This window comes from Lycium ferocissimum, chromosome 1 (assembly GCF_029784015.1).
Source record: "Lycium ferocissimum isolate CSIRO_LF1 chromosome 1, AGI_CSIRO_Lferr_CH_V1, whole genome shotgun sequence".
NCBI lineage: Eukaryota > Viridiplantae > Streptophyta > Magnoliopsida > Solanales > Solanaceae > Lycium > Lycium ferocissimum.
Genome location: NC_081342.1, coordinates 3,223,527 through 3,352,270, shown reverse-complemented (window position 1 = coordinate 3,352,270; position 128,744 = coordinate 3,223,527). Strand labels below are relative to the sequence as shown.

The following is a 128,744-nucleotide window of genomic DNA, read 5'->3' as shown; positions in this document are numbered from 1 at the left end:
CCTGTTGTGGAGGAGTTTGGATCTTTCGTAATGGATCTATTCCATTCAAAGAGTGACCTAGATCTATCTATTAATTTTGACAACAATTCAGTTAAATTTTCACATGAGAAGAAGATTCAAACTCTCAGGAAATTTGCAAGGAAGTTATATGCACTTCAAAGTAAATCTTTGAGTTGATACTCTCTGTAGTTCATGGATTACTGCCTTCGTGTCTTAACCAAATTTTTAAGTACATTTGCCTTTGAAGAGTAGATCGAATTTTAACTGAAAAGTAGATTTACTGGTCTGAATGTTCTTGGTAAAAGATTATGTTGTCACTTCCAACAAATGGCTATTTCCACTAGCAGAACCAATAAATAAAGCTTTTAAGATTAACATTAGGTGCCATTTATTTGGAAAAAGAGACCTGGTTTTCTTAGTTTTTACTATGGAGTGTTCTGTCCACCATTATATCTGCAATATGACAGGCAAATGTGGTAGAAAATAGTGAAAAACAAGAAAGAAATAACAGTGATAAGAAAAAGAAAGGGTAAAAGGATTTGATTGCTAAAATAGTCAATGCTAGGAGTACTAATGAGGCTATCTGCAATTCTGCTGCAAATTGAACATACTAAAGATTTTTCACTGAATCTTTGCCAGGTTGTTGTCGCATTAGGAATTAGTAATTGGGAAAGAGTAAGCGTTTGCTTAGTTGGAACTGAGAGGAAAGAAAGAAGGGGAAATGAATATATGAAGGAAACAAAAGAGAAGAAAAGGAAGGAAAATATTGTATATCCTTAAGAAGCAGTCTGTTAAACTTCATCTGCTTCTTATTTTTTATTTGTATATTTGAAAACTGATGGATATGGTAAACCTACTTTTATTTCTCTAATATATGCATCCAGTCATACCTAGGTGGTGAAGGAAGATATATGCCATAAGGCCACAACAACGAGGGAACGGAAGAGATATCTATACCACTTGTCCTTTTATTCTTTAATTATTGGAAATACCTTAATATCAAAATGAAAAGTAGATAAACAGACATGGAAATGTGAAAAATCCGTAAAAACTGGAAATTGGAAGGATATCTCCTCATGTTTTGTTTGTTTTGTTGGTCAATCAACTGTTCGTCAGTTCCAAACTAGTGTGAGGCTATATGAATCCTTTGTATATATTCACTCTATTTAGAACTTTATTTATCCCTATTAGAGTTTAGTATGTTTGGTTTATTTCATCTATGGTTTTTCGTGCTTCAGGTTCTGGCCATGTTTCTGGTGTTCATCCAATACCAGCTGCCAGAGTGCCCATTCTGAAAGTTGTTGATTGCGGAACGAAAATTGAGTGCGATATGTCAGTTGAAAACAGAGATGGAGTTTCAAAGTCTAAGATAATCCACATGATCTGTTCACTCGATGAAAGGTTTCAGAAGCTGAGCTTCTTGGTAAAATTCTGCACTCTTTTATATCACTTTCTCTAACTTCATTTGAGAGACATTCAGAAATGAAAAAGAACTAGTCTTTTGTATACTGATCAAAGAGAACTTTAAAGGCTAAACTAAATTTTGTGCGTTTCTTTAGATGGATTCTCTTCTCTTTTTCTTTTTTTCCCCAGGGGAATGTCGGGTCCTACATCTCTCGTGCTAAAACAATGTGCTGTTACAGCTTTCTTAAAATCTCTTTCTTGTTATCATATTCTACCAAAACTTAAATGGGTTAATCTTTTACACTTTGTAACATCTAAGGAAGCTAAGAGTAAATATATTGCCTAATACTTGCACCCACTTGTCGTTAAGTAATTCTTATGTTATCCTCCAACTTGAGAAAGTATCATAAGTTAATGTTTCTACCTTAAACACGTGTGTAAGCTAAAAAAGACATTCTAATCAATGTGGATGGAGTGGAATTCTATGCTAGAATGTTTTCCTGGTTTATTTTTGGATTCAGAGGTCTACAAAAGTTAGAGCCTTCAAGTGCTGCTGTCAGTTATTTTGTAAAATTGCTGTCCCCATTCAAATCATCCCAAAATTTCTTTTTCTTATTCTGCACTCTTTTCTATATAAAAATATACTTGAGTTGTTTCCCTTCTTTTTGCTGGCAATCTACTTTTTAGCCTCGGATGTGCTTTAAATTGAATCATAGGAGCTTCTGCAGATTGTTCCTGCGGAGAAGGGGTGGGGGGGGTGGGGGTGGGGTGTAGAAGGACGGGGAAGGCTGTAAATTTAACACTAAATAGACCATACAATGGAAAGACAACATACCCTACTTAAATGAAACGTTATCTATACAATGTAAATTGACATATACTGAAAGACGTGGAACTTTAAGTGTATCTAATTTTATTTAGCTTAAGCTTATCAGAAATATATTGCCTACTCTATGTTCATAAGCCTGTCATCTCCTTGTACTCTTTGCTGATTACTTGGAGAAAACTGACAGCTATTTCTGTGAAAAATAATTTTCTGAAAACTCTTGGATTGGAGGCGGTAATTTTGACCTTTAGAAAGGTCATGTGACTTCTGTAGCACACTGAATGAATTTTACTTCCAATTAACACGAAAGTTAGAAAAAGAAGAAAGATGGAAATCAAAGTTGTGGCTTGGACAAGGACACTATTAGATACATTTTTGAGTTTACATTCTTTTTTTATATACAGGGGTCAACTTTTGTTATGTATATGCTGATAAGCAGTTTGCTCGATTCACATCCTCACAAGAGATGGTCTTCTCTTTTGCAGATGAAAGCTTGGGCAAAAGCGCAGAATATTAATAGCTCAAAAGACAAAACTTTGAACTCATTATCTGTAATTCTTTTGGTTGCTTTTCATTTGCAGGTATAAGCCAAGTACAAATTATTTCTACGTTGTCATCTTACTCTTTGTTTCTTGGTTATATTATGGAACTTTCATATTGATCACTTCAAGTCAATATGAATTGTGCCTTCAGCTGAATATTTTGTTACCATGGTTAATCAGTCTGTGAGCCTAGGAGCGTGAACTAATACTTTACATAACCTTACACAACGCACTCTTTGGTAAATTTGTACTGATTACAGTAATAATGAATAAAATCTTTTGATGGTGGAGAGGAAAGTTTACTCTGGTGAAATCATATGATTTCATTTTAGTCAGCTGCGGTTATTCAACTTTTTCTTCAATGCCCTCTCACGAATTTGTTTCCTTTAGCTTCCTTTATTCTAATAGGGACCTTCATTCTAGAGATTCATTACTATGGGCCACAATACTCTTTGCTAATAGAATTCCCAAATTTTAGAAAATGTGGTTATAACACCAAATTATAAGGGTTGAACTTATAAATAAACAACAAGAAACAAAGGAAAAAATGTTCTAGGTTTGAATAGTAATCTTCTCGCTTGAATCCTAGCTGGTCAACCAAGTTTGGTATCTAAGTGGAGAAGCGTAGAGGAGCAGGACTCATTATCCACCAAGTTTCGTGCTGGAAAACAATGTTATTTCTCGGTTATATTAAAAATAAAAATATAAGCAACATTCTTGTTTAGATGCGTGCAGAATCAATATTCATTTAATAAGTTAGCATAATTCACGCCGTGAAACATAAATAATAGTGGATACTTTTTGGTTAGTAATCATGAAGGTCATCTCTTACAGGTCTCAGTAACAGTTTTGAGTTGGATGTTTCTTCTCCTTTTGCCTTGCAAAAAGTATATTTTTGGGGGGGTCAAGGATGAAAATGTGCATAATATGCTATCAGCAGTATCCTCTGAGGAAGCTATTCTAAGCACAATAAAATGCCCAGTTTGTTTCGTGTTTTCACAACACCAAGTTTGTATCACTTCAGCTTATAAAACGCAAAAGAAATTTACTTTTTGTACTCTTGCAGTACCTTCTTGGTATTATTTAATGAAATTTACTGCCTCATCCTAAAAAAAAAAAAAGGAGAAGAAAAAAATAGTTCGGTGTGCCTTTTGTAAAGCACCCTCTTGTACAAGCGGTGTTGCTCTTGTAAACTTCTTGTTGCTGGATTTAACCGTTTTGTCAATAAAGCATTATTAACGATTCTGAATGCCTAGTATTTATGCTTTACTGATTTAAATTCGTGTGAAAACATAAATAAAGTCTTGCCTTTTTGCTTATTTTGTTTTTGTTTTTATCTGAGAGGAACTTGATGTATATATGTGTAGATATCTTGTTTCTTTTCTATAGTGCTATTGACGTAGTTGTTTAGTTAATAATCTGTTCTTCTTTTTTCCTCATTTGGGGTGGCGTGAACTTCTTCCTCTAATGAATGAACTTCGCAGACACGAAATCCTCCAATACTACCGCCATTTTCTGCCATATTAGAAGGTAACTATGAATCTTTACTTTCTCAGTTTTCGTATGCCTTTTGAAAGGGATGTAGTAATTTCAGTATCAGTACACAGTGTAGTGATGTACTGTAGTAGAAAAGCAAAATTCCACAGAATAAGGATCATGATAGAAGTTTTCTGAAGGAAATATATAGGACCCTAAGCATCAGAACTGGACGTGTACGAAAAACCTTCCATTTGTCAGGCTGTCAATGCAATGATACATACTCATAATTCTTTTTTATTTTTATACATGACTTGGGAGTTTTGGTTTTAGCACTTTTTGCCTTGTTTGACTTTTGATTCGTATTGATTCTTGACTTTCAATCTGTTGATCAGAATGTGAGGAATTTAGCTATCGCTATAGACTAGATTCTAAAGTACAAGAACATTGTTGAGATATTTTATTGAAGTAATTCTAAGTGATGCTTCTCTATGCACTCACCTTTTCTTCATGAGTTTTTTGGTTTTGAGTAGCTCGGTAATATTCCTTGGTTTGGAAACGTTCTAGATGGTTCTGATCCCGATGCAGTGGCAAAGTCTCTGAATAAGTTTGTGAACTATGGGAAGAGGAACAAAGAGTCAGTGGCTGAGCTGCTAGTTACTCTATTAATCAAGGTATTGTGAATTCAGTATATCTGGTCTTGTCTTAAAACGGCGCCGCACATGAGACTCCCAGTTAAATTCCTGGCTCATTATGGTTTCATTTCATTGCAGTTATTGTCGATTGAGAAACTATGGGCCAAAGGACTATGTGCAAGCACCTATGAGGCATCTTGGCTATCTAAAACATGGGATTCTAAAGTTTGCTGCATCAGTGTAGTTACCTTTCACTTATGTCCTTTTGAGCTTTCTACTTAGCAATCTTTGAAGTGCTAAATTAATGGCTGATACTGATCTTCACAGGTTGAGGATTTCACTGACCGGTCTCAAAATGTCGCAAGGGCTGTTGGGAAAGGAGAAGTAAAACGGATATACAAGTGTATCCAGCGTTCTAGCGAATACATTTCTGCTTTTATGGATGGCCTTGTTGAAGTACCCACGTTAAGATATCAGTTGTTTGGCCATGCTGCTCCATTTCAAGACGGTTCTCAGACAGCAAACATTAAAGAAGACGGGAATATAATCACTCTTCCTTGTGGAGATATCAAGAATAAGGAGGATCAAAGTAAAGAAGGCCAGAAAGGAAGTCAGTTGGCTACACCTTCTGAACCAATCGCGACTAAAAAGAAATGGTCTACCAAAGGTTGGGAAGGATTAACTTCAGCGAGTTGTGGACGGTCAAAAGAGGACGGTGTACCACCCGACTCTTCCGGGACAAAAAGAAAATGGTCTACCGAAGGTTGGGAACGGTCAAAGGAGAATGGTGTACCACTTGACTCTCCCTGGACAAAAAGAAACTGTTCTACCGAAGGTAGGGGAGCCAATTGGGGACAGTCAAAGGAGGATGGTATACCACTCAACTCTTCCTGGACAAAAGGAAAATGGTCTACTGAAGGTTGGGGAAAAGTATCTTCAGCAAATTGGGGACAGTCAAAGGGGGACGGTGTACCACCCGACTCTCTCTGGACAAAAAGAAAAAGATCAGAAGAAACCCCTAGAGGGACTTCTTCTGCTCAATGTTTTAGAAAATCAGACACAAAAAGTTGGCTCAAAAGAAAGGATAACAATAACTGTGCACCTAAGGCTCAGTGGTCAACCATGCAAAAAGGAGGTTGGGGAGGAAGCTGAATGAACCATTTGATTTGATGCTTTGGCTTCCGGTTGAGTGAATCACTAGCGTTGCCCGGGTTATCAATAATATCATCTTCTTTGTTCTCTTCTCATGGATATGCCAGGAGTATTTTGCGTGTATCACCATCTGCAAATCAAGTTTTGCATTCTTGCTAGGACTTAGGAGTATCTTGTATGCTCGTTAACCTTATGGTTTTGTACTGGTTTGTTAGGACGTTTTGTACATATTTGTGGACTTAGCAATGACCTAACAAGATGGAATATCAACTGCTCAATGTACATTAATTTTATGCACCTTAAGAACATCAAGGAATTGAAGGAAAATGCATTTATTGGGCAAAGTGGAGAAAATATATACTTTCTAGTATAATACATTTGGTTCAAGAGAAGATGACAATTCTTTTACCGTAACAAGAATCTGTAGAATCATTGACCTTACGACTTGTGTGATGCTTCGGTTCCCAAATTAGTTAAAATCGACTATATGAATCATCCCGTGCTGATTTTATTTGTAAGGCAAATTTCCAACATTTAAGATTCTCTAATAAATCTCATACTTATTCCTACACGGACATATAACTTCTAAATCTGAATCAAAATTGCCAACAAATGCTGGATTTAACGCAATAAGTACCAATTATGACGTAATTGTTAGACATTTGCATTATGTTAGACATACTTGTGCTGGTAGCAAGTAGATTATTAACTTATACCTGATTTGGCCGGAGGTAATCTAAATGACATTGCCAACAAATGCTTGGACTTAATGCAAGTGTAACAACAATTATGACGTAATTGTTAGATGATTTATTTCACCTGTTAGGCTGTTACCTCCTACTAGCTTGGCGGTAGATTACCTGATACCTGTATTAGTAGGAGGAAATAGATATCCGGTGAAATAGTCGATGTACTTTTTCATCTACTGGAGCCAACTTGGTAGTTAGTATCACATGATACTTGTGCTAGAGGAGGTAGCAATTACCAGGTGAAATGGTCGAAACATGTAAAAGCTGACCCAAAGACCACTAGTATAAAGTAACAAGAAGAAATCGTCAAACAAAAACAACCAATCATAAAGATCCATCAAATTTATTTGGTAATAGAAGCTAGACTCCAACAAAAACACACTAAAACAAACAAGACTTTAGGTTCTAGCTAAATTTAACAACAGTCTGATATAATAATAAAAAGGATCTCTAGATTTTCTCTCCTCTAACCACCTTGATATTTTCGACTATAGATTTTGCATCCATTGATATACCAGCTATCCCTTTTTTTGAATAACCTGCACAGTAGAGGCCATTCTCTCCTTTCCAATGATTTGGAAATTCATTTATCAACGTTCCATCATCAAGAAATATAGAGCTATGATCCTGCCAAAAAATTATTTCAAAAATTTACAACTTTGAGGGGAAAACACACACAATAATTGTAGGGTTTAAATTTAATATATAGTAACAATGTAAAATTAAAGTAATTACTCATATTAAGTGAAATTAGTAACAGGAAAATGGGGCAAATAACTTTCTAAAATAAGGTTAGAATATACTGATTGTGTGAAGTTTCATTTATGCTATCAGCATATATAAGTTATAAATCCAGAAAAAGTAATAATTTATGAATGAGAAAAATGCATAAAGAAATGCACATATGACTAGTCTTAATTTAAAATGTATGTAGATGTCCAAGCACACATATACAGTATGAAAATCACGTTTCTTTTTTCTCTAAAGCAAAGATGTGTAATAATATGTATTTTGATTACTCTCTCTTACACAATACCTCACAGGTAAAAACTTGATAGCTTATCCGCACGCGGTGTCTAGAAATGAAATCATTTCAAGACTCAAAATTGAAGAAAAAGAAACATGAAACAATTAAGGCACAAAATAAAACTTTTAACAACTGCCCTTTTGTTTTTGTGGTCAATTTTAACAATTATGTTGATAATTTGCAACACCTACCTTAAGCCATTTGGTAGCTACATTCTTGTAACCCGTAGCAAAAATGATTGCATCAAATTGGTGTTCTTCCCCATTGTCAAAGACTACTGTATGTTCCTTTATTTTTGATATTCCAGGAAGTACCTAATTAAGAATTCACCAAAAATGATTTCACAATAAATTAAACCAGCTCGGCAATCAAGTTTTAGCACAAAGTAAGTATCAAACCAATAAATAAATGAATTTAACTTATAGACACTGATAGCGTAAACGAATAAGTAATATAAAGGATTATTATAGGTAATTGCCATGACAAATGAAAATGAGACAACCTACCAACCACAGGTCCACAACACATTAAATGTTACTGATTTTGTAAGAATTGTTTACACTATGAAATCCTAATTAACTGTAACTAGTTATATTGAATGAACCTTCATGGTTCCAAAAAGGTGACAAATCAAACCATCGTTTTCTTCTTCTTTTTAATAACCCAGAAAACCCCGACAATCAATCCATGCCGAAGTTCTAATTTCACTAAGGGTGTTTAACGGTGTTCAAAATTTAATAGATATGTGCATGCACGTGTTAAAAGTAATATTTGACCTATATGCTTAATATAATTTTTCGACAAAGAATGTTCAACTGACCACCCTTCAACATATGTAGCTACGCCTTTTGAGCCAATGACACATAGGTCAAAAGTTTATGGATGGATAATGGGCCTGCCCCTTTACCCTTATCTACGTACTTAAAAGTCCATACCTTCATCTACGTCATAATTCAAACTCATGACGTGCGCCGCACATATCACGAGTTGCCCTGTACCACTCGACCAAAGCCCTCGAGTAAAATCAAGCCATCTGTTTTTCACATGATATTTCTCAAACAGTATGAAAAATATAGTTTCTTACCTTAATCTCTCCAAGTTTAATCTTGTCAATGGCACCAACATCAATTACTGGGGATCTACCTTCTGAGAGTTTCACATAAAATGGGCCTTCTTCTGGTTGTGGTATTCCAAATTCTGCCAAATTTCCAAATGTAAACTTGGCATACTTTGCAATCATAGTATCAACCAAAGATACTGGTAGATATTTTAGCAACATCATTCCAGTATACACCATCTCCCTTGTTAGAACATGAATCTGTAAACACAACAGGCAAAAAAATCCTTTAGAATAAGGTAATTAACAACGTAACCATATTATAAAAAATATCAGTTATTGTGCATATGGAAACTTGCATCATCTAACTATAGAAAAATTATAGCATTGTGGAAGAACATTGAACTATAATGTACATTTATACGAGTTTAAATTTTAAGCATTGGCGGTATTAAAAAAAAGTACAGAATCAGGTCAACTCTAAGGTAACTAAAGATAAATCATTATGAGAAACATTAATAGGTAACCACAAAGGTAACTAACATGCTATATATTATAGAGGTTAAACTATTTATGGTATTAGTGTGAAAAATCTTTATGTAGTCAGTATGTATAATTTAAATAATATCCAACTTACTTCCGTCACGGGGCTAAAGTACGGAACTACCCCTCACTCAATGTTGGAATTTTGTTGAAAATTTTGAGATCTAAGTTTAAAATATTAATTTTCAACCTCGAGATACAAACATATGCTATTTTTTTTTACTTCGTACTAGAGATAAGGCTGTAGATATTTGTATTGGTTGATGGCTATGGTGAGTGTTAACTACCATCGAAAAGATGTAGGAAACGTGTATAATCACTAAATACAATCATTTTTTTTTTCAATTGAGGTGTACACATTTGGTGATAGAATAGACGACTCTGATACCATGTTGACGAGAACAATAAAGATTGTAAATATAGTTGAAATGATAAACATCATTATGGTTTTATTTAAATGCATATATATATTTGTATACAAGAAATAAAGGTAAGATCAATTTGAATTTTGAGCTCCTAAAATGTACATTATCATTTAGAACTCCAAAGATAAGATAATAACTCTATTATTTTTAATCATCTACTCTAATAGGTTCAATAACATACATATTCCTATCATATGAGAAGCAATGATGGATTTTTTTGGCTATTTAATTTTGTAATAATTAGTTTTAACTATAATAAACATTTCTTTTCGCTAATTTTAAGATCCGTATTACTAAAATTAGAGACTTTTTCTTAGTGTTAACATGAGATATTATATTTTTACATAGTGCAGTGTTCTTTCAGACAAGTAGAAAAATTAAGCATTTAGGGCAAGCTTATTAATGCATGAATGATAAGAGACAATTCAAGAAATTGTAATGTGGGAATGATAAAAAAATAATATTAAATAGAATTGGAAAATATATGCATTTGTGTGGTGTATGTAAAATATCTATATAAATTTATCTGTGAGAGAATAGATGTATAGAAGATGTAACAATAAGCGTGGACAAGTTTTTAGGGGGAAAAAAAAATGATTTTGACCGGAAGCAGAAGCTGTTTTTCAAAAGCAAAAAGATAGCTTCTCCCCAGAAGTACTGATGTGCTGCGGATTTGTGGCACATTCGACACCTTTTTACTATGAATTTTGGTTGTTTTCAAGTAAGTCTGGTTCTTGTTAATATGTTTTTGTTGTGTTTTAGGAAAACAATGGCCCAAAAGCAAAAACAAAGAACAAAGGAAAAATTGGCCGGAAATGAAGAATCGACGTCCCGTCGATCAGCCGACGGACCATCCTTCGAAGCGTCGATAAGCTCGATTTTCCAGTGATGGCCTTAGTTGAAGACGATAAAGGGCGGAGCCATCGATGAAGCGTCGAACTGATCGACGCTTCGTCGTTTGTGTCGTCAATCAAGATTTGTCAACAAGAAGAGAGAAAGACGGAATACTCGACGGAGCGTCGAACTGGTCGACGGCACCGTCGAATGGATCACATCGCTGAAGATATAAGGGACGGAGGAATGGATGGATCGTCGAACAATCGACGGTCGGTCGATCTTGCTATCAGGGGCAATTTTGTCAGTCGCTGCTGTGCGTTTTTGGAGCCTATTTAAAGAACATTTTAGGTTATTTTTGGCAGCCAGTTTTCTATTGTGCACGTGAACAAAGTTCCATTGGTGGGTGAGCATTGATTACTCCACTTTTGGAGCTTAGTGAAGACAATAAGATCCCATTTTCCATCATCTTTATCACACTTTGTAAGCTTTATGTCTCATTTATTGCTTACTACTTTTGAGACCATTATGTGTGAGTAGTTTCTTTAATCAAAGTTGTGGACCCAAATGATGGGTGTTATGTAATGGGTGTCTAACATTGTATATATATATATATATATATAATGGTTGTGATGTGTTTTATTATTTCTCACATTCATTGTTAGTTAGTGGTTGCAAACACTTGCTTATGCACAAACCCTAGTTTATTTAGAAAGATGAACTAGGGTGTGATTTGAAATAATATAACAAGGACTCGGGGCGCTAACCCTCGTTTAATGAACTCACTTAGAGATAAGATGAGTTCTACTTGGCATATTTAATCGATCTTACTTGCAACTTTTCTAAATTTGGGAAAATCATGAAAAGAAATATTTTCTAATATTGGAAAATATTAGGAAGTGCATTAGAGATTAAGTGCATACAAAACCCCGACCCATTAGAAATATATCATATTGATACCCATAGCATAACATCTAATCACCGCGGGGACACAACTTTGGTTCTCCCAATCCAAACAAATTCCAAATACTTCAAAATAGCGAATACAAACCAAATCTCTCCTCTATACTATTCGGAATAAAATTAAAGTTTCTAGAGATTAGTTACATAAATAATTAGTACCTTTTTCTCTCCATATTCCCTGTGGGATTCGACCCCAACCTTGTTTGGGTTACTATATTTGACAACGTCCACTTTACGCCATTAATAGGTGTAATTTGAGCGTATCAAGTACTTTTTGAAAACTCGATCAAGCACAAATATTGTTGCTCAAATACTTACAAAAGTGCTTTTAAAATAAGTTAGAGTTAATGGTAAAAACACACACAACTATCACTTTTTCGTGAGTTTCATACCCCAACTATTGGCCGTTCCCTTTTCGTACCTTAACTATTACCATCTATGTATTAAAACACACCTCGAAGCTGTGTGTTTTAATACATAGATGTTGATAGTTCAGATACGAAAAGGGAACAAAAACACTTATCAAAATAAGTAGATCTTTGAAGTTTGGCCAAGCAAGCCATTATGTCACTAATCCAAGGAAGAAGGGCGAGGGCCACTCTTTTTAACCATTATGGGAAATATTAGATGATGCATTTAAAAGGAGACACATTATTAGCTTAAGTTTGTATTCCTTCCATTCCAATTTATATGATACTCTTTCCATTTTAATCAGTCCAAAAAGAAATGACATCTTTCTATATTTAATAACAATTTAACTCTAGTTTCTCATTTTACCCTTAATGAAATGATTTTTAGCCACAAAAATTTCTTCGGCTTGTTTTGGACCACAATTTAAAAATCTTCCTTTCTTTGTGCCTCGTCTGACATCTTCATATAAATTGGGATGGAGAGAGTTGCATATTAAGAAAATTGAACACTATTAGTACCAAACAAGGATTATGAATTTGACTGTGACTCATGCTACTTTTAAGTTCTTTAAATTTTGTGGGTGGTATAGCTACCTATATCAATGAGTCAATTATGTCTTTCCTAGAAGTTGGTTATCTACCTCTTGGTTTTTTCGATTCTCACAGCTGCTCTTTCGCACCTTCAGATATTTGGCGCTATATTGCTACGCCTTTTTTAAATGTCTTTGATAATAGATTTGACTATTATAACAAGTTTTTTGGGACATTTTCTAGGAAAAGAAGGAAATACTATAATAACATTGGCTATTCTATCTTCTCTTTGATTGCTACGCCTTTTTTAAAACCATGAAGTCACCATTTGATAATATCATGATTTGACTATTATAACATTCCATTTTTGGGACATTTTCTAGGAAAAACCCGAAGGAAATACTATAATAACATATGTGCAGTTCATTCTCTTAAAAAAAAAAAAAAAAAAAAGAAGATCTTCATTTATTACTAATAATTATTTTAAAAATATTGCTTTTTAGCTATAATTGTATATGAAATATTTATTAATTATTCAAACCATAGTTAGAATCTTACTTTAGTTAATTAAAACTTAACCATTAAAACATGTAATGTGTCTCTTATTCAGCCTTGGGGAAAGTTTGTAAGCTTTAAAGTTTAAATTCGACTTTGCAATTATTGATTAATAAAACTAAAGGCTCACCGGAATCTCAAATTTGTGAATATTTGATTTATGATTTTATTTACAAGAATAATAATTTGGGAACTTAAATGTAATGTGTAAAACTAATCCATGAAGTCACCAAACATATGAAAAAGCAACAAGTAAATTTCAAGCCTATCATGCGTGAAATAAATCAAATACCCCTTTTAAGTTACTATCTGCCTTTTACACAAGTCTTCCCTTTAATAATATAAACTATTAGTTATATATATAATAATATATTAATAAAATCTCAAATATTTTATATATAATAATAATTAAATATTTTTTAGCGAAATGTCTAAGAGGTGACAATACGCACATGACATTGGGACTGTAGCAAGATAATTAATTAAGATTTGAATACCACCATTGTAACCATTCCATTTGTGAGAAAATTTAGAAAACAATTATGACTTAAGATAATATGGAGAAGAATGAATTTCAAAATATGCAATTGTTGTGCCCTTGCTTCTCAAAGTATCAAACTTAATAAATTTTAGTAGTTTAGGGGTGTAGCGCAGGTTTGGAACCCTATACAAAGGGCCCGCCCCGACCCGCGCACAATGGCTTTCTCAAAGAAAGCTTGTAGTTTAGGGGGTGCTCTCTTCTTCAAGTCTCTTCTTCAAGTTCAAGTTCAAGTTCTGCTTGCTGCTTTAATTTTCATTTTGATAGGAGTAGGTGTTTGCAGCTCGCTTGCTGTCTATGCCTTAGAAATATTGCTTGATATCCCAAAACTTAATCATTTAGGTATGGTTTTCCTTGCATTGCCTTCTCCATGCTAAGCAAACTATGCGCATGGCCAGATAACTCTGTAAACCTGGAGATGGAGGGTAGATAATCCATCAACTCCATAAATTGTCAAGTTATCGGTAAGTTGAATTCCCTCTATATGGAAAATAATCTTACCACACAGGAAATTTCAATTGATTCCAAATAGGTAATCACATTATCAACGGAATATGATAATATTATAAATGATTGCAGGTGTTTGAGTACCAGTTAGGGGTTCCATCTCTCAAGCGTAGCTTTTCAGAGCAGAATAGAGTTGCAGACCTTTTGGTTGGGGGGAATCGTCAACCGACAAAGCTTTTCATAATTTTGCATATCTAGCCGTTCCTCCTTTATTTGCTCAGAAACCCATTAAGGCAAATAAAATAGGAACTACTTTTGTAAGACAAACTAGGACCTTCATGGCCTATTAATAGGAATATGTTCTTAATTTTGACTCCCCTTGCCACCTTCCAGTCTTTACATAATGTGTTTAAGAACTAGTCTTTGTAGCCATATAAGTAGTTGAGGCAAAACAACACCACTTATCCATCTCTAGTATGATATCCTTCTTTATGTAGAATATTTTACAAGATTAATTACCTAATAAGGAATTTGTGTATCAATACAATAAGGTACTATTGCAATATCACTTCTTCTTATAATTGACCTTGCAAAAGATGTATAAAGGTTCTTCTATATCTTGTTACAAGGATAAGAGATTTGAAGGCCATACGAAAACAACACCATGGCCAAAATCGAAACAAGTGTCAAATTCGGGCCCTTCGTGTCACTGGATGATATATCCGGCATTTTCTTTGGAAAATGCATAGATAGTCGCCATTTCTACCTTTAACCAACAAAAGGCCTCCTCGTATCGTTCTTGAGTTGAGTTGATATCGATAGACATCTATATATATCTTGTATCCAGCCTTGTCATCCGAGTATATATAGGGTTAAATCTCTAGGGATAGCGCACATGACTAATATCCTTTTTTGTTATATGCCTAAAATAGTAAAAACATAATTAGAATCGATGTTTAAACTAAACTAATAAATGCAATACACTTCACTGTGGTTAAGTTAAGTGATAGTATTATCACTTTAACTGCTAAAGTTCAATTATTTTGTTTGGTGTAAATATTGGGCGCATATAGCTATTTACCGTCTATAAAGTTATACTTATATATATTTAAAGAAAAGTATTAGGATAATAATGATTTCGTTTTGGTAATTATTTATGGCCTAAGTACTTGAATCAATAAAATAAAGAAAATAAAATCCTTCTCATTGTATGTTCCTCTTTTAGCCGAACCTGTTGGGTGTGCGAACAAAGTGCCACATTGGTAGCTGAAAAGAAAGGAATTACTTATAAGGAGTTGAATACTCTTAATGATGTGAGGCCTTTTGGGGAAAACCGTGCGGCCTTAATATCACATCATGTTAAGAGTATCTTTGGGCCGTTTAGCCCAACAACTGGTATCAAAGCCAATAGTTTGGCGGGACGAGTATGAAGATGGCGGAGTGTGGCGTGGAGCCCAGCTTAGTGCCTTTGCCCGTCTATGGGCCGGTTTACAACTTTTACCCGTAGCTTTGAAGATGCATACATAGCCTTTGGGCTTCGGTGACCGTAAATACTCTAATGATGTGGGTGGCACATTGACACGTTGAATCTCTGACCCGTAATGAGTCATGAGAACTTAGTTCGAGGGGGAGATTGTTGGGTGTGAGAACAAAGTACGCGTTAGTGGTTTGAAAAGAAAAAGGAGCTACTTATAAGGAGTTGGATACTATTAATGATGTGAGACCTTTTGGGGAAAACCGTGCAAGCTTGGCCCAAAACGAACAATATCACATCATGTTAAGAGTATCTTTGGGCCGTTTAGCCCAACAGAACCAGACCACCATCCTTTCCGTTCCTCTCCTTCTTCAAAACCAAGAACTGCCTTCTCTTTATAGGTAGGGTGGGTTCAAAATTTAAATTCGATGAATTCAATCTTTTAAATTTATTCACTTGAACTATAATACTTCTAATTATGAGCTCAGATCTAATATTCATTAATTTTAGAGGTTCACATTTTATGTTCCCCATAAAATTAAAAGACCTGAATTTGGATAAACCCATTGTCCATAATATGAAGTTTATATGAAGACGTATTGCATGCGTTTATATGAAGACAGATTGCATGCGTTTATACATATTGGGTGAGGATACAATTTTATGGTTTCTCAATTGAAACATTAGGGAATTCAGCAAGATTGATCATACTTGTTAGTGGAAACTAGCAAGGGTTCTAATAGAAGAAATATAGGTAATTCAAGAAAGATCAAAGAAAATGCTTTACTAGATTGTATAAGAACAAGTTAAGAAGATCGACCTTAATCAACACACACTCACTAAGACAATATCGGCCAACAAATCAACTGTAACAACTTATCTGTTACACCAAATCAATAGGATTGAGGTTGTTTTTAAAATATAAGAGGGTTTTTGAAGGACAAGAGGACAAAATAATGAACATTTTATAAGAAAAGAAGAACTGTTTGTTTAAATTTAAGAACGTTGTAGGTAAAGTCTAGAAAAGAAATTTGAATTTAGATGATATCTCATGTATGATTTTGTAGAATGACAGGAACGGGTTTATTTGTCTAGCTTTCGCTATAAGAACAAAAGAACTAAACTCTGCCTTACGTGGAGTTGTTTGAAATCGAAAAATTCTGGCTATCCAGAATTAAAACAATGGGCATAAAATTACTTGTATCCAAAGAACGTCTGAGCAATGTGCATAACAGTTTGTGGAGTGTTATAGCTAACACTACTGTACCAAAAAAAAAAAAAAAAGAGCTTATACATTAAGTATTCAACTTGGGGTCAAGTTTGTAGTCAACCCTAATGATGAACTCTATTATACAGATGATCAGACAATATTGAGGCACAAAAATATCGATAGAAAGTGGGATGAATCTTGATTTATGAAAGAAGAATTGGTAAAATTAATTGTAGGTGAGGTGAATCAAGTTTATTTTTGGAAAAGAAGATTAAAGAAAGCAAACTGCAATAGACAGTAAAATTCCAGGTATTATATGAGAAAGTAAAATTGTTGAAATGAGTTGTGATTGGTAAATAGGGATGTAATGTGATGATCAGGGAATGATATTCACCATATTAGTTACTCCTTTTTCTTACTATTACTTATTTTCTATGCTAGCAAAAACTGTAAAGTTTCTTTATTACGACTATCATATTAAGCAATTCTAGTTATTATTTCCTTTAATGTTATTTCTATATGAGATGGGTTGTTTTTTTCCCTCCTATGTTTCTTAGGAAGGAAAAAGAAAATATAAAGGGATAATTGCATTTTTGGTCCTTTAGTTATTGATAAATTCTGATTTTGATCCTTGTAATATTTGTTATGCATATTTAACCTTTAATTCATTTAATACGTGTTTTTGGTCCCTTTATATATGAAATATGTGATATTTAAATTATTTTTTTAAATTCTGTTATCCTCAAATAGTGGTGGCAAATGGGTGAGTTTGGTTAGATTTGGGTGAGTTGAACAAAACCGGGTTGGGATTCAACCCGCCATATTCCATGTGGGTAAAATATGGGTTATTGGGTGATAAATGGGTGGTTGGATGGGTTAGCGCATATTATTAAGTGTAGTATTATTTCAAGTGTAATATTTATAATTTTTTCTTTTGCTCAAACTAAATTAATTTTTTCATATATTTATAATTAAATATATGAAATAGAAAATTCGGGGTGGGGTGGGTCAGGGGCGGGGTGGGTGTAAGAATTTTTATTTTTTATTTTTATAAAAGATTTTTTTTTCATTTTTCCTTAAATTTTTAAACAAAATATTTTCTCCTATTTTTGAGGAAAATAATCTGTTATTGGGTCTAGTGAGTTCATATATGGATACCCATTTTTACCCATATTTGCCCATGTTTTATGGACAAAAAAATAGGTTGAAGCCCATATTTACCCAACTAAAATGTAAGTGATCCAACTTATTAAAATGTGGGTTGAATGGGTTGATTTTCTAAATATAGTCCGAAATTGCCAGCTTTACCATCAATATGGATAACAACACAATTTAACATATTTAATTGATCATTATTGAATGGTTTAACACTTAATTGTTCATTAAATTTGTGAAGATTCACAATCAGAGCGATGGAAAGTGTAGGCACATGTAAACCAATTGGAGATTAAAATGTGCTTAACTAGAAATTATAAGGACCAAAATTAAAATTTGTCGATACTTGAGGAACTAAAAATGCTAATTTCGCAAATAAAAAATTTCCAACTAACGACAAATTAGAAGCGAAACATCAATTAAATCGACAAAACCATAGTTAAGGGTGTAACCGCAAGGATTACAAAAAAGAAAAGAAAAGGGGTATGATCCATCCATCAACGAAGTGGAATAAAAATCATAGGAGATTGAGGTTCAAATCTGAACATAGACAGAAAACGTCAAGTCAATTCTTTCTATTTGTCGCTTGGTTGGCAAACTTGCGATTCTGGGCTTGTGGAAATTACCAAGTACTAAGTGAAATCAAGATACAGAGAAATTAGCACGAACACCACCGTTATCATAAAAAATAATAATCAAGAAACAAAACATATATGCATGCACAAAAATGTAAAGATAAGGTATAGAGACTTACTGGGCTTCTAACAACAATTGAACTGTGACTAACATAATTTGAAAGATCATAAGCAATCTCCATGCCAGAATTTCCAGATCCCACAACCAAAACTTCTTTTTCTTCATACTTTTGGCCAGATTTGTACTCACTTGAATGAATAATTTCTCCTTTGAAATTTTCAAGCCCTAGCCCTTTTGGGATATAGGCCTCATTGTTTTCACCAGTAGCCAAAACCAAGAAATCACAAGCATAAAATTCCTTTTCCCCATTAACCACATTTGTAGCATTGACATTCCATTTTTTCTCTTCTTTGTTGAAAAAGGCTAATTCAACACAACGTTGGAATTTTGGTTTGATGTTAAAGTTTTCAACATACTCATCTAAGTATTGAATAAATTCATTTTTGGACAAGTACTTTGGTGATGAAGTTGCATGTGGCATAAAAGGCAATGAACAAAAATCTTTAGATAAATGCAAGTGAAGTCTATCATAAGTCTTTTTCTTCCACAAATAGCCACAACAGTCTTCTTTTTCTAGCACAATATTTTTGATGAACAATTTGTTTAAACAAGCTGAAACAGCTAAACCTGATGGACCAGCTCCTACAATAACAACTTCAACTTCTTCCTTTACAAAATTAGCCATTGGATTTTTCTCAGAGAAAGAGAAGATTTTTTTGAGTATGTTGGAAAAGAAAAATGCAACGAAATTGAAAAAGGGGAATTTAGACAAATATATAGGATATGTATGGTTCTCACAAAGGATAAAAATGAGAAATATGTTTTGCCTTTTTTAAGTCATGGAAGACAACGGTTACAAGTAAATGCATATTGGATTACAAATAAGACTTGGAATTTGTCATCAAGTGTATGAACTCTGCATGGTTTCATCTACAATTTGTTTTATATGGAGACAGTTGGCTTGCTTTCTTCACTTATGTTCACGGTCTTTAATATAATTACCTCCTCTGTTTCATTTTATATAATGACATTGGATACAAAGTTTAAATAAGAAAGATTTTTTTTTAGAACTTGTGTTTGCCGTAAATTATGTAATAATATTTCATTTTATATGATGATAATTGGATACAAAATTTAAATAATTTTTTTGTAAAATTTGTGTTCGTCGTAAATTATGTAATAATATTTTTGTAGTTATAAGCACTGGCGCGATCATATCGGCTCAAGGGTGGTCACTCGAACACCTTTTATCGAAAATTTTGTTGTGTCATAAGTCAAATATTACTTTTTTGTGTATACATACATACACACGTATATCGAATCTTGTATACTCTTAACGAAATTATTAGCTTTGCCACTGACTATAAGAATATGTCATCAAGGATAAACGAAAAGTTTAAGTTAAAATGTTTTTAAGAATAAAAACTTTCATTTTTATGAAACGGATTTAAAAAAAAGGGTCACATAAAATGAATGAGAGTGATTAATAGTCAATGTTTAATTACCAAAAAAAAAAAAAAAGAGTAATAGTCAACGTTCTTTAGTAGCCAGCTCGGAGTTGGATGATATGTTTCTTGTTTGCTGTCATAAGTTTTATTTGGAGTGTAAAAGCAGTATCATTATTTTCTTTTCCTAAATCGTCTTATGTTATTGATGTTAATCTTATACACAAGCCTTTGCAACAAAATCTAAGTTTGATATTCTCAATTAAAGAAAATCTGAGTTTGATTTTCTCAATTCTTTGCTAGATGTAAACACATTTAATTGAAAGTTATCCTAAACTTATGCTAAAACGTGACATGCATTTTGCTGTAACTGAAATTTGCTGACTCAAAAGAGATGACAGCAGTTCAATTGAATTTGACTGAAGTTTCCTTGGCTGCATAAACCTAAAGTATAACATTTTGTCTTTTTATTTGTTTAGATTAACCTTACATATGGTGTGGGTTTAGATCGACCATATCTGTATATGTTGGTACAAGTATAAGTACAATAAAAAATAATAAGAACAATATTTCAGGCTGAGGCACAAATACATTTTACTTTCTTTAAGAAGACTCAAGTCGATTACTCTATAACTTTAATTTTATTTATATACTTGGAAAATCCCCCAAGTTGTCAAACAATTAAGTCCATTCACATTTAATTTTACCAACATCATTAGTCAACTTTTGATACTTAAGTTTAACAGTCCACTGGAACTACTGAGTTATAGCCAAAATTATTAGAAGCCATGCATTTCTTCCTTCGTTTTAGTTAAACCGAAAAATTCTCGTGGCTCATTGGCGCAAGCTTTTAAATGCGGTGGATAATGAACCCGGCCATCATTTAGTTTAGGAAAAAGTACATGGTGTGACCATCACCAAGAAAAAAGGCTACGTTTTAAGCAAATGACCCGAGTTGGTCGTTCAACCCAAATTAATGCCAAGCTCTAGCCGCAAGCCCATTCAGTACAAACAAAAAAAAAAAAAAAAAAAGACTTTTTGTGGCGACAAAAGAGGGAAAAGTCGTCACTAAAAGGTTCACTATAAAACAACATGATAGTCGCCACAAAATATGGAAAAGTCGCCACTAAAGATCGACGAAATTTTTTCATATTGAGCCTTCAAAAAATATCTCAAACCAGGTATAATATGTGTATAATTAGTAAGTATACATTAATTATACATTTGTTAAACAGAAATTATACACCAATGATACGTTTTCTAAGTATACATTAATTATTATTAAATAGAAATTATACATTGATTATACACTTATTATGCACAAATTATACAACAATGATATATTTTCTATACATATACTTTAGGGATACATATTCTATACGATAATTATAAAGTTTCTATACGTGTGATACATTTTTCTATACATATATAGTTGTGATACATATTCTATACAACAATGATACAATTTCTATCGTACGATACATTTTCTATACATATACAACAACAATACAATTTATATACATATGCTGCAATTAGTTGAAAAATGGCTAGAAAGTTGAATTACTTTGAAAAGGTTAAAAAATGACTTTTATGATTCTTGGGCCATCGGGTGTCAATAGTTTCATCCGGATGGTCATTTGTGTCAATTTCAATAATATAAAATCCAGCATAGTATATTACATCCACGTAGCCATATTTTAATTTACATCCGCATAGCTTTTTTTTTTTTTTTTTTTGCAACAACGTTACACACTTACTTACGGTAGACAATGTAGCAGCCTTGTATAAAAATGTATAATACTGTATAAAATGGTCATTTCGGGTAATATTAAAAAAATTGGTCATTTCGGATAAATATTTTCGCTAAATAGACATAGAGTGTTATTTTCCCTTTTTTTTTTTTTTTTTTTTTTTTTTAAATTATACTTATACTTTCACACACATACACATATAGGATCAGTCTACCCCCGCATCATATGTAAGGTTCTAAACAAATAAAAAGACAAAATATCAATCATCAATGATACTTTGGGTTTATGCAATTAATTTTTTTTAGTCAAATTCAAGTTTCAGTTACTGCAAAATGCATGTCACGTTTTAGCTTAAGCTAAAGATAACTTTCAATTAAATGCTTTTACATTATCAAAGAATTGAGAAAATCAAACTCAGATTTTGTTGTAAAGGCTTGTGTATAAGATTACCCATTTTTTAATAACACAAGATAAATTCGGAAAAGACAAAAACTACTGCGTTTACACTCAAAATAAAAAAAATTATGAAAGCAAACAAGAACATATCGTCCAACTCCGAGCTGACTACTAAAGAACATTGAATGTCAGTTACTCCATTCATTTTACATAACATTCTTTTCTTTTTAACTAGTTAATTTGCCCGCACTTCGCGCGGTCATAAAAAACTCCAATTAAATTTATGGAGAAAAAAAATTAATATCAAAATATTGAAAATATTTCAAAAAAGAAAAAAAAGTTTAGTCTTCAAGTCCAAAGTGATTAAATTTCAAATTTTAGTCCATTTTATTACTAATTAACACTTGGTTTTATATTTTCTATTTTTCTTTTCCGTTTCCTTCCTTATTTCCTACCCATTCATTTTTTCAGATAAATTTAAAAATAATAAAGGTATGTAATAAGTGAGATTCTAGACATACTATTTTCAAGATTCATTACCGCAATACAAATTAACAATCACATATATTAAATAATATTTGCTTATAGATCAAATGTTCTCTTAGTTCCTTAATTGTAAATCCTCATAATAAAAATTATGAGTATAATAATTTACCCTTTTTATCGTAAAATCTAGACATAATTTCGAATCCAATAACCATAATAATTATTTTGTTTCATGCAAATGAATATTGAACAAACGCATATTATGTGATTATGAATTTGCAAACTGCACCGCTTCATAGTCACTAATTCTCAAGAAAGTAAGATAAACAAAGATGAAACACACCTTTTGCAAGTCTCCGACTCAAATAAAAACTAATGTACACTATATCAAGGTAACTTCTATTTTTTATCTTTCGAATAACCAAAGTATTGTTTTCAAGGTTTTCACCTTGACGTCCTTGTGCTAAAGGCCTTCCTTTTTATCTCTCAAAATTCACTTTTTGTATTTTAATTTTTTTCTTTTGCGTTCTGCTTCTATTTCAGTTTTCAAAGAATATATGTTTGTTTTAACAACAAAAATTAAGAGAATTAAAGAAATGACTTTTTAACTTTTTTGACATAATATCTTGAACATAATTTAACTAAGAGAGACAAGTGAGTAACTTTTTGAATATTTTAACATTGAATATAAACAAAAAAAAGGCCAAAAAAAAAAAAGAAAGATATGATTGCGTGAAATGAAATTATTTGTTTACGAAATTTAGTCGACATAGAAAAAGAAGAAGAACAATGAGAAATATTAAATTTGCATTCTCATCTTCTTTTAACATCTACATTGTAAAATCCCTTATTGATCTAAAACTTCTCCAAATACACATAACTAACAAAAACTAAATATATAAGGGAAAGATACATATAACAAATAAAATAGAAAAACAAATTCAAATAGAAGAATTGTGTTGATCTAACTAATAAAAGGTAGAAGGAAATAATAAAGCATTCCACCATAACTCTTTGTCATGCTCTTTACTTCCACATCCCCTCCCCTGGAAAAGAACATAACACATAAACACATTTAGATGCAAAAGATTTAAAAACAGAAAAGATAAGATGTAGCTAGATTCAGAAAAAAACCAACATAACATTTTTGCAAAAAAGGAAGTACACCAAAAGCAATCAAAGAAGACACATAGCTTAGAGTAAAAAAGATGATTGAGCAGACTTAGGAATATACTATCTTTGAAAATATTTGTCTACGCATTCCAATTCAAGTATTTCCAGCATCTTGCAAATTATAAATAGTTACTTGCAAAGAATATGAAACGACATAGATATTACTATCCATTATGTAGTCTAGTTAATTAGAGAAGTGGGACAAACCGTTTAGGAATAAGAAGACAATGAATGTGTTATTAATTAAGATAATGAAATGACTTTTCAGTTTTTTAACAGGGCATATTCAACATAGTTAAGAGAATTTAAAAAGTGACTTAAGTTTTTTTAACATTGAACAAAAATGATAAAAATAGGGAAAAGGTCAAACACAAGAGAAAAAAGACAAATGTGTTTTTTGGCCAAAAAGAGGTGCCACATCACTCTTCTTTTGCCTAACTTAAGGGAATAAGGGGTGTGCATAAGCTAAAAACACCACTTATTATGGAACGGAGGGAGTAATATATATACACACACGTTATTAATGATCAAAGTAATGAGGTATTATGGGAAAGGAAACGTGGGTATTAAAAAGGAGACAATAAGTTAATATTCACGAGGAGTGGAGAAAGGACGTGGGTATAAATGAAATTAATGATACTCTTAATAATAAGGAATGAATAAATAAGGTGTATTTAATTTTTTTCCAGATTTTCTAGACATCATATAAGGGGAAAATGCCAAAAATTTGAGAAAAAAGATAAATACCAATGAAGGTCATAGAGAGGCGCCACATCACTTTGTCTATGCCTAGCTTTATATTATATATAGATACGTTCCAAAAGAATGAGACTTTTTATACTTAAATACATTTTAACTTAAACTTTTCGTTTACCCTTGATGACATATTCTTATGTCCAGTGGCGAAGCTAAAAAGTTCATTAAGAATATTCAAGATTTAATATATGTGTATGTATGTTATATAAAAATGGGAAAAGGCTCATATATGACATTAAACTATTAGAAATGGCCTATCCATGCCACTCATTAATAGTCGGGCATAAAAATGTCACCATCGTGACACATTTGGTTCATTCGTGCCACTAACCACTAATAGAGCATCTACTACTATCAGATTTTGTCACGTGACATTATCTAAGCGCTTCATTACTTACCAGTCCCCATCCCCCTTTACGAGTGAAATATATGAGTCATTTCGTAAGCTCAGTGGCATATTTGTCTTTTCCCAATCCCTTATAATACCCAACCACTATTACCACCCTAAATTTCACCATGAAAAGGCATACATACTCTTAATTCACACACTCATATGTATTTTCACACCCAGCTACACCTCATTAGTGTACGCTCTTTTAAACCTGTCTATTCTTTTTTTCTTCAACAAATTTTTATGTCCTTTTCCAAAACCACCGTCACGTCCCAATTACCACTGTAACACCCCAAATTCTACCATGAAAGCACATACATACTCTTAATTCACACACTTATATGTGCTTTTCTTGCCCATCTATACGTCATTAATGTACTCACTTTTAATCTCATCTCTTTTTTTTTCTTAAACAAATTTTATGTCTTTTTACCAAGCCATCACCACGTTCCCACCACTCTAATACTCCAAATTCCACCATGAAAACACATATATACTCTTAATTCACACGCTCATATGCACTTTTCATACCCAGCTACACCTCTTTAGTGTACTCTCTTTTAAACTCGTCTTTTTTTTCTTAAACAAATTTTATGTGTTTTTAAAATCTTTTTAAAGAATCATAAAGTACGTGAAAATTGTGAAGGATGAAGAATAAGATTAGATTCATAATCCAATTAACATAAGTTTATATTAACATAAGTTAGTATTATAAGGGATTGGAAGAAGGCTCAAATATGCCAGTGAACTTAACGAAATGCTCACATATACAACTCGTAAAAGGGGGTGAGAGGGGTGGGGGCTAGTAAATAATGAAGGGTTTAGATAATGTCACGTGGCAAAATTTGATAGTATTAGGGCGTCATTAGTGGTTAGTGGCACGAATGAACCAAATGTGTCAGCGCGTAGTGGCATTTTTATTCTCAACTATTAACCTGTGGCATGAATATAGGTCATTTCTGATAGTTCGATATCATATTTAAGCTTTTTCCCTATAAAATGTAATATTTGACTTACGGCACAACAACAATTATCGATGAAAGGTGTTCGACTGACCATCCTTAAGCCGATATGGATGCACCAGTGTTTACAGCTACAGAAACATTATTACATAATTTTGACAAATACAAATTTTAAAAAAGCTTTGTATCCAATTGTCGTCATATAAAATAAAATAGCGGGAGTAGTTATATTAAAGACCATGAACATAAGTGAAGAAAGCAAGCCAAATGTCTTCATAAAAAATAAATTGGAGATGAAACCATGCAAAGTTTTCATACACTCAGTGATAAAATTCCAAGTCTTACTTGTATCCTATATGCATTTGCTTGTAACCGTTGTTTTCTAATATGACATTTAAAAAAGGAAAAGACTAAAATATGCCATCGAACTATTATAAAATGCTCATTCATGTCACTCGTTAATAGGTGGGCTCAAATATGACACGTCGTTATCATTTTGGGTCATATATGCCATTACTCACTAATAGAACTCTATTATTACCAGATTTTGCCACGTGGCATTATCTAAACCCTTCATGACATATATGAATCATTTCGTAGTTCGGTGACATATTTGAGCCTTTTCCCAATTCCTATATAAATCTCCATATTTTCTAATTTCATGTAACAAGATTATAAGGACAAGTTTGTCCCTTATACTTATTTTACATGTAAAAGCTATATACTTTTTTATTTAGTTAAATTATAAATCTAATCTTATTCTACATCATTCACATTTTCACGTACTTTATGACTCTTTAAAAAGATTTAAAACAAACATAAATTCGTTTAAGAAAAACAGAGACGGGTTTAAAAGAGAGTACACTAATGAGGTGAGATGTGTATGAAAAATACATATGGATGTGACAAATTTTGAGCCTTCTTCCAACCACTAATAACACCCAAAATTTCACTCACATGTAACTCTCCATACCCATCTACACCTTATTAGCGTACTCTCTTTTAAATCTATCTCTTATTTTTCTTAAATAAATTTTATGTATTTTTTAAATTTTTTTAAAGAGCATAAAGTACGTAAAAATTGTGAAGGGTGTAGAATAAGATTAGATTCATAATATAACTAAATAAGAAATTATATAGTGTTTTCATGTAAAATAATAATGGTATTAGTATAAGGAATAAACTTGTCCTTATAGGCTTTTTACGTAAGATTAGAAAAGATGGAGATTTATATCGGAATTGAGAAAAGGCTCAACTATGCCACTTGTAAAATGAAAGTTTTAGATAATGTCACGTGGCAAAATATGATAGTAGTAGAGTTTTGTTAGTGAGTAATGACATATATGACCCAAAATGATAACGACGGAGGCATTTTTGAGCCTAATTATCAACGAGTGGCATGAATGAGGCTTTTCTGATAGTTCGATGGTATATTTGAACCTTTTACCTTTCAAAAAAGATAAATTGTGTTTATGTGATTTCTGGTTATTTGTATAAACTTTTGATAGATTAAATTATCCAATACCTAAAGGTGCCAGATGGACAGTTAGTCAAATTTGAGCGAATTAAAATAAGTCAAATTAGTAGTTGGTCATGAACCAAACTTGCCAAAGTTTACTTTGGGTCAAAATTGGTCAAATAACGGATTATAACCTGCCCCGCCCCATATGACCCAACCTTTCCACCTATTTTTTTTTTCCTATTAAATGTGAAAGCTATTTAAAAAAAAAAAATATTATTAGCTTAACTTTTTTTAAAATTTTCATAATTTCTTATCACCAAATTTGTATCATATGTTTAGATTTGGATTGCATATTGATTCGTCTAGTTATACTATTTGAACCGTTTTGACCCAACAATTTGATAGGTCGTTTTAAATTAACATAGTGGATCAAGTTGAAACCCATCCAGTATAAACTTAGATGGTTACTAAAATACGGAAAAGATTAAGCACTAGAGCACCAACATACAATAGTATCTGAGATAAATTAAGGGTTAATGGTCAAAAACACACATGAACTATTAATTTTTCGCAAATTTCACATCTCAACTATTCGTTGTTCCTTTTTCTATATAAACTATTATCATCTATGTATTAAAATACACCTTGAGTTTAGGTATGACGAAAACGAGATGAAGCAATTTCACGGTTTGTCCTTCAAATGGACTGATCTTTATTTATTGCTCTTCAAATGGGATGATCTTTAATTTTTTCATTTCAAAACCGAATTTATGCCTAGAGGGGCATAACCATAACTTGTATATATTATGATGCATAAGTTATGCCCCTCTATGCATAAGTTCGATTTTGAATGACAAAAATTAAAGACCAACCCATTGGAAGGCAAAAACTCTGTACAGAAATGGATCATCGGCCTAACTCAACCCTAAAAACTAGCTTATGAGGGACTTTATTCATTCCTCAACACCTCACCTCACGCCCAGGACTGGACATCTAGTGCGCGGGCAATTTAATTTGGGAGCCCACATCGGGTGAAATGGGTCCTGCTTTGATACCATATAAAGAAATGGATATGGGCCTAACTCAACCCCAAAAGCTAGTTTATGAGGGGAGGATTGCCCAAGTCCATATAAGGAGACCACCCATCTCATATAAAGAAATATATCATGGGCCTAACTCAACCCCAAAAGCTAGTTTATGAGGGGAGGATGCCCAAGTCCATATAAGGAGACCACCTATCTCATTAACCACTGACGAGGACTTTTTTCATTCTTCAACAAACTCAAAGGACCAAGACTTGATTTTTCAACCTTTTGTTACATTGCATTGGAGGACTGAAGCTTTGCTTTGATAAACTCAAAGCACCAAGAATCTCCATAGCAAAAGTCCCAACTTCACGAGCTCAAATTTGTGCCTATCCAAATGGAATCTAAGGGAGATGAAGCCTCCCATCTACACCCAAAACGAAGCACACCCACTAAATGTGCTCATTTTCCAATGAAAGATTCAAACTTGAAAATACCATCCTCTTAAAGCTACCAATGAAACCCCTCTTAAAATTCAGGTCTGTTTCAAAATCTTGTCTTTCTTTGATCTCTAGCCCTGAATTTGTCAAAACTCATCTCAAAGATATCTGCTAATAACAAAGATTACACTCACCACGTAGCATTTGGTACAGTTAAATCTGCCTACAAACTTAAGGACTGTTCTCTTAGCTCTTTGTTTAATGACTTTGTGACTGAGTCATTTGACTTGGATTATCCCACCAAAAACACCCACCAATCTGTTTGGCTTGTGGGGTTGGTCAATGGATTGATTTGTCTTGCCGATAGGTCCAATGACTTGTTTCTATGGAGTCCATCTATTAGAAAGTTCAAGAAATTGCCTGATCCTTCTATACGTACAAGTGGTTGCCATTTTGATTGTCATGCTTGTGTCAAATATGGTTTTGGATATGATGAGTCATGTGATGATTATAAGGTAGTAGTAGTTATGTGTTATATTTGCAGATATGTAAGTTTGCGCCCTGTTAAGGTCAAAATATATAGTCTAAAGAGGGATTACTGGAGAATTGTTGTTGGGAATTATCCGGGTGAAATGTGTTCCAGTGACGTGGGTACGTTTGTAAAAATGAAGCTTCATTGGGCTAGTAATGATGGTTGTGGTTTGCATAAGGGCTAGAGCATCATTTCTATTGATTTGGCTAATGAGAAATGGGGGAAGGTAGAGCAGCCCCGCTATGGAGGAGGTGATACTCTTTTGCTGCTGCTGTCAGTGTTGAGAAGTTATTTTTTTGTCTGTTGTAATTATATGAGAAGTCACACAGACGTGTGGGTTATGAAAGAGTATGGGGTTAAAGAATCTTGGACAAAGATTCTTACCATCAAATATCCTACTGTTTTTGGGAATAATTTGTTTTCTCCTTTTCTTTCTCCAACGCTTTGCATGTAAAAAAAAAGGTGAAATATTGCTCATGTTTGGATCAACCTTCATGATACACAATCCTGAGGATGAATCGATTAGAAATACAGAGGTTGCAAACGTTAGTACCAATATTGCAAAAGATACATCTACATTGAAAGCCTAGTTTGTCCTTTTTTACAAAACTAACCAAGTACACAACAAGAATGAAGGTTGCAGAAACTCAGGTGAATGACAATAGTATAGCTAATGACTTGCAAGAGTTGCACTTTATACATTTTCCTATTCTTTGTTAAATTTAGAAAAAGACATTGCATATTTTAAAGACATCTTTACACCATATCTCCTTGGATCTCTTATTTGCCCTTTTCCTTTTTTGCACATTTCCATGAAACATCTTTTTGTGAGGACAATTATGTAGTGTTTGGTGCCCTCAACACTCAAAAGTAAATGAGACTGGAGAATGTAGCTGTTTTTGGCCTTGTGTCAAAGGGACGAGTCATCCCTCTAGAAAGAGTAATAATAAAGACATGAAAGTCATGGCAGGATTATTGTTTGATCTAGGGCCTTCATTAATAATCCTCTTTAAATTGAAACTTAAAAAGAAACATGAATCATGTAATAACAGTTGAGGTCTGATATAGTACCTTGTTTTGGTGGTTTTCCTTGTCGCTTTCATCTGAACTGTTTCTACCCGTCATGTGACAAATCACTGAGGTGCTTTGTTAACTGTTATGTAATTTTGAGATTTCAGGAAGTGAAAGCTGATGTTGAGATCAATTGATCCATCCCCTGCTGATTGCACGAGTCAAAGCAATGCTTCCTTATTCTCAATATTCACTGAATTTACTATCATTTCAATGTGCATAGAGAACGATTTACCTACATTCGCTATTTGCATATCCCACTTTGTCAATCGTTGTGATAAAGGTTGAACAAGCTTCTCCGTCCCTTGCATATCTGTTGTGGTATCTTGAGATTGATTTGAACTACTGTACAAGTAAAGTAGATTTTCCCTCTGGTAAATTATATATGTGATGATAATGCTATTGTTGATTTTTTCAGCTTGTAATGAATTTCTAGTGATACGTGCTAAAGGAATGAAGCTTGAAAAATGATTATTCAGTAGTATAGCTGTTGTTAACTTCTGGTGCTTGGTTTGACATGTTTTCTTAGCTGACAAAATTCCTTTATACGACTAGTTTAAGAGCTGTATAAGTGTCATGTTTTTACGGTAGCGGCGTATGTGCACCTCAACAAATTCTACTGAGTACCTGTGTGAACTCGCTCATTGAAAAAATTAGAACACATCTTTTTTTTCTTTTTTTTTAAAATTATGCAGGGGGCAACATACTCCATCAAATTTGATGGAACTTGATTTTCGGTTCATCAGTTGAATTTACTTGTATTCACTTCCATTCACATCCATGATTTCGGCTTTATGGATTCAGAATTTTTTGTAGCCATAGTTCATTTGATCTTCTGTGTTCAACATAATTGTTTATATCGGTCTCTCGTGTTATAAAGATACATATACAATATTCGAGTCGAAACTACTAATTCAATTGAACTCGCTCGTTATAAGATAGATCAGCCCTTCCACCCAATGACCCAAGGGTCCTCATCAATGGACTTATAAAAGATTTACATATGTTCCAAGGAAGATTCTAGCCAAACTAACCACATTCTCGTAAAGCAATATAAGATTTCTGGTAAAATAAGTTGTGAATTTAAAACCTATGAAACTACAGAAAAATATGTAGAATTTCATAAACACCCCAAAAGTATGGGAAAGATTATACAAAGTGTGTAACCACCAAAATAGAGAAAATCGTCAAATGCCCCCTCAACGTTTAGTCGGATTAATTATGACGCACCCAACCTTTACGGGTGACCTATTACCCTCCTGGACAATTTTAAAGTGAAATTAATACCTCTCTGGATGGTGAGGTGGCACATAGAGTATAGTTCACTCTTTTTGAGAGAGTGAGAAGCAAATAAAAATGTTAAAAAAAAAGAAATTATAAGCATTATTTAGTTTTTTTTTTTTTTTATTATTCTCTCTCTTTCTTCTTTTTTCCTCTTATTGCCTTATTCTTCACCGCCCGCCACCGTCCACCGCCGTCCACCACCCTCCACCGCCGCCAGTTAATTTTCTAAAAATTAACCCATTATTTCCCCCACCTTCTTTTACCCAAACCCAACTCCAAAACTTGCCCACCCACCGTTCAAATCCTAACACTATCCTCTCCTTCCCCACTATCATCTTCCTCATCATCCTCCATTAGAGGGTACCCCATCATCACCGGTAAAGCTCAATCATTTCATTATTGGGGGAATTCTCTGTTACATCCAATTCAACATCCCCAAACACTTCCTTATACTTCAACATCCACAAGTACATATACACCTAAAAAGCGAGCAAAGACATAAAAGATGGAAAAAAAAAAATCAAAGAAAAACCAGAATTTCAGTATCCATTTGACATAAATAGAAAAAAAAAAGTCCATTTAGCGTTGTTTGTTGGTATTGTTTAGTATAGCATTCTTGATTTGGTAAAAAATGGCTTCATTTGGGTATGGATTGGTTTTATTTGGTGTAGAAATTTCGAAATTAGAAGTAAAAGGTAAAAAAAAAAAAAAAAAAAGGTGAAAGAATACACTTCAGTCGCGTGCATTTCACCACTCAAATACAGATCTGGTGGTAGCGTTTTAGGGGGGTAATAATTCCATTTAAAAAATAGTCAGGGGTAATAAGTCATCCGTAAATGTTGGGTGCGTCATAATTAATCCGACTAAACGTTGAGGGGGCATTTGACGATTTTCTCCACAGTACCTGAGATAAAATTAACAATAAAGTTCTATCTAAAAGTACTAATCCAGACGAGAGAATTAGAACTTTGAATGATAATTATTTGTTGGTTGGTTCGATTTTTATTGTCATCGATTATCATTTTATAAATGTACTAAACAGATAATCGAATCATTAATATATCAGTTAATCAGTGGTCCTTAACACTTCATCTTCGATTTAATTGATATGAGCTGGTAGTAGTTATTTTTTTTTCTTTTCACACGCCTACAATAGAATATGTAAGGGAACCTGTTATTTTACAAAGATATAGTGACTCCTCCAAGTTTGAAGTAACTGACGATATAGGTAAGAAAGCAAATACATACCATTTGTGGGCAATAGTGTAGAACTGGACCAAAAGAAGAACATTAACACAATACTAGATAATCTATTCGAAACCAACATAATATCTATGAATGTAGCGTGAATTAAGGAGGTGATAAAAAATTAATAACTTATTGGGTGAAATGATAAATTTAGCAAACCATATTAGGTTACCGATTAAACTGTTAAGTTAATTCAAAAAATCGTTATCGAACCAATAAACCAACATCATAAAATGGAGTAAATATTCAAAAAACCGTTACCGAAAACATCATAAAATATAACATCAGTTTCGAACTATTAAACTGATTATCTAATATCAATATATCAATAACATTTTTTCAGTTCCATTTATTTGATATATGGAAGTTTGCAAACAACATGATTTTTCGCCCTTTAAATTGCACTGGGGGTCTGCAGTTATAATAATTTGTGGAAAAATCCAAGAATCTCTCTAGTAGTCTCGTAGAACATCAACATTCAAAACGAAGCAAACCCTCTAATCATTCTCAGTTTTCATCAACTTCAATGAAATATTCAATCTTGAAAATCCCTATTCTGCCAGCAGAACTCATCACTGAAATCCTCGTAAGGCTTCCAATGAAATCCCTCTTGAAATTCAGGTCTGTTTCAAAGTCTTGACTTGCTTAGATCTCTAGCCCTGAATTTGTCAAAACCCATCTTAGTGTATCTGTTAATAACAAAGATTACACTCACCACAGCCTTGTGTTGACCCAATACAGGTTCGTGTCTGTTTACAAAAGTCAAGACTATCTTAAGAACTGTTCTCTTAATGACTCTGTGACTGAGGAATATGACTTGGATTATCCCACAAATGATGCTCGCCAAAATGTTTTGGTTGTGGGTACTGTCAATGGATTGATTTGTCTTGCCATTGGGTCAACTGACTTGTTTCTATGGAATCCATCAATTAGTAAGTTCAAGAAACTTCCTCCTAGACCTACATTAATGTGGTTCGATTAACACATATATGGTTTTGAATATGATGAGTTTCATAATGATTATAAGGTAATGTTTATTTTCAGTTCTAGAGGTTCAGATCAAGTTGAGGTCTACTTGTATAGTCTAAGCAATGATTCTTGGAGAAGTGTTGATAATTGTCCGAGTGCGGGATAATTAATTGTACCAGGTAAGTTTGTGAACGGGAAACTTCATTGGCCTAATACTCCTGCTGGTTTCAACAAGTATGAGAGCTGGAACATCTTGTCATTTGATTTGTCTAATGAGAAATGGGGAAAGGTGGAGCCGCCCTACTATGAAGAAGGAGATATTATTCCGTCGGTGGGAGTGTTGGGAAGTGATCTTTCTGTGTTCTCTAATTATCAGGAAAGTCACGCAAATGTATGGGTTATAAAAGAGTATGGGGTTGAAGAGTCTTGGATAAATATGTATACCATCAAACATCCTAGGTTTCCTCCTTTTATTTATCCAACAGTTTGCATGTCAATCAAAGGTGAAATATTGGTTGTATCTGGATCAACTATCATGATTCACAATCCACAGGATGAATCGATCATATATCTAAAGGGATCTATCTTTGATTACAGTACTGCGTCAAACATCTACGTTGAAAGCCTAGTTTGTCCTCTTTTACAAAACGAACCAAGCACACAACAAGAATGAAGGCTGCAGAAACTCAGACGAATGACAATGTTGTAGCTAATGACTTGTAAGAGGTCCACTTTATGCATTTTTTGTTTTCTTTGTCAAATAGTATAGAAAAAGGCATTGCATATGCTAGGCACATCTTTACACCACATCATCTTGGATATCGTGTTTGACCTTTTCCTTTTTGCATATTTCCATGAGACCGCTTCATTTGTGAGAACAGATATTTGAGTGTAGTGTTTGGTGTCTTCAACACTCAAAGTAAATCTACATGGACATTGTAGCTCTTTTTGAGCAGTGTTTTAAGGGGACGTTGTGCCTCTAGACAGAATTAGAATAAAGAGCCGAGGGACATGGGAACCATGGCAGGTAAATGCGCCAATAACACTAAGCATTGCCCTTGCTAGGATTATTTTTTGATCTAAGGCCTTCATACTAATCCTCCTTGAGCAAAACCAAACAAGGAAACATGAATAAAGTTATTAAAGTTAAGGTCTAATATAGTATCTGGTTTTGCTTGTCGCTCACATCTGTACTGTTTTTACCAGTCATGTGACATATCCTTTAGTCCCAATTTGTGGGATTTCACTGGGTACTTTGTTGTTGTTGTTTTTGTTGTCGTATGTGACATATCACTTAGGTGCTTTGTTAACTGTTATGTACTTTTGAGATTTCAGGAGGTGAAAGCTGATGTTAAAGAACAAGTAATCCATCCCCTGCTTACTGGACGTATCAATACGATGCTCCCTTGTTCTTGATGTTCACTGAATGTACTATTATTTCAATCTGCATAAAGAAAGACTTACCTATGTTCACTAATTGCCTATCCCAGTATGTCGCCGCTGTAGCTTGAATGCTTCATGACAAAGGTTGAACAAGCTTCTCCTTCCCTTGAATATCTGTTCAATGTAACATCTTGAGAAGATCGTGATCTCAAGATGTGCTTCGATTGGACTCACTAGCTTTTGCTTGATTAGTGTATTTGTGTGTTAAGAAATTCATTGAATATGTTTACATATTAAATTCAGAATGCGATTTCTATTACTATCTGTTGTTTCTTTAGCCTCGTTATTATATTCTTAGATATTTTTAGATTGTTATCTTGTTGTTGTTTAGGCTTGTTACTATTGCCTTCCTTTTGCATCTTTCTTTGAGCCGAGAGTGTATCGGAAACAACCTCTCTACCTTCTCAAGGTAGGGGTAAGGTTTGCGACGCTCTACCCTCCCCAGACCCCACTACGTGGGATTACACTGGGTTTGTTGTTGTATTAAATTTAGAATGCAGTTGTTAGAACTTGAAGTCATCGTTCTAAAATTCAGAGCCCGTAAAGTTAAAATCCCGGCTTCGTCTTCTGATCGTGATTCATGACAAAAGGTTGAACAAGCTTCTCCTACGCTCTGAATTCTTTTGTATGTAGTATCTTGAGATTCACTGAACTACATGCATCTTCCCTCTGCTACACATATATATGACAATGTTAGTGCTGATTTCTTTAGCTTGTAATGAATATCTAGTTAAAATGAATGAGGCTTGAAAAATGCTTATCCAGTAGTGTACTTGGCAACTTCCTGTTACTTTTCTGGTGCTTCGTTTGAATTTTTTTCTCTTAGCTAACAAAATTCCTTCATATAAGGCTACTATTTTTTTTTTTTTTTAAAATTAAAACCCCAGAGGGTTATTTTGTATTAATCAAAAAGCAAACGGGTCTAACAGCAAAATAAAGGAGTAGGTAAGGTGAGGGCTGCCTGCACCAGGTTTCGAACCTGATGCTCAGAGCAAGGAAGAACTTTCGCAGTCCGCACAAACCAGTGGCACCAAGGCTACTATTTTAAGAGTTGTATAAGGTGATATTATTACGATAGCAGCATAGTTGGAAAATAATGAATTCATTCAACCCGCATCAGCTCACCAAAATTGAATTCAACCCGCTTATTTGACACCCTAAGTCAAATTATTGAATTTTTGATACTAAAACTAAGTATGCATACACTTTCTTTAGACTCGTGTTACCGATCACCCCAAGATGAGACACTTGGAATATGCCCCGAGACACATGTCGGAGGACTTGTCTCGCGAATCATATACCCTAAGTGCCCTATTATGTCTTCCAAGTACGCACAACGCTTAAAAGTTTGGGGCTTGCCCTATATTTCTATGCAAATCTTGTTCGTATTTCCTTAATTTATTGACCCTCAATTTCTTTTAACTAATGTTCCTCACTCGAATATAAAGTTTGAGAATAATGAAAGACGCAAGTATCATACATTCTAGGATTGAAAATCCTAGGACTGATTCTTACTTCGTAGGATGTAACATCGAGCCTTCTAACAATTCTTACCTTTTGCACTATTCTCAATGTGGGAGCTGGGAAATTTTGAATGTAATTAGTTTTATGCATCGGTAATGTAAAAAGAAAAAAGAAAAAAACTTACTCGCTAATAGCCTAACAGGTACCACTCTCTATCTAATATACCAACCCCTACTCAATATAAATATTAAGAGTGCTGCTATTTGGCATAACTCAAAATGACACAACTTGGCACAACCCTATTAAAAAGTCCTAATTACCCTTAAAGAAGATTTGACTCCAATAAGTAGTATTTCCCTCCAAATTTTTTTCCTTCAAGACAAAGTAATTATTACACATAACATGATTAAGCTTTTCATTTTTCCAATACCTAGAACCCATAAATTTATCTCCCTCTAATATTTTTATATAATTTATACATACATAGCATGGACCTAGAAAGCTTTTTTGGTAGGCATCTTAGTTGACATTTGTTTTGTTTGTAGGTTTAAGACTCTTTTGTTTTACATTTCTTTTTGTTTGGTTTCCTAATAAAATATCCACTAAGTCTACTTAGTGGTTTGTTTAAAAAAAAAAAATTATACATACACCTAATTTAGTTATTTGGTCAACCTATATATACGGTCTATCATTACAAACTACAAGTTAATGTACCCTATAAATATCTTTTAAACAATATAAAAAAAAAGTCCTAAATTATATACAAAAATTGTCTAATTTTTTTTGAAAAGAAATTGCATTTATTTTATATAAAAAATGATTGAATTGAATCAAAATTTAGTAAAAATATTTACTCAATCCTATTTAATATTTAGCTAAATTGAAGTAATTCAACATTTCAATTACAGTCAATCATAGTGTTGATTGCTTGTTTCATCCAGTTTTTGTCAATTTTTTTTTAAAAAAAAATTGATTGATTTAAATTAAAACTTGCTAATTGTACCTCAATTATATCTAATACTTATCTAAATTCTTGCTAGAATAAATCTTTAATTCAAAGTCACCAATAGTGTGACTACTTGTTAAACCCGCTATTTTTTTTAAAAGAAAAATTGATTGAAGTAAATCGAAATTTGCTAATTGTTATTCAATTCTATCTAATACTTAGCTAAATTGAGATAATTCAATGTTTCCATTAAAGTCAACTTAGTGTTGACTAATTGTTACATTCACTATTTTTTTACTTTCTTAAATAAATTTAATTAAATCAGCACGTACAAAATATTTATTGGATCCAATCCTATCTAATGCTCAACAAATTGAGATAATTCAATGTTTTAATTAAAGCCAATCACAATGTCAACTACTTGTTACATTCATTTTTTTTTTAAAGTTGATTGAATTAAATTAAAAGCCGATAACTATTACTCAATCATATCTAATACTTAGCTAATTTGAGATAATTTAATATTTCAATTAGAGTCAACCATAGTGTTGACTGCTTGTTACATCCTTTTAAAAAAATAATGATGGAATTAAATCAAAACTTGCTAATTGGCACTCAAATTTATCTAACTCTTAGAAAAACTAAGATAATTTAACATTTCAATTAAAGTCAATCATAGTGTTTGACTACTTGTTATATCCACTTATTTTATATAAAAAAAATGATTGAATTGAATCAACACTTGGGAAAACTTTTACTTAATAATGGTTGATGCTTAGCTAAATTGAGAAAATTCAACTTCAATCAAAGTCAACCATAGTATTGACTACTTGTTACGTCTCTTTGTATCGTTCCAATTTTATCGAATGTCTACGAAGAGACACCACTTGTTACATCGTCTATTTTAAAAAAAAAAAAAATTAAATCAAAACTTGTTAATTGTTATTCAATCCTATCTAATGCTTAACTAAACTGAGATAATTTAACATTGCAATTAAAGTCAACCATAGTGTTGACTACTTGTTACATCCATATTTTTAAAAAATAATTGACTTAAATCAAAACTTGTTCATTGTTACTCAATCATATCTAATACTTTCCTACATTGAGATAATTAAATATTCCAATCAAAGTCAATCATTATCATAGTGTTAACTCTCGTAACATCCACTATTTTTGTTTAAATTGAATGAATTAGATATGAACTTGCTAATTGTCACTCAATTCTATTTAATAATTAACTAATTGAGATAATTCATATTTCAATTAAAGTCAACGATAGTATTTACTACTTGTTACATCTACTTTTTGTTTAATTAATTGAATTAACTCAAAAGTTGCTAATTGTTACTCAATCCTATACTTAGCTAAATTGAAGCAATTCAATGTTTCAATTAAAATCAACCATAGTGTTGGCTACTTGTTATATCCACTATTTTATTGATTGAATTAGATCTAAACTTACTAATTGCTACTCAATTCTATCGAACTTAGTTAAATTGAGATAATTTTTATGTTTTAATTAAAGTTAATCATAGTGTTGACGACTTGTTACATTCATTATTTTTTTTAGAGTGATTAAACTAGATCAAAACTTGTCAATTGTTACTCAATTTTATTTAATACTTGACTTATTGAGATAATTCAATTTTTCAATTAAAGTCAACCATATTTTGACTACTTGTTGCGTCTACTTTTTTATTAAAAAAAAAAATTGATTGAATTAAACCAAGAGTTGCTAATTGTTACTCAATCCTATATAATGCTTAGCTAAATTGAAGCAATTCAATATTTCAATTAAAATCAACCATTTACATCTACATTTTTTATTTAAATTGATTGAATTAGATCTAAACTTGGTCATTGTTACTCAATTCTATTTTATACTTATCTAATTGAGATAATTCAATGTTCCAATTAAAGTCAACTATAGTATTGACTATTTATTATATCTACTTTTTTAAAAAATTGATTGAATTAAATTAGAAGTTGCAAATTGTTATTCAATCTTATATAATACTTAGATAAATTGAAGGAATTCAATGTTTCAATGAAAGTGGACCATAAGGTTGACTACTTGTTACATCCTTTATTTTTGTTTAAATTGATTGATTTAGATCTAAACTTCTTAATTGCTACTCAGTTCTATTTAATACTTAACTAATTGAGATAATTCTATGTTTCAATTAAAGTCAGCCATAGTATTGACTACTTGCTACATCTACTTTTAAAAACTGATTGAATTAAATCAAAAGTTACTAATTGTTATTCAATCTTATATAATACTTAGCTAAATTGAAGCAATTCAATATTTCAATTAAAGTTAATCATAATATTGACTACTTGTTACATCCACTATTTTATTGATTGAATTAGATATAAACTTACTAATTGCTACTCAATTCTATCTAATACTCAGCTAAATTAAGATAATTCATTGTTTCAATTAAAGTCAACCGTAGTATTGATTACTTTTTACATCCACTCTTTTTTTTAAAAATTAATTGAATTAGATCTAAAGTTGCTCATTGTTACTTTTTCCATTTAATACTTAACTAATCGAGATAATTCAATGTTTCAGTTAAAGTGAACCATAGTACTGACTACTAATTACATTTTCTTTTTTCTTTTAAAATTGATAGAATTAAATCAAAGTCATTTAATTGTTACTCAATCTTATATAATACTTAGGTGAATTGAAGCAATTCAATGTTCCAATCAAAGTCAATCATATGTTGAGTACTTGTCACATCCATCGCTTTATTGATTAAAATAGATCTAAATTTACTAATTGCTACTTAATTCTATCTAATACTTAGCTAAGTTGAGATAATTTAATGTTTCAATTAAAGTCAACCATAGTTTTGACAAACTCTTACATCCATTTTTTTTTTAAATTGATGAAATTGAATCAATAGTTATCAACTTATTTTACGTAATATTATATAACACTTAGCTAAATTGAATCAATCCTATATTTCAATTAAAGTCAACCATAGTGTTGAACACTTGTTACATCATTTTTTTTAAGGTTATTGAATTACATCAAAACTTGCTAATTATTACTCAATTATAGCTAATCTTAGCTAAATTGCGATAATTTAATGTTTCAGTTAAAGTCAACTAGTCAAGTAAAGAATGGCTACGCCCTCAGGCCTCCGTGTAGAGAGAGAAGAGAACGTTAGGTTTTAGATTAGATTATGTTCTAGTTGATTCATTTTTTCGTCCCAACCATAGTATTGACTACTTGTTACATACATTTTTTTTTAAATTGACGAAATTAAATCAACACTTAGCAATTTTTTTTTACTCAATCCTAATCTAATCTTAGTTAATTTGCACTAATTCAATTTTGAATCGACCCATAAAACAAAACAGGCTAAAACATTAATTTCCAAAAGCAAAAAAAAAATAACAAAGAATTTTAATCAGAATTTAAAAAAAAAAAAATGAAATCTATACCCTTCTATTATATTGAAAACCATCAGTCTTATTAGCCGGTACAAAGTTAGTGAGAAGCATCTTATCACCACCACGATTATTATAAGGAAGAAAAAATTCCTTAGCCATTGGATTGAGCTTGAATTTTTTCAACATGTCAACAATATGTTGCATATGATAATTATCTAATTTATCCAATGAAGATATTTTTGGAGTCGTATTTACAAAAAAAAAAATAGGCATGTAAATATGTACTTTTTTTTTTATTCCTCTTACTTTTTTTTTTTTTTTACTATAATTATACCATCCATAAGAAATATGGAAAATAAAAACTACTCCACTATTAGAGACATTTTTTGTTTTAATTTGCTTCACAATGAAGCAACAATAAATGGATGTACTTGGAATAGGTGTATTGCACGTTTTTTCTTGTTGAATGTTATTGGGAAGAAAAAGTAATTATGGTCTTGAAGAAAGAGAGAGTAAAATTTAAATTATTTTGACTTTTCTCTCTAACTTTTTAGGAAGGGTATCAATGGAATAAAAAAAAAAGAGGAATTTACTGGTACACCCTCAAAGGCCATGTGAAATTACATTAATACCCCTAAAAAGGTGGAATTGTGCCAAGTTGTGCCATTTGTGGTTGTGCCAAATATATTTACCCAAATATTAATGGCTCTGTTTCAATCTATGTGAACTTATTTGACTGGACACAGAGTTTAAGAAAAAAGAAAAAACTTTTAAACTTGTCATGTTAAATAAGTCACATAGATTTTGCTGACTATAAATCATTACATAAAGGTAAATTATTTCAAAATATAGAAAGATATCATTCTTTGACACAGACTAATAAGGAAATAGGTTCACATAAATTGAAACGGAGGGAGTATTTATTAACATTCGCATTTAAGTGATCTCGTTGTATAAATTATTCTAATACAGTTACACAATAAGTGAATAACACTCAAACTCCATTTTCAGAAAGATCTTTGTAAATGGACAGATCAAGAATTTTCAAATTCAATGGATGAGATCATAATTTTTTTTTTTTTTTTTTTTTTAAACTAGCCGCCACCCTTTGGTGCGTTCTGGGGGAGCCCCGCTCTAGTCTAATAGCTCGCAAATTACACCGGAGAGATAAACCGCACTATGCAAGCCCTATGCGATGAGCTCGACGAGCATGAGATCATATGTTTGATCAGCTGCTTTTTGTGCTAATTGGGCTGCTTACTTGGATTAGCGAAGGGGTAATTTTTAGGAAAAATTACTTGGTGCATCCTCTTCTAAGAGGTAATTATTGATAATAACTATCTTTTGCAACAATTACATTTCGTAGCTACATTTTCATTTCGTAGCTACGTGATACATCAAGCGGCCGTGGCTAGAGTGGTTATTGGGTATGGTCTCTGCCCCTACCCGCGCAGGTTAGAATACATTCAAATTCAGTCAAATACATGTGACATCAGATAAGGTTGGATACAACTGAACAATGTATTCAAATACACTGAAATACATCAAATACAACGAAAAAGCCTAATGTAGCTACGAATTATAAATATGAAAAAGATAGTTATGGATGATTAATTGCTCCTAAAATATAGTTATTTATGTAAGTTGCCCTAATTTTATCCGGGATATAATAGCACTTTTGGGCAAGCCCTCTGCGACGAACTCAATGAGCATGAAATCTTATGTTTGATGAGTTGCTTTTGTGCTGATTGGGCCGCTGATTTGAATTAGTGAAGAGGGTAAGTTTTATCGGATATAATAACACATTTAGTCACTCAATTAATGATAAACTCTGATTTGGTCTTTGTGATATTTGACTAAGCACATTTAATATTTAATTAATTGAAATATATCTATTTAGTCCTTTTGACGTAGGAAGTATGTTATATTTGAACTATTTTTGTATATAGATTTCTGTTAAATATATTTAGTAACAAATAACAATACAAGCTTATCATAATATATGGATAATTAAGTAATAAAATGATTTATTGTAAATTTGCAAATATTTAGTAGCAAAGGCATCTAACCTGATAAGTATAAAAGTGAATTTCGTTAATTTTGAGAGGCAGATTTCGAGCAAGTTATTCAACGATAAGGACATATTCGGGATCAAATTCTAACGGAGGACAAATTTTTTCTGTTAAGGGGCAAATCTGAGTCATTCCGCTAAGATAAAGGCAATATCTAGAACCAAATTCAATCGGAGGGCAAACTTATTTTATTTTCCAAGGTTGAGGGGCATTTTGATCCTTTTCCCTAATTCAGGGCTAAAAGGCCAAAACATGATTTTTACCCTTTAAATTGCAACTGTGTGTCTCCATTTAGTATAATTGTGAAAAATAGTTGTCTCCATTGCATAAGTCCCAAACTCCAACGACCCAAATGGAAGAAGCCTAAACACCCAAAACGGAGTAAACCCACTATCCATTCTCCAATCTATCAAATTCAATGAAAGATTCAATCTTTAAAATTCCTATTTTGCCAACTGAACTCATCACTAGGCTTCCAGTGAAACCCCTCTTGCAGTTCAAGTGTGTTTCGAAGTCTTGGCTTGCTTTAATCTCTAGCCCAGAATTTATCAAAACCCATCTTAGTGTATCTGCTAATAACAAAGATTACACACACCACATGCTTGTGTTGTTTCAACTTAGGCACTCTGGTAATGGATGTCAATACAATCTTAAGAACTGTTCTGTTAGTTCCTTACTTAATGACTCTGTGACTGAGGAATATAACTTGGATTATCCCATGAATAACACCCGCAAAAATGTTCAGGTTGTGGGTTCGGTCAATGGATTGATTTTTCTTGCCATTGGGTATACTGACTTGTTTCTATGGAATCCATCAATTAGGAAGTTCAAGAAATTGCCTGATTCTAGACCTACATTAATGAGGCTTGATTGGCACGTAGATGGTTTCGGATATGATGAGTTTCATCATGATTACAAGGTAGTGTGTATTTTCAGTTCTAGAAGTTCAGATCAAGTTGAGGTCAACATATATAGTCTAAACTGTGATTCTTGGAAAAGTGTTGACTATTTTCAGGATAAGCCGCGATTATATGGCTCAGCTAAATTTGTGAATGGGAAACTTCATTGGCTGGCTACTGCTGCTGGTCTTAATATATATAAGGGCTGGAACATCTTTTCTTTTGATTTGGCTAATGAGGAATGGGGAAAGGTGGAGCAGCCCTGCTATGAAGAAGATATTATTTCGTCGGTGGGAGTGTTGGGAAGTGATCTTCTTGTGTTTTCTAATTATCTGAGAAGTCATGTGGATGTGTGGGTTCTGAAAGATTATGGGGTTAAAGAGTCTTGGACAAAGATGTATAGAGAAGTCACGTGGATGTGTGGGTTCTGAAAGATTATGGGGTTAAAGAGTCTTGGACAAAGATGTATACCATCAAATATCCTGCTGATCTTGACAAGAGTTTGTTTTCTTCTGGCATTTCTCCAACACTATGCATGTCAAACAAAGGTGAATTATTGCTGGTGTGCAGATCAATTTTCATGATATACAATCCAGAGGATGAATCGATCAGATATACAAAGTTTGCTAAGTTTCGTTCCAGTATTGCGGCAAACATCTACATTGAAAGCCTAATTTGTCTCCTCTTACCAAACGAACCAAGCACATTTTAAGAATGAAGGCTGTAGAGGCTCAGACAGATGACAGTGTTGTAGCCAATGACTTGTAAGAATTCCGCCTTATACAGTTTTCTATTTCTTTGTTAATTATAGAAAAAAACATTGCATATTACATCACATCTTATTCGAGATCTTGTTTGTCTTTTTGCATATTCCCATGAGACAACTTCCTTTGTGGGAACAACTATTTGGTTGTAGTGTTTGGTGTCTTCAACACTCAAAGTAGCTACCACCAAAGGATGTGGTGCAGCGGATGGGGCTGCTTCTCCCTTAACTAGAGGTCTCGGGTTCGAGTCCTGGGTATCTAAAAATCCTTGGTAGGGAGTGCTTCCCTCCCGAATGAGGTCCTACGCGGCTCGAATGCGATATAGTCAGGCTCCAATGCGGGCATCGGACACCGGGTGGGAAACCCAAAAAAAAAAAAAAAAAAAAAAACTCAAACTTAGCTCTTTTTGAGCAGTGTTTTAATCAGTGTGGTGCCTCTAGACAAAGTTAGAACAAAGAGCGCTGGGCAGGGGTGAACTTACTCTAGAAATCGTGGTGCACGTGAACCTAAGGTCTCTCTGCCAAACTAGGTATTTATGTGCATATTTCCTAGACTTGACCTAATATTATCTGCTGCCACTCATGCTCCAAAAGAGCTGAATGGTGCACTTGGTTGAATGCCAAGTTGTTTATCCAAAAGAACTCAGATCAATTACCACTAAATGCATTCTTTTTTCCCCTTTGTTTAGTGGTTTACCCATGTCCTAGAAATCATAGGACCCGCCTCTGGCCACAGACATGGAAATCATGGTAGGTAAAGGGGCATTGCCCTTGCAAGGATTCATGTGTTATGTAGGGCCTTCGTACTAATCCTTCTTAAAGGAAAACTTAATAAGGAAACAGGATAATTTAACAAGAGTTAAGGTTTGATATAACTAGTTCTGCTGGTTTTTATTGTCGCTCACATATAAACTGTTTTTACCTGTCACGTGACATATCACTGAGATGCTTTGTTAACTGTTATGTACTTTTGAGGTTTCAGGAGGTGAAGGCTGATGTTACAGAGCAATTAATCCACCCCTGCTGACTGCATGTATCAAAACGATGCTTCCCTATTCTCAATATTCACTAAATGTAGTATTACCTATTTTCGCTAATTGCATATCCCACTTTGTCAATCGTCGTGATAATCGTCGTGATAAAGGCTGAACAAGCTTCTCCGACGTTTGAATTTCTTTTGTATGTAGCATCTTGAGATTGATTTGAACTATGAGTAGATTTTTCCTCTGATAATTATATTTATGATGACAATGCTAGTGCTGATTTGTTCAGCTTGTAATGAATTTCCAGTGATATATGCTAAAGAAAAGAAGCTTGAAAAATGATTATTCAATAGTATATTTGTTGGTGCTGGGTTTGACATTTTTCTCTAAGCTGACAAAATTCCTTTGTATTACTAGTTTAAGAGCTGTATAAGTCATGTTTTTACGGTAGCAGCTTACAGGTACCTCAGCTAATTCCAACGAGTACCTTGTAACTGCCCACAACACAAGTACTGGATAACTCTGTCTAAATGCGCAAAGCATGGAGAGATGAGAAGATCACTTGTGTGTTTTTGCCTCCGTTGGGATTTGAATCTCCTCATTCATATTATGTGTTATTTAGAGTGTTATTACTTATTAGTCTTGATCACAAAGGTACATATTTGCTTAAGCTACCCTGTATCTTTCATTTAAATATTTTACTTAATTAAAACTCAACCAATTGAAACAATAAGATTCCATTAAGATAAAAAGTACTAACGAACTCAACAATTGTCTTGCTAAATTTCGTTCCTGTATTGCCGCTGACATCTACATTGAAAGCCTAGTTTGTCCCTAGGAATGAAGGCTCCACAAGCTCAAATGGATGACAGTAGTGTACTGTGATGTGCTATATTTCATTTCCATGTCCAGAGAGCTAAACATATATTCTTGAAGCATTCAAGACAATTGTTTTGTCGATATTATCAGATTGAGATTGATCTGCTACTTATTATATTTATGATTACAATATAGTGTTACTCAGATTTGTCCAAGTTGTAATACTCTTACTGAGAAAAGGAAATAGAAAAGAAGGAAAAGAATGAGGAAGTTATCCAGTGATCCATACTCAAAACAATAGTGGCTTCAACAATTTCTCTGTTAACTGATAATAGTGCCTTTACACAAGGCTCGAGCTGCTACTTTAAGAGATAATCATCTATTACAGTAACTACATAGTTAGAAGATTAATCTATCTGATTACCTAAATAAGAATTTAAATGGAGCTTAAACTAAACAATTACTCATTCGAGTTCCACTAAACAAAGGGATGCTCATTTTACAGAAAACGCGCATTATAGAGTAGCGGCCAAAACAACTGCTAAAAACTTAGCGAGTCACAATAAAATTATCCCGGTTCGCAATAAAATAGTTGATGCAAATTTGTTGTAGAAAAAAATTAACACGGTAACAGTAATCAGACTGTTGGAGCAATTAGCAAGCTTATGTAAGTGTTGCTCAATGCACACGGAAATAAAATTAGTGCATTGCAGTGAACAATAAAAACTCAGAAGTGCCATGCTTCTTTATTGCAATCCATACCGCCAACAAGTAGTAGACTAGTTGTTCCTAACATCAGCATTCACTTCCTGAAAGTTCAATACTACATAACAGTTAACTAAGCGCCTCAAAAATAAAAAGCTGTTTAGATTATGAGAGAAAAAAATGCAGGTCTATCCGTATGTAAACATTACTTTCATTAGAAATTGTTTGAGCAAAAAAGACGAGCTCCATTTATCTACGACATTTGAGACATGGCAAAGTTGATTCCATTCAACTTCAAAACAATAAACACAAAAAAATGTACCGTGGTTGGCTCATGTGATGTGTAGATGGAACATGGTGCAACTTCAAGTGGTATGCATAGTCTACTATAATATTAAAAAAGACGAGCTCCATTTACCTACGACATTTGAGACATGGCAAAGTTGATTCAATTCAACTTCAAAACAATAAACACAAAAAAATATACCGTGGTTGGCTCATGTGATGTGTAGATGGAACATGGTGCAACTTCATGTGGTATGCATAGTCTACTATAATATTTGATAGCACTTGGGAAATATGAATATAGAACTCTTATTAGTTACTTTTACCAGATCGTTTTCTTCTAAGCTTTTTCAGCTTTCGTTGTTGCATCACAGGTTCCTTCTGCCAAAATGGCCAAACTAGGCTTTCAATGTAGATGTTTGCATGCCAAAAGATATTACAATTCGTAACCTTTTGATTTTTGAAGGAATCGTCCTTCGGATTGTAAATCACAAAAGCTGATCCAAATCGAAACAAAATATCACCTTTACTTGACATGATAAAGGGCGGAGAAAACAAATGCCCAGTAGGATTGTCATGAGGATAATTAAAAGTAAACACCTTTGTCCAAGAATCTTTAACCCCATACTCCTTCATAATCCAAAAATCTGTGCGAGTTCTCCGACTGCGACAGTACATAGAAAGATCACTTCCCATCACTCCTAGTCCTGGCTGCATCGTAAAGTCAAAATCTCCTTCCCTGTAGCATGGTTTCTCCACCTTTCCCCATTTCCCATCAATCAGATCAATCGAAATGATGTCTGAACCATTATATGCGTGACGATCATCAAGAGTATTATGTGCTCAATGAAACTTCCCATTCACAAGCATACCAGACGAACCTGAAAGCAACCCAGTCTGAAATGTACGGATACTTCTGAAAGAATTACCCTGTAGACTATATATTTTGGTCTCAACCTTATGTGATCTCCTATAATTCAAAGTACCGGAAATACCCACTAACTTATAATCATTTTGAAGCTCATCATATCCAAAACCATATATGAAATAGCAACCAGCAGCTCTAGAATCAGGCAATTTTTTGAATTTCCTAATTGATGGATTCCAGAGAATAAAGTCTTCGTCCTCAATGGCAAGACAAATCAAACCATTGACAGAACCCACAACCTTAATAGATTGACGGAGGTGTTTCATAGGATAATCCAAGTCAAATGAATGAGCAATAGAGTCATAAAGTAAAGAACTAAGGGAACAGTCCTTAAGAGAACAATCGTTAATATTCCCACGACGAAAAGAACTCAATATAAGCTTATGGTGAGTGTACTCCTTGTTATTAGCAAATATGCTGAGAAGGGTCTTGACAAATTCAGGGCTAGATATTAGAGCAAGCCAAGATTGTGAAATACATCTGAATCGTACGAGGGATTTCATTGGTAGCTTTAAGAGTATTTCGGTGATGAATTCTGATGGTAGAATAGGGACTCTATTAAAACTTGAATGTTGCATTGAAGTTGATGGAAACTGAGAATGATTAGTGAGTTTGCTCCGTTTTGGGTGTTGATTGGAGCCTTCAGATTCCACCATTATTGAGGCTGTAATTTGAGCTCTTGGAGTAGGACTACAAGGTATTGAGATTTTCAATTACAAACGCTCGCTCTTAAATACGTTACACTTTCTAGAAAAAAATGACCAAAATGGTAACTTATGTTCCAGGGTGAGGTCTAAATAGTCCCTTAATATATGTACTAAATAATATGGGTCTTTTAAGTCTGCAAAAAATGGGGATAATTTTCTATATATACTAAAATAGGAATCTAATTACCATAATTAATAATATTATTTTATTATCAAAACATAAGGATAGTATTTTAACGGAACATATACCAAGCAAATCTCACAAAATTAGGGGTTTTGGAGATCTTCCTTTTCCAGAGCAAAAATCAAACAAATTTGACCCAAATAGAATATGAGGGAGACGAATTTGTCTTGCCATTGGGGAAAAGAATTTGTTAATATGGAATCCATCAATTAGAAAATACAAGAAATTGGTTGTTAGAACTGAATTGAGGGATGCTAGCCTTTTCAGATACGATTTTGGATATGATAAGCTTCATGATGATCATCCGAACCCCCTTCGGCGGAAAATTACACCATTTATACATGGTTACAATTATTTTTTATGTATATATATTAGACGTTGAACCCCCTTTTGGCTTCTTCATGTGTTTACTTTTTCATATTTTGAACCCTCTTAATAAAAATCCCATTCCACCACTGAAAACAAAGGCATGAAAACCCAGATTGAACCCTTGTTATGCTTTTCGATGGAGAATTTCCTGAATACGTCAATGTAAAATTTATGAAGATAAAGTAAAAGCCAGAGGAAAAACTAATACTAATAAAAATTCTTTTTACTCAAAGGAAGAAACCCTAGAAACCAATTTTCTGTGGCGAATGCAATGACCCATATACCTGCGGAAATTTGTAAATAAGTCAATGTTAAATTAATGATCATATATAAAACATTGTATAAACAAATATCACAATTTACAACCATACAGTGATTAACATTAACAATGACAATAAAAGAATCTACACCAATAAATAATGAAAAGACTAAAGAAAAGCCACATGACCTAAACCTAAACAAAGTAAAGGCTCAGCGTAAAACACAAATGGCAATTCTAGGGCTTGATTGGACATGATTTTATTTAGTTTTGCTTCTTTTTTTTTTTTTTTTTCAAAACCTGTTTGGTTACTTTGTCAACTTCTCTCCAAACATGAAAACAAGTTTTCTCACAAACTCAACATTTTTTCAAGTGAAATATATGTCCAAACACAGCTTCAACTTTCAAATACTTTTTCTTCAACTTAACTTCAAATACTACCTTTTTCAAATATCATTCAATTCATGTCCAAACACCTATTTAGTAGGCTTTTAGATCCAAACACCTATTTGGATCTAAAAAATATGACTATATATATATATATGCACACACACACACTAGTATTATTTTGTCCGTGCAAAACTAATATTAAAATTAAATTTGCAATTACTTTTTTTCTCACTCTTTGTGATATTAAGTTATTGAAAGATTAGTTCGACTTTTTCTGCAAATTCCAAAATACTAAAGGCTCTCCAAAATTTAATATTGCACCCAAAGTATTTAAAAATAGAATAAAGACTTTTTTGTCCTTATTTTAGACTTATTTTTAGCATTATTTATTTATTGAATTTTATTTAGATTTAGACTTTGGAAATTTCTTGAGATCCAACGTAGTCGAACATTTGTGTGATTAAAAACATTCATTTTGAACTATAACACTTTCTTTCAAAAAGAAGAAAAATAATTTGGTTCAAGAGACATCAATTATATATGCTATATTTATTCTTTCGATGAGATATTAGTATATGTTATTGATATGTCGTAGAAATATGGCACATTTGATGCCTCTTTACGCAAAGTTTTACTTGTTTTCAAGTAACTTGTAGTCGTTTTTGATGTCTTTTGTCTTGTTGTAGGTGTTTTGGCCATGTGATGGAAATCACGTGGAAAATGGCAAGAAAAGGGGCAAAAATGTGAAGTTCAGAAGGTAGTTACAGGAATCCTACTTTTACGGTGAGGCTAACGGTCCGTAAAATATTATACGGACCGTATTTCTTGCCTCTCACATCAACAGAAACCTGTTCAAGACTTGTCAAGATACGGTGAGGATTTACAGACCATGAGTTTCATGGCCATGAACCCACCGTAAAAGCTGCAACAGAACTTAGTGCCTGAAGCGTCATTCTGCGGTGGAATTATATGGACCGTATTCTGTTTTACGGTCCGTAAAAGTGAAGCGTGAAAAGAAGACCTGAGTTGAAGACTTCACACTTCTACGGTGGAATTGCACATTTTACAGACCGTATTTTGGTTTTACGGTCCGTATTTCTGACGACGGGGCAGTTTTGTCTTAAGTTATTTTTCATGTTTGGACCATTATAAATACAACTTTTAGGGTTTATTGTCATTATTCTAACTTTTACATTTAATAGTGGAGCATTCAACACTTAGAATATTGGTGGTTGAAGGTTTTAAGAAGGAATCTTACACTTTTGGTCTTCTTCTTCATAACTCATTGTAAGCTTTATGCATCTTTACTATACTCTTGTCTTTTATTTAATGAAAATGATTAGCTAAACCCATTAGCTAAGGTTTTGGGACCAAATGTGTTAGTTATGTGATTGAGACTTTATATTTCAACTACATTTGTGTGTTAAAGGTGTTTTCTATCAACTCTTCAAGCTTTAATGCCTTTTAATGGTGGCCAACATTATTTGTGCCTAAATGCTTGCACTTTGCTTGAGAAAGAAAGTAAAAGTTAGGAAAAGAGTTAGATAGCAAGAATTTGGGGCTTTAAACCCCATCTAATAGCTTGAGCTAGAGATAGGAAAGCTAACTTGTAATGAAATGAGTGTTCACATTTTCTACATTCTAAGGCTTGAGAAAGCTTAGTAATGACATTTATCAATTTGGTCGAGAGACTTTTGATAAATCTATGTAGCCCATGTTTAATTACATCTAGACACATAGATGAGTTGGATTGATACTATTACATTACTTTCCATTGGAACCGCAACCTTAGTCCTTTTACCAATAGCTTATCTTTTTAACAACAATTAGCGATAAATTAAGTTAACAATCTTCAAGCCAATCATTATTACACCCCCTTCCTTAGAAATATAGATTTATAGTCGAGCGTTACACTTGACAAGTATATTTCTTCATTATATTTTGTGTGGGATTTGATCCCAACCTTGTTGGGTTCTATATTTGACAACGACCGGTTACTTTGTAATTTGGGTGTACCAGTTTTTTTCATTTAAGATATACAAACTACAATGAAAATATGAAGAGAATTAATGACTTTTCTTAATATAATTAAATCTTTTTGCTTTCCAAAAACTTATGTGATGAGGAAAGGACATTTCTCCCTTTTGTTAGTTTATAAGTGGCACATTATTTTATAAAATGTACATTCTTATCATTTTTTAAACAAAAATAAAGTTTCAACGCTTCATGCTTAATTTAATCATGTGTCCCTATGCTAAACAAACACCGCCTAATCCTTTTTACCCCCCCCCCCCACCCCCGCACCCCCACCCCCCAAAAAAAGAAAAAAAAACGATACTCAAAAACCTTAAATATGATTGCTCCCTTTTGTTACAATTGTTTGATAGTCCCTCCGTCCCAATTTAAGTGTCTTACTTTTCTTTTTTATTTGTCCCAAAAAATGTGTCTCTTTTTATATTTAGTAAGTTTTGACAAGTTTTAGACCACAAGATTTAAAAGACTACACACATCTTTAATTTAAGACCACAAGATTCAAAAGTCTCCCTTTATTTCTTAAACTTCATGCTCAGTCAAACCAAGACACTTAAATTGGGACGGAGGGAGTATTACTATTGCTTGGAAAACTAAAAATTATGTAATATTTAGGTACACAGGCTTAAAATATGTCATTTCTTTAATTATACGCATCAGTTATAGTTGGAACGATTCTAAAGATTTACAACTTATTGAGGCTAATGGTATATTAAAGGAGGTGACATATTTTAAGTAGTTAACTTATCTATGTAATAGACAATTGAAAAATACACGCAAAAGTATTTTTAAAATTTAAATAGAAAATGTCGAATAGAAACATATTATCATGTGGTCGGATACTCAATTGAAATAAGTTGTAGTTTATGTGTTCATTTAAAATTTACTGAATTTTTTTAAAAAATATTAAGCTAATAAAGCAATATATAATAGGAAAAAAAAAGAGACATATAAAAGAAGCTATAGTATATTTCACATCATCCTCTCAAATAGGTAAATAATAAAGGACAACTAAAAGATTAAATTTAGAAGAGAAGCCTTTTGGTTACTAACCATTAGTTAGAATGTAAGTGACTACAAAATCTTTACACTTCCCTTATTATAAGTAGTAATATGCAAAGTGCTGTATTGATCGGTTTTAAAATTCCTCCAAGAAAAAGAGATTTCGTCCACATTAAGGGTCATCATACAGATTCAAGGTGAGTTGATTCGTTATTGTAAGAGTTAATGCCTCTACCCCTTCCCTCGCCACCGCCCCCCCCCCCCCCCTCCCTCGCCCACCTCTGAAGGGGCGAATTTAGTGGGATGGGAGGATGTTCATTTGATCACCCACGATAAAAATTATATTGTATATATATATGGTAGATTTTCTGTGTTTGTGTATATATATAAGTTTTGAATATCCTAAACAAATTTTAAAAGGTTAGCTCAAGAGGTTGGGGGTGGTCAAAATCTCCAATGTTCAATTCCAAGGACAATATTATTTTTTATATTTAGCTTTTGTTATTTTTTCCGAACCGTCTGAGTAAAAATCCTGAATTCCTCTCAAACCCCCTCCCCTCCTCCCCCCACACTAAATTATACACTAATTGATATAAGTATAATTATAAAATATAGGCATAATACATAAATAGGCCCTCAAACTTGGCCAGAGCTGGCAAGTATCCCCTCCAACTTTAGATGTGCACAAGTAGACACCTCAACTTATCTCCACTTTGTCAGTTGAACACTCCAACTTACAAAATGGTTATCTAGACACCTCAAAAATTATGTGCCACATCAGCGCCACGTCAATGTCACATCAGTATTTGTGTTTACGTGTTCAACTTTATACAAGTTGAAGTGCCTACTTGTGCACACTCAAAATTAGAGAGCATACTTGCCAGTTGAGGCCAGATTTAAGGATCTATTTATGTATTATGCCTAAAATATATAATTCATTTCTTAATTCGTAAGGGGCGTGCAAAATGGACTAGCAATAGTGATCAGAGGAAGTAATACAGAAATCCGTGCTATTGGACTTCAATAAAAAGAAAGAAACTATTGGACTTCAATAAAAAGAAAGAAACGTGTCTCTCACAATTACATTTACCAGTAAACCCCTCTTGAAATTCAGCTCTGTCTCAATTTCTTGGCTTGAATTAATCTCTAGCCTTGAATTTATCAATAAACATCTCAGCTTATCAGCTAATAACAAGGACTACACCCACCATAAGGTTATAATGAGTTCTAGTCCGGAGGTTGGTACATACAATCTTAAAGAATGTGCCCTTAGTTCTTTATTTTATGATATTGAGGCAAAAGACTTAGATTATCCCGTGGAATCCTTGTGTTACGTTTGTTGGTTCTATCAATGGATTGATTTGTCTTGTCCTTGAAGACAATTACTTTATTCTATGGATTCCATCAACCAGAAAGTACTAGACATTGCCTTGTCCTGGACCTGATATGCAGGTTTGGTACAGAATAGTATGTGGTTTTGGATATGATGAGTTCCATGATGATTATAAGTTAGTGGTTGGTTTTTACGAGGATGATTATGATCCTTACGGTGAGGTCAAAATATATAGTCTAAAGAGTGATTCTTGGACAAGTGTTGATTATGGTGGGGTGCTAGTAAATGGTCCAGCTATGTTTGTGAATGGGAAACTCCAGGGCTACATGTGATCCTGATCTTATTGGTCGTAAGAGCATGAACATCGTTTCTTTTGATTTGGCTGATGAGAAATGGGAAAAGGTGGAGCACCCTTGCTATGGAGAAGGAGGCTTTCTTTTGAAGGTGGGAGTGTTAAGGAGTGATCTTTCTGTCTTTAGTGAATATGAGAGCACTCATATAGATGTTTGGGTTATGAAGGAGTATGGGATTAAACAATCTTGGATAAAGATATTAACCATCAAGAATCCTTTTGAACAAACTTTGGGTCCTTCATTTTTCATGTCAAATAAAGGTGAAATTTTGGTGATGTTAAGATCAATTTTCATGATATACAATCTGAAGGATTTCAAATATCCAGAGTTTATTAATTTTGATGGTGGTTGCAAGGCAAAAATCTATGTTGAAAGCCTAGTTTGTCCTTTTTCTGTGGAAGAGGAAGGAAGGGGGACAGAGGATGAAACACAAAAGGCTGAAAAAGCTTAGATTAAAACAATCGAGTAACAAATAACTTGTAAGAGTACTTTCTTCTCAAGTTCTTTTATATTCTCTTTGTTATTTCTAATATAGAAACGACACATATGTGAAGGATATCTTTAAAACATATCGCTAGGAGATCTTGCTAGTCATGTTTCCTTTATGCACTATTTCAAGGAACTCGAATTTTGTCTTCAACTTCTCACTAAATGGCGCTGGACATTTTTTGTATTCTTGAGTAGTGTTTTAAGGGAATGTTATGCCTCTAGACAGAAAAAACACCAAACTTAATTAATCTTTATTAGGTGAAAACTTAATAGGGCAAATAGAGGAAACTTGATAGTTCTGGAACAAGGATTACAGTCTGCCATAGTATCTAATTTTGGATTTTCCCTTGCTGCTAAATATCTAACTGTATAATAATTTTCTCGGGACTGATTTTGCTCTTCTCCTTGCTGCTAATCAATAACTGTATAGTAATTTTCTTCAGGACTAAAAGAAAAAACATTCACGAGGGTGGAGTGGAGTTCTAAATAAAAGGGGAATATAGGAGAAATAGATTTTGGGATGAACTTCTTATAGAGAGCCCATCTATGTAAAGTAGATAGAAGTGCAAACTTTTGTCAATCTTTTTTTTTTTTTTTTCTGAACAAGAATTAGTACTACTATAATAAAATCTGAACAAGAGTTCTCAAAAATATTAGTATTGCTATTTATATTGTAAATTGTTTTCTCTTGCTTCTATATAGAACAGTGAACTGTCTATAATTTGACCTTTTTTTAAGAATTCGTACATATTCTATTCTATTTTTTCAAATATTAAAAGTTAAAATATCTAGGTACAACGGTTGTGTATCACCAAATGAGAGATGAAAACCCTTGTTTATTGCATTTCAAGTGCAACTCCCTTAGTTATGCTATCAACTATCTACTGTGATATTTTGAAAATTTGACCTATGAAGAGAAAAATGTCAAGAGTACTTTGACACACAGCCATTGACTGATATATTGGTTTAATTGTTGATTTGCATCTGTTATGAGCCATTCAAGTGAGGAGGAAGAGAGAGAAGGCAAAGCTGTGCATGGAACTTTTTGTTTTTGGGATCAGTAAACAAAACTTTTATCACTAACCAACACTAAGATTGCGCTGTATGTGCAACGAGTCAACAATAGGTACAATAGCAAAAACAAAAAACCCAGGAAGCAGACCTCCCGTTAACATTGACTAGGTGAGCAGCCAAGCATTATGTTCTGCCATCCACTGCTATTCCTGTAGGCTGCTGACAAAATCAATTAGACTAATAGTGTCCTCTGGGTATCTTTCAGTACACCAAAAGAAAGCAAACTGCGATAACATCTTTCTAATAGGTTTCGACCTATTTTCGAAGCATCTTAAATTTCTCTCTCCGGATTGTCCACTATATGCCAAAAGGTAGTATTATCCAAGTCCTTTTCTGCTTCTTATTCATTCCTCTTCTGCTCCAGCATAGTTGCAGTTCCTCTGCGGTACGTGGCATTACTCCTTTCAAGTCGAAAATTCTCAAAAACATGTTACCAACGTACCATAGAACTTCGTTTAAGAGGGCCCTATCTATTTAAGGTAGATAGAAGTTCAAATTTTTGTCGTCTTTGGTCTTTCAAACAAGAATTAGTCCTTCTATAGCAAATTATTTTACAGTATCTTGTTTCTAGATAGTGGCAACTTGTGCTCCCTCTGTTCTATTCTACCTGAAATGATTATGAGAGTGAAGTGGACTATAGAGAATAGAGAATAAAATATCGACCGCTTGACACACTTGATGCCATGGTTCTTTCTGTTTTGTTTGCATTCAGATATTATGTCTTGCCTGAGACTTATCAGAACGAGAGAACAAGGGCTTGTTAAAGATGGATATCGGAGTAACTAAATCATTAATACAATTATTGATGAAAGGAAGAAAGCTTGTCTGAGGAAAAATTGTTAGCGTTGGTGGAGCTAGTGGAGACATGAAGTTACAGCCTCATGCAATCTATTTTTCAGATAATGTAAATGTCATATATTTGACTCGTGAACCTGCAAGGGTGGCTCAGTTGGTTGAGCAGGGGATTTGCCTTCTGGGTTGAGCTCCTTGATTTCCCTATGCACACCTAAAGGGTAGCGTCTTGTCTTAAAAAAAATAAAAAATTGACTCGTGAAACAAAGCTTTGTTCTTTTGCTACAAGAAGTAACTTTCTTTTTAATTGATGTTTAGTGCATGTTAGAACTATTACCATCTCGAGGACAATCCTATGTGTTGCCTTTACCATACACCGCACTTTTACAAGTCATGAATCATGAAAGATCAGTAAGGTATTATTCTGATTCGTTTCTATTATTGAACTTTCAGGAATTGGAAGTTGTTATTGAGAAGAAGTAATCCAACTACTGCTGACTGTTGCGTGCATCTTGATGATGAAGCATGGTGTTGCCTCATTGATGTTCTTGTCATTATGTTAATTTTCTTTATATGTGTATGAAGAAAGGATTGCCTATGTTTGCTACTATTTTGTAGGTGCCATTTCTGTTTTTCTTTTGCAACCTAAAGGTAGAATAGACTTGTGTTTCCTTCTATCATATTTTTTTGTCATAAGTAGTGTCTAGGTGATGTTGGTCTTTACTATATACTCCATTAATCTTAGCAGGAGCCTGGGCTTTTCACTTGCTTATGCTTGTAATGGGGTACTTATCTTGCCTGATCTTACTTAGTAAAGCAAACTTTCCACGCTAGGCGCTCACTTTTTTTTTTTTTTTTGTCTGGGTGGAAGCGAAGGGGGCAGGGCTTTCTTAACAGTTGGGATCTTTGTTGCAAACAAATCTTTCTATTGGGAAAGGGGGCTTTCAAGCAACTGTTTTGGAGGAGCAGCTGAATCTGATACTGATAGGAGTAGTTTTCTCATTGAGAGGGTGGTCAAAGGGAAAGTTAATAGCACGATCACAAATACCGTGAATGAGATTCTCCTGAGAAGAGAAGGAACTAGTACTACTTTAGCCCATTGTTTACACAACTCACTGCAGAGGCGGATTTAGGAACTTAAAGTTTGTGCGTTCCTACAGCGACCTCAAGTTTAAAACAGTAAAAAAATTGACTATTTTTTTGCCCTTCATGTATAGACTCGTATATATAGAGGAGGCAACAATATATAGGCTTCCTTCGATCCTTTCCCCAGGTTGCCTCGTGATATCAAATTTATTAAATCGTACTACACGTAAAATTGTAAAATTAGAAGTTTGCTTATACTAGGAGACTTTTAAATCAACCAAGATTTTGTCACACTTTGAATTTTAGTGAGTCACCACCATTAGATACGGCTAACTATACCTTATTTGTAGCAAGTGATTCTAGTTAACTCTGATCCTCTATAAATTAAAAAAAACGTTTTGCTTTCTAAAAAAAAAAAAAAAAGGAGGAAAAATGGGATATTGACTAACAGAGTTGAATAGAAAAGAATTGTGGATCTTTCATGTGATTTGCATATTTGTTGTTTGATGTCGTGCGCTTCTGCTAGGGGGTACATGTAGGCTAGCCAAAAAAACATTGTATTGAGACAAGAATATTTCTACAAGACCTTGGCCGATCCACTCAATGATGAAGGTAGAATTTTCACCAAGGAATTCAAAAATTAAAGAAAATAACACGTTAAGAGGCCAAGATCTTGGCTTTACAATCCCGATTCGGCCCGCGGAACTCGTTACTGAAAAAATCCCTCTTACACGTTCAAGTGTGTTTCAAAATCCTGGCCTGCTTCAATCTCTAGCTCTGAATTCGTCAGAATTCATCTCAGCTTATCTGCTAATAACAAGTACTTATGGCCTTAAACATGTCATGTGGAAAGTTGAAATTAAAGAGTTATCAAAAAATAAAGAGACATTCTTTTTACAACGGACTAAAAAGGAAAGTAAAACAAACATTTTGAAACAGAGGGAGTAATTAACACAATTTTTCAAAAAAAAAAAAGTGTATTATTTTTATAATTTTCTTTTGAATATAAACTGCTGAAAATAGTGAGGAGAGATAACATAGCGGTCAAAGTTTTACCAGAGTTTACCATTCAATTAAAACAAAATTAATGCATGATTTCAACCCTTCTCCTTCTAAGAAAAATATCCAAAGTTTTCATTTTTGATCGAATTCCGTCTAGTAAGCCTCAAGATCTTACAGATGCTGTTGAGAATTGTCATTAACCAATCATGTGAAATTGTAGTGTAGGACTAAACTTTCAAGCAGGTTAGTATACTCAACCCAAAACTATAGTGTTTATAGAAGGAACACTTTGGCATTACAATGCAATGCTCCTGAGAAAATGATGAGGAAATTCCCATTAACAAGAAGTACTAGAATTTCCATTGAGTAATAAAGCAGAAAGATGGAGCCAAACAAGAACAACAATGGAGAGATTATATAGCTTGTTCCACCTTTTGTCATGACAAACCTGATTTGAAGCTACCAACAAAATGTGATATGCAAATAGCGACCATATGGAAGTCTTTCTCTATGCACACAGAAATAACATTAGTACGTTGCAATGAACAGTAAATTCACTCCTCCATGAACACACATATTGTTACCTTAGTACAAGTTTCTATCTTTCGGACCACAAAACAAAACAGTAACAACAGAGAAAAGCCATCCTTCTTCATTGCAATCCACGCGGTAAACAACTAATAGATTAGTTGTTCCTAACATCATCATTTCACTTCCTGAAAGTTTAATAGTATATATCAGTTAACAAAGCGCCTCAAAAATAAAAAGCTATGTAGATTAGGCTATTCACATGCAAACATCACTTCCATTTAAAACTGAATGTGTTGTTTAAGCAAAACAGACGAGCTCCATTTCCCAACGAACAACACCGAGACGTGTTAAAGTTGCTTCCATTCAACTTCTGAGCAATGGACACAAACAAATATACCGTTGGGGATGTCTAGATGGAAAATGGTGCAACATCGTGGTATACAGAGTCTATTAAGTCAAGCAATTATCATGCTAATAACATATTATGATGCTAATAAAAAGGGTAATTACTTGATTTAGAGTAACCTACTAAACCCATCTAGCTCCAGTAGAGCTAACTCGTTCAGAGTTTACACATACATCACAGGCCAATAAGTTCCTTGGATGGCGCTACATTTCTCTCTTGGTTCCTCAATTAATGATCCGAAAGGACGCAAACCAACAAACTAAACCACAATATAAGTCGATGCATGTTTATCAAATTATTGTCGTTGTTTTTTCACAAAGATTAGCTGTTTTTTCCCTCGTTATGGCTTCGCTACATTGACTTGGGTCGTTTTCAAAGTACCGTGATAGATTGTTGATAGTATAACAAGTAGGTGTTGCACTTAGAAATGCTTTAAACTAAGGTTTTCATCTCTCAATTGGTGATCCATGAGTGTTGCACGTATTTTAACTTTAGTATTATGAAAGATAGAACAGATGTACAACCATTTTGTTTTAAAAAAGGAAGTCAAATTATAGATACTCCAAACATAACAAAGTTTTTTTTTTTTTTTTTTTTGATAGGGTAAACATAACAAAGAATTCAGTATGTAGGAAAAATTTATGTCCGGAAATAAAGATGAAAAGCTTTGTATTTTCAATTACTCTGGAATAGCCAGTGCCCTTAAAACTCATCCCATTATCTTTTTCTCCTACATTACCCACTCTTTTGATACCCCGCCGCACTATCATGATCACAACAGCTAAATTCGCATCCTAAAATGCTTTACCCTTCAAACGTACCATGCTTAACTCAACGTTACTGCCAAAATGAAAGATGATTCAGCCTATCATTGACCAAATAAGTAAAATAATTCGCTATTAGCACCACGGGAAAACCCAAACTAGTGCAGAACAAAATAAGAAAATGTACAGAGAAGTCTTACTATTAATTACACAATCTTCTTCATTTGAGCTTTTTCAACCTCCTCCGTTGTTGCATCCTTGGTTCCTTCTCAATAAAGGGCCACACCAGGCTTTCAATATAGATGTTCGCCTCATCAAAGTCATCATAGCTGGTAATCTCTAAATATCTGATCGAGTCATCCTTTGGATTGTAAATCATGAACGTTGATCCAAACTCAAAAAAGACTTCACCGTTATTTAACATGCGAAAGAACGGACAAAACCTATAACCCACAGGATCACCAGGAAGACAGATGGTAAACATCTTTGTCCAAGATTCTTTAAACCCATAATCCTTCATAACCCACATATCGGCGTGAATCCTTCTATAATTACAAAACATAGAAAGACCACTTACCAAAACTCCCATCGTCCAACCAAAATCTCCTTCTCCATAGTAAGGTTGCTCCACCTTTCCCCATTTCCTATCAGCCAAATCAACAGAAATGATGTCCCAACCAGAACGACGATAAACACTATTAGCCCAATGAAGTTTCCCATTCACAAACACACCCGACTTAGTGCCTAGCACTCCACAACGTAAATCATCTATACTTGTCCAAGAATCACTATTTAGACTATACATTTTAACCTTAACAAGAAATGAACGGTGATAACTCTCATTATGGAACCCTACCACAACCTTATAATCACCATGAACCTCATCATATCCAAAACCATACATGAAATGGTGACCAAAGCACAATGTATCTCTACAATCAGGCAATTTCTTGAACTTCCTAATTGATGGATTCCAGATAAACAAGCATTTTTCCCCAATGGAAAGACAAATCAATCCATGAACAGAACCCACAATCTCAACAGATCTATGGGTTTTTTTCATAGGAAACTCAAGTCCAATGCTTCAGTAACTGATTCATAAAGTAAAGAACTAAGGGAACAGTCCTTAAGATTGTACTTAGGTCGATTAATACCCAACATAAGCCTATGGTAGGTGTTACCCTTGTTATTAGCAGATATACTGAGATGGGTGTTGATAAATTCATTGCTAGATATTAAAGAAAGCCAAGATTTTGAAACAGACTTGAATTTCAAGAGGGGTTTCACTGGTAGCCTTAAGAGTATTTCAGTGATGAGTTCTGCTGGCAAAACAGGGATTATAAAGATTGAATCTTGCATTGAAGTTGATGGAAAGTGAGAATGGTTAGTGGGTTTACTCTTCTTTGGGTGTTGATGGGAGCATTCATCTCCCTCAGATGCCATTAGGGTTCCACAAATTTGTGCTCTTGGGGAAGATACCAAAACAAGACTTCTTTATGTACCCCTTTTTTTCAGCCTCTTGGTGCTCTGAAATTTTTAACGAAGTGATGTCGTTTTGAGTGCTTAAGGCACTATTGATGTCCAGAATTGCTCCATCCGTTCACTTTTACTTGTCCACTTTTGACTTTGCACGCCGCTTAAGAATTAATAAATGAAGTATGTATTTTATCATATTAGCCATATTAATTGGTATATAATCTTAATAAATTTGGGAGATGATTTGAAAATGAGTAATTAATGTCTAGGGTAAAACAAGAAAAAGAAATTTATCTTTCTTTTGATATGCTAAAGTGGACAACTAAAAGTGAAAATTTATTTTTAATATAGTGGATAAATAAAATTGAACGGAGGGAGTATACATTAGGGACTAAAATAAACGTGTTTCCATACGGCAAAACATGTCCTAAATTATATGAAGGTGTTTCACTTGGCATAGTGTTTAAGATAAAAAATAAGATTTTTAAAATTTGCGGTCTAAAACGAGTCAAAGACTTGTGTGACTGTAAATCATTTCATTAAAAGTAAAATAAATATATTAAAGTTAAATTGTTACAAAATATAGAAATGTGTCATTTTCTTGGGAGTGATTAAAAGGGAAAGAGTGTCATACAAATTATGACGGAGGTAATATCTTTTTTAACACACTAATTTATGACTTAATTATGCTTAAGTTAATTGTGTAAAGCTCTTTGTTAATTTATATGCTATGTCTACTTACTTCATAAAGAAAAAAAGAAAGAGTAAGAAAGAAATGTAGCAGCCACCTGAGATAACTCCCTCTATGATTGACTTCATCAGGATTGACTGCTAAATACCGCTAGTATCAAAATTGAATTAGATATTTTTTCGATTTTCTGGAAGGACATTAATGGTGATCAAATTCCTCTGACCTGGGCTAATGGTTTAGGAGACATGAATTCCCTGAATTTTCTAAGCTTCTCTTTTTCCTTCAGCCCACCACTCTTTAGTTCCTAAAATATATATAACATAGAATTCTTTTTATTTTACTTTTTAATTGATTACGTTAAATCATTTGATTTATTGTAATAATCTAAGTGCAAATATGTATTTAGCTTTATAACATCTGCAAAAATTTTGCATGATTTTGATATAAGAAATAAAAAAAGATTTCTAATATCAATGTCATGGGCTTTTCCCAACCAATTTCAAATAAAGAAGAAGATTTAACATGTGAACAGTGATATAAAAGCCATTTTTAAGTATTATTCGTTACATCGATCATAAGCTAATAAAAATTCAAATACTCAATCAGAAAAGCTATAATTGTGTACTTAATGAGCTTCAAACATAAAGAACTTTGGATGAAAACCAAGATTTTAGAGTAAGTGTTTTAGAAAGACCAAAATCAACCAGTAGTTTCATGTATTTTTTGTGCTTCTTTTCCTTTTCGTTGATTAAGATATCATTTACAACTAGAAAAAATTATGATTAAGAGATCATAAGTACAAGGGTTCAGGTCAATTTCTAGTTCAAATCAGTCTCAACCCGATACTACATATAACAAATATTCAAGCGAAGAGAAGCTTGTTCAACCTTTTGTCACAACGAACTTTACTTCAAGCTACCAACAAAATGTGATATTCTGACATGAAATAGATAACTAGATAGGGCAGTGTTTTCTAGAACAGCGAATGTTGAAGCCATAGTAAGGCAGTGATATGCAATTAGCTAGCGTGTTTAGTCTTGCTCTATATGCAAGGACATGACATTAGTACATCACAACAGACAATAGAAACAGAGAAACCATGTGCTTCTTCATTGCGATCCCATGCAGTCAGCAAAAGATATATTAGTTGTTCCTAACATCTGCATTCACTTCCTGAAAGTTAAATAGCACATAACAGTTAACAAAGCACCACACAGAAATAAAAAGTAATGCAAGATTTAGAAAGCAACAGATGCAGGGCTATCCGCATGCAAACAACACTTTCATTACAAACTGCATGCCTTATTTCAGCAAAAACACGAGCTTCTTTCCTACCAACAGCATTTGAGAAATTTCAAATTTGCTTCCGTTCCAACTTCTAAGCAATGAACACAAACAATTAAACCAAGGTTAAATTATCTGATGTCTAGATGGAATATGGTGTAACTTCAAGTGGTACATAGTCTATAATAAATTCCATAAAAGTGAATAAATCACAAGCATTACTCATGTTGATCCAACATATTATTCGTCCATAAAGGGGTAATCAGTTGATCTATCTGGAGATTTATGTAGAATCATGCCCCTCCTAGCTCAAGTAACCCCTCCTAGCTCAAGTAAATCTAACTCGCAAAGAATTACCACATACAGACCTTTGGGCTTCTTTCCCTTTTCTCCTTCATATTTGTCCGCTAATGCACAATAAAGTGATCTTGACCTGCGCTGCATTTCTCCCTTGTTTCCTCAGTTTAATGGCTCACAAAGGATGCAAGTCAACAATTGAACCACAATAGAAGTCAGTGCATGTTTATCAAATTCTTGACGTTGTTTCTTACAAGGATTAGCTATATTTCCTTGTTATTAGCTTGGCAGTAAAATAACAGATAGTTGATAGTATGACGAGTAGGGTTACACTTGAAAGGCTTTAAATAGCGGTTTTTCATCTCCCACTCGGGGATACATAATCAATGTACCTAATTGTTTTAACTTTAATATTTTGGAAGCTAGAATAGAATGTACAACAATACTTACAACAAAAGTATGATATTCAAGCCCTTTTGCAATGTTAGTAGTCAAGTGCTAGTGCTCTTTAGAGTAAGTCTTTTATGTTATCAACGAAATCGAGAGAAAGAAAGAAAATAATGTGTTTCGTTTAGATTGAACAATTGTAGGAACACTGTTGATTGATATACAAAGATGGAAAAAGTTTGTATCTTTATCTACTTTAGAATAGAGTCAATAGACAGGGAAAGCTCATTCTCACATTTTCTTCTCCTACATTCACCATCCGCTATCATCATCACAACAGCTAAATTCGCTTCCTAAAACGCTCTATCTTGCCATTGGTTATGTCAACATTATTGAAAAAGTGACAATGAATGATTCAGCCTTTGATTGAGACCAAAGTTGGTATAGTAGAAAATAAGAAATTTTCTATTAGCAGCAAGGGAAAGTACCAAAATTAGATACTACGTCAAACCTAAAACATTGTTCCATAATCCCTATGTCTCCTCCTTTCGACTAAAGGGGATAATTAAAGAAGCGCTCTAGTTCGAACAATAGCCCTCGCAAGGGCTACACATTGGTGCTATTGGCGCATTCACCTGCCATGAATTCCATGTTCCTGGTCCTCTTTAATCTTACTTTTTCCTAGAGGCACAACATTCCCCTTAAATACAGCTCGAGAAGAGAAAAATTGTTGAGTAACATTTAATTTGAAGATGAAGACACTAAGCACTTCAACCAAATAGTTGTTCTTGCAAAAAAAGCTATTGTTCCATGAAGCAAAAATGAAAAAGGACTACTGAGATCTCCAAGCAAATATGGTTCAAAGATGTTCATAAAGTGCAACGTCTTGTTATATTTGACAAAAGAAACAGATTTTGATAGCACTTGGGAAATATGAATATAGAACTCTCACTAGTTACTTTTACCAGATTGTTTTCTTCTAAGCTTTTTCAGCTTTCGTTGTTGCGTCACTGGTTCCTTCTGCCAAAATGGCCAAACCAGGCTTTCAATGTAGATGTTTGCATCGCAAAAGATATTACAGTTCGTAACCTTTTGATTTTTGAAGGAGTCGTCCTTTGGATTATAAATCACGAAAGCTGATCCAAACCGAAACAAAATATCACCTTTACTGGACATGATAAAGGGCGGAGAAAACATATGCCCAGCGGGATTGTCATGAGGATAATTAAAGGTAAACACCTTTGTCCAAGAATTTTTAACCCCATACTCCTTCATAATCCAAAAATCTGTGCGAGCTCTCAGATGACGACAATACATAGAAAGATCACTTCCCATCACTCCTAGTCCTGGCCACATCGTAAACTCAAAATCTCCTTCCCCATAGCATGGTTTCTCCACCTTTCCCCATTTCCCATCAATCGTATCAATAGAAATGATGTCCCAACCGTGACGAACATTAAGAGTATATTGTGCCCAGTGAAACTTCCCATTCACAAGTATACCCGACAAACTTGAAAGCAACCCAACCCGAAAATAATGGATACTTGTCAAAGAATCACCCTTTAGACTATATATTTTGGTCTCAACCTTATGCACACTGCTACTACTGGAAATAGCCACTACCTTATAATCATCGTGAAGCTCGTCATATCCAAAACCATACACGAAATAGCATCTAGCAGCTCTAGAATCAGACAATTTCTTGAATTTCCTAATTGATGGGTTCCAGAGAATGAAGTCTTTTCTCTCAACAACAAGACAAATCAACCCATTGACAGAACCCACAACCTTAACATATTTATGGAGTTTTTTCATAGGATAATCCAAGTCAAATGAATCAGCAACAGAGTCATGAAGCAAAGAACTAAGGGAACAGTCCTTAAGGGAAATATCCTCAACATTCTCAGGTCTAAAACAACTCAAGATAAGCCTATGGTGAGTGAAATCCTTGTTATTAGCAGATATACTGAGATGGGTTTTGATAAATTCATTGTTAGAGACTAAAGAAAGCCAAGATTTTGAAACAGACCTGAAATTCAAGATTGATTTCACTGGTAGCCAAGATTAGGAACACTATTAAAGCTCAAATCTTGCATTGAAGTTGATGGAAACTGAGAAAGGTTAGTGAGTTTACTCTGCTTTGGGTGTTGATGGGAGCCTTCATCTTACCACCATTATGGGTTGCAGAAATTTGAGCTCTTTGGAAAAGACTACAAGATACTATTGACATTTTTACTTCACACTTTCTTCTTAAGGAAAAAGTCCCTTAGGGTAGGGTCTAAATAGTCCTTTTAAGTACATGTACTTAATAATATGTGAGTTTCCGTTAAGTACTTTTAATTTGTATAATTCTAATTAAATTAAATAAGCAAAATTTAATAAATATTTAAAGAGACCCAAAGTACTCACTTTTGTTATTACTCTTAAAAAGAGCATAATTGCTCAGGGAGTAATATTTAATGACTACAGTCAAATCTCTCTATAATGACAGCGTTTGTCCGAAAATTTCACGGCTGCTATAATGAGATGTTGTTATATATGTATATTGTCATTTGATGTTTAGATAGCATTTAGCTGTTATAAATAAAAATAAGCAAATGATTATTTTTCTGTACTTTTTATGTTACATATAAATGAAAATAATATATTTGTTAATTTTAAAGTCTCAATTGATTTTCATATCTCATTAATTAAAAATTAAAAAACTAATAAATTCATAACTATTTGTAACATACCGATTAAGAATTAAATCTAAGGAACATATGCACTTAAAATAATTGAGATTTTAAATATTTCAAGTTTTACGTAAGAATTCTACAATGGTAGGTTGTTTCGTAAATTTCAGTCTCGTAGTGATAATATAATGTTTGAATTGACAAGAATTTTGTCCAACAAACTTTCGGTAAAAGGAAATTCAATAACTTTCCTTAAGGCTGTCTGAGAGCTTAACAATTAACTTTTCAATCTCACGCCAAGTAGCAGTTGACTCTTAACAACAACTTTTTACTTTTATCATAATATTATTACATAATATTTGAGTATGATTGTTATAGAGAAGTAGTTTTACAAAGTGTGTAAAATATAATATAAAAAATGAGTTTCGGAAAAAATGACAATTATAGAAAGGTTTGACTTTATATTGAACATTTGAACCTACCGCCCCAGATAAAGGATCAATTTTGTCATTTGCTGCTAATAATAAACTCAATATCCATTTAGTATAATTTCCCCCCAAAATCAAGAATCAATGGTAGAACTGCAGCACTCCAAGAGCTCAAATTTCTTCAACCCAAATGGAATCTGATGAAGATAAAGCCTTCCGTCAACACCCAAAACAAAGCAAACCCATTATCCATTCTCAACTTCCATCAACTTCAGTGAAAGATTCAATCTTTAGTATCCTTATTTTGCCAGCAAAACTCATCACCTAAATCCTCTTAAGGCTACCAGTGAAACCCCTCTTGAAGTTCAAGTCTGTTTCAAAATCTTGGCTTTCTTTAATTTCTAGTTCTGAATTTATCAAGAGACATCTCAGTTTATCAGCTAATAACAAGGACTACATCCACCATAGGGTTATGTTGATGGTTGTTCCACCTGAAGGTGATCTTAAGGACTATTCTCTTAGGTCTTTGCTTTATGATTCTGTTGTTGTTGAGGCATTAGACATGAATTATCCCGTGGAAAAATCCAATGGGTATTTGTATATTGCGGGTTCTGTTGACGGGTTGATTTGTTTTGCTGAGTCAACAAAATTGCTTCTATGGAATCCATCAATTAGAAAGTACAAGAAGTTGACTGATTTTAGAACTGAGAGGTTTTAACAATGTTGACAGTGTCATATATGGTTTTGGATACGATGAGATCCATGATGATTATAAGGTAGTGAGTTGTATGTTTTCTAGTTATGATCAGTTTTGTCCTGCTGAGGTCAAAATATATAGTTTAAAGAGTGATTCTTGGAGAAGTATCCATTTTCTTCAGGGTGGGGTACGTTTCATGGAGTTGGGTAAGTTTGTGAATGGGAAGCTTCATTGGGCTACTACTGATGGTCTTGGTTTGGATGAGGACTATAATATCATTTCTATTGACTTGGCTTGTGAGAAATTGGGAGCGGTGGAGCTGCCCTGCTATGGAGAAGGAAATAGTGCTTTCTTGCTAGGAGTGTTTGAAAGTAACCTTTCTATGGTTTGCACTGATCCGAGAACTCACCTAGATGTGTGTGTTGTAGAAGTGTGGGTTATGAAAGAGTATGATGTTAAAGAATCTTGGACAAAGATGTTTACCATCAAGAATCCTCCAGTTCCTGTGGAAGATAATTTTGTGCATTATCGGTTATCTCCATCCTTTTGCTTGTCAAATACAGGTGAAATTTTGCTTATATTTGGATCAACTTTCATGATATACAATCCAAAGGATGACTCGACCAGATATCCAAAGTATACGGAGTTTGGGTTTGGTGAATTTGGTCTTGAGGCAGAAATTTACTTTGAAAGCCTAGGTTGCCCCCTCTTACAAAACGAACCAAGGACACAACAGGAATGAAGGATGCAAAAGCGCTGATTAGCTTAATTAGGTAAGAAGTGACTTGTAAGAGTTCCACTTTATACATTTTTTACTACGGCTGTTCAATCTTGTTTATATTATCAAACATAGAAAAAGACATTGACATATTTAAAAGGGACGTAATCACACCACATCTTCGAGATCTTGTTGTCCTATTGCTACTTGCATATTTCCATGAAAAAAACAACTTTTCACAAGAACAATTATTTGATTGTTGTATTTGGTGTTGTCAACACTCAAAAGCTATGTTACTTGGACTCTTCAAAAATGGACATGGGTGTGTGTCGGATCCTCCAAAAGTAGTGCATTTTTGAAGGATCCAACACGGGTGCGGCATCGTTTTTGGAGAGTCCGAGCAACATAGCCCAAAAGTAAATGACTTGAGACATAGTTTCTCTTTTGAGCAGTGTTTTGAGGGGACTTGTTGTGCCTCTGGACAGAGTAAGAATAATGCCAGGGATGTGACAATCAGGGCAGCTGAATCATGAATGCGCCTATAACACTAGGCATAACCATTTCCAAGATTACTATTTTGATATGGGGCCTTCATTGGTAGTCGCTTTTAAAGTGAAACTTAATAGGGAAAAAAGAACCATTTTATAAGGTTTAAGGTCAGATATAAAATCTAGATTTGGTGGTTTTTCTTGTTGATAATTGCTTACTGTTATTTTCTCGACACTATCTTTTCATTATTTTAGTTATACAATCAGAGCCTGAATCTTGCTTCACTTTGATAGTAACATTGACATTAGCAAAAATGTTGAATGAGGAGAAAGCATTTGACTATTTTAGCTGCTATGATCATTAGAGTAAATTTCAATACCTGTTCACAAGGGATTCTAGGAGAAATAGATTTGGGTATGAATCTTTATTCACTGGGGTCCTGTCTAGTATATGAAAGTGCAAATGTTTGTCATCTTTGTCATTTCAAACAGGAAGGTTCCTACTATAATGAATTCTCTTATCTTGTTTTTTAATAGAGCTAATTATAACTAAGTTCGCTATTTCGGAGAGTTTTATGCATTCTCTTTGGTATTAATTAATAGTTCAAAAGGAACTAGGTGATATGGTTAGGTTATGTATCACGAAATGAGATGAAAAGCCTTGTCAATTAAACTCTACTTTGTTATGGTATCAACTCTTTGTTGTGGCATTGTGAATTTTGAATCAAATCAAATGTAACCAAGGAAATGCAGACGAGGAAAAACAATTGCGACATGTATGAAAACAATGTCAAACTTTTGAACTTTGACACACATGTGGCTCTATTTGTTGATTTGCATCGTATGTGAGACATTAAATTTAGGGAACAAGGGGAAATGCGATGCAGCCAAGTTATCTTATTTGTTCAATTTTCTTTTAAAAAAAGGACTTATTTGTTCAATTTAGTTGAAACGTTATGAAGGAAAAAAAAAAAACCAAAAGGAATGCATGTGGAAATTCTTGCAAGGTAGACTTGGTAGAGCTTAGGGGCGCATACTTTCTATGAAATGGACCAGCTTTAAATCAACTTACCACCAATTTTGAGCAGCATATAATGTTTGACGCAGATCAATATGACCACTGCTTGTGACTTTAGTCTTAATCTTTAATTTCTTTTGGTATTTATGAATTATGATAGACTACATATACCATTTGAAGTTGTACCCTCATGAATCATGATTGAGCCATCAGATTATTCAGCTACCCCTTTTTTTTTTCCTTTGAATGCAGTAGATTTTACTATCTTATATTTGTTACTGTTCACTGCTTAGAAGTTGGTAGGGCAATCAGTATGAAACTCATCTTTTTACTGTAAAGACAGGTAATTTCTGATGAAAATGATTTTTGCTGCGTTTAAATGTAGATCATGCATAGGAATGTCACTGCGTGTGGTGCTTTCTACATATACGTTGTTTTTAATTGTGTCATGTGACATATCACTGAGTTTCTTTATTAACTTTTCTGTATTATTGAAATTTCAGGAAGTGAAAGTTGCTGTTAAGGACAACCAATCCTTACCCTGCTGTCTGCTTGAATCAAAAGAGTGAAGCCTAACTTTTTCCTGATCTCAATGTTCGTCGAATGTATTATTTTGTTGCAGCTTGAATGGGTCATGAGAAAGGTTGAACAAACTTCTCTGTTCATTGTATTTCAGTTGAATGTAGTAATTTGAGATTGTCGTGTCAAAAGGTTGAAAAAGCGTCTCCTATGCTTGAATTTCTTTTGTATGTAGTATCTTCAGATTGGTCGGAATTGAACAAGTAGTTGAATCTTCCCTCTTCCCTCTGCTATTTATATAGTACTCCGTATATGATATTAGTGGTAATTTATTTCAACTTTAATGATATTTTAGTCCAAAGGAAAGGAAAGGAAAAAGAAGAGGCATCCAATGATACATCGTGAAAGGAAGGAAACTAGAAGAATGCCTATCCCAGTAATGTGCTTGTTGGTAGCTTTCTAATACTTGGTTTGTTTGAAAGTTTTTATCAGAGCGACATGACGTGCTATTTTCTTCGAAATATTAATTGTGTATTGCCAGTGAAATGTATGCATTATCTCAGCTCTTAATGTAATACTACTTTTTTGTGAGGATGGTCTTGGGCAATGTTTTAAAAGGCCGTTTTGGGACTCGCGTCAGGGATCGACCTGGGGCGGGGCACTGGCAAATCGCTTCGGGGCTTATGTGTGGGGCTTAGTTCTGTAAGGCTCTTGCCCTAAGTGCCCGACTAAACACCTAACGCCCAAAGGTCAGGGCTTAACCGTTCTTACACAAATTATGTGTCAAATTCATTAGTTTAACACTGTTGATCCTCATAAATCTTTAATAAAATGAAGTTTAATAGTTTTTGCATCTATATAAACAAGAAATTTAGAGTAACTCAATAACAAGCTCTGGTATTGCATACTTATTAATTGAGAACACCGTGAATAGCGATTAACGGTGAATAACAAGCTCTGGTATTGCATACTTATTAATTGAGAACATTTATTTTAAAAATAGATAGATGAATTTTACATCTTCACTTATCATTGGTCTTCATGTTTTTGTCCTATGTCTCAAAATTATCGTATTTTATTATTTCATTATTTAAAAATAATTATGATTTTATTCATGAAGGAGTGATATTTTAATTATAATAAAAATAATGTTTATTGGTTATTTTCTTTCAGATAAGGTAAATTGCATAGTATGATAGGAATGTATTTTAAAAAATTGTGATTCATTCAATGTTTGAAGTAAGATGTTAGAGTTGATTTGCATCTCATAGTAACTTTTATATCATTACATTATTTATACTAGGCTGAGGCTCACCCAAGTTGCAGTAGGTTGAGGCTCTTCATCTTCATTGTTACCTTCACTATTATAATGAATGTCATTGCTGTTATAAGAAAGTAAATGAAATGCTGGTATGGCGAATAATAATAATAGAAAGGTTTGACTGTAATCTCAAATTTATTCTTGGGATTATTCTCCTTTATTCCTCAAACCAAACGGACCCCTAGGTTGATTTCTTCCCCTTTCAGTCACACAAACAGTGTTCTTGGGCTAAAAGAATTCGAACTTGAAGAAACTCAAATTTCTGCAACCCAAATGGAATATGATGAAGATGAAGGCTCGCATCAACACCCAAAACAGAACAAACCCCCAAACAAGTCTCATTTTTCATCAACTTCAATTCAAGAATCAATCTTGATAATCCCTACCCTTCCAGAAGAACTCATCATTGAAATACTTTTAAGGCTACCAGTGAAATCACTCTTGAAATTCAGGTCTGTTTCAAAATCTTGGCTTGCTTTGATCTCTACCCCTGAATTTATCAATACCCATCTCAGTATATCTGCTAATAGCCAGAGACTTGTGTTGACACATCACAAGTTTGTATTGACTCCTTCTGTTCATAAATACCAGTACAATATTGAGAGTTGTTCTCTTAGCTCTTTACTTAATAATGACTCTGTTATTGAATCATTTGACTTGGATTATCCCATGAATAACCCCCTCAAAAATGTTTGGGTTGTGGGTTCTGTCAATGGATTGATTTGTCTTGCCATTGGGTTCACTGACTTGTTTCTATGGAATCCATCTACTAGAAAGTTCAAGAAATTGCCTGATTCTAGACCTACTGGTAGACCTGCATGTTTCAAATATGGTTTTGGATATGATGAGTATCATGATGATTATAAGGTAATAGGTATGTTTTGTTACATACATGGCCGTTCGCGTCACGTTGAGGTAAAACTATATAGTCTAAAGAGTGATAATTGGAGAACTCATGATGAGGATTTTTCGGGCGAGATTCAATTCGCTAGGACAGGAAAGTTTGTAAATGGAAGAATATATTGGGCTAATAATGATTGTCGTGATTTGCATAAGGATTGGAAAATCATTTCTATCGATTTGGCTGATGAGAAATGGGGAAAGGTGGAGCAGCCATGCTATGATGAAGGATACAATTTTTTGTTGCTGGGAGCATTGGGAAGTGATCTTTCTGTATTTTGTAATTATCCTAGAACTCACACAGATGTGTGGGTTATGAAGCAGTATGGGGTTAAAGAGTCTTGGACAAAAATGTACACCATTAGATATCCTAGTGATCTTGAGAATTTATTTTCTTCTGGTATTTCTCCAACACTTTTCATGTCAAACAAAGGTGAAATATTGCTTATGCGTAGATCAACTTTCATGAGATACAATCCAAAGGATGAATCGATCAGATATACAAAGGTTGCTAAGTTTCGTTTCTGTATTGAGGCAGACATCTACATTGAAAGCCTAGTTTGTCCCTTTTTACAAGACGAACCACGCACACAACAAGACTAAAGGTTCCAGAAGCTCAGATGAATGACAATGGTGTAGCTAATGACTTGTAAGAGTTCCACCCAGAGGCGGAGCCAGGATTTGAAGCTTGTGGGTTCGGAGTTCTAATTCTTTAAAGTTACTGGGTTCTAAATTATTAAATTGTATATATTTGACCAAAAATTTAATACAAATATATGGGTCGGACCAAAGCTACTGGGTTCGGCCGAACCCACGCCCGAAGGGCTAGCTCCGCCCCTGGTTCCTCCTTATACATTTCTCTGGTGCTTTGTCAAATATCGAAAAAGACATTTCATATTTTAGGGACATCTTTACACCACATCTACTTGGAGATTTTATTTGCCCTTTTCCTTTTTGCGTATGTCCATAAAATAACTTTATGTGACAACAGTTATTTGGTTGTGGTGTTTGGTGTCTTCTACTACCAAAGTAAATGACATTAGACCGAGGAATTTCTTTAGCTCTAAGACTAGGGATCCAATGAATTGGTGGGAAATCCAGAAGAAAGAAAATCCCACTCTTTGAACATGCTGGTGGTTTTCCTAGTTGCTTACAATCTAAACTGTTTTTTCTTTTCATGTGACATATCATGAGGTGCTTCATTAACTGGTATGTACTTTCGAGATTTTAGGAAGTGAAGTTGATGTTAAGAACAATTAATCCATCCCCTGCTAATTATATATGATGATGATGTTAGTAATGATTTGTTCACCTTGTAATGAATATCCAGTGATACATGGTGACAGGAAGGACACCATACAAAAATGCTTATACAGTAATATACTTGTTGGTAATCTTGTGATATATGGTATCTAGGTTTGGTGGTTTTCCTTGTTGCTAATAGCTTACTGTTATTGCTTCGACTCTATTTTTCATTACTTTAGCTATAGAAATGGCTGAATCTTCCTTCACGTAGGCAGTAACATTGACACTAGAAAAAATAAATGGTTGAATGAGGAGAAAGCATTTGAGGAAATATTTAGCTGCTATGATCATGAGAGTAAATTGGGGATACCTGTGAACAGGGGATTATAGGAGAAATGGATTTGGGTATGAATTTTTATTTATTGGGATCCTGTCTAGTATATGAAAATGCAAAATGTTTGTCATCTTTGTCATCTTTGTCATTTCAAACAGGAAGGTCCCAATTTAATGAACTCTCTGATCTTGTTTCTTAATAGAACTAATTATATCAAAGTTGATATTCGACATATCAGCGAGGCATTTATTGATTGTTATGTACTAATGTTTCTTCAGGAAATGAAAGCTGATGTTGCGCACAACTCCACCTCCTACTGATATCGCGGATCAAAATGATGAAGCATTATTATCTGGTTCTCAACACTCCAATGTACTCATTCTATTTCGTTGTTCATAGAGCAAGACTTGGCTATGTTCACCAATTACCTATTTTGTAAGTAGTAGTGTCTGGTTGAGGTTCGAGGTCAAGAGTTTGCCATGGCAAAAGGTTGAACAAGCTTCTCCTTCCCTTGAATGTCTGTTGTATGTAGTATCTGGCTGAGGCTTGAGGACTGAGAAGTATCCGTTCACATATCTTCTTCTTGCTTTTTTTTTTTTTTTTTTTTTTTTATCTAAGTGAAACAAGAAATGAATAAATTTTTGATGTTTTTGGTTTCGGTTTTTGCTGCTCAAAGTTTGTTCCAGTCAATTCTATCTGTTTTTTTTCCTTTACAAAGCTGATTCGACAAGTTTTAAGTTTTACGTGTGAGTTTAAGAGCTTTATGTTCATTGAGATTCATCTGCGCTTGTAGAAATCTGAGCGATTTCAACCAAAGAAGCTGATGCCCAGCTCCTTAATTGTTTCTTAAATTTTACTTCTTTCATTAAACTGAAAAGAAGAGTGAGAGTGACAATCTTAGGAACCAATATTCAAACTCTCATCGGAAATTCCATGAGAAATATGTGTATTTCTAGTAGTGAATTCATGTAAATGCAACACTGGATGAATTCTTCACATTAAGTCTAAGTCTGGTTTGTCTAAAGTCTAAATCTAAGGTTGACAGAGTTGATCAATGCCTTGTGCTGGCTGTACATAGATCAAACCGCAGATTAGTTTAGATGTGCACAAATTGACCAAAAAACTACAAGATGCGGCAATGACACTAAGGTAACTCTTTTCATTAGTCTAAACCTTGTAGAGTCACTCAATACATGCACTGATACATATGCATATATATATATATGGTTATTTTTACGTAGTCTCAAAATAAAAGTAGATTTTTTATACCAAATGGGTATTTCGTTGTTATCCAACGACAACAACAACAACCATATTTCTTATAGTTCATGGCAGTTTTTTTTTAACCAAAAAATTTTTTTTTTTTTTTTTTTTTTGATTTCGTGATGCTATTCAAATTTGGAAATAGACATTATAATTTTTAATTTTTTTTTATTTGATAACATAATTAACAAAAATGAAATTAAAAAAATAAATATTTTTGTCCTATTTCGTTTTCTTAATCGTGATTGTTATCAAATTAAAAAAAAAAAAATCTAATTGGATAAGCGTTAAGCATTTCAGGCGCGAAATGCAATCAAATTAAAAAAAATTATTATATTTCCCTATTTCATTTTTGTATAAACGAAACAATTTGTTTTTTTTTAATTTCGTTTTTTGTGTAAACGAAATAATTTTTTATTTAGTTTATACAAAAATGAAAAAAAATATAATAATTTTTTTTAATTTGATTGGATTTCTAAAAGTAATTAATGAAATAGTTTTAAATTTTTTTTTATTATTATTTGGCTCGATAACAAAAAAAGAAATTAAAAAAAAAATATTTTTGTCTTATTTCGTAAAGTCCAAGATTAGGACAAAAAGTAATTAATTTTTTTAATTTCGTTTTTTTATAAATTGGGAAATTTTTTTTATTTCGTTTATATAAAAACAAAAGGAAAATACATTTTTATATATAATATATTTTATATATATATATATATATATATATATATGAGAGAGAGAGAGAGAGAGATCGTCGTTTTAACAAAAGGTAGCCGAAGTAAATTTTGTTTAAGGTTTACGTGTTTTATTTTTTAAGGTTTTGATTTACATCTATATTTTTTAATCAAGACATAACTTTATTTTGAATATAAATATAATTCTAAAAAATATAGGGAGTTTAGCTTGAAATATCCAGTCAAACAATAAATAATAATTTAACTTTTAGGTTTGCATGTCAAAATATATCTAAATTGACTGATTTTTTTTTTTTTGCGTATTTTTAGAGATCTATGGTGCCGCAGGGGTTATAGTCTCAACCGGCCTTCTATTTTTTTTTAAGAAATTTATCCCATTAAGAAAAACTTTTCTCTCAAATGGTTAAATTTTCAGGTTTATTTACTTATAAGATGATGATACGCAGGCTGAACGCTTTCAACAAAAATCCAGCAAGCCATGTAGTTGTGTGTCAATGGTTCCTTTTTCAATATTTGAAAATAAAGTCCGTATTCTAATTTTTCCAGATATAATTGACTAAAATATACCTTAAAAAATTTAACAAAACTTACTTCGGATGACACCTTTCAACTCCTAAAATGACTATCCGAACGTCTACGTATCCTATGTATTGCAAAAGGAACCTACATTATACCAACATAAAAATATCGTAACTTCTATATTTTTTTCTTGCGACAATTGCAAAAAAAAAAAAAAAAAAAAAATCTTTAGCTACGGAACTATTTTTCTTCGCTAAAAGAGTAGTTTTGTAACACTTTTTTTTGTTGGGGTATTTTTGGTTCATTTGATTTTTTATTGAGTCATTTTTCTTCGTTCCCTTTTTTGTACCTACCTAATACTATTTCGTTAGTAGTATCACGTAAATACAAAAAAAAAAAAATTATTATATTTTCCTATTTCATTTGTAAGACAAAATGGTGTAAAAATTTGTCCTATTTCGTTGGACCGAGAAACCTAGGACAAATTTTTTATTTAATTTCGTTTTTTGTATGAACCAAATAAAAAAAAAAAAAAATTTAATGCTAGAACGTGAATAGCTTTCTTGAATTAAAATGCAAAAAAAAAAAAAAAAAATTTTGGTTGAAAAAAAATGCCTAATGTCACTCCTATTTAGATTTCGTTGGGATAACTTCAGATATTATTCTAATACATCCATAAAAAAAACTAATCATCTTTTCCCCTACCACTACTAAATATGACATGGTAGATTAGTCGAAATGTACATAAATTGACGATAGAACTTCATGTATTTTTTTAATAAAAAGTCATAAAAGAAAAAGAAGAAATATATAAAAGATATTATGACAGGAACTTTCATGCTTCATAATGCCCATGCATATTTTTGGACTTCCAAAAAATTTTCAAACAAGTAGCTATCACTCTGTCAAAAGTAACAATAAAGCACAAACTGTTGGCTGGAAAGAGTTTAATGTTCCATTAACGGAATGCACTAAGTGAAAGCCCATTAAATACAAAAGTTTTCCCCAATGCCCAACGCATTAGAAAAGATTGTTTTCGTGGCTGTACTAGATCAAATCGATGTTGTGGTGTGTGTTGATTAAATCGTCTCAGGGAGCCTTCGACTATTTTTATAGCCCCCTTCACAAATACGTCGAATCATATTTATCTTTTACATCTTTGCATTTGTATCGTATCCCCAACAATAGGATACATCTGCATATATATATATAGAGAGAGCTCATTGTTAACAAAAGAGTCGCATACGATCTGACCATTAATTTCCTGCGGAATTTAGCACTACCGTAGGATCCACCATCTAGTAAAAAAACCTTTTGTAAAGAAGAATGACTAATTTTTTTAATGTTAAGATTGTAAGTTTAGCTTGAAATATCCATTGACAATAAATAATAATTTAACTTTTAGGTTTGCATCAAAATATATCTAAATTGACTGATTTTTTTTTATCGTTAGCTGGAATGGAGGAGGGGGTTATAGTCTCAAGGCCTTCTATTTTTTTAAGAAATATAGGTACTTAAGAAAAACTTAGAAAATGGTTAAAAAGTACGTGCTGCTAAAGGATTCGAACGCAGGCTGAATGCTTCCTCAACAAGCCACTTAACCAGCCATGGAGCCTTGTGTGTGAAGTGGTGTCCTTTTTAATATCTATAATTATTCTATTCTTTTCCAGAATAATATACATAATACATATATATTAAAAAATTTAACGAAGCCGTGTCGGATGACACCCCTTCCTATAAGGTGGGTCCGCCCCTGCGTAACAGGTATATCAAGTTTGCAAAAGGAACTACAGTTGCCATTAGAATACCAACATAGAAATACTGTAACTTTCAGGCATCTAAAGACAATTGCTCAAAAGCAAATTCAACATAGCAGGGAACTACCCATGTAATTCCTAGAGTTAATGGTCAAAAACACACCCAAACTATCACTTTTTCTAACTTCGAGCTACTTTCATACCTCTTCCTATCTATTCTCTTTACCTACCTAAACTATTTCCTTCCTTTTTGATTAAACACACTAGCCATCTCGAGTTGGCCAAATATTTGTAATGACAACAAATTCTCAACTCCTCCAAGGATGGTGTGGAGCCCATCCTGAATTGATGTAACAAAAATGGAACAATGTAAAGTTAAGGTATGAAACTAGATAAAAGATGATAGTTTAGGTGTGTTTTTAACCATTAACTCTAAGAAATCTAGCGAACATAAGTTCTCCAAAGTCGAGATATGAAGAAAGTTCAGTTTTCTACTGTTCCTATCTTAGTTGTCTGCTAAAATATTGTTTCTTCTAGAAGAATAGTAGGCTATTCAAGCACCTTTTTGGTTTTTAATTATTTGTTCTTAATTTCAGACAAGAGGAAGTGATTTCCTGGTACCTAAAGCATATGTTCTGACACATCATCAACTTCATAATAAAGGCTCAACTAAATAGGTAGATATTAACAGAATCCCACAACTTCCCACAAGGTATTCCCATCTTTTCTTCCATACCTTGTAATTAGATTCTGACAACTCCATTGCATCCAGAACACAAGAAATGCATTTTAGGTAAACTAGTTGAATCTTTTGTTAAGATCTTGAAATAACAATCTTATAATGTGGTTTAATGCTGAAAACAATCATTTTACCACTGCAGAAATTGGTGCCTCGGAGAAACCTTTGACGGAGCCCAAGATTTGAAAGTTCGGAAGATTCAACTAAAGAAGAGGAAGCTTTGGAAAGGGTAAAGAAAATTTTTTCTTCAGAATTGACGGGTTCTTTAATCTATTTCGAATGATATAGACAAATCGAACGAATATGCTTATTATTAACGATGCCACTCCCTATTTTTTTTTTTTTTTTTTTTTTTTTCTAGATACATCCATAAGAAAAACTAATCATCTTTATCCTACCACTATAAAAATTTTAGATTTTTAATAATTATCCAAGATCCTACACCATCTAATACCGTTATCTCAATAGATTCATACTGTCTATTTTCTAGTGTTCTAAATACAATATATATCAAAGTGTAGAAAGAGTCAAAACTTTTTAAATATCTATTATATTTTGTTCTTCCAAAAGCGCGAACGTTGCAAAGATGAAGCAACCTTTAAATAGAAACTCTTAAATAATAATATTCATCATTTTAAAACTTGAATTTGTTTTAAAATTTTGAAATTTAGATTTAATATATATGTTTTTAATATTTATGTGACATTTTAACTGTTAGTACTCATTGATATAGGATACGACTGAATGCAGTTTTCTACTGATTAATACTTAAAGAAAGAGGAAGTAAAATATTGTTTCTTCTAGAAGAATTAATTAAAGCATAAAAGAGTTTTTAATTTGGATTAACAAAGAATAGCAAGTTAAAAGAATTAAAGATACAAAAGCAAAAGTATGTTCTGACACATCATCAAGGAAAAAAAAAAACTAAATAGAGAGACATGTAAAGAAAGAGACTTCATTATGCCCATCTTTTTTTTTCCTGTTTTGTTCTTGCATCCAGAACCAGGAAATGACTTATATATATTTCATTTATTATACATATCCGCATATATATATAATGTGGTTTGAATGCCGTGAAATCAATCATCCATCCACATAAATCCGCCTCTGCTCTTGAGCAAGCAACAATTATGTAACTACAGTTTACAGTATTTTTACCACAGAAAAAAAGTCACCAGAGACATCCATTATCAAACTTTACAGTGAAAAATCAATATTCTCAATCTGAAAACAAGAATAAAAGAGAAGCTAATCTTACCCCACAACAATCACAACCAAATCCATAATGAACTGATCCTCCACCCATTAACCATGTTGAAAGATTAAATTTAGGTAGCGATTTGCAATCAGCAGCTTTGGCCTCAGCTCCTGTCATACAAGATAGCAACTTGTGATACAAGTCCAACGACAGCTGAATCAAGACGCTATGGTAAAATAGAAATTTCCTAATTCTAGCCAATTTTAGTGGAAACAGAACACTGAGTTTCTTCAAAGAAGAGTTCTGGAAGTTGGGCAATTATTCCTATTGGATATATCAAAAACTATGTTACATAAAATAGGGTGCAGACATCCGACACATCACACAAGTATGGATCTAAGAGTAGGATCACCATCACCGTAACACATGAGCACCAGTTGTTCCAAGAAACAGTACCATGAGCCAAGGAGAAAAACACAAAGAAGAGATTGATGATCATTTATAACCTCTCACCTTTCTAATCTGCAAAGATTTTCTTTATTCCTCAATCATAGAAATACCTTCTAGTAGATCGAATATATCAAGAAGCAGCAAAAAGGATCTATCATCTCATTGGAGTCTGATCTGATCATGAGTAGGGGTGAAAAGGAATGGAAACATCGAAACTAGAAAATTCGAGCACTTAAAGTTGTCACCACTAAGGAAAGTTTGCATTATTAATCAACATAAGCATCAGAGTTTACAAACATGACTTCATATATGCATGCTGGTGCATGACAGACACTTCTGCCATCTATTGCTTTTCATGTTAAAGAGCAAAGTTACCACAATGCACAAGAGATTGCAGCTCTTAAATTTTGAATGATCAGTGAAACTTGAGGTGGTTTCCATGTTGATTATATTATTTACATAAAGACGAGTATAATGTGCATGTGAAAATTCTATGTCATATTACAAATTTTAAGATAAAGAGTGTTGTAGTGATACAATTTTTTAAAGTTGATATCTGACAAAAGAAGTATTGACATATGTGTTGGTGGAATCTGATGATCAGATCTTGCCACTGATGCGCTTTTCCTTTCTGCATACAACTTGGGAAATTGCTCTTCCAGTAAGTGCTCAAGAACCAAGCAAACGTTGGGGTGTCCACTTGGACTGATCACACAATTTTCACAATAAACTACAGAAAGGAAAATGACATAGTAAGAAATGGCGATTGGAACATACTAATTCCTTATCAGAAAAAAGAAAGAAAGTAATCAATATAAGTTGGAGGAAGTTGAACTGACCATGGCCACAATTAAGAACTACAGGTCGGCACAACAACAGTTTGCAGATCCCACAATGCAAATCTGTCATAAGCACCTGCTTACTAGTTGCAGTATCCAGAACAAGATAGGTCTTGTCACAGGATTCTGATAAATAATCATCAAACTGAGGTGAACAACATCCTACTTTCTTCTCCTCTTCTGGAATAAGAAAAATGTAAGACATCAGAAAACTTTATCCTTAAACACTTCCCAGAAATAATAAGAGATCACCAGATAATCACAATCTACAGTATGGTAGTCAAGCAGCAAACTCTCAAGTTGATATTGCACATCTATTCAGTGACTTTTAATTAAAGTAGTACATAAAAGTTACTTTTAAACACAACCATAGCCAATATTAGAAGACGTTTGACCCTCCAAATAGTGACAATGACAAACAAAATGGAAGAGAAGGACTGGTCAAAGATAGAAAATGAAAAGTACGTATAGGATTATTTCTTATTAGTATAGAAGATTGGGTGTCGTTTGCAGAAAACCATGTCTTTTAGTAAGATTATCTATTTTTTGGTATACTCCTCGTATACGGGCATGTTTCTTGCCCTTTTTTTTTTTAAACGAAACGTTGTTAACTTATGAAAATAATATACACAGATTTACGGAAACAAAACATTCTTTCAGCTTGAACAGGCACTAAAAATTCTGTGATGACAATACCTTGTAAAACAAAGTAACAGATGGCATTATCCTATTTCTATGGTTTTTTTGGTAACACTGTAAATATTACCATTGACTAAACAAAAGACCACAATTACAACCTAAAGAGCACCTAAAATCACCCCCACTTGGCAGTGATCTTAAGCCTCCAACAGAACCAGCAAACTAGTTACACAATATTCTATGCATAATCCCTCTACATCTATGTAGTTGCTTATACAAGTAAGGTAAAGTTAATCTATCAACTATTTCCTTCTTTATCTGCGTACCACTCCTTCTGTATGTACATGTGAGCCTTCAAAAAATTTCCTATTCCGAGCCATCCAAGTATGGTATATCATGGCCCCCCAAACAGCAGCAACAACTTCCTTCTGCATTTGCTTCCAATGCTTCCTTTTTATACTGGTAAAAATCTGCTTAACAGTGCCTTGATGCAATTGAATGCCAACCCATTGTAACAAAGCCTCCCTAATAGTTTTGAACCAAACACACTCCGCAAACAAGTGTTGTGAAGTCTCCAAAGTTGCAGAATTACAGAAGCAGCAGTTTAAATCTTCCACTGGAATGTGCAACTTTAGCAATCTTGCTTTTGTGAGCAATCTTCCTTTTACAGCCAACCACACAATAAACCTATGTTTATGATGGCGTTATGAAACATCAAAGTAGGAAGCAGATCAAGCATTGATCAGTTTTTTTATCTTAACAAATGCTGCAGTGGAAATTTAAGATCCAATGTTGTGTGATCCTAAAACTTATCTCATTTTCTTTACACTACCAGAGCTTAATGATCGACTTTCAGTAGCCAAAAAGGAAAAACGAATAGTCCGAATAGGTAGTTATCAAGTCTAATAATTCTTGTCGGAAAGGACATATTAATTTAATGACAACAATGAAGTAACAAATAACATCCTTATATTATTGATTAAATACATGCAGGGGGGAATCCAACGTAACGGCACGCAAATCCAGTACTTTCAACGCAAAGTATAAACTCTTGTGTGTAAAATTGGAATAACTAGTAGATATGAACACATAACCTTAGAAATATAATAGGCTCAATGCTAAGTGTCTTAACATAAAAATCATGCCAATTTTAAGGAGCTATCTAGGTATTTAGCCTATCGATTTTAATCATTTGAATTGATTCAATCTAATCAACCACATGCCAACTAATGTTGATAAACCCAAAAAAAAAAAAAAAAAACAAGTAGTGCTAAATGGACTTAATTTATTGTACAACCTAAATTAGGCCGCATTCATATTGGGTTTACCAGTAGTCACCCGTCAATATAGTCATATAGACAACAACTGGTTTTTCATTTGATTTGGTATTCAATACTAATAAAAAAAATCAGACTATGAATGCTTCTAAGGGTGTGTTCGGTACGGAGGAAAACATTTTCTGAAAAATGTGTTCCAATTTTCTCATGTTCGTTTGGTCAAAAATTTTGGAAAACATTTTCCTCAAAATTGGGGAAAATGACTTCCCTAATAAAAGTAGAGAAAACAAATTCACAAGTTCATTCCACCAACTACCCTACCACCACCCAACCCAATCCCAACCCCCAAACCCCAACCACTCCCAACACCCCACCCACCCCACCACCCTACCCATGCACACCCACCACCCCCCACCCCCGCCCAAAAATAATTTTTTTTTGAAAAAAAATTTTTGACATTATTTTTGATTTTTTGCACCCCCAACCCAAACCCCGCACCTACCCCCCCCCCCCCCAAAAAATTATTTTTTGGAAAAAAAAAAAGTTGACTTTTTTTTTGCACCCCACGCCACCCCACCCCTGCCCCCTACCCCCCCGCCGAAAAAAAAATTAATATTTTTGAAAAAAAAAATTTGACGTTTTTTTTTTGTTTTTTGCACCCCTCCCACCCAAACCCGCACCCTATGCCCCCGCATCCCCAGAAAAAAATTATTTTTTTAAAAAGAAGTTTGACTTTTTTTTTTCACCCACCCCCACCCCCCCCTACCCCACTCCTCGCACACCACTGCCCCCGCGCAAAAAAAAAAAATTAATATTTTTTGAAAAAAAAAGTTTTGAGATTTTTTTGGTTTTTTGCACCCCACCCCACCCGCACTTACCCCCCCCCCCAAATATTTTTTTTGAAAAAAAAGTTTTGACATTTATTTTGGTTTTTGCACCCCACCCCCCCCCCCTCCCCCCCAAAAAAATTGAAAAAAAGTTGACAATTATAAAAATTGAATGTTTGCGTGGTTAAAAATTAAAACTTTTGGAAGGGGTGATGGGGTTTTTTTTTTTTTTAGGGGGGGGTGAAAAAAGTTTTTTTTTTTTTTTTTTTTTGGGTAGGCGGTGTCTGTGTGTAAAAACCCACAAAAGACAATAAAAAACTTCAAAAAAAAAATGTTGGGGTTGGGGAGGGGGTTTAGGTGTGTATGGGTTCCACGCAAGGGGGGAGGGCGTGATGGGGATAGGTCGTGTAGAAATTTAGAAAAAAAATTAAAAACTTCAAAAAAAATATTGTAGGAGGGGGTGCGTGGGTGGGGGTAGGGTGTGGGGGGAGGGGGTGGTGTATGGGCTACGGAGTGGTTGGGGGTGGGGGTGCAAAAAATAATTAAAAAAATGGAGGGGGGTAAAAATGGGGTGGGTGAGTGGGAGGTATGGGTGGGGGGTATGGGGTTGGTTTTGAGTTGGTGAGGGTTGGGGTGGGGGTGCAAAAAACAAAACAAAAAAATCGAAAGAAATTTTTTTTTTTTTTTTGGACCGGGGGGGTGGGGAGGGGTAGGGTGGGTAGGTGGGAGTGGCGTGTGGGTGGGGTTGGGGGTATGGGGTTGGTTGGAGTTGGTGAGGCTTGAATGAGTATTTTCCAAAACGTTTTCTATCAACCAACGAATATGAAAAATAAGTAAGAAATTCACTTATTTTCCACTACCCAAACGAACATGAGAAAATAAGTGAAAATTCACTTATTTTCTAGGAAAACATTTTCCTTGGAAACATTTTACTCCATACCGAACACACCCTAAATGTCCATAGGTTCCGATCAAGTAATTTCTGAGGCATAATCAAACTTTTCCAGCTAATCGAAGAATATAATAAACACTACTACTACATACTTTCAAGAATGGTATAGTCCCAAGCATCTGAAATTTGAAAATATATTGCTTCTTCCACCACCAGCTTAATATCTTTGCTTAATCCATAACTATAATGAGTTTCAACATCACTAGTACACATCAAAAAGAAGCTAAAGTTGACAGAACTTAATTACAAGTACTCATACAGACACTCCACTGATGCGTCTCTCGATCTGCCGGATTTCCCTCTCACCCCGGATTTCCCTCTGCTTCTCCCACTTCTTCTTCTTCTTCTCCTCCTCCTTTCTGATGATCACCTTGATCTCCTGGAGGCTTCTGACCTCCTTCTCCTTCCCCTTCCAAAAACAAAAGTCCTTCCTCTTGATGCTTCTGACCCCCTTCTCCTTCTTCTCCTCCGTCTTCCCCTCGATCTTCTTCTTCTTCTTCTTCTTCTTCTTCTTCTTCTTCTTCTTCTCCTCCTCCTCCTCCTCCTCCTCCTCCCCCCCTTCTTCTACTTTTTCGCTTCCCTGAAGCAAGTAAATGCATGTAGATACTGCCAGAATAAGAAGAAGAAGATGAGCAATATAATGATGATAATGGAATACAAGATCGACAATATTGTAGAAGTATAGGGTGTTGATCCATTTATATATTAATGTTGACTTTGCTCGTCTTATGGAGGATTTTGTGCTATCTACTTTTTAGTTTTTAATTGAATCTGTGCTTCTATACATTGTCTTTGTGCAAGGTTTATTTTGGTCCTTTTTTTTGTTTTTTTTTCCCGCAAATCTCCCTTCACTCCAATGAAGTGAGCTCTTTGCTTCACGATTCAAGCGAGAAACGGGGCCTCGTAGCTTTTTGTCGCTTCACGATCTCAAAATCACAGCTATGTATAAAGAACAAACTTTACATTTCATTTTGCCACCATGCAATTGCAAGTGGAAGGTGGAGAGACTTACCTAACAACCGGTGATACTCTTCTGCACAAGAGTTGGTTGAGTTGCCAACTTTCTTGACATAGAAAGTTTCATCTGTTGATTCCAGGTCAAACGTGCATGTATACACATATTGACCAATCCTGTCACGCACGTCATTAAATACAGAGTACCGGATAACCAAAGAAAACCTTCCGTCTGAATTCCTCTTTCCTAGATAAATTAGCTTGCCATTGGCATGCTTATCCAGAAGCACATTAGGGTCAACAATGCGGGAGAGATCAACCTCATATGTTCCATCGATGGGTGGATCACCATAACTGTGAATATAATCAACATAATCGAGCTGTACTCCTTTATTGTACACCTTTATATTATGCTCCAAATTACGGATGATTAGCATAGCTTGAAATTTCTCAGTGTATTTGTACACTCGGAATTTGTACAAGTGATTTTCTACAATTACACAACGACTTGACCAACTGGCTTTCATAAGATTACAGGTGCAAGGTGACAAAGATTTTGAACGGCGATACTTATGCCAAATCTTATCTTTCAAGCTGAAAGCATAAAGTGTTCTAGTGCAAGTGTATAGACCCCAGTCAGACTCACCTACGTACAGCATCTTCTTGGAGTAGTCAATAATTATAGGATGGCTACTGACCCTTACACATGTCCAAACAAAAGCGGGTTCAGGTAGTGAAAGCCAACCTCGGGAAAGATTATTGATATCCAGCATCTCAAAGTGTGCATGTCTACGGGTCATACTACTAGAAAGCACATAAAGCCGCATATCAACAAAAAACATAACTGGCTTGGGCATGAAAGCTCTCAACCTTGGGTAGCCCAGCAGCCACTGCCTCTTGGGAATATCATAAACTTTGCATTCTTGAGAGAAAATTGCCGGGTCCTCATGACCTTCGGCATTACCAATAAAAAACACTTTACTGTCACCAGCAGTATATGCAACTTCCCCAAGACGAATATACTCGTCCCAACCGATGTTGACAACATAGTACGTACAACCAGTGTCACAATCCCGAGCAAGCACATTGATACAGGATTTCACTTCTTGAAAAAAGATCACTGTGGATGACCAGTTGTGGTAATCACCGGGCAAATCGGGATAAGGTGTCATTGCATCACGGGGGTTTTCAGAAACCTCGTCCATTCTCTTTTCTGTAAGTACCTCCTACAACAACAATGTTTCATATCATACTCCATGGAATTAATCAAAAAAAAAAACATTGAACGTAGAAATTTAATATTTAATCTGGAACAAGGAATTCAGAAAATAACATCTAACAGTAACAGTTACTAGTACTATTACTAGTTAAGTGGGCGAGCATCAGAGAAGTAATATTATTTAATTTGTTTTTCAATGGAAAGGTGAAAATATGATTTAGCAATAGTTTTTGTTGATAGACAAATATTCTGTTTGAGTAACACAACAAAAAGAAAGATAATAGTAATAATTTAAGCTGGGTGTGTTTGTTTTTTAGAGTTTTGCGGATCCCTAAACACGGAATCGCAACTATAACATATATTGAGAACAAACAACAGAACAGAACATCACCGTTAATTAAGAAATCAGAGACTTACAAGCAGCGTTAATTAAGAAATCAGAGATTTACAAGAAGCGTTAATTAAGATTCACAATTAGGTTTGGTGAATTTGGCTGTCGATTTAAGCGTAACTTGAGGTTTTAAGTAATCGTGTGGACAGGCATATTTTTTTGTCTTTTCGCCCAAGTATCTAAACCTAATTGTTTCAAAATTACACATTTTGTCCAAACCATCAACTTATTATTCACTTTAGCCCCAAAACATCACTTCTTTTACCAAACTGGCTATTTTACCAACTAGCTATATGTGCTTTTTCTCTTTTATTATACATAAACTAGTTATGGAAGGCCCGGGCTTACTCAAAATATAAAAGTATAATTTTTTATTAAATAAGTATGACCTGCTATTCCGTCTGTCCCAATTTATGTGATACACAATCCTTTTTAATCTGTACAAAAAAGAATGATACATTTCTATATTTAGAAATAATATAACTTAAAACTTTCCCTTTTACCCTTAATGAAATGATTTACAGCCACACAAATATCTATGACTTGTTTAGGCCACAAGTTTCAAAAGTCCTTCTTTTCTTTCTTAAACTCCATGCCTAATCAAACTATATCACATAAATTGAGACGGAGGGAGTACATTTTTCTACCGGATAACTAATTTAATGTATTTGCAGGTTAATAATACCGGATAACTAATTTAATGTATTTGCAGGTTAATAATATTTTATTAACAAGTTTTATAATTATTAAAGTTTCTTCATCACACAATTAGATGATTTTTAATGAAAACTTTATTTATGAGGAACAAAGTTAAGTAGAAAAATTAGCAAATCTCAAAGGGACACAAGTGATTCGATATCCTAAGCTAAGATGATAAAGTAGGATAATTACAACTTGCAAAAATGATAAATCAAAAAATATTTTCATATTTTTGTGAATTTGTATGCGTGTGATTTTATTTATAGATAAAAATAAATCTGTTTTGATACTTATTAAATTATGCACTCATTATTTTGTGTTAAGGGTCTATGCTGGTTAAATGTGATTTTTAACCTTAGTTTTAGACTAAATAATTTCTAAAATTATACCTGAAAATCATTTTAGTACAAATTTTTTAAACACATGAGCTCGGTAAAATATAAATATAATGTAACAGAAATGCCTACATGTAAGTAAATAAATTTTCAGAAATTCTCAAATTCAATGATGCAAGTATAAAGTAAAAGAAATGCCTACATGTAAGAATCTACAACCAACGAACCAATAACAGGAGGAAAAAAAAGTTGGAGGATAATATGCAACAAATGAAAAAGGAAAAAGGAGAGAGCGACAAGAAGCAAGAATATCTAGCGAAGAAATGATTGTTTTTTTAGGATAATAGATAAGATCAATAGAAGAAAGTGAAAGAAGAAATAAGATAGGTGTTCGACAGTTTTTAAAAAGTAGACCATAAGAACAAAAAGTAAAGTTGATGTAGTGATCTAGTACCTCAGTTGGTTGACTACCTGAACTTTCACCTTGTTGGTGAGGGTTCGAATCCCCACGTTGTAATCCCCTCCCGCATTTCCCCTTCCCCTATCCCTATGTAATAAAATAATTAAAAAAACAAAAAAAGTAAAATTGACTTTATACCATTAGAATCTAAAAGTAATTAATTGAAAAGTTTAACATTAATTTAGAAATTTTTGTGAGGATTACAAAAACCCTTGGTTCTCCCTTATATATAGTAGTAATATTATAAAAGATAAATCTGTAGTGACAAAATGTACCACGACAAAAAGTCAAGATTTAAAAATTATGTTCTGCTCCAAAGTGAATCGGAGACAGTATTGATTGGGCTGAGCATGTCTAATTTGATCCGCACAAGATAGAAAATCTGGCGAAATATCACGATGTAATAGAACATCATGCCTATAGAGGACTTCATCTGCTCCTAAATATTAGGTTGTATTTAAAAATGATATTATGTGTTCAAGCAATCAATTAAAATAAATTACAATTCGAATGTTTAAATAAAATTTACTGATTTATTTTTTGGTCTTCTCCAGCATTTATCATTTAAAGAAATACACCCTAAGGTTAACAATTTATATATAATATAAAGCTAGGTAAAAGAAGAGTGATGTGGCACCTCTCTCTCGCCAAGGATCCTATTTATCTTCTTTCTCATTATTTTTTTTTTGGAGAATTTTCTCTTCTTTATTTTTTAATGTACAAGAATAAATATGTCAATTACTACTCCATTAAATTCATATTCTTTAATGTACAGGGTTAATGATCTTTATTTTTATAACTCCCACAACTTTTTATTACTATAACCCTAAAAATTATTACCCATATTAATGGCATCATTTGGTATTCCATATTATAGTCCTATATATAGAGGCACTGTAAAGCTTTGTATAGTAAATTTTGTGATTTAATAAAATATTCCGCAAATTCTGCTTGCTTAGTAATATATAAAGCACATTATTTATGGTACATGACTTCAAGGGTTGTATTGTGATAACTGAGGATTTTCACATTTCAAATTTTTATTCCTTTTTGTGCACATCGATCTAAAGCCCGGCATATAAGTGAACAGTGTGCTTCAATTGACGGTCCTTTTGGAATTTTTTTCTTTTCAATCTGATCACTTGCAATTTTTTGTAACGACTCGTTTGGTCGTTATTGCGTTTTTGATCCATTTACCCCTGTTGACTCTTTCCCTAGCTCCATTAGAGTGTTTTTGACTCGTGGGGATGGGCGACACTGTTCCGAGGTCACCAGGCGAGTCGTAGTAGGATTTGAGGAAATTAGAGGCTTAAAGTGAAAAAACTTTGACCAATAGTTGACTTTTGGGTAAATGGACCTTTTGGAAATTTCGTCGATTCCATGAGGTTCGGAGGGTCGATTATGACTTGGTGGGATGTTTGGTTCGGATCCCGAGACATTCGGGAGTGTTTTGTACCCTTAGTTGGAAACTTAGTTTGGCCATTTGGGGGTTGACCGGGTCAAGATGACCTCCGTTGTGAATTTCGAGGGCACAGTTGAGTTTGTAGCGTGTTTTTACACATGTTTACATATTTGGTTTGTATCTGAGAGATCTCGGATGGATGTCGGTTTTTGGGTTCAACTTGGTGAAAAACTAAATTTTGCTGCTTTCTGATGTTCCGCTTCTACTGGTGTGTTTTCCGCCTCTGCGGGTCCGCCTAAGCGGGACTTGGCCTGTAGGCGCGAGAGGGTGAGGTGCGCGAGCTTTTCTGCTCGGAGGCGAGTCCGCATCAGAGAACAAGGTGTCCGCGGATGCGGAGATCGTTGAACAGAGCCTTATATTTTTCCAACTCGAACCATTTCTTTGCCATTCACAAAGTTAAGAACCTAGGGCATTATTTGGGTGTTTTTGAGGAGCGTGGGAGTAAATCTTCTTGAGGGTAAGTCTCTTCACTCTACTTGTGATTTTATGATGATTAGGATTGGAATCTATGCTAAATATTATGGGTTTAGTTGAAGAAATGTGGGTTATGAACCCTAGTATATAAAATAGGAGAGATACAAGCAGTGTGGTTAAGTCAAGTGGCAAGCTAATAACAAGCCACTTGGCAATTTTAAGACAAATTTTATTTGGCTATATAATAACATTGAATTTGATTTGGAAGATAAAGTTTTTGAATCATTTGATAATAGTTTTTGAAATTAAATTGCAAGATAAAATTTTCTGATTTTGAACTTGCAGTATAACTTTTTTTGAACGACAAGAAGCTAACTATTGAATTTTGAACAAATACTAGCTATTCCTGCTTCTATACGAAAGGGAAGAGGGATTCTTTTAGCAGAAGTCATTATCTTTTTGGCTTAGTGATAAAATAAATTGATAAATATTACTAATAGCTCTCTCAAAATGATACTATATACTATAGGTTATTTAAGAGGTTATCTTCCATATTGTAGGTGACATTTCAAGACAGTTGAGATATTAAGAAATTGAAATTAAACTTAAAAGATAAATATTTACTTTAATCTTGGGATAAAACTAGAAACTGTTGCCGTTTGAAGATATATATATATATATATATATATATATATATATATATATATATATATATATATATATATATATATATATATATTATTTTTGCTTTCTTGATTGACGGAAGAAATAGGGAAAATAATTAATGAAATTTAATTGTAAAGATAAGGATGGAGGTATTATCCGCATATACTACAACTAACTAATCATAAGATAAATATGGAGATATTATTCGCAAGTTCCTATTGGTTAAAACTTTAGAATTAAAAAATAAAGCAATTCAAATCTTATCCAATCATCAAGTTTTAACCGTGTGGTTACAAAAATTTAATTGAAAACAACACCCAAGTGAGTGCTATATAAAGAGGGCGTGGGAATGGCAAAAATGCTATTGATGGAGAGATTAATTCTTCTTTGCTTAAGGACTATATATTTGAAGATAGGAATACAATTCTCAATTAGAAATTTCATGAAGAAAGTTCTGAAAATGAGAAATTTAGTTTCGCCATCTGAATTACTTTGGCTTACGAATGCAAAAATCGTCCCTATATTGGTGTTCTTTTGAATTGTTAAAATGTCAGGCAAATTGTGCATTTTAGTTGCTCGAGAAATTGTAGCAATTAGTTGTTTGCTTGGTCTGCAGTTCTACAATAAGTTATAAATATGTGTATATGGTATGACTTATAATTTGACAATTGATCAATAATTCCATTATCTTTCAGTTGTAATTTTTTCTGCTTATAGTTCATGAGACTATCAATACTGACTATTAGATCTTCATCCTATTGCAGGTTTATGAAGCTTATGAATTGTGACTTTTTAATCAAGAAATTTAGGCGGTAATGCATACAATTAGTAAATTAACAATTAGTAAATTTATATAATTTGTTCGGTTCCAATGCTTTAATATTTATTTACTTATTACTGACGTTGATTGAGCCGTATTTGAATTAAAGATATCCTTCTCTTCATTTTCCAATCAGCCTTCTCAATAATACAAATAACAACCATGGACCTTCTTGCAGACATGCAAGTATCACGCATTTTAAAATGTTGGATACAAAATTAGAGTCTTTTTATCCTTTTTGGAAAAAATAAATTACCATGAAGGAATTAATTATTTTATATCTTTGTAAAGTTTCCATTGATTTTTAATGGGAGAAGGAGAATTCAAGGAAGAGAGTTCTTGAATCTTTAGAAACCATTAAATAGAATTAATTAGAAACATTCGCATTTTCTGTGAATTTTCATGTTAGGTTCATTACGTTTAGCTTTTGATCTTTTTTTCTTATTAATAATACTATCATTTTATGGAATTTAGTTTTTTGATCATATATGTCGTCCGGCCGTGTTTTTTTTTTCTTTTAGCTTTTACTTCTTTTAATTTTGTCTTCTTCATCTTTGTTCAGTTCGTTTATAAATTTATTGGGACTGTCTTTGTTTAGATATCACTTTAATTTCATTATAAGATTGTGCACCTTTGAGATATTATGCAAGAAAAAAAAGTATTGGTTACCAATAAAGAATTCAAACCCATATGACCTCATTAAATGGTACATACAAAAAAGATTAGTTAACACATTTAACAGCTTAGCAAAAAATAAGTACAGTCGCTAGCTAATATATAAAAAAAATACTTTAATTATGTAAAAAGTATGCATATTTTTGTCTATTATAGTCATACTTTATAATTATTATACAAAAATATACATTTTCTGGCTATTATTTTGATGGGAGGGTGTACAGTGTAAAATTCCTTAAAAATGGGTTATTAAGTTAGCCAAAAAGGGATTTAGTTTTTGGTTACTTTCAGGGTTTAAAATGAGACTTGGTCGTTCTTCGCTTACAAATATTTGATATCTTTTCCTAAGCATTCACAACTTGCAAAAGTTATTATATAACAATACAAATAAATCCTCTAAAAGTGGCACACCTTTAAAAGATAACAACTACTAGAAGTTCAATAATAAAATTTCGTGAGATTTTGGTTAAGTATTATAAAGTAGGATTATATGCTCTTTTTAAAAAAAAGTTTATTAAAGGATTAACTACTAAATGAAAATTTTAAATAAAATATCATAGCAGAGGAAATAATATAGAAAGAAGGGGATAAAAAAGGGGATGAAGTTCTAACTATTGTATCTTCCAAAGAGATCATTTCAATAACTTTTAGTTGATGCATGCGTAATGGTTGAATCTTCTCGATTGAAGTATATATTGGGATTGAAGTATGTTGTTTTTGATTAATTATAATGAAGTATGTTGTTTTTGATTAATTTTTATGAAGTATGTTGTTTTTGACTAATTTTAATGATGTTAATCTAATATACTTTATTTAATTATTATTTTTTATTAATTTTCATCGAATCAAATATATTGATCACATTTTCTTTGTTGTTGAATTTGTTGGTGATATCCTCACGTTTATTAAATTTCTATATATGTGCAAGTGAAAAATCAAGCTATTATGAAATTACTAAAATAATATAATAGAATTAGAAATCGTTTGCCATTACTGTTACTAAAATTAGTTATGCTTTCGCCATGCATTTTTCTTCTCTGGCTTTGTAAATGTATTTCTTTATGTAATTCTTTAATTAAATGTAATTCCATTAAATGCCTTCGTTATGCATATGCGACACTATTGTTATAAATAAACAAATTAAGAATTAAAATGAAAAAAAAAAAAAAGAAAGAGATGATAACTGCCTAACAAATTAAAAATACGAAATATATATAGAATATCTTTGGAGAAAGTAAGATGACAAATGAAAAGCTAACGTAAAATTTTTCGTTCTTGGGTATGGTGGAAGCTCGAAAGAGAGAGGAAACTATAACATAATCAAAGAAAAAGTTTACTCTCATTTGATATTTATCTTAGATTTATAAAAGTATGTATGTGTATTGTCGTGGCCTGTGGGCAACGATGTGATCCTGGATTTAGATTTTGTGAGGTCGAAAAAGCCTTTATTTCGATCAATTTTTCGATCACATGCGTAGGTCGATAACAACTTGGTCGAAAAAATTTCGACCACACGTGGTCGAAATTATATTTTATTTTCGAAAAAAATTATTTTATATTAAATTATATTTAGCTTTTTCATATTTAAAATATATATATATTTAAATATAAAAAGTAATTTTTTTCACATAAATTTATATTCCATGTGGGTTTGTTCAATTGAGCCCCACGTAATGGGCTAGATCCGCCCCCGGTGGGCAAGGATATCAAATCAGATGGCAAATAAATAAAATATTGTTTAACATGTTTTGGACAATATTAATGCATAAATGCAATAACAAGATGATCCAATTCATCAACAATTGTCTTAAGCAATATACAATGTTAATTGAACACTTAAACAAATTCAGATTATAATCATTAGTATGATTAAACATTTTTAAAAGTTGTCGAACTAAAACTACATTCAAACCCTTAAAGATAATATACATATCCATTTAAATTAAAAACTATTAATTTGGGCTTGGGTATTTAAGTCGATCTATATTTTGGGGAAATTTTTGTCATTCAACGTTATTATTCATGATTTTTCCACGTCTACTTGCGTTACGGGAAAGTCCCTTGGATTTAAATATTGAATTTTATTTTGGAATTATTATTTTATTACTGATTAAAATTTTGTTAATGGTAAAACTTAAAAGGAAAAACGCTAAATCTCACTGAGACTTTCTTTTCTTTTATATACTAGATACCAGAGCCCGTGACATATATTTATAATTTTATTTTTTGACAATTATAAAAAGAATTAATATATTCTACAACATTTCAATATATATGAAAGTCACGTATGTAAAAATTGAAATTTGGAGCAAAGGTTCAAAATTTGTGCGATGATGTTATTTCTTTGTTTCATTTTATATGACTTTATTTAAGAAAAAGGCTAATAGACAAAGTTTTCAAATAATCGCGTTAATCAAATTTGAACCAAAATTTCAAAACTTTTTTTAACTGATCAAAATATGGAAAGTGTCTTTTGAACTACCATTTCTTTAACTAGCAAGCTAAAAAAAACGTGAAACTTTTTATACATATAGTGATTATGTATATTGTCTCAAATTCATTCTGAATGATATCAAGTTGGAACTAAATGGATATAAGATTGTATATCCTTTTTTTTTTTTTTACTAATTATGGTTTCCTAAGTATGTACTAATAAATTATTTTGGCTATTATGAGACCGTATATAATTAGAAAAAGTCTTAGGACATTTCGGAAAATTAGCCTTTTGAGAATGTAATACCCATCTTTGTTTCTTTCTCCAAATGATTAAAATACTCCGCAAAAAAATTGGACCAACATCCGAAAAACTTTGCTAATTGACAACTTAATTGCCCAAAAAATTCAATTAATTTTGATTATAGAAATATACTTCTATTTTTTTCCATTGACATACGGATGATGGAGAATACGTATAACCAACTAGGGGAAAAACAATTAGTAAAGAAGAGCTAATTAATTGTGTCTAAATCTACATAACCAAAGTAAACCAACAAAATAATGGTTGATCATGATATATGTGGTTCATATAAAAATTAATCCTTGCCTATAAGGACTTAAACTAATGATATTACTTCAAAAAAATATAATATTGGGCGAAAAAAATAAATAAAGAGCATATAAAATAAATAAAGAGCACATAAATAGAGAACCAAAATAAATAAATAGCACATAAATAAAGAATCAAAATAATCCCAAAAAAAGGACCAAAACGACCCAAAAAATAACATTCAATTTCAACTCAAAATCCAAAAAAAAAATAACCTAAAATAAACCCTAAAACAAATATTGGACACTAAATAAAGTTATCAAATCTACTAAATATAGAAGGTAATGTAGTTAATAACATGAGAATATTATGCATTGGTAAGTGTTCATGACATTGGGAAAAAAAAAATGAAAAACGTACCGATGTTTTTAATATGAGTCCGGACGTGGGTTTTGGTGGGGCGGTTGGTGGTGTGGGTGAGAGAGAGGGAGAGAGGTTTGTGTTAAGAGGAGAGGGAGAGAGGAAAGAGAGAGAGAGAGAGAAATTAAAAGAAAGGACCAATTCAAATTAAAGTAAAGACCAACCAGTGGCAGATATTTGATGTACGTGTGGTCAGATAAATGTTTTCCAAACCACATGTGGTCGAAAATTGGTTTTTTTAATTTTTTTATTTTTAATTTAATGTTTCCCATTTAATTTATACTTTAATTTCGACACAGTGTAAAATATTTTCATTTTAAAAAATCGATGGTTAAATTCTCAAAATAAAATAAAAATTAAATTGTTGATTTTTCGATACGTGTGGTCGATTTTTTCGACCAAAAATGTGGTCGAAATGTATATTATTTTTTTTTAGTAGTGTCCTAACCATTTTGAAACTCGGTGGTTACATGACTTCTATCACAAAAAGACCTCATAGCCTTGTGTTGTTCATTGTACTAACGTGAATTAGGTTTATAGTTTTAGGTTTTTAGGTTTAAGAAGTATGTCCAAAAGAAATAGGATTAAAGCTTATTAAGGGTATAAAAGTCGTTCAATATTTGAAGGATATTTTGGTCAATCAACATTTATATTCATGCTTTTATAATAATATAGATAGATATAAAATAAGATCAAATTTTGCTTTTTATATATATTAATGTTTTGTATACCTTTTATATGCATTTAATAGGTATGAAGAAGTTACGGTATTGAAATTAGATGTAATCGTTTTGGAATATATTAGCAAAAAAGTAGGAACATAGGTTTCCTTATACATAGAAAGTTGATTTAGCAAAAAAATAGGAACATATGGAGGTTTCCTTATACATTGGAAGTTGTTTTACTATAGAACTCTTAAATAAATTGCTAGAAAATGTTTACTGCATTTACCTGTTAATAATACGTAAATATTTTCATATTCTTGTCTACTTATATTTTTTCCCCATTTTTCATATCCTTCTCGAATGGCTTAATGGGCCCCCTAAACTTGTCCCTTTTTTATTTTTTATTTTTGCACTTCGACTAAGCGTAGCGCAGTTTCTATTGAATCCCTGAATGTGACCATAAGTGTGTATATCAAACACAATCTGACTTACATAGCATATGTGATGAGTTTCATTATTTTTAACCTTGCTCATGAATGTCAGGCGCATCATACATGAAAAATTCAACCAATTAAACCAATCAAATAATAAAATTGGAAAATAAGAAATCAAAATTGGAAACTAAAACTGAAAATAAAAACTGGAAAATAAGAAACCAATACTGTAAACCCAAAATTGGAAAATCAAAATCTGAAAAATAAGACACAAAAACTGGAAAACAAACTGAAAACTAAAAAACCAAAACCAAAATTTAATATCTGATGTGTATGATTAAAATGGGTGGGTGTTTTAATTGGTTGAATTTTCACGTAGGATGCGATTAACATTCACGCGCAAGGCTTAAAAAAATCGAAACTCACCATATATGTTATGCAAGTCGGATTGTGTTTGATAGATACACTTGAGACCAAGTTCGGGATTCAATAGGAACAACACTTAGTCGAAGTGCTAAAATGAAAAAAAGAGGCAAGTTTAGGGTGCCGCATATGGATTAAGCAAATAGTATGTTTTTCTATCAAAATAAGAGGGTTTTGACATGCATGCAGAGGAAAACATTGTAAAGTTTTTCCATGCAGAGGTTGTTTAGTCCCATTTCCTATAAAATGGGCTTTTGGCCCAAATTGAAGTTGACCTCGAATGAAAATGGGCTCTTGGCCAAGAAGATATGAACCTTGGTCAGATTCATTGTTTACTTTTTTAGTTGGTATATATAGATTATACACTAATTATACATGGTCATATACATATTATACATATTTCATGCAGCGGCTATCTTTAGTTTAAATAGTTGGGTTGACAGGGCGTCCGATTAGAATTGCAAAATGGGCTGGGGCACATGAACCTATGGTCTATTCGCCAAACCAAGTATTATATGTACATATTTTCTAGAGTTGAACTAATATTATCTGCTGGCATATATGCTCCAACGGTGTTAAATGGTGCACTTGGTTGATGGTGAGTTATTTACTCAGAGGAGGAGGGATCAATTCTCACTCAATACTTATTTGTTCTCCTTGCTTTAGTGGTGCACTCACATTATAAAAATCATAGATACGCCTCTAACTCTCTGCACACCCAAGACTAGACACTTGGAGCATAAAAAATATAATATCGGGGTATAACATTAGTAAACTTGTCATTGGGATGGATCTAGCTTTGATACTATGAAAGTATGTATAATAAGAAGTGGATCTTGGCATAAATCAACCACAAAATCTTGATCTTGCATCAGTGATGATTGTTCAAAATCATATATCACGAGCTTAAATTTAATTCCACAACAAATATGAGAAATTCAACCGCCCTCTACGGCTCTTCCCCTTTCCCCTACACGCTCGGGACTTGACATTTATAGCATGATCAATATAATATAACACGGGGTCCCAACATCGGTAAATTAAGATTTAGTATGAATTCGGCTCTAATAGCATGATAAAAGATAGATCTCTGGCTTAAATCAACTCGATAAGCTAATTTATGATGTGAGGATCGTCCAAGACGATATAAAGAACCTAATATTTAATTCCACATATGTGGGGGAAACTCAACGGTGTATGTACCAATGATCACCCAGAACTTAATAAAATAATCATAAATAATGCAAGAATGTATACAGTAATATTTTTTAATACATTTATGCATATGTGCGTGTATAAATATATAAAACTCTAACCCATACAGTAGTGGTTGTTGACATTATTGAAATACTAGTTTATTGGCAATAGTTGGTTTGTCAAATTGTCCTTGCTTAACTTGTGATTTAATTAATTGCAGACAGCCTAAATTAGGACTAACTATTTGACTAAAGTACTTATGAAGCCTTGTATCCATGTGTTAGTTCAAGTTAACCAATAATGAAATTGATAGCTCTAAATGGGATATTTTACTCTGTCATAAACAAATAAGTTAAATATACAGTCAATCTGTGTTGTTGTTGTGTACTAAGATATTAAATTGAGAAATATTAATTAAACAATTATAAGTATGTTTTATTAGTGACGGACCCAATTTTTGTTTTTGCAAACGAATTCAATCAGAGAATAAGAACCGAACCACGTCAACAACCACTAGTACAAATGGCAACAAACACGCCAAGCTATCTTGTTTTTTTGTTCATAATGTAGCCTCAAATTAAGGATCATCAAATTATTTTTGACGAACAAGAAATCACTTATATCGAGTTTTTGAATCATTCAAATTTTATTCAAGTTCAAGATTAAGCTTTCGAGCCTTTAACCCGACTTTCTCGAGGAAAAAAATGAGAGGACTACATCTTGTAGAAGATAGTAACCCTCTTTTAAGAAAATAAAATATCATATTATACGCTATTTTTCTGTCATTTTTAAGCACGAAAATTGCACTTCATCCGTCTCATAATTAGTGTCACCTTAGCCAAAATATTTTATCCCATAATAAATGTCACCTTAGTCCTTAGGAAATCAAAACATAAATTGTCTAGTTTTTTCAATTCTGACAAAAAGTGACAAGTTAAAGTAACATCTAAATAATGATTGAAAAAACCATATAATAACTTGGTATTGTTGCATTTCCAATGTCAAAAGATTTACTACTTGTGAATGCTCTAATCAAGAGGAAGAAAGTAATTTTTATCATGTAAGGGTAATTTAGTAAACTTTATATTATGTTATTAGTTTCTTAATATGCGTGTTTTTTGCTAAGGTGACATTTATTATGGGACAACGGAAAGAGTCTAAGTAGTCGTTTGGACATGCGATTTCATCTCATGAGATGAGATCAGCGATTGGGCATGCGATTTCATCTCTGATTTCATCTTATGGGATCAAACCCCAAATCATCCAAAAAGACATGATTTGGAATTTGAAATCATGATTTCAAAAAATATAAATGTAAAATTTGACCCATACATTTATATTTTGTAAAACAAGATTCATAAGTTGGTAGATATAATTACCAATCATGTTTACCAACCATATGTATTAAATATTAATCTGCAAGTTGGTAAAATATATTTACTAATCATGTTTACCATGTGGGAGGATTATATTAAAGAGTAATTACATTACATTTCATGTTAAATTTTCCTTTTTATTGAACTAAAGTTTAATCAATTGATGTTGTATTTTTTAGAAAGGCCTTCTAGTAGCGTATTAATTTTATTATGAACTATGATTTACTCATTTGGTAAGATTGTATAAGAATTGAAAAAAATTTGATGATTTTCACAACTTGTGGGGTTTTTATGTTTATAAAAAAAAAATTACAACTTAAGAAATTCAAATTGCATGTCCAAACATGATTTCATCTCATGAGAAGAAATCATGTCAAAGGCTCTTAAAATTGGTGATACTTATAAAGTAATAATAAGTTCCAATGATGAGGTGAACAAATACCAAAGGGAACAAGTACCCCACTTCATTTAATTCGTAAAGTTGATAAATAATTATCTTTTAATTTATTTGGACAATCCCAAGTTGACTTCAATCATTGAGGTTTACAATTTAGGCGGCAAGCGCAAAGTTTATCTGACGGTGGTCCAAGGTATGAAATGCAAAAAATAATGATAAAATTGAGAAGAGAAAATGTCAAATTTTCGTATAATTGTCTAAAGAGTAAAAGTTATTACATTCCTTAAAGCTTTAATAGTTAGGAAATAATATATTTCTTCACCTATTTTTATAATGTTATCAAATTTTGGACAATAATTTATTGGCATACTTTGAATGAAAGTAATTTTCTACTTCGTAATTTCTAACTCCTCCAAGTATAACGAATTAGTACATAATATTTTAAGTCATCAAATTTCACGTAATTGGTGCTAGGAAATGATACGTGGCATTATGATAATAAAGCACATATATACACAAATATTGAAGGACAAAAAAAAAAAAGGCCTAAAAATGAATGAGTTATGAATTCCGACCACAAAAGTATGTCACATAGAGATGTTACATCAAATTAATTGTTTTGACGTATTTTTCGCCACTTGAATATTAGACTTTTGTCTACAAAAGAGTTCAAGTTTATAACGTATGTCTGACCATTGTACGTGAATAGACTCCAAACTTAACGAGGAAAAAAATAATAATGTGTCAATTTAAACTCCACCATAATGCTCAAAGGTGCATCTTAATGGTCAAAGTAAAGTGAGTTAAGTACCTTGAGGTCTTACATTTAAATTTTAGCGGAGATAAAATACTAGGTGATTTATTTTCTTTCACTCAATACTTGACTATTGAGATTCGGTATAAGTATCTAGGTGGTAGATAAGAAGCATGTCATAAAATTAGTTGAGATGCACACACATTGATCGAAACACGACTTCATTAAAAAAAGAAAAATTAAAACCCCATTCGGGCAGACTTTTTGTTATGAAGCTCTTGGTCCTCTGTACTCTTCGTCATACTTAGTGGCATTGAGTTTCTATCAATTTTAGCCAAGAATGACAACGTGTCCCTATGGTGAGGTGAGGTCCACTCTCATGCAATTCTGTAAACTCTCCTGTCACTCGTGTCTATTCCACTGTGCCCATGTCCCTTTCATGCAAAGCCACAGATTTCATTAGTTCTTAATTCTTAAAAGGGAAAAGGGTCAAAATACTACTCTAACGGAAAAAGTGTTTCAAAATATCATCCAAACTTATTTTGGATCAAACATCTCCCATCTCTGCTTTTCAAATATACCCCTGTTTTGTGAAATTATCCCCAAAATAACCCGAAATCATTTTTGAAACCATTTTCCGCTCCATCATTAAAACCCGACCCAACTAAATAATAACCTATAAAATCCCCTTATTCCCCCAATACGTAGGTTTGAAGTTTGAGGGAATTGGGGGAATAAAGGGATCTTATGGGTTATTATTTAGTTGGGTCGGGTTTAAATGATGGAACGAGTTTAAATAATGATTTTGGATTATTTTGGGGGATAATTTCCGTCAAGACAGGGGTATATTTGAAAACTTTAAGGATGAGAGGGGTATTTTTGACCCAAAATAAGTTTGGAGGATATTTTTAGCCATTTTTCCAAAGTAGAGGGGTATTTTTGACCCTTTTCCCTTCTTAAAATTTAAAGGCTCAATGCATATCCAGTCTTCCGAACTTGTCCTTTTTATTTCTTTATTTTGGCACTTTAAGTGTTGTTCTTATTAAATTTCTAAACTCGTTCTCAAGTGTATTTATTAAACCCTCTAAATCTAATTTTTATTAGAAGAAAAAAATAAAAGCGTAGTAATGAAGGTAAAATAATATTTTAGACATGTGGTAAGCTATTCTTTAGGTCATGGATGTGTGTTTATGCTTTGATTCGCTTTTCAACTTTGACTTAATTAAGAGCTTACTATTTTTTTCCCTCTCAATTACTGCTAATCTTAGTTAAAAAAAATGGCATAATTAAATTAGAATATATATTAGAATGTTGGTATATTGAAGATAGAATACTATGTATGTCAGATTTTATTTGATAGACACTCTTGAAGACGAGTTCAGGGGTTCAATAGGAATAACACTTAGTTGAGATGTCAAAATGAAAAAAAGGAACAAGTTTAGGGGGCTGCATATGCATTAAGCCAAATTTAAATACTTCATTTCCAAATTAAATTCAAACTCTAACATAGTTTCATTAAGGTAAGTGATAATTTTGTTTAGGCTTAATGCATGTCCCCCCCCCCCCCCCCAACCTAAATTTGTCCTTTTTTTTAATTTTTTTATTTTGGCACCTTAACTAAGTGTTGTTCTTATTAAACACCTGAACTTGACCTCAAGCGAGGCTATCAAACACAGTCCGACTTACATAACATATGTGGTGAGTTTCATTTTTTAATCAAGTATGGTTGGCACAAGACCCTACAAATCACAATAACTAAAATTCAAAGCATATTTTACAAAGAGAATCAATAATTCACATATGAATACATCATCTTACAGGCATAGCATTATCTTTATCAACATAGTCAAATTCCATACATATATTAGCTCAACTTTCAAGGATACATCATGTGAGATGCTACGTAAGTCGGGTTGTGTTTGATAGACACACCTGAGGCCAAGTTTAGAGATTTAATAGGAACAACACTTAGTTGAGGTGCTAAAATGAAGAAAAAAAAGAACAAATTTAGAGGGCCGCATATGCATTAAGCTTTTTGTTTAACTATTTTATAAAAATTATAATTCCAATTAACTATAAGAAATACCAATATAGAATTACTCAAACATGACATAACATATAATGGGTTGTTTAGTTGAGGGGATAAGTAATACTAATAATTTTCGGATGAAATACGTGATTATTTTATCTCCTGTTTGGTTGAGTTTTGCATTCTAGGAGTAGCAATTCTAGGCAATCACGTAATAAAGCATCAACATGACAAAGATACCTATCTTCAAAGGTAATCTTCCAACATTCTTTAAGAAAATTAAAGTTAAAATTCGAAATCAAAATTTATCCAAGTTTATCTAGTGTATAATTAAACACATAATTTATATTACACTCAATATACTGGGATAAGCCACCGGTGCTTTTATTTTTAATTAGATAAACCAAAAATGTATTAAAAAATATATATTCACCAGATAATTTATTGGGATAGTTTCAGAAATCTCCCCTTACGTTTAATCTTATAACACTTACTTCCCTTGTGGTTTCAGATATTACACCCACCTCCCTTATTTTGAAGTTTTTGTAAACAAACTTATTTTAATGATAATCTGTCAACAACATTCCAAAATATAATTCTGTGGCATTTATATAATATTCAATACTCTTACATGACTAGTAATCCAAATTTCGTTGAAGTTTTTAATATATATATATATATTTTTTTTTGGCTTGAATTTGGATTCACAAGATGAATCAACCGATGGAAAAACTAAATTATGTTTCAAAATCTAAAGAATTAACCATAAGTATTGAGAAGTATAAATCAATGGGTAAGTTCCTTTTTGGGATAGAAAATGCTATATGCCTATTGGCGGACAAAAATTTATATAAACATTACTTTTTTCATCTAACATCAAATAATACAATTTTTAATTTGATAATTTTTCGGACTTAAGAATTATAAATAAATAATGTTCAAATATAAAAAAGTTATACGTATTTACCGGATAGTATTTTATTTCTGTGACAGTAAACCGTGTTTATTTTAATGAATTATTAACAATTTTTTGTACTTCAAATATTACATATGTAACTGAAAAGATTACATCTAAAATTTAATATGTTTTAGTAGTAGCAATTATCAAGTTTTGTAGTTTACTACAAGAAATAAATAAATGCATTCAATAAAAAATGGTGCAGAGTGGAGCACTGTAGGTGAATATTTCTAAGTCTAAAGTTAACTTTGAAGATTTTTGTCCAAAATTTAGTAGTATTCAATATGATGTCAAGAAAGGGAAATTCTGGAACATTGAATAAGTTTTATCATTAAAATAAATTTGGTTACAAAAACTTCAAAATAAAAGAGGTAGATGTAATATCTGAAAAGAAAGTGAGTGTTATAAAGTTGAATGTTCGGGTGGTCTCTGAAAGACTGAAACTATTCCTAATTTATTTGTATTCAATGCTCTATACTGATATTATAATTCCCGTATTATTGGTTTGCAAAACCAAACTACTTCACATGGTATGTTTATTAACCAAGTGGCCTGACACTTGCAGCAACCTAGTTGAAAATAATTTCCTTTTGTGAAATAAATACAAAAATTGTTTTGTGGAGATGACATTACCAAAATGTCATGTTTTGTCTTGTTTAATGTCACATTTGTGATCAAAAGAATAAAATATGGACTAGGACTACTTTAATTAATTGGTGTTTGATTAATAACCTAATAAAAAGAAACTTAGCTAATTCTACCATAGCACCTTACTTTAAAAACAGGATAGGGACAACACACCAATAAAGTAGTATAGTATATTTTTTTAGAGAAAGAAAATGATGAGATTAACCACTAATCCAAGTCATTATTAAGATAAGATTGTCTCACTAATTAACTAATGCTTAGGGTATACTTAAGTTTTAATTAATTCCACTAGGCACTAAGGGACATATTGGAGGCAATTCAAAAACCATTTCTTAGATCATAATATTAGAGTTAATTACTCAGCTTTGAGTTGACAAACACTGCAATTATGGAGTTCAAATAATTTGAAATTTATAAATTTTTGTTTCTACTATTAAATATCTTATCGGTCTCTCTTAATTTTGAAATGTCATATTTTGTTTCCGCAATAATTCAATTATACAAGGTGGTTATATGTTTAATTGAATAAAGATAAATAAACTCCCTTTTGTTATTATTATTATTTGTTGGTTTCCGACCTGGTCTTCGTTACCTACTTTTAGACCCGACCAATTTGAATATGTATGGGAAAATTTTACTTATGGCCTTATGGGTGTAATGCACTCCCGTGACTCCATTTCTAGGACTCAAATTCAAAATCTTTGCATAAGAATGGAGGGACTCCACACAATGGTTGAGCTATCATCTTCACTAATGAGATTTAAAATATAAAAAAGTAAATACACAAAAAATTAAGAAAATTAAGCATCTATTATAAATAAATAAAAATAATTTTAACCTCATGTATATAGTATAGTTCCTCATAAAAGGGGTTCACCCCCCAGCTAGTTCTGCCCGTGGGCCCACAACAACCTATGGTGGTTCATTATTATTTTTTTGACTTAACACATGTCAATATGTCATGCCTTTTTATTACTACCTCTGCACCATTTGATTAGGCATAATTTTATTTTTGTAAAAAATAATTTTTAAAATTTTTGATCTAAAATAAATTTAAATATTTGTGTGATTATAAATTATTTTATTAAAGTTAAAATGAGACTTAAAGAAAAGTGTGCCACGTAAATGGGGACGGAGAGTAATTAAGAACAGTTCCATTGGTGTTCTGTTTATTTTAGATACAACATAAGCTGATTGCCTGTAAGCTCTAACTATACCATTATTTATGAATTATGATTATGATTATGATTATGATTATGAATCTGCCAATTATTGTTGGGTATGATTATTAAAAATTTACATACCATATATAATTTTGACCCATTTTGGGCGCGAATGCTACTCTATCTGTCCCAATTTATGCGATACACTTTTCTTTTTGTCTGTCTAAAAAGAATGATATAATTCTATATTTAAAAATAATTTAATTTAAAATTTTCTCTTTTATCCTTAATAAAATGATTTACAACCACACAAATATTTATGACTTATTTTAGACCATAAGTTTTTTTAAAAAAATTCTTTCTTTCTTGAACTAGGTTTTTTTGCCTAGTCAAACTGTGAGTCTGTTTGGATTGGCCTATTGTAGGTGTTTTTACGCAATTTTATAATGTTTGAATAAGATAAAAAAAATTTAAGCACATTTAAGTTAAAATAACAAAAAATAACAAAAAGGCTTAATGTATATGCAGCCTCCTAAACTTGTCCTTTTTTTATTTTTTTTTATTTTTTATTTTGACACCTCAACTAAGTATTGTTCCTATTGAACCCCTGAACTCGTCCTCAAGTGTGTCTATCAAACCCTCTAAATCTGATTTTTATTAGAAGTAAAAAATAAATTATGGTAATGAAGGCAAAGTAATATTTTAGATATGTGATAAGATATTCTTTAGGTCATGGATATGTCGGTTTCTGATGGTTCTGCTCTTTCACTGGCAGCTTAATTAAGAGCTTACTTTTTTCCCCCTCTCAATTGCTGCCAATCTTAGCTATAAAATGACATAATTAAATTAGAATATATATATTAGTATGTTGCTACATTAAAGATAGAATACTATATAAATCAGATTATATTTAATAGACACACTTAAAGACAAATTCAGAAAGTCCAATAGAAATAACATTTGGTTGAAATGTCAAAATAGGAAAAAGAAACAAGTTAATGGGGCTGCTTATGCATTAAGCGTAACAAAATTAAAGCCATAGGATTTCTAAACTTTTTTACCCATTCCAGTGTGGCTGTTGCTCCCAAACGCACACGCAAGTATACGTGATCGTACGAGTAATATAGACTGTTAAGTCCAGATATCGATCCCACATAGACTTAGATTCTACTGTTAAGCTAATTCAAATTCGGATGAAACTATTCAAGAAAGTGAAAATCAAGATGTTTATTGTACTAAACTAAAACTGAAAAGTAAACAATTTGTGTTTTTGTGGATCGGGAATATCTCGACAAAGGTTGTAAGAATTATCGATGAGAGAAAGATCTAGGGTCATGGCTTTCGACAATCCAATCAGTTGATCTTCTGGACAATTCCACCTATTTTATTTCTGGGTTACTAGTTGACGGTTAATTATACTTTATGATATTCTCTCGAACTACTCACAAGCTATAGATGTTACTATAATGCCTATATCTCTATGATCATCGGAGTAACAAGAACACATTTATTTCTCCGTATTCAACTAAGTAGGGCTAAAGGGTATATCTCTATCCTCGATGCGAAACGATTAAATCGAACAAACTCTATTTATTTTTATTACGTACGTGAATTTCCTTTCTCAAGTCCAATTCGCGCACCACAGATAGTGTCTAATTATTGGCCAGATAATCAAACAATTAAGATCAAGAATAAATAAGTAACCCAAAATATGGAAAATCAATAGATAATAATTGTCATCAAACCAACTTTCAAGTCTTTCGCCACAACCCTAAAATTAAGAAGTTTAGCTACTCATGATTCGATCATAGACAAAAGAATCCATGAATAACCTAGGGTTGAAAAAGATGAAAAATAAAATAAACCTAGAGAGAGAAAATAGAACGGTGGCTTACAAGTCTTTGAAATAATCCCAGCACACGTTTTCAGCTAATAAAACGTCTATATATAGTCTAGAGTAAAAATAAAAAATAAGTAAACCTAATCCTAGTCGAACCGGAAAAGTTGCGTAGAACCCCGCTTTCCTTCCAGGATGCGGATGAAAAGCGTAATGTCCTGAGGCCTCCCGCTTTAACCTGATGGTAATGCTTGGGCTGGTTTTGTCCGCTTTCTTCACGCGATGCGGATGAAAAACGAGACCTTCAGTTCAATTTTTTCCTTTTAGTTCATCACTTGTGGTTTTCGACTCGTCACCTCGTCTAATCGTCATATGCTCCAAAATCAATCACTTTAAGTACAGTTTTTCATCGTTTGTCATCATCATACCTATACACATGAAATATAATGACATAAGTTCAAATATGACGATTGCATCATGAATTAAGCCATAGCGATAAAAGTCATAAGAATATGATGTAAAATGACACAAAACATGATATTTGTGCCAAATATTAGTGACAAACATACAGACTGCAGAGAGAGAGGAACACAGAGACAGAGACAGCAAAAAAAGACAAGAGGAGGACAGCACATAACAAGACAACTCTGTCTTGTCCTTTCCCCACACTATACCCCACACCCCCACTCTTTAACCCCCCCGGGGCAATCTGTCCATTGTTCTTCTTCTTTTGGGGTACCCCAAATTTTCACATTTCCCTCACTACATACCCAAAATCCCCATTTTAGGCAAACCCCATTTTTTTCCCCACCACATAGTTAAGTGCTTGCTCTTCAAAGATTCAACCTTTAAGAAATTTTCTTCATTTTTATTACATTTCAAGATTCTGGGGTCATCAAGAAAAAAAATAGTTAAGTTTATTGCTCAAAAAGATTCAACCTTTAATAAATTTTCTTCATTTTTAGGACATTTCAAGATTCTGGTTCTTCAAGAAGAAGAAAAAAAAAAAAAAGAAATGTACTCAACATTGCCTATAAGGAATTTGGGTATTGAGGAAAGTGGGGATTATTTTAATCACCATCATATTAATCATCATAATCTTTCAATTGATGGTACAAATTTGCCAGGTGATGCTTGTTTAGTTTTAACAAGTGATCCTAAGCCACGTCTTAGGTGGACAGCTGAACTCCATGAACGTTTTGTTGACGCTGTTACTCAACTTGGTGGCCCTGATAGTAAGTTAAACATTTCCTTTTTTTTTTTTTTTTTTTTTTTGAATCTGCCTTTTTTTTTTTTAAGGGAAAAATGTAAAAAAATATCTTGATTTTACTTTCTGTTAGCAAATGTGGTATGTATCCTCAGCTACAAGTTGAAGTATAGTGGAGGGTGATTTTAAATTTTACTAAAAGAATAGGGGTAATTTGGAATTTTTTTTTCTTGAAGTATTTTGAAATGTGGTGAGGGTTAAATATAATAGAGGGTTAAATTAAGATATTTCGTATAGTAGAGGGTTAAATTAAGATATTTCGTATAGTATAGGGTTAAATTAAGATATTTCGTATAGCATAGGGCGGTATTTTTGATCATTTTTCTATTTTTAATATTTGTTGCATGATTGAAGTTTGATTTTGATTTTTTTTAGAATTATAATAATTTATTGTTCTGTGTAGTATCTTTTTTGAACTTATTGGAACTTTATGGATATATGTGCTGTACATGATTCTGCAGTACCAGTAGTTCTGTAGTTTTAACTGTTTCATGGTCATGATCTTTGTGTATAATGGTTTTGGTTCTTTATAAAGTTTGAAACTGTCTTGTAGACAAAAATATACCATACTCCTAGGTGGAGTGTGTATAATTTTTTAATTTACTGAGGGCAGCCCTGTACACTAAGTATCCCGCTTTAGCAGGGTCCGGGGAAGAATCACACCCCAAGGGGTGTGATGTACATTATGCTTTAGTAGTTGTTCTTTTTCTTTTTATGGTCATACTCTTTTGTGTATTATGTAATTTTGGTTAAAGTTTGAACTTTTCTTCTAGTCATGTATTGTAGACTAGTAAAAGCAAGCCATTTGATTTGCTTTACATAACCCTCTCTCTGTCTCTCTTTTTCTTTTGGTGATTTTCCTTTCTTTAGCTCTTAAAAAGAAAGAAAGGGTCATAGTCATATTATGTTATTTTAAGGAACTTTTGTTTTCCTTATGCAAAGTACATTCTTTTTCCTATCACAAAGCTTTTATGTTCTTAATAACCTAATTATTATGGAGTATCATGATTATTGTGGGTCTTGTTGATAGAGATGTATGTATGTAGCTTTTGACCCTCTCATTTAATAAAGGTGAAACTCTACTTATTTTTCAATGGCGGCAGCAAATGTTCGATTTGTTTGAGGACTCGGTGTATTCTTAAAAAAACTTTGTCATTTTGTTTTCTTATTTATTTATACAGCTGATTGAAAACATGTTTAAATGGAGTCACATGGATAGCAAGGACTTATATAGCCGAACCCAACTTCCTCGGGCGCGTTGCATAGTTGTTGTATTTCTTTTATAGTGCTATTTTTCTGCAGAGTTTACTTCTACTTGGTGTGAATTGTGTGACATGTAAGCATATCATCATGAAAAGTAAATGGTGATGGGAACTCGTGCTTGTTGACAATATTTCGAGGAGATAAACTTTTCTGTATTTTTCTTGTAATATTCTTTGATACATGTTTCTTTCTTTTAGTTTTTGGTTGTGATTTTTCGGTACAATGAACTCCAAATTCTTCTATCACTTGTTGGGCTTCACCTTTTCTGTACAAGGTTCTTCTTTTTTATCAGTATATGTGAGAATTGTATGTTAAATTATAAATACAATCCTTCTTCTGATGATCTTTCGTGGAAACTTCACTCGGCAAACATTTAAAGAAGAGCCATTCTGAATTCCAAATTTATGCTATTTTAACTGTCTAGAAGTTCCAAGGGTCAGTTAAAAGAAACTTGGTAGATTTTGGAGTGAGGGAACTAGTAAATTGATCCATAAAGGAAACGTTTCATGTATTAATATCTCACTGCATGATATTTTTCTAATTGCAAATAGCTTTTACATTTCAAGTTGAATTGGATTAACGTTATCAGACGTACATGTACTCTTACTTAAAATAAGGTATATCAGTAGCATAATTTTAAATATGGGACTGTCATTTCGTTTTGCAGAAGCAACACCAAAAACAATTATGAGAACAATGGGGGTGAAAGGTCTGACCCTATACCATTTGAAGTCACATCTCCAGGTATGTTTTCTTCTTGCATTTTCTGATCACAATTTGCATTTGGTTCTAACCTAGTCTTTCAGAAAATGAGGTAGGACTGGGGGTGACCCATGAAAACATGACCGCCCAACCCGTTCAAGTTTGGGCGGGACTAGCTCAGCGCATTTTAGCCCATCTAAAAATTGGACTGATATGCAGCCCAAATTGACCCACAGAAACCTAGTCAAAATATTTTCAAAAAGACATTTTTGTTTGTTTGTTTGATATGTTACATATAGCCATAATAAAGGAATTTTTTTTTTATTAGGACTTTAAAAAATTATACAAGAACAAACAAAGAAATTAAAACTTAGTAAGAATTGAGCGGGTTGTGTTATGACCTGCATTTCAGCCCGTTTTAGCCAAGCCCATTTCAGGCCAAATAACTTTTGGGGGAATGACCCGCCCATTTATCCACTCAGCTCATTTTAACCCCCCTAAATCCAGCTCAACTCGCCCATTTGACACCCATAAGTAGGACCAACTTAATGTGAGCTTCAAAATATTGTTTTTATTACAACTAAATTTATTACTGGTGCCGTTCCAAAGCTTAACGCCAGTGGAAGAGGATTCAATATGGCATAGTGATTCCTTGATTTAACATTCTGCATTTCATGTTAGCAAAACGAGGATGGAGTACAATCCGATTAAGCTCTCAGTTTTATGCAAAAAATAACTAAATCAGATCCTTTAAGAAAGGTATCACTAATAATCCATTGCGACAGTTGGATAAAACTTAGAAAGATGCAGCTTATTAAGTTTGCAGGGGGGTATTAAAATCCACATCTTCGTTTCCTTGCAGAAATACCGCCTGGGGAAGCAATCTGCTAAAGAGGCAACTGAGAATTCCAAAGACGGTAAGAAGACCTTGGCATTAAATACACCAGTTTCCTGGAAATTGCTTTAATTAGTTCAGTGTCCTTGTAAGTTGCCTGTGTTTTTTTAAATCCAAAATAGTGTATATATAAGTGTAATTTGAAACTCAAGGAAAAGATTAGAGTTGCTGCTGAGTTACTTCATTTATGCTAAAAATAAAATGTCAAACACATCCAGTAAGTTCCATATTTTCCAGTAAATACGACAGTCATTATTTGTTCACGGTCAGAATCTCCCCGTTTTCCTATTCTTACCTTGTCTGGATAAGATTTGGTTTTTCTGATCTACTTCAACTCCTTAAGCATTATCACTTTATTATTCTTTAATTGTCCCTAGGAATAAGCAGTACTTTAAATTAGTAGGTAGTTGATTTTGAAAATAATTTTTTGTTGCTATAGAAGTATGCACATGCATAAAGAGGACATGATTTCTAGTGCATTATTAATAATCTTGGACATTTATTTCTATACCAGTCTAATGTGTTGAAAGATAAACAGTCTTAAGCATATATTGCTACATATGTGGTGTTTTCTTTGTTATGAACTAATCTTTTTTTTTTTTTGGTTGTAAAAGTTTCTGCCCTAAAAACTGGATATTGTTTCTTTTCTCCCCGATCCCAGAAGTTTTTTGTTGGGTGTTTCTTTTAGGGGGTTGGGGTGGGGGGCGGTAGGTGGGTGAGTGTAGGGAACAGTGTGGAGAGACACAAAAATGACGAGCTCTCAGAACTGGAGGTATTAAGTGAAGAAAAAAAGATAAAACAGATAGCTACTGGTTAAAGGATCTAAATTTACATCACAAGGTGGTTCAATCTTCGCAAATTCTCTGAACTAAGGTGGTCCAAATTTACATCACAAGGGTCTAAATTTACTATGCTATAGAAAACATTTTGGAAATTCCATCTAGGGTGCACGTTTTCCGGTTATTGATGCATATTTTGTTATTTAAATGACTGAATGTCATGGAATAAGAAAGATGTACGAATGACGATGACACCTCTGAGGGAACTATATAAATAAAAGAAGTGTATGCTATATAATTTCTCCATAATAAAGGAAGAATAGTCTTCGGATTACACTGGATATGTTGTTGTTGTTGTAAAGGAAGAATAGTCTTCGGATAAAGATAATGCTGAAATGGATGTGTGTTTGCAGTGTCATGTCCAGCAGAGAGTCAAGATACAGGTTCCTCTACATCTGGTTCATCAAGAGTTATTGCACAAGATATAAATGAGTATGTTATGTCTTTTAGAATTTTTGTGGCAAACTTTGTTCTTTCTGGTTTGCATGGACTTTGAGCTCTCTTAAATTTATTTAACAGAGGCTTACAAGTAACTGAGGCTTTGCGAGTACAGATGGAAGTCCAGCGAAGACTACATGAGCAGCTAGAGGTTGGTCCGACCCCTCTTCTTGCTCTATTGTAGTGTACTGTACTTAGTATGCGTTTGGACATAAAAAATGTGTCATCTCCACATTGAAAAAATGTGCTCACATTAGACATAATCTTGAATATCTTTTTCAGTCAGCTTTGCTCTATGTTTTTTTTTTCTGGTGTTCCCTTTTCTGTCCTTTTGTTTTATTTGTACAATGGGTAAGAGTGGTGAACAATAGCAGAGTAGGTTGCTCTAACGAGTGAACACATTGATAACATTTGGCCAGGTTGAGTTGGTGACTTTTGGCCATTTCTCGTGTAATATGTCAAGGTCTAACTTGCTTCCTCAACTCGTACCAACTGCAACATTAGTCTTATCAAGGTTATAACAACATAAAGTTAAGGGTTGTTTGGTTGGTGGTTAGAGTTATGCAGGTACAAGTAATGCAAGAATGAGTTATGCAGGGTTTAGTTATTCATTATTCATGTATTAATTATTCCATCTCTTATCTTTGCATAAAATAATACATGGATTTCCTCATAACTTATACTCCCTCTGTTTCAATTTATGTGAACCTATTTCCTTTTTAGTCCGTGCCAAAATGAATGACCTCTTTCCTAATTTGGAAACAAATTCACTTTATGAAATGATTTACAACCACACAAATATTCAAGACTTATTTTGAACCACAAGTTTCAAAAGTTTTTACTCTTTCTTAAATGTCGTGTCGTGCTCAGTCAAATGGGTTCACATAAATTGAAACGGAAGGAGTATATGTATTAGTTATGTGGGATTGTAAATTGGTAACTAAACACCATATTGGTGATGTGAATTTTATACATAGCAAATAAAATGTTACCAAACTTAGTACTGCTTATGCTGGTTGTGATACATGAATGATTCACTCTCTAACCAGCAACCGAATAGCCCCTTAGTGGTTCTTTGTTGGAATTGTGATGACGATCACTGTGGTTCTATCCCTGTCAAATGACTTTGGCTGTTTCTCATGTGTCGTATGCGTTAGTGCAACATGCTTCCTTAACAGACAAAATTCAACACCAGCTTCTTATCAAGTTTTTATACATCAGTAACTTTGTGTCACATTTCTTATATTCTAACTAAAATCTTTGTGGTTTACCAAAACAGGTACAACGCCGCCTACAGCTTCGTATAGAAGCCCAAGGAAAATACTTACAATCAATTCTTGAAAAAGCTTGTAAGGCTTTTAATAGCCAGTCCATTGAATCGAATGGCCTAGAAGTGAACAGGGAAGAGCTTTCGGAATTAGCAATGAAGGTTGCAAACGACTGTGAAGGGATCGTCAGTATCCCATCATTACCCGAGATTGGCCCGAGTATCGAGAACAAGAATGCTTGCCACGTGCCTGCCAGACTTGGCGACTGCTTTCTTGAAGACTGCTTGCAGTCAAATGGAATTGGCGCTCTAAAGAAGAGACCACGAGCTTTTACTAACGTGAACGGATTGCCTATGGAAAGCAATACAAGGGAGGTGGAATGGATGATGAGTAATACATGAACACAATCAGTGTACTTTTTCTACCACCTTTTCTGTGATGTTTCTCCTTTTTCTACATCTGTTTGAACCAAGATCAAACAATGTTGCAAATGTATGTTCTCTAAGTTTACGACCTTTAAGTATCCTTTATCAGAAATGAAGATCCTCCTGTACCAACATTATAGTTGGGCATTTCACAGTGGTGCAAATGAAGGTTTACTTACTTTCTTTTACCACAACTATTACGTCTCAATACCAAGCAAGTGGAGGACCTAATATGTTTTGTGCGTCTCATCTCAAATTGACTGGTATTACGTTTGCTGCTAACCTATCACAACCCTCTTCCTTTATATGTGTTTAGATCGACAATATGAGCAAAAACACACATGCACAATAAGTTGGAGCCTTATTTTTTTTTTTTATTTTTTTTTTTTGTGCGAATTCATCACAAATTGACTAGTTTTACCTTAGTTGTTAACCTATCGCAACACTCATTCTTCAATTGTGCTCGGATTGATAATGTAAGCAAGCTCAAACAGGCACAATTTGATCTATTTTGTTAGATTCTGAAATAAATTTAATTATATGTTTTTTTTTTTTTTTTTGGTTTACGGTCCTCAATTCTTATGCTCACATGATTGCTTGGTACTATTATACACACAAATGGCCTACGATAGATTTGTTTTGTGGCATCTATCAACTAGACAATACAAAATTCTTGTATGTCCATATGTTAATACTTCCTTATGCTTGTGGTTTGTGCTATAATTCTACAACCGATGATTACCGAATATATATATATATATATATATTTATTTTTTCTCCTGCAAATATGCAATTCTTTTGTCTAATATTAGAGGATGGAAAACTAATATACCAAATCGTATTAGTTTATGGTAGTAAAATATTAACTTTAGGTAAATAATATATATTATAATTAACTATTTTCCTCTATTTGATAGGAAAGAATCCTTCTAATTGAAGGGATTAAAAAAATACTTATTCGAATTGTTAACTATATACGTGTACATTTTTACTTCTTTTATTGGGCACCTTTTTTTTTTCCTCCTCTTTGTACAAGGAAAAGAATCCTTTTTGTTCACAACATCAAGTCTTGAAATTCTATTATCATTTTCTACACGGAACTCAAGAAATAAACCCTAAAAGAAAGCCACTCTTTTCCAACATCAGACATAATGTCAAAGAAGAAATCGCATAAGTACACTATTAATGTTCCATGTGATATCCTATTCTGCATCCTTATTAGGCTACCTGTTAAATCTTTGTTACGATTTCGATCTGTTTCTAGACCATGGAAGGACGTAATCTCCGACAAAAAATTCAAGAAAACTCACAGCAATCAATCGAAAGCGTTGGGGTGTGTAAACTTCTTGTTATTGAAATATTGTAGCAGCGAATTCAAGCTTATAATTGCCACAGAGACACAATGGTTTCCTCTAAAGGGATTCGAACGTGCTCATGTCTTATGCTCACACGATGGCTTGGTACTATTAAAGAAACGTAGGGCTTACAAGACGTTTGTTTTGTGGAATCCATCGACTAGACAATGCCTAGAGCTTGCATCATGTCCATATCTGAACAGCTACACAATTCCTCATGCTAGTGGATTGTGTTATGATCCTACCACTGATGATTACAAGGTTATATTGATCTATAAGCCGTTTTATCTTATCTACTCCTTGAGGACTTTTTGGACGAAGAAAACAACTCTCCCTATGTTAGAGCAACGTCTCTCTTCTAGTTTAAAACAAGTTACTAACAATTTTTGGTCATCATATATATGCTGTCAGGGAATTACCACCGAGGGTTGTGTATATTGGTCTCTGGATCCGGAGCTTTGCCCGTATGTAAGACGAGGTTCTACAATTATATATTATGACGCAAAGTTAGAAAAACTGAAGGAGCTTCGAGCACCAATTTTTGTAGGTGATGATAACGAGTTATTTCTTTTGACTACTTTCAAAGGTCGCCTTTGCTTATACGGTGGAGAATCCACTGACTTGAGGAGTAATGAAACCGATCTGGACATGTGGATCATGGAAGAAGATGGTTGGAAATTGTTAATGAAACTTCACTACGTACCATCAACATTGTGCGAGCGAGCATTATTTTGTTAAGACATAGTAGGCTTTTGTGTTGGACGGAGAATGGTGAAATTATCTTTAAAGGACCAAAGAATAGCCAAATTTCCATTTATTATCCTAAGAAACAAAAATTTGTTATTAAAGGTGTTATATCCGGTTATAATATTGGATATGAGTATGGTCGTGATGAATATCCAACATGTTTGGATAGTTTACATTTTCCAAAAATTGTCACGCACAAGAGGAAACGAAAAATTGTGTCCGTTTAGTTTTGTAATATTTTCTGATTCATAAATAAAGTTGTAAGGTTACCTTTGTTTACAATGTTTTATTCATGAATCCGCCTATACCTCGTTATACTTCTTTTGTTTATCAATCAAGAAAAATGGATCAGGATTGACTCATTCATTTTATGCAAAAAAAAAACAAAATGTTATGGATTTATGGACGGGATTATTTTAATAATATACAATCCAACATAAAGTATTACATCCACATAGCCATATGTTTAATTTACATCCGCATCGCCAACCATTTTTTTTTTGTTTGTTGCAACAGTGTTTATACACACGATATACAACATTATACACTTAATTTAGATAATGTCTAAACCTTATATAAAAGGGTTATTTCGGATAATATTAGAAATATGAGTCATTCCAAGTTTATATTTTCTCCAAATAGACATAAAGTGTTATTTATAGCCTTACGCCTTCTCTGTAATATGGAATTACATTTTTGTTGTGAAAGTGGGCCATTTTTATTGAAATATAAAATTGATACTATGGGGCAAAAAAAATTTCTTTTCCCACATCATTATATGTCTTTAATTTATATTAATATCCTTCTCCTATCCATTGACGGACTTGTTTATCCTTTCCTACATATAAATATAACTGAGATGAAAATAAATAAACCCTAATAGAAATCTGTTTTTTCTTCCGCCACAAATTGTCCCCAGTTAAGCCACTCATCTCCAACTGCAGACATTATATTATAATGTCAAAGAAGAAATTAGCCTTTGAAGATGATACCTCCATTCTTCCATGTGATATCATATATTGTTGCATCCTTATTAGGCTACTTGTTAAATCTTTTTTACGTTTTCGATCTGTTTCTAAGTCACGAAATGCTATAACATACGACAAAGATTTCAAGAAAGCATACCAGGATCTCTCCAAACTTTTGGGACGTGAAAAGATGTTACAAAGATTTAATACTAAGGAATTCGAGTTTATAGATTTGGATAATCCCCAATTTGTCATAGAATCGCGATGGTCGCCTTTGGCGATTTCTGAAGTGTTATGCTCACACGATGGCTTGGTACTATATATTAGTAAGACCTATGGCCTACGAGAAGTTTGTTTTGTGGAATCCATCGACTAGACAACAAAAAACTCTCGAATGTTCATATCTGAACAACTCCTCACGTCCTTATCCTAGCGGGCTGTGTTGTGATTCCATTACTAATGACTACAAGGTTATATTGATCTATAAGTCGTTTTATGTTGTCTGTTCTGCGAATAGGGATTTTTAGACAAAGAAAACAACTCTCCCTTTATTAGAGCAACGTCTCCCTTCTAGGTTAGTACGAGTAATTGATTCAAAATCATATACTTGCAGAGTTGTAGTCATGGAACTAGCACTGATGGCCGTGTATATTGGTCTCTAAATCAGAATCTTGGTCAATATGTATGTAAAGCTTCTACAATCATATACTTTGATGTGAAGTGAATTGAAGGAACTTCCTGTACCGGATTTTGTAGGTGAAAGTGAGTTGTATCGCTTGTCTATTCTGAAAGGTCGCCTTATTTTATATGGTGGTGGATCCTTTGGTATGAAATTGGACATCTGGATCATGGAACAAGATCGATTGGAATGGATGAAACTTTGCAACATAACATCAGCTTCTTGTGATTATTATGTAAAACACAATTATAAGCTTTTGTGGTGGACTGAAAATGGTGAACTTATCTTTCATGAACCATGGCATCGTGATTTTTTTATCTATAATCTTAAACAAAAACAATTAGTTAAGACAATTATATCCAATGATTCCAAGTATGTGTATAGTCTTGTAAATTCAACATGTTTGGATAGCTTATGTTTTCCTAGACAATTAGATCCAATGATTCGAAATTGTGTATAGTCCTGTAAATCCACCATTATTGGATAGCTTATGTTTTCCTAGACTTAATTAATGTCATGCACAGGAGGAAGCAACTCACTCAATCAGAATGAAGGTCCAGATTAATCTTTAATTTTTTTAAAGTTTTGTAATATTCTTATTTCTTAGTATTCCTTCTGTTTCAAGTCTATCTTTTTACTTTTTCCAAATGCTTTTTTTCTTAATAGTTAAAGCCTATTTATCGTATTTTAACGACTACATCCAATTGAAGCATCTGCAATAGGGGTGGACAAGGAAAATCGACAAGCCGTCCCAAACAGATAATTTGAATCAAATCGAAAAACATATCCGACTAGTGGTTTGGTTTGACTTGTTTTGTTATTTAAAAAAAAAAAACCGCCCATAATTGGTTTGGTTTAATTTAACTAAAAAAAAGTCAAACCAAACCAAAGCAACTCAACATTACATGTATAAATTTTTTTAATATATTTATGCATAAAAGATTTACTTATGATGTAATTTATAAATATTTCTCAATTTTTTTCATAATTTTTGTCTTTTAACATATTATTTCAAGCTTGAAAATAATATTTTTTTTGTTGAATATTTTATTACAATGTCATCGCTCCTTTTCAGATTTTTGTTATTTTCTTAAGAAACACCTTAATTGTATAGTTTAATCTTACTAGTACTAAAGAAATATTTGAAGTAAAAGTTATATTTTGTATGAAGATTTTTCCGGAAAAAGAAAACCCGAAAAATCTGAAAAAACCCAAAGTCAAAAAATCCAACTTTTAGTGGTTTTGTTTGGTTTATCAATTTAAAAATCTGACATAATTGGTTTAATTTGGTAGTTGAACCAACCCGGTTCGTGTACACCCTTAATCTGCATAAAAAAAAAAAAAAATAATCAACCAAATTATAAAGCTCATAATCGGCTTAAGTTCTCGAAAGCAAGTGAAATTGCTAATTTGCTGTACTGTTCGAGCTACCCCTGGCATTCGAGACCTTATCCAGAACTATAAATTTTGATTGAGTAACAGTACTTAGCAATAGGCTTGAGTTTCTTTTGTAGAGATTACTTACTAGATAGCTAGCTGTGTTTTGGCTATGCTATGGAGCTGTAAATGATGCACTTGGTGATTAATAAAAACCTCTTAGTTACCAAAAATTGCTAATTTGAAAAAGTCACGTTCATTGATCAAGCCCTTCCTCGAACCCCGTTCCACTAAATTCAATAAATGTCTTATAAATATTTAATTGTGTATTATTATTATTATTATTATTATTATTATTATTATTATTATTATTATAAATTTGAGGTGATTTTAGAAATATATAAATTTCAAATCCTGAATCCGCCTTATTTTCACCATTGAATTTTCAGTCTGAGAGAGAACTAATTTTCAGATTAAATCTGAAAATGACATTCTTATATGAATCATTCCTAATTAAATAACACAACTCTAGCATTAATTGCTTCCAACAAGCTAACAAATTGAGAAGCAACTCACCATAATATAGGCCATCTCTAAAAAAGTAATCTATGAATATAATTACACCTTCCTCCAAACTTAAACGGATATTTTTTTGTTAAAAATTCATCTGAAAAAAGGACAAGCTTTCCTCTGCATAATCTTTTTTCCTCAACAACAATTATTTCCAAACAGAGCAAGTTGAACTACCAATAGTAAAATATTTTGAATATTAGGGTTAAATTTATACCTTTACTCGTGACACTATATGATCAGAAGGGAAAAACTTTTGAAATAAATGTATTTATTTTTGGTAACTTTCCTCTGTGTAATCTTTTTCCTAAATAGTAATTCTTTCCAAACAGAGCAAAAGTTGAACTAGCTACTTTAATAAAATCCTTCTAGGATTCTTATTTTTTCAAATGGACAAGTTTTTAAATACTTAAATTTTAATATTAAAATATTGAGTTGATCTAGTCGAATTTAGCTTAAAAAATTAGTCAAATTGACTCACGGAAAACGAAAAATGCACATAAATTAGGACGGAGGGAGTAATTCTTTTCAAACAGAGCAAAAGTTAAACCACTAAAAATGGCTTCTTGGTCAAAAACTAATTATGCGCACGGGGTATGCCCAAGGAGCGGACACGTGGATCTATTTTATGCAACCCTATCCTACTCTACAAAGAGGACAACTTTACCGTTTATGCCTAGTTAAATTTGGATTATTGTTTTCCAAAAGCCTCTTGTTTCAAAGTATATGATTTGAAAGAAACGATTTTAAAGATATGATGTGATGAAAGTTTTCATTTTTTTGGGTTGGTTTCTTCTGCATATTCTTATTCCTCTTAGTAATTGTTTCTAATTAAATAGAGCAAAAATTGAACTACTTTTCCCTTTGCTTCTGCTTCTGGATAATACACCAATATGGGAAGAAAAACTTTTGTACTTTTTGTGACATTGTGTTTACTTCACTCCTTTTTTAGCTTTTCATCTCTCCTTATATTTCTTCCAATTGCTCTTATTTTGCCTCACTTAATTCCCTCTCTATTTTTTTCCAAGAAATTAAAAAGAAGAAAGAAAATGGCAGAACAGAAGAGAAACAAAAGACCATTTGAAGAACCAAGTGAGAAAATCAACTTAACTCTTAACATAAAATCTCAGGTTCCTCATTTCACCTTAGTTACCTTTTTTTTTTTTTTTAGGAGTTACTATCTCTATATATGTATATATATGTGTGTGTGTAAGTAACCATCCCTATATTTGTGTTAAAAAATCATGTGGTATGTATAAATAATAGTATATTTTGGACCCAATAAACGAAAAAGAATTGTGACTTAGAAACCATAAATTAAAAATCTTTGCCCCGCCTCTTTGTGTGTGGTTTGGACTGCATTTTGTAGTTTGTTTCTTTGATGTTCTTTTATTATTTTATTTCTTTGTTCAAACTGCACTGTAGTTGTTAAATAAACATGAAAATTTCGACAAAAGGGCACTTGGGATGACAATATTATTTTTTTTGAAAAAATATAATCAGAAATTGCTCTTTAAAGGCAGCAAAAACTTGAAAAAATGCACTTGGAATGTCCCTACTATTTTATTCTCCGTCATTTTAGATGATATAAAAGAGAAGAAAATGCTAACCATGAATGATGACAAGTCATGATTTTAGGTTTTTCTGCACCTGAAGTACTGTAAAACTACAGATATATTTTTTGGTCATCGTTGCACTATCATCTTTTCCTGCATTATTGTGAATTACATTTCTAATCTAAGAAATTTATTAAAAGTTTTAAGTTCTTTTCTCTTTTTTATGTGTTTTTTTTTTTTTTTTTTGTTTGTTTGTTTGTTTGTAGGATGGTACTATTTGTGGTTTCAAAGCCAATCCTAGTTCACTTATGAAGGATGTATTCAAGGCATATGCTAAGAAAAAACAAATAATAGATTACAAAACAGTTCGCTTCTTCTTCGATAACCAACGGCTTCGGTCGGGAAGGACCGTAAATGAAGTAAGACACAAATCTACATAACCTGATTATATTTAATTTATTATTAATTCGATATATTAACACTCTAGCTACACGTTCATAGCCCTCATGTTTACTTTTTTTTTTTTGTGTGTGTGTGTGTGTGTGTTTATTGGACAATATGAAGCTTGGGTTACAAGATGGTGATATGATTGATGCTATGCTGTATCAAGATGGAGGAGGTCCTGCTAACTGAGTTATTGGGATGGAAGAAATTAAAATGAAGATGATTTGTGTAATAATTTGGCTAGTTTTGAAAACATTCGTGCTACTATTTACGTGGAATTATTATGTTTTGTTAGTCTCCTACCTCTACTATAGGTGGATTCGATCCCTATGTGATGTCCATGGCTATGCATTTATAATGTTCCTTTGTTGTTGTTGTTTATAATAAGTATTATTCTATAGGATTTCTGAAAACTTCAAAATCCCAAATTATTTATAAGTAATTCAATATTTTGTTGTGACGATAACTATATTTTCTGTCATTATTAATTAGTGTGGATCATAAGATGTGGAAAAGAAATAGAAAGAAACATCATAGGATGAGATTGACACGAACACATAACTTGAGCTCATTTCTTTAAATTCTTGGCCTAACAAGTACACTATTCATACTCGTTTTGCGATTTTAGTTATTTATTTTCCACACCTGAAAATATCAATATATATTCTTTTTTTTTAATACAAAAAATGTGAAAAGTACACATTTCACACGGGAAAAAGGAGGAAAAACTGCTTCACTGCAAATGTACACATTTTTATGGAGTTTTTGCTTCTAATATTTTTTTTTAAGTGAGGATGAATATACTAAATTTTTATATTTTATGACATTGCTCTCAGAAAACTTAAAAACAAACTATATGAAACTCAAAAGGTTTCAAAAAACTCAAGGAGAGAAGAAAATCGTTCGTACTATAAAGAGATAAGGGTCAAAAACACACCCTAACAATCACTTTTTTTTTTAGTTTCATACCTAAACTATCATAAGGTTGAGAAAACTACCTAAACTATCACTATCTAGTTTGCAAAACACACCTGAACTAAATGTGTGAACTCACTCTCCAAAAGGCAAGTGAAGCTGAAATTTTCTCAAAAAAATTGTCCACATGGCATAGGTAATGCTATGGTGACACCTACATGAAAATTAAAAAAATAATATTTTAATGTATATTTTTTTTACAAAATCAGCATTTTAAAAAAAATATATGGATTTTTAAAAAATATATGAAAAAATAATAATTTTTGTAAAAAAATATAAAAAAATTTAGAAAATCAGAAAAAAAATGATTTAAAAAATGGAAAAGTTGATTTAAAAAAAAAAAATGTGAAAACTAAATAATCAGTTTTCTTATTTTTTTTAAAAAAAATAACTTTTCCATTTTTTAAACTATTTTTTTTATTTTCTATAATTTTTGATATTTTTTAACAAAAATTATTATTTTTCAGTTTGTTTTTTAAAACAAATAATTTTTTTTAACTTCCATGTTGGTGCCATTGTGACATTACTTATCCACGTGGACTACACTTGGCAACATTTTTATATAAAATGGAGAGTGTAGATCACATGCTATTCAAGAATAATTTGAGGTGTGTTTTACAAACTAGATAGTGATAGTTTAGGTAGTTTTATCAAACTTCTGATAGTTTAGGTATGAAACTCAAAAAACAGTGATAGTTGAGATGTGTTTTTGACCCTTATCTCTATTATAAATGGTTGGTCCAAAGAAAAAGCAAGAAGACAAGAAAACGAGCTTTGGTTTTAACACAATAATAGAAATTTTGGTTTTAACACAATAATAGAAATTTGACAGAGAAAGAGAATCATAATAGCCGTAGGACTTGGAAAAATGAATTGGAGTGTAAAAACAGAAAAAGCTTTTAATGAATATTAACTATAGTGATTTTCAGTGTCAGAAATGCAGATAAATTATACCCCAAAAGACGAAAGTTCCAAAAGCTATTCTCTTGCTATATCTCTTGGAGTATGTGAACGGTTAAAACTTAATTAAGAGTTCTCAATGTCATAAAAGGAGTATTATAGATATTTTATTAATTTGGACATCATTTTAAATCAGGTTTGTTGAAGTTGAAATTTTGTTTGGACATACAATTTGAATGTCTTAAATTATATTTTTTCTCATAAATATGAAAACTTCATAATTTGTGAAAACTATCAAAACTTTCATAACTCTTATACAATCTTATCAAATTATCAACTCATAGTTCAACGCTACATTAATAAATTACATATCTGTATATTTCTTTTATAAATAAATGCTCGCGATTATATGCTATTACAAACTTTCAAATACACATAATTTTACAAAGATTCACTTTCAAAAAATTAACGATGGTAACTAGCTTTTTCTTTAATATAATCATTCCACATGGTACGAAAAAATTCTTCACGCCGAGCATGAGTCTTTTTTTACAAAATATAAACTTATGAGTCAAATTTTACATTTAAAAAAAAATTGAAAGCATGATATGAAGTTGATATTTTGTGCGGATTTAATATACAAACGATGATTTGAAATCAAAATATGAAATCAGGCTCCCAAATCTTATATCCAAACGCCTACTTAACCGTATGAATCAGAAAAAGAATAGTAAGAAACTATAACATTAAAAAGACACACGATTACTCATTAATAGGTTATCCAATTTGATGAAACCAAATTCTTTCTTTCAAGACCACACTATTCTTTTGGGTTTGGGAAAATATAAACTCTCAGAACATAACAGAACTATGTAATATTTCGAAACTTCGGATAATTGAACTGACTTAACGAATTGATGTCGTTTAGGATCATAGATGATAGTAAGATGTTGGCACCCTATTCCTGCTTGAAAGAGAATTTCACCATTTCTCGTGTAGCCCAGAAACACACTATTCTTTACAAATTGATAGCAAAAGTGTGGCACGTAATCCACAAGCGCACCGTCCTCTACAAATTGATTGCAAAAGTGTGACCGGTAGCAACTAATTTTCATTGAAAACGTCCATCCATCTTGTTTCATGATCCAAACGTCCACTTCTTCACTATAGGTGTTGCCACCATATAAACCAACACAACCTTTCAAAGAAGTCAGACGAAACAGTTGATCATCACCTATAAAATCTGGTTTCGGAAGCTCTTTCAATTCATCTGATTTCACGTCAAAGTATATAATCGTAGAATTTCTATCAACTAATTGGTGAATTTCCGAATCCAAGGACCAAAATACACAACCATCCACGCTAATACCCGGACAACACTCCCGTGACTTTGCATTAAGTGCTTGTACTTTACAGGATACACTTGTTTCCTTCCTCCAGTAATTCCTATTTACATAACCAATAGCATAAAATGATTTACAAATCAATATAACCTTGTAATCATCAACACTAGAATCATAGCAAAAGCCAC

The 128,744-nt window shown here is 32.9% G+C and overlaps 13 protein-coding genes and 2 pseudogenes across 16 annotated transcripts; 10 read left to right on the top strand and 5 right to left on the bottom strand.

The window, feature by feature from the left end:
* Positions 1–30: 30 nt before the first annotated feature.
* On the top strand, positions 31–6,362 carry LOC132061085 (protein HESO1-like). Its single transcript, XM_059453959.1, has 8 exons — positions 31–160; positions 1,239–1,423; positions 2,716–2,811; positions 4,257–4,302; positions 4,816–4,922; positions 5,022–5,123; positions 5,211–5,718; positions 5,803–6,362. The coding sequence occupies exons 1-8, from the start codon at positions 31–33 to the stop codon at positions 6,033–6,035; spliced, it is 1,407 nt and encodes a 468-aa protein (XP_059309942.1). The 3' UTR covers positions 6,036–6,362.
* A 728-nt stretch (positions 6,363–7,090) lies between these two features.
* Positions 7,091–19,457, bottom strand: LOC132067918 (probable indole-3-pyruvate monooxygenase YUCCA10). The gene is made up of 4 exons (XM_059461325.1): positions 18,708–19,457; positions 8,896–9,129; positions 8,003–8,125; positions 7,091–7,411 (listed from the first exon to the last, which is right to left on the bottom strand). Exons 1-4 carry the CDS (start codon positions 19,332–19,334, stop codon positions 7,235–7,237), a joined length of 1,161 nt encoding a protein of 386 aa, XP_059317308.1. The 5' UTR covers positions 19,335–19,457; the 3' UTR covers positions 7,091–7,234.
* Positions 19,458–28,893: 9,436 nt separating this feature from the next.
* On the top strand, positions 28,894–29,652 carry LOC132061080 (F-box/kelch-repeat protein At3g23880-like). Its single transcript, XM_059453953.1, has 2 exons — positions 28,894–28,954; positions 29,072–29,652. Exons 1-2 carry the CDS (start codon positions 28,894–28,896, stop codon positions 29,650–29,652), a joined length of 642 nt encoding a protein of 213 aa, XP_059309936.1.
* A 3,945-nt stretch (positions 29,653–33,597) lies between these two features.
* On the top strand, positions 33,598–34,713 carry LOC132061071 (F-box/kelch-repeat protein At3g23880-like). Its single transcript, XM_059453948.1, has 3 exons — positions 33,598–33,692; positions 33,813–34,003; positions 34,220–34,713. The coding sequence occupies exons 1-3, from the start codon at positions 33,598–33,600 to the stop codon at positions 34,711–34,713; spliced, it is 780 nt and encodes a 259-aa protein (XP_059309931.1).
* A 9,033-nt stretch (positions 34,714–43,746) lies between these two features.
* On the top strand, positions 43,747–44,987 carry LOC132061063 (F-box/kelch-repeat protein At3g23880-like). The gene is made up of 2 exons (XM_059453942.1): positions 43,747–44,619; positions 44,679–44,987. The coding sequence occupies exons 1-2, from the start codon at positions 43,795–43,797 to the stop codon at positions 44,985–44,987; spliced, it is 1,134 nt and encodes a 377-aa protein (XP_059309925.1). The 5' UTR covers positions 43,747–43,794.
* Positions 44,988–48,142: 3,155 nt separating this feature from the next.
* LOC132061055 (F-box/kelch-repeat protein At3g23880-like) lies at positions 48,143–49,414 on the bottom strand. Its single transcript, XM_059453934.1, has 2 exons — positions 48,712–49,414; positions 48,143–48,630 (listed from the first exon to the last, which is right to left on the bottom strand). The coding sequence occupies exons 1-2, from the start codon at positions 49,412–49,414 to the stop codon at positions 48,143–48,145; spliced, it is 1,191 nt and encodes a 396-aa protein (XP_059309917.1).
* Positions 49,415–55,390: 5,976 nt separating this feature from the next.
* On the top strand, positions 55,391–55,837 carry LOC132061046 (F-box/kelch-repeat protein At3g23880-like). Its single transcript, XM_059453928.1, has one exon. It carries the CDS (start codon positions 55,391–55,393, stop codon positions 55,835–55,837), a length of 447 nt encoding a protein of 148 aa, XP_059309911.1.
* Positions 55,838–60,171: 4,334 nt separating this feature from the next.
* Positions 60,172–63,022, bottom strand: LOC132059951 (F-box/kelch-repeat protein At3g23880-like; annotated as a pseudogene).
* Positions 63,023–66,616: 3,594 nt separating this feature from the next.
* Positions 66,617–67,895, bottom strand: LOC132061036 (F-box/kelch-repeat protein At3g23880-like). The gene is made up of 2 exons (XM_059453920.1): positions 67,835–67,895; positions 66,617–67,716 (listed from the first exon to the last, which is right to left on the bottom strand). The coding sequence occupies exons 1-2, from the start codon at positions 67,893–67,895 to the stop codon at positions 66,617–66,619; spliced, it is 1,161 nt and encodes a 386-aa protein (XP_059309903.1).
* A 996-nt stretch (positions 67,896–68,891) lies between these two features.
* LOC132060028 (F-box/kelch-repeat protein At3g23880-like) lies at positions 68,892–72,485 on the top strand (annotated as a pseudogene).
* Positions 72,486–73,666: 1,181 nt separating this feature from the next.
* On the top strand, positions 73,667–76,597 carry LOC132060105 (F-box/kelch-repeat protein At3g23880-like). 3 transcript variants are annotated; one of them, XR_009415898.1, is made up of 2 exons: positions 73,667–75,119; positions 76,287–76,597. XR_009415898.1 is itself a non-coding variant. In XM_059453032.1 (1 exon), the coding sequence occupies exon 1, from the start codon at positions 73,803–73,805 to the stop codon at positions 75,030–75,032; it is 1,230 nt and encodes a 409-aa protein (XP_059309015.1). In that variant the 5' UTR covers positions 73,668–73,802; the 3' UTR covers positions 75,033–75,288. The 3 variants fall into 3 exon arrangements, 1 of the variants encoding a protein (XP_059309015.1); XR_009415894.1 differs by having other exon boundaries at positions 73,667–75,146; XM_059453032.1 differs by lacking the exon at positions 76,287–76,597 and having other exon boundaries at positions 73,668–75,288.
* A 3,880-nt stretch (positions 76,598–80,477) lies between these two features.
* On the bottom strand, positions 80,478–89,784 carry LOC132061024 (uncharacterized). The gene is made up of 7 exons (XM_059453912.1): positions 89,754–89,784; positions 88,176–89,343; positions 87,427–87,769; positions 87,256–87,344; positions 83,469–83,648; positions 82,240–82,349; positions 80,478–80,582 (listed from the first exon to the last, which is right to left on the bottom strand). Exons 2-7 carry the CDS (start codon positions 89,320–89,322, stop codon positions 80,478–80,480), a joined length of 1,974 nt encoding a protein of 657 aa, XP_059309895.1. The 5' UTR covers positions 89,323–89,343; positions 89,754–89,784.
* Positions 89,785–111,269: 21,485 nt separating this feature from the next.
* On the top strand, positions 111,270–117,880 carry LOC132059831 (protein PHR1-LIKE 3-like). 2 transcript variants are annotated; one of them, XM_059452744.1, is made up of 7 exons: positions 111,270–111,780; positions 113,743–113,819; positions 114,640–114,694; positions 115,865–115,943; positions 116,031–116,100; positions 117,229–117,629; positions 117,752–117,880. In XM_059452744.1, the coding sequence occupies exons 1-6, from the start codon at positions 111,561–111,563 to the stop codon at positions 117,616–117,618; spliced, it is 891 nt and encodes a 296-aa protein (XP_059308727.1). In that variant the 5' UTR covers positions 111,270–111,560; the 3' UTR covers positions 117,619–117,629; positions 117,752–117,880. The 2 variants fall into 2 exon arrangements, with proteins under 2 accessions (XP_059308727.1, XP_059308650.1); XM_059452667.1 differs by having other exon boundaries at positions 111,271–111,780; positions 117,229–117,880.
* Positions 117,881–118,793: 913 nt separating this feature from the next.
* LOC132061015 (F-box protein CPR1-like) lies at positions 118,794–119,735 on the top strand. Its single transcript, XM_059453900.1, has one exon. The coding sequence runs from the start codon at positions 118,794–118,796 to the stop codon at positions 119,733–119,735; it is 942 nt and encodes a 313-aa protein (XP_059309883.1).
* Positions 119,736–124,308: 4,573 nt separating this feature from the next.
* Positions 124,309–125,666, top strand: LOC132067909 (small ubiquitin-related modifier 2-like). The gene is made up of 3 exons (XM_059461315.1): positions 124,309–124,468; positions 125,161–125,313; positions 125,459–125,666. Exons 1-3 carry the CDS (start codon positions 124,388–124,390, stop codon positions 125,525–125,527), a joined length of 303 nt encoding a protein of 100 aa, XP_059317298.1. The 5' UTR covers positions 124,309–124,387; the 3' UTR covers positions 125,528–125,666.
* Positions 125,667–128,744: the final 3,078 nt, after the last annotated feature.

Bases quoted from the DNA above. Each gene is read 5' to 3' on its own strand.
- LOC132061085 (XM_059453959.1), top strand. From the start codon at position 31: ATGGATCTATTCCATTCAAAGAGTGACCTAGATCTATCTATTAATTTT. The intron at 161-1,238 runs GTAAATCTTTGA...TTCGTGCTTCAG, and splicing joins GAAGTTATATGCACTTCAAA to GTTCTGGCCATGTTTCTGGT. The intron at 4,923-5,021 runs GTATTGTGAATT...ATTTCATTGCAG, and splicing joins TAGTTACTCTATTAATCAAG to TTATTGTCGATTGAGAAACT.
- LOC132067918 (XM_059461325.1), bottom strand. From the start codon at position 19,334: ATGGCTAATTTTGTAAAGGAAGAAGTTGAAGTTGTTATTGTAGGAGCT. The intron at 9,130-18,707 runs GTAAGTCTCTAT...TTGTGTTTACAG, and splicing joins CAATTGTTGTTAGAAGCCCA to ATTCATGTTCTAACAAGGGA. The intron at 7,412-8,002 runs GTAGGTGTTGCA...ATTTTTTGGCAG, and splicing joins TAGCTACCAAATGGCTTAAG to GATCATAGCTCTATATTTCT.
- LOC132061080 (XM_059453953.1), top strand. From the start codon at position 28,894: ATGGAATCTAAGGGAGATGAAGCCTCCCATCTACACCCAAAACGAAGC. The intron at 28,955-29,071 runs GTGCTCATTTTC...TTTGATCTCTAG, and splicing joins ACGAAGCACACCCACTAAAT to CCCTGAATTTGTCAAAACTC.
- LOC132061071 (XM_059453948.1), top strand. From the start codon at position 33,598: ATGAAATATTCAATCTTGAAAATCCCTATTCTGCCAGCAGAACTCATC. The intron at 33,693-33,812 runs GTCTGTTTCAAA...GACCCAATACAG, and splicing joins AAATCCCTCTTGAAATTCAG to GTTCGTGTCTGTTTACAAAA. The intron at 34,004-34,219 runs GTAAGTTCAAGA...TAATTGTACCAG, and splicing joins TCTATGGAATCCATCAATTA to GTAAGTTTGTGAACGGGAAA.
- LOC132061063 (XM_059453942.1), top strand. From the start codon at position 43,795: ATGAAAGATTCAATCTTTAAAATTCCTATTTTGCCAACTGAACTCATC. The intron at 44,620-44,678 runs GTGGATGTGTGG...AAAGATGTATAG, and splicing joins CTAATTATCTGAGAAGTCAT to AGAAGTCACGTGGATGTGTG.
- LOC132061055 (XM_059453934.1), bottom strand. From the start codon at position 49,414: ATGGTGGAATCTGAAGGCTCCAATCAACACCCAAAACGGAGCAAACTC. The intron at 48,631-48,711 runs GTTCGTCTGGTA...ATAATGGTTCAG, and splicing joins TCAGACTGGGTTGCTTTCAG to ACATCATTTCGATTGATCTG.
- LOC132061046 (XM_059453928.1), top strand. From the start codon at position 55,391: ATGAACATCGTTTCTTTTGATTTGGCTGATGAGAAATGGGAAAAGGTG.
- LOC132061036 (XM_059453920.1), bottom strand. From the start codon at position 67,895: ATGTCAATAGTATCTTGTAGTCTTTTCCAAAGAGCTCAAATTTCTGCA. The intron at 67,717-67,834 runs GTAAGATGAAGG...CTTGGCTACCAG, and splicing joins TTCTGCAACCCATAATGGTG to TGAAATCAATCTTGAATTTC.
- LOC132060105 (XM_059453032.1), top strand. From the start codon at position 73,803: ATGGAATATGATGAAGATGAAGGCTCGCATCAACACCCAAAACAGAAC.
- LOC132061024 (XM_059453912.1), bottom strand. From the start codon at position 89,322: ATGGACGAGGTTTCTGAAAACCCCCGTGATGCAATGACACCTTATCCC. The intron at 87,770-88,175 runs GTAAGTCTCTCC...TTATTCTGGCAG, and splicing joins AGAGTATCACCGGTTGTTAG to TATCTACATGCATTTACTTG. The intron at 80,583-82,239 runs GTAAGATTAGCT...ACATCAATTCAG, and splicing joins TTGGTTGTGATTGTTGTGGG to GATGGGCTCCACACCATCCT.
- LOC132059831 (XM_059452744.1), top strand. From the start codon at position 111,561: ATGTACTCAACATTGCCTATAAGGAATTTGGGTATTGAGGAAAGTGGG. The intron at 111,781-113,742 runs GTAAGTTAAACA...TTCGTTTTGCAG, and splicing joins TCAACTTGGTGGCCCTGATA to AAGCAACACCAAAAACAATT. The intron at 113,820-114,639 runs GTATGTTTTCTT...GTTTCCTTGCAG, and splicing joins ATTTGAAGTCACATCTCCAG to AAATACCGCCTGGGGAAGCA.
- LOC132061015 (XM_059453900.1), top strand. From the start codon at position 118,794: ATGTCAAAGAAGAAATCGCATAAGTACACTATTAATGTTCCATGTGAT.
- LOC132067909 (XM_059461315.1), top strand. From the start codon at position 124,388: ATGGCAGAACAGAAGAGAAACAAAAGACCATTTGAAGAACCAAGTGAG. The intron at 124,469-125,160 runs GTTCCTCATTTC...GTTTGTTTGTAG, and splicing joins CTCTTAACATAAAATCTCAG to GATGGTACTATTTGTGGTTT. The intron at 125,314-125,458 runs GTAAGACACAAA...GACAATATGAAG, and splicing joins CGGGAAGGACCGTAAATGAA to CTTGGGTTACAAGATGGTGA.